A 118,757-nucleotide genomic window follows, 5' to 3' on the forward strand; every position below is an offset into this window, starting at 1 on the left:
TGGACCCTTACACAGATGTGTGGAGTAGGTGATATCAATGTTATCGCCCTTGTTTACAGATGAGGGGACTGAGGCTCAGAGAGAGGCCAACTTGTTGGGAGTCACATGGCTAATATACAGCCTAGAACTGGGGCTCCTGGAGCCTGCCCTTTTCAGTACCCCATCCTCGCTGGGCCCTGGCCCAGCACAGAGTGAAGACGAAGCAGGGAGGAGGCTGTGTGATGGCCCATGGGTGCCGCCAGGGAGGAAGTGGCAGATTACCCTGAGAGTAAGGCCTGGATGCCAGGCCAGCTTGGTCTGGAGGTCTTCAGGGATGTGTGTGCCTCCAAGGAAGGGAGGGAGGCAGGTGGCGTCTTGGTAAGAGAGCTCTAGTTTGCAGGGGACAGAAATAGAGGAAAGAGGGTGAAATGTACACATCGCCAGAGAGAACAGCTCCAGCCACTTGGCACTGATGAGACATGCGCTTATGTAATGGTGCCTCCACCCAGCCTGGTGAAAACAGTCTTTTGGGGTTCATGGGGCCCGGGTGTGGTTGGTATCTGATTGGCAGGCAGAAGAAAAGCTGCCAACACTTAGCCTAAATGAGCTCTGAGAGGCCCATGATAATGACTCTTGAAAGACACATCCACAGGCAGCTGGTGTTATCTTTGTGACTTGCAGACTGTGTTCTGGGCCCTGCCCTTGAGGTACTGTTGAGGGTGGCATGTGTCTGTCACAGGAATGGGTGAGCTTCTTGGGGCAGGGGTTTCCCAGGGCAAGATGCAAACTGTCTCTTTGGTGGAGTAGTGAACACTCCAATGGCCCATAGTTGTCCTGTGCTCCCAGTGCAGTGCCCTGGGCAGGCAGAGCTAGCTCCATTTTACAGATGAGGAAACTGAATCTCCTCTGATGAGATGAGGTCATAAAGTTAGCTGTGGGCAAAACTGGAACTAGAACCCCAGGTTCCCAACTCCTGGTGCTTGCTGTAATTTGTCACACCACTCCCACCCATGTTTGTGAGAGTTTACAAATCAGTTCAGACTCGCCCTAAGGTGGTGAAGCCCTGAGGGAGATGAGGTCATAAAAATCCCTTACCTTTCGACTGCATTTTATAATTTACAAAGTAATTTCATGATTTGCTGTTGATTTTTACGGTATCAGCCCCTTTTACAGATGGGGAAGCCAACCAAGTCTTCTGCAGTTTAAATGACTTATCTAAACAAAACTGGGACTTGAACCTGGGCCTTCTAACTCAAAAATGAATGCTTTCTTCTGCCTCATGGCTGCCTCTTTCCTCAGTAGACCCACCTTTCCTGAGAGCAAATTGCTCACGTTGGCATGACTCTGTTTCTCTGAATTTGTTCAGAGCAGATCTGAATAAGTGAGCAGGCTCTTTTTCTGTCTCCTAACAAAGTGAGTGACTCTAAATCAAATCAGAAGCATGGTGTCGGTCACAGGTGAGGAAAGGCTTGATGAATGAGGGCTGTAGATTACCATTAAATTATTAGTGCGCTTGCAGCTGATTACTTTTGGGCTCAGACTCTTAGGCTTGTGCCAATTACACATCTGTCCTAATCTCAGTTTCAGGGCTGTATGCTCCAGGCCTCAATGAGGAGCCCAAACATGGAGACCTTCAAGCAGCAGAAGGTGGAGGACTTTTACGACATCGGAGAGGAGCTGGGGAGGTAAGAGGCCACAAGAGGTGGAGGGGATGCCAGGTGGAGCCAAGGATACACTTCTCTTGGTGCATTTGTTAGTTGATCTTGTCCCAGGACTCGTGAGAAGCTTTAAAAACAATCCTGAGGTTTATTTATTTATTTATATTGAATTTATTGGGGTGACGTTGGTTAATAACATCATTTAGGTTTCAGGCGTACAATTCTGTAATACATCATCTGCATATTGTATTGTGTGTTCACCACCCCAAGGCAAGTCTCCTTCTATCACCATTTATCCCCCCTATGCCCTCTTCTACCTCCCCCACTCCCCTTTTCCTCTGGTAATCACCACACTATTGTCTGTGTCTATGAGTTTTATGGTGTTTTTTTGTTTTTTGTTTTGCTTAATCCCTTCACCTTTTTTACCCAGTCCTCAACCCCCTCCCTTCTGACAGCTGTCAGTAATCCTGAGGTTTATTCATCTTTGTGGGCAGCTCTGCAAATAGTCCTCTCTCTGAAAAAGACACTGGCAGAAGGGGCTCGAATTGTCGAGTTCTGTGTTTTCAGTATATTCTGGCTAAGAGTTATGGTGAACCTAAATGATTCTTGGTTTATCTGTTACTATTCTCCCAAAGCCCTCCCCAGGCTTTGGAGTGAGATCTGACCCGTTGGGTTTCTTCTCCGAGTCCCACTTGGCATTCTCCATGGCTCCCAGGATTTTGTTTCATAAGCTCAGAGCCTGAACGGGAGGTGAAGTAATCCTTCTGAAAGTGGATTTGCATTGAGTAACAAGCCACGCGAACATAGCCACGAGGGGGTCCTAGGACTTGAGTTACTAGGTGCATTTTCAGGTTTGCTAAACACAGAACACAACCAGGGCTAATTTCTGAGATCTGAAAGTAGTTACTAGTTGGAAAGAAATGAAGATTTTTCCAAAGCTGTCTTCTTGCCTTCCATTTCTAACAGCTACTACTATTTAGATAGTGTTTTAGTGATTATAGAACACTAAGTCCTGAAGTTTCATTCTCACAACGGTGCATGAAATGGGAATTGCTTTTACTCTTCATTTTTCAGATGAGGAAACTGTGGTTCCAAGCGTTTAAGCAAGTTGCCCAAAAGTGCTCAGCCAGCAAATGACATAACCAAGGTCTGACCAGTCCAGTCTGTACTGCACACCTGTTGTGCAGTCTCCTGTGAGCACAGCACTTGCACACTAACATGTGCTCACCAGTACACCCAGCCTCAACCCTTCTCACGCCCAGCAAAGTAAAAACCTGGGGGTTTAAGGCCTCCACTGTATCTAAGAGGCAAAACAGGAGGCCCTTCCTCTTTATAGAGCTCTTGGGTCAGGACTAATTCTTTACTTTCTTTAATTTTGAAAAACAAAACTGGAAGAGCTTCCAAGCCAGAGCCAGACTCTGAGAAGAATGGGAGGTGCAGGTGCTTCGAGTTCAGGCAGTGCTTGTCCTGGGTGACTGGATGGCTGGGTGCGCGGGGAGCAAGTGATGCAGGGACCCCAGAGGTGGATGACCCCTCTGCCTTATTTCAGAGACCTGCTGACGTAGGCAGTCCAGGGCCCGGGGAAAGTGTGGGAGGAGGGCAGAGGGCCGGAAGCTGGGGGTGGTCAGTGGAATCTGCCTATGAAAGGGAGGCCAGGCTCTCTTTCCCTCGGGTGCTTCTCCTGACCTTGGTGACACCAAGAGTGAAGTGACATCCTCAGCAGCAGACCAGTGGCATTTGATTTGGTGGCCTCACGTTGGCCACATCCTGGGTGGGGGGGGTCTGTGCTAAGTGCTGTGGGTACAAAGATGAGGACACAGAGTCTCTGCCTTCTTGGCGCTCCCGCTGGCGGTGGGGGCAGCCACGCACAGGACAAGGGTGGAGTTGGACGGGACTGGTGCCAGGGCTGAGGGCTGAGCAGTTGCGGTGGAGACCCCAGAGAAGGAAGGAGAAGCAGTTTCCTGGGGAAGTCATCTATTATTCCTTCCCAGTCCTGTCTGTTCCCCACGGCACTGTATCGGAGCCGTTAGAGCTAGAAGCGATCTCACAGTTTCCAATCCTCCCCTGTAAAAGGGCCTGAAGGCCCCATGTATCTCACAGCCTGGGGAGCCTTACAAGGACCCCGCCTAGTTTTCTGAAGTGCTAACCAGACTTGGAGTGGGTAAGAGGTGGGAGAGGCCTTTGGGATGGCTTGACATGCTAGGATTTGTGGTCTAGAGGTCAGATGAAATGGAAAGCCACTAGAGGTCCTTTCTAACAGGCCCTTCGTCTGACAGTTGAGGAAACTGAGGCTCAGAGAGGGGAAGGTCTTGCCTGCGGCCATAAACAGGCTGAAAATAGAGCTGCCTCCAGATGACTGACTGCTCAGCTTCTGAAGGGTCAGCCCTACCTTTCTCTCTTCCCCTTCTTTTCTTCACTTAGCATACCATTAAGGACCTACTGTGTACCAGGCACTGCCCAAGGTAGTGGTAAGCAAACAGGACTATTCCTGTCCTCTTGCAGCTTGTGCTCGATTGGTAGAGAAAGGCACTAAGCAAGTGAGCAAGGGAAAGAGGAGGAGAAATCATTTTAGCATGTGTTCAGGGCTGTGAATAGAGAGAGCAGGGTGCTCTGAGAGAATAGGGGATGAGGTTAGACTGGGTGGTCAGGGAAGGCTGCTCTGAGGAAGAGACTGGTAATTTGATAACTGAGGGGTTGATATGCAGGTAGAGGCAACGGCATGGACATAGGCCCAGAGATGGGAAAGGGCCTGGGCCTGAACTACTGGCAGGAGGCCGGTGTGGCCTCAGAACGTGAGCTGTGAGCAAGGGGTGCTAGGTGAGGTTGGAGACAGAGGTGGGGGCCAGATGTGGCCGGCAAGCTCCCTGTCAACATGGAATGGTGGAGAGGCTTGGCCTTAGGGGTCACACAGATTGGGGTTGGGGTCTCCTTCCTAGCTGTGCAATCTTAGGACAACTTACTCAACAGCTCTGGGCCTCAGTTTTCCTACCTGTATAATGGGAATAATAATAGTACCTACCTCACAGTTATGGGGATTAAACGAGATGCTGAGTCTATGGTGTTCCTCACAGAGCCAGGCACAGGGTAATTGTTCAGTGAACAAGAGCTTCTGGCCTTTGAAGTAAATTTGGGGCATCAAGGTCCTGTCTCCCACCTATGGAGCCCCTAGGAGAAAGGTATGGGACTGCAGGAAGAGCAGCGGGTGGAAGGGGGCCATCATTCTTATTTTGGAGAGAGCTGTACGTGCACCTGCTTCCTAGGCTATCTGAGTACCCTGGCCTACACTCAGGGCTGTCTTGTTGATTTTAGCTCCTCATTAAATCCTTACTTTGCAAAAAATGAAAATGAATGACAGTCATTTTTCCTCTTTACTTGTACTGATGGATGAAGCTCACAAACGTAATGCTGAGGGAAGTGAACCAGACTCAAAGAGTCCACACTGTATAAATCCATTTGTGTGAAGTTTGAAACAGGCCAAATGAATCGGATACGTTAGAAGTCAGAATGGTGGTTATTTGGGGCACTAGTGACTAGAAGGGGGCACAAGGGGGATTTCTGGGGTGTAGCTATTGTTCTGTTTCTTGATCTTGGTGCCTGTTTCACTGTTGTGTTCATGTCATGAAAATATGTCAGGCTGTTCATGTACATGCACATTTCCCTGTCGGTATGTTATATCTTAGCTAAAACCGTGTATTAACAAGCAAAGAATCTTTAACTCCACTTCCTGCCCTGGTCTGGTCCCTGAAGCACATGCTTTTCATTCCTTTGGAGGCCTTGTCTGTCCTTGTCCTACAAGTGAGAACATCTGTGAGAAAAGCTGCAGAATCCAGCTTTGGATGGGGACAGTGTGCCCTGGCTGGAAAGTCCTGAGCTCGGCTGGGACCGCGCCTGGCCCTGCACATCTCACCTGATTTCTGGCTCCCTGTGTTGAGTGCAGTCACTTGGCTGTGCTCATCCCCAGCAGCCTGCTGGGGATGCTAGAGCAGTTGGAGAAATGCTGGCCTGCAGATTCTGGCTTCTCTCAACCTTGGTAGCCACCCTGGGGCAGAGCAGGGGCATATTAGAGTAGGGCTCATAAAGAAAAACCCATTCAACCCCTTGTTTTATAGGCAAGGCTAGGACCTTGATTTGTCCAAGGTCACAGCGTGAACCAGTGATAGACCAGGGTGGGGATTGAAGGTCTGACTCCTAGTCTAGGGCTCTAGTCACACCACAAGGACCCACAGAGCACAAACTCATTTTTCCCTTTATTTTGAATGCTTCTGGTGAGTGGGAGAGAGTATATGGTAGGGTGGTCTTTTCTGTTTGACCTTGAGGATAGAGTAGCAGGGTCAGAGTCAGGATGTAAGCATTGGGGAAGGAGGGATGTTCCCCAGAGGAAGGGCGCTGGTAGTTATGTCCAGTGTTGAATACTGTATGCCCAAGGACACAAGGTCATTTAATATAAGCAGTGTGTAATAATCTGTGGTTTCTTCTTCCTATATTTATATTGCTTTCCTTTACCTAGATTATCAGATTTTTATATTAACATGAAATAATTAAGTGCTACTATTGAACTGGATCTCAATAAGAATTTATCTCCCTTTTATAGACAAGGAAAGTGAAGCCCAGAGAGGGAAGGTGATTTATCCAAGGTCACAGAGCAAGCAATATAGGAATTTAAAGAAGTTTTTCAACTACATTGTGCTGGTTTAAACAAACAGAAAAAATTATCCATATGTACATTCAGCTTTTACCCACAGTCCCCACCTCTCGGAGCCTACCTCCCCATTACCTCCGCATCCTATCATCCTCTCCTCCCTCCCTGTTGAAGAGAGCAGCCATAAGCCCTGCTACTTCCAGGAGGCTCACATGTGCAAAGCACCCTGCTAGGTACTTAAAGCTGCAGAATCTACTTGTGTAGGGATGGGAGCCTTGGGCCAGGGAGGGACCCACTACTCTCAAGCCTCATTTTCCTGGGAGCTAAGGAATTCCCAGGGATGGCCATATTGACAGGGCTGCCTGCCAGACCCAAGTCTCTGGATGGGGTCCTCTGTCATTAAGATCACTCACCACACACTCAGCTTAGTCCAGGCAACCTCTTTTGCTAGAGAAACAAAAACCTTCAGGAAATGTGTAGAGCTCAGATTTACCCTGGCTGGGTGCTATAGCCCAGTCTAGCCAAAAAGCACTATAGAACACAACAACAGTAATAGTTGTTTACCTGTCTCAGTTCTTGGGAAAAAGGTTTCCAAGGGAAAAAGATTTCTGAAGCAGAGGGGCTTTTACTATTTCTTTTTAAATGAAAACATCATTTTATTATAGAAGTGATACATGATGAATGTGATAAAGTTATGATGAGTTAAAGTAAAAAGTAGAACTCCCTCTGCCCTCCCTTCACGTCTCATGCCTACAGGTTAACTTCGATGATAATTTTCTCCTGTTGCCTGTTAGAACTTTTCTAAGTAAAGCAAGTGTGTACACAGACCCAGATGGGATCACATGACCATAACAATCTACAACTTGCTTTTTTCACTTAATGAAATGCATTGACTATCTTTTTACAACTCTGTATATAGATCTGTGAGGCTTACTTTGGATGCTATATTTTTTTTAATAAAAGTTTTAAGAAGACAGTTTAAGCTTATGAAAGATTAGCACCTTTTCCACAGCAGCTATTTTTATTTCTGCTTTACCTTCTAATCTTTCCATGGCTATTTCTCACGTTCGCACATCCCCTCCTCTTTTGTGTCTACTTGAGGTACACATACGCTCAGAGCTAACATTCCCCCAAGTGCTAAGCTACCAAGGCAGGTCAGGAAGGCCAAGGGGAGCAGAGCAGCACTCCTGGCCTTGGGATTGCCCAGGGATGAGATTAGGCCTATCCTGTCTCACACTAGCTTGTACTGGGCTGTCAACTCTTTGAAGCCAGCTCCACATCAGTCCTCCTATTTTGAGAATCACTACAGCACTGAGACAGAGGCCAGAGGTCCCCTAAACTCTGTCACTTCCCTCTGTTCTTGCTGTTCCTTCACTCTTGGAAAAATTAAACTTTTCCTCCAAGGTCCAGATCAAAGGCTGTCTCCCCGGCAGTCTGTCATGACCCACCCCATCCCACCCTGGCCCCTTCTGTGGATTTAATTACCTCTTATTCTGGACCCACATCTCTGTTAAATGCTAATGTTATGATATCTCATGTTACATGAAGGGCTCACCTGGTCACCTTCCCTGTGGACTGAAGGCTCCTCCAGGCTGGGTTCCTGCATATTTCATTTTTTATCCATCTGTTCCCTGTCCCTGCCGCCATAGTGTCCAGCCCAGGCCTTTTATACTAATAAGTGCTCAGCTTCCACAGATATCCATCAGCTAAGTGCAGAGCTGTCTGGAACCTGCCTTGAGTTAAATCTGAGGCAGAAAACATCAGCCAAACCCCTAGCTCCCATAGGCCTTGGAGTCATGAATGTAAGGATCCTCCAAACACCTAATGGGAATCAAAACACAAAAATTACCTTTATTTCTGGACACCCATTCTTGTATTAAATCCTTGTAACACCCTGGGAAGCAGCTATTTTTCCCATTATAGGGATAAAGAAACTCAGTCTCTAAAAGTTGGGGAACAGGGGTACTCTCCTCAAAAGCTAATGAAATGAAAAGATGGAACAGGCCATTAGCTAATCGGGGGATCCCCCTGAAACATGTGCTATTTGTTCAGAGAAGGAAGCTCTCACCCTGGGTGGGGCAGCTCCTCACAGGCTAATCTGGGAAATAATAGGTAAGCACCTCGAGGTAAGGACTGTGCCAAGGACTGAGGAGCAGCAGGCCTGGGCTTGGGCAAGAGGGCATGTGGAGAGGGTTGAAGGGATGGGGCTACCAAGAGGACAGGTGACTGCAGAGGGCCCTGGATGATAGAAACCCTGATGAGGGAGAGAGGCGCTTTTATCAGCCTTTGTTAGAAAAACAAAGCACAAAGCCACTCAGACAAAGTGGCTGCATTGCACATGCTTCAGTCCCAAGCTGGCACATGGAGCAAATCCCTTGCCCAAGGGGCAGGTAGGTCTCACTGAGCTCTGTTTGTATTATGAAAACTCTAATAGCTGAGAAGAGGTACTTACCTGGGGTAATTGAAACCACTGTACACCTATATCTACTATATACACTGTCTTTTCTACTTATTTGTCACTAGCATGTATATTTGTGTGTTGTATTGTTTTTACACTCAACAATATTTATTTATACCTTTCATGTATCCAGTCTATGTAAATTAAAACAATTGTTTTGAAATAATTTTAAATTTAATAAAAAGGTTTCAGAATAATAGAACTCCCATAAACCCTTTATCCAGATACTTAAAAAAAAAAAAAAATATATATATATATATATATATATATATATATATATATATATTCATTGATTTCAGAGAGAGGGAGAGAGAGGGAGAGAGAGAGAAACATCAATGAGAGAGTCATTGATCTGCTGCCTCTTGCACGGCCCCCACTGGGGATCGAGCCCGCAACCCGGGCATGTGCCCTGACCCGGAATCAAACCTCGATCTCCTGAATCCTAGGTGGATGCTCAACCACTGAGCCACTCGCCCAGGGCAGAGACCCCAATTTTTAACATTTTGTCACTTCCTCCCTCTCTCCTTCCCCTTCCTCATCTCCTCCTCTTTATCCTGCCCCTCTCCCCACTTCCTCCTTCCCTCCCTGCCTCCTTCCCTCTTTCCTTCTTTTCTTTCTTTCTAACTATTATTGTTTCTGAACCATTTGAGACTTGATTGCAGACATTATTCATCTCCTAAGGATGTGGATATTCTCTTTCATAGCAAAGTACAGTTTTTAAACTCAGGCGATTTGACGCTGATATAATGTTTTTACCTAAGCTCTCATTCTTGTTCTAGTTTTGTCAATATTCCCATTTGTGTGCTTTATAGCAGTTTTTCCCCCTGCAGAACCAAATCCAGGGCAGATCATATATTGCATTTCGTGGTCATATCTGTTCAGGCTCCTTCAGACTGGATGGTTCCTTGGCCTTGCCTTGACTTTCATGACACTGATATTTTTGAAGGATACCAGCTTAGAAAAATGTTATGGTATATATTTTGTTAACTTCATAATATTCTGTTATACAGACATTCCCAGTTTACTTAACTTTCCCCTATTGTTTCTCACTACTAAAAATAAGTGTTTCTGTGGACATTTTGTTTAGTTTCCTCCCTGCATTATTTCTGCTGAGTGTATTCCCAGGGGTGGAATTCCAGGTCAAAGGTTATGGTCGATTTGTGTTGTGGTTAAAACTAAAAATATTGAACCAGTTAACCAGGTCACCAACACGTGCTGATTTGCTTGTGGCTTTGCCAACACTCATTCTCATTGTTTTTGTGTATTTCTGGTAGTTCAAGAGTTTTGTAAAGATATATTCCTGTGTTTGCTGTAGGGAAATTAAAAGTAGCTGAAGTTTTCTGTGCCTTTCTCTTAATTCCAAAACTTATCCTCTCTGCTACTTTACTTTTTTCATGGTGTTTACATTTCATTTTCATTCCATTCCATTTTCATGGATAATTTCAAGTTCTGATAGCAACACAAGGCAGGGAAGGCAAATGTAATAATTCCCATTTTATAAATGATGAAAATAAGGCACAGAAAACTTACCTGACCCATCGGGACCAGAGACAGAGCTCTTTCCTGTAAATGGATGATCTTGCTTCCTGCCCCCACAGGTAGAGGGGATCAGGTCTTTGGGGGACCCCAGAACTCAAGCAAAAGTTTCCACTCTTTGTCTTTACTTTTAAAAGCTTATGCGAAGGGCTCTATAAGAGCTACCTGAGGCCCTGGCTGGGTAGCTCAGTTGGTTAGTGTCATCCGATACACCAAGGTTGAGGGTTTGATTCCCTCAGAGCACATACGAGAATCAACAGTGAATGCATAAATAAGTGGAACAACAAATTGATGTCTGTTTCCCTCTCTCTTGCCCCCTTCCTCTATCTCTCTCAAATCAATCAGTAAATTTAATTAAAAAAGCTTCTGAAAGAGTGCTGTTGGGAGAGAGGGGGCCCTTAGGGAGGGGTGTGCTTTGAGGGTAAAGGAGAGCCCTATTCCCCTGTTCTCCCCCTTGCTGGGGAGACCAAAATAAGGGGTAAGAGTGGAGGCCAGTGGTAGGAGTTAGGCCCTGAGGTATGTCTCCCCTCAGCTGTAGGACAGCCCCCCAGGGCTGTGGCAGTGTGGGAAGGCGGTCATGGGAGGTGCAGTTTCCAGGGCCCCTCACAGAGGTGATGGCTGCAGCCCTCAGATCTCTCTTCTGGAGGTTGCCCTGAACCCCAGAGCAGCCTTCAACAGGCTTAGAGCCCAAAGACTTTAACCTGCAAGGGCTCCTGCAATGTCTAGTCCAGGGGACAAAAAACTACAGCCCTGTGGCTAAATCTGCTTGCCACCTGTTTGTGAATGGCCTTGGGGCAAAGAATGGGTTTTCCAGAGAAACAGTTCCAATAGATTTGATGATAGGGAGCACCACCTTTGGAGCCCAATTAAGCAAAATGCTATCCTCCCCACCCCTACCCTAGCAAAAATTCCATTCTTCTCATTGGAAGGCCTGTATACAAAAAACAGACAAAACAAAATAAAACACAACTCAATTCTTGTTATATTTTTAATTCCATCTGTGAAATATTTATTGAAATTTGGTTTTCTCCTTTGTTGCATAAGGACCTGCATAATACCCTTGATTTTGCTCCTTGGCCCAGAGCACCTAAAATATTTACCATCTGGCCCTTTGTGTAAAAAGCGTTCCTACTCCTGATCTACTTCATTAGAATTTACTATTTAAGCAGCAAAACTTTTTTTTTTTTAAATATATCTTTATTGACTTCAGAGAGAGGAAGGGAGAGGGGGAGAGAGATATAGAAACATTAGTGATGAGAGAGAGTCACTGATCAGCTGCCTCCTGCACGCCCCCAACTGGGGATCGAGCCCGCAACCCAGGCATGTGCCCCGAATGGGAATTGAACCGCCATCTCCTGGATCCTAGGTCAACGCTCAATTGCTGAGCCACTCCCAGCCGGGCAGCAGCAACACTTTAAACAAGTAGATTATTGTGGGGTGGGGGACGGGACACAAACACATCAAAGTGAAGGTGCAGACGTGGAAAAGGAGGAAGAGGGGGTGAACAGAAGTCCCCGTGTCCCCCTTCCCCACCTGCCCTCTCACAGCCCATGAGGAGCCTCTGAGAAGCCCAGTTTCAGAACCTAGGCCCATTGTCCTCTCCAGAGAAGGCTGGAGTGGGAAGAAGGGGAAGGGGCTCCCTGGGTATTGGGCATTATCTTGTACTAGGCACAGGGTGGGGCTGGGGGCATCATCTGGCTTAATCCTCTTGAAGCCCTATGGAGTGGTAGGTATTTTTCTCATTTTGCAGATGAGGAAGCTGAAGCTCAGAGAACTTCACTAACTTGCCAACTTTAGTGTCAGAGCTGGGATTTAAATGGATGACTTCTGATTGATTCCTGGTCCAGTGTTCTCTTTGAGGCGCTGAGCTGCTGAGCTGCCTAGGATTTTCTTTCTGCCTGTTACCCTTGGGTCCCCTCCAGAGAATGGAGAAAGAGGTCGATACTCCTGCTTGGTGCTCTTGGTGGTTTACTAGACAATCTCCTGAGAGCCCTGTTGTCCTGTATCTAATCCACTTCCATGGCTGGCACTGCCTCCCTGTCCACCTCACCCAGTTGCCGCCAGCATCTAACCCTGGGGCCTCACTCAGGACCCTAAATCTTGGATCCTGAGCTGCTGGCCCCTGGTAACTTGGCCACAAGGCCTGGAGGGTAACAAAACATCCTTCCCGCATTGGGATGAAGTTTATTTGGCACCATGGGGGCAGGGCCCACCAGCTAGAGAGGAGAGCTTAGCTGCTGAGGGGCTGCAGTGTGGCTCTAGGAGGCAGTGTGCCTCCTAGTCTTGGAGGAGCCCCTGCCAACTGAGAGAAGAGACAGGGCTGAGGGGAGGACAGCTGACAGAGGAGCCAGGGAAGGGCACTGAGCCATTCTTGGCAGGAGGAGAGGCTCGGGGCTGGAAGCTGAGGAGCCCTAGCCTGGTGGTGACCCTTTGGGGCATTTGGATCCACCAGGTCCTGGGGTGACCCTGGCTCTGCTACTGTGAGCTGTTGGACCTCGGGAGGCAGCTTTGCTCTCTGAGGCTCTGTCTCTTCGTTTAATGGTCCCTGTCCCATGGAGCCGTGGAAATACCACATGCAGAATCTGAGTCTCTTCATGTTTTCCAGCCTTCTGGGGTCCCATCATTAATGTCCAAATAGGAAAAATGAACATTCCATCCCAGGGCAACAGGAAGTCCTGCTCCTGACGCAGCCTTTCTGATTCTCCCCAAGGAGTGCTCACATCCTCCCCTGCGCCTTGGGCCCTTGAACTCCAGGACCCCTTCCTCCTACCAGGCAGGGCTGCGCTCCCTCTGTGGCCCTGTCTCAGGCAGGAGCTCAGGCCGCTTTCTGAGTGCCTCCCTCACCACCGAGACTGGTTGAAGAGTGAACTGAGTGCCGTGTAAGGCTTGCGGGGAGTGAAAGGAATTCTGGCACAGAGAAGGAAATGGCTTAAAGCAGGAGATAGACACTTCTGCTTCTTGACCCCTGACCCCTGTCTCAGGCCCCAAACCAGCTATTGTCCTTTCTACTGACCACCCAAGGGAGATCCCCACTTCTTTTGCATATAGACAGTTTATTGTTGTTGCAACCTCTGCCTCAGTGGACTCTAGGTTTCTATTTTCCAGAATCAAAGACTCTTTAAAGTTTCTCCCAAACAAAAAGCCATCTCTGACTTCTCTTCTTTCCCTCTCATTCCTGTCACAGACATGGAAGTACCTAGCAAATGGTCACAGGTACGGACATCATTGTGCCAAAAGTCCAGCGGTCAGTTGCTTTGAAGAGCTCACAGGGAGGAGCTGGGTTAGGCAGCTTCTCCCCTGTTACCTCATTTAATCAGTGAGATTCCCCATGTAGGATAGGCAGGCAGGGAAGTCATTGTCCCCATTCTACAGACAAGAAGCACATGGACCCAGTCCCAACCTTCAGAGCAGGGAGGCCAGATGGAGTGGAGATAAGGCTATGTGTCCACAGGTATTTATTAACACAGGTCCAAGTAGCAATCCTGAAGATATTTCTTAGAAAAAGATTTTATAAAGCATTTTAGAGCCAGCTAACTGCAGCTTTTACAGAGTTTGGGTCATGAAATTCTTTCTGATGTCTCCTCTGAACTCTGACATAGCATCCTTCGTGGGGTCCACACATGTCTCTGAGAAAATGGTCAGGAAGCACTGCTAGACCTCAGCTAAGCTGTCCTGGCTCTGCTGCACCCTACCTCTCCTGCAGGCCCTCTGGTTCCTCATGCTGCTACTCTTTAGGAAGGTCTGTGGCTGGGCCATCTCTTTGGACAGTTGAACTACTCCTCTCCAATAGACAGCCAAGAACCTGTCCCTCAGGCTCAGGGTCTAACCTGGGTATGAATCAAGGTTGCACGTGACCTTAAGCAAGTTACTTCACCTCTCTGAGCCTTGGTTTTTCTTACCTGTGAAATGGGGAAATACTACCTATTTTATCAGACCAGGATTTAAATTTAGATCTCTCCTAGGTCTAGAGGATTGGATGAGATTTTGATTGAAACATGTGTTTGTCATCCTGGGCAGTACATCTGAATCACAGAAGTGGTTTAAAACAAATGCACACCCATGCATACAAGCCAGGGATTCAGATTTAGAAGGCTTGGGGTATGAAATGTACAACTGGATCCAAGATCATTTCTTCAAAATGGTACTTGAGGCAAACAGTAGGCTCTTAGAGATGTTGGTTTATTCCTTTCTTTTCTAATAACAAGTCTCTTTATTATCCTCTGTTCAGTTATGTTATTTTTTCATAATGCAAAACAGATTTATTCATATGTACAACAATGAGCAGTCTTCTGTCAAAGGGACAAGATCAAGATTCTTAAGTAGTTGACTTTGGGACTTACAATGGGAAGACATGCTGTGTTGCTGTCAGATATTAAGTTTCTTTACCTGACACTTCAGTGGGGTCTTCCGGCTGGGCCTGCTGTCCTCCCTCCCTCCCTCCCTCCCTCCCTCCCTCCCTCCCTCCCTCCCTCCCTCCCTCCCTCCCTCCCTCCCTCCCTCCCTCCCTCCCTCCCTCCCTCCCTCCCTCCTCAACCAAGGATATTTTTCCATTGCTTTTCAGAGAAAGTGGAAGGTGGTGTGGGAGAGAGAGAAACATCAATGTGAGAGAGACATATCAATTGATTGCCTCCTGCTGCACACGCCCTGACCGGGGCCAGGGATGGAGCCTAGAACCGGGTGTGTGCCTTTGACTGGAATCGAACCTGGGACTCTTCAGTCTGTGGGCTCATGCTCTCACTACTGAGCCAAACCAGCTAGGGCTTGGCCTGCTTTTCTGATCTCTTATGATATACAAGCTGGTGAACCAGACAGCCTGTGTTCCTCTTCTGTTTATCCCATGAAGTGTAAGAGATCAGTTTCACTGTTCACAGAGCTGCGGGCTTCTGGTTGCTGGTTACCTTGTTCTTCAACTGCAGAGCAGCCCTTAGAGCTTGCCTGCCAGCTCCCCAGTTACCGGAAGGCAGATTTTACCCCCACGTTTTCTTAGATGTCTTAGGAATTTCTCTGCATGTTCCCTCTTCACCTCAGCTTGGTCTTCAAAGAATGGGACAAGCAGAGGTGCTACCGTGTCTTCCTTGTAATAACTGGCTGTAGATAAATAAGCTCCACTGATGTGCCTCTCATAAGATGCCACTTGAGTAATAGCAGCCCTACCCTCCAGAGAGGAGGCTCTGGACCTGGGCTGCTAGCTCAGCGTTAGAGAAATCCAGGCAAAAAGTGCTCCTCAGCCCTGGCCAGCGTGGCTCAGTTGGTTGGCGCACCGTCCAGTGCACTGAAGTGTCATGGGTTTGATTCTGGTTGGGGCACATGCCTAGGTTTCAGGTTCCATCCTTTGTCGGCCCGTAGATCGGGGAGCACACGGGAGACAACGGATGGATGCTTCTCTCTCTTTCTCTCTCCCTTCCTCTCTCTCTCTAGAATCAATGAAAAACATGTCCTCTGGTGAAGATTTAAAAAAAAAAGTGCTACCCAGCCTGATACGTTATTTTTACCTCTTTCCCTTTGCTCACACTAGACCCCTGCTGGGATTCCCTCACCCCCACCCCCGCTTTTTCATGGTGTCTACTGCTCTCAACATACCTTTCTTGATAAAATTACCCTTTTCTTCTTTCTCCCAGGCCCCTCACAGCCCCCTGTCCCATAGAGCTGAACTGAGCTGGTCCCTGTACAGGGATGGCCCCTGATTGGAACAGGGATGGTCACTTCACTCAAGAGAGGCCAGTTCGTTGGCCAGTTGGTACCCTATGAGCCGGCTGGGCTGAAAAAGCTCTGCCCACTAGGAGCAGCGGTGATTAGCTAAAGTAGCTTCTCCCTGAGACTTGATGCAGAATGTGAGGAGGGAATGGAGCTGCCACTGAAGATACAGTGATTCTACAAGCTAACTCCTTGACGGCCTCTAGGCTTACTTCCCATTCCTATGTGTATCCTTCCAGTGACCACCCTCCCTTTGAAGAGCCTGGGTAGCACACTTTCCTTGTCTTACCTCTGTCTCACCCATGCCCAGAGCCTCCAGTTCCACATGTGCTCGAGTTTTGCTTCCTCCCAGAAGCCTGCCTTGACTACTGCAGGTATGTTGACTGCAGGCAGGGTTGGGCACCTACGTTCCACAGTATGTTGTGGATTTCCTAGTTGTCATTATTTGCCTTTGAGTCTGCTCCCACCCTCTTCCACACCACCCCTGAAAAAAAGCTACCCTAGAGCAGCTCGAAGTCTAGTGAGCTTTCTGATCACAGGATCTGGAGCTCACTTTGTTTCATTTCCCAGTGCCTTACACAGTGATAGGCACATAGTAGGTGCACAGTATATGTTCGAATGAGTTCTGGTTTCAGTTGGCCTCTATTCTGGGTTCTCTATTCTGGCTTTGCACTTTGACCTTAGTCAAGTTTCCTCCTCTCTGGCCCTCAATCCCCTTTTCCCCCTCAGCTCTAAAATTTCATGAGTCTATGAAGTATCTGTCAAACATGCACTAGGTAGGAGGTGCTTTGATGGGCACTAGGGTGGGAAGAGAATGGGATACAAAGATATAGTTTATATTTCTAGGAACTTACAGAGAGATTGCAGAGGTAAATAAGCAAACAAATAAATAAACCCATGAGAGTAACAGGCTCAGCAGCAATTCAAGAGCTGTTAGGAACATAGTGCAGCTGAAAAAACATCCAGATAATACAGGTGACACCGGTTCAGAACCTGGCTACCTGCATGGCCTGGCATAGCTGGGGAAGGTTTTGGGAGGTGGGAGCTTAGCGGGGCACTGAAGGATGTGTGGAATTTGGATAGCCTGAGCAGGGAGGGTGGGCTTCCAGGTACAGATGGAATTGAGGCACCTAAATGGACAGGATAATGCAAGGTATATTTTGGGGGGGCAGTTCCAGGAAGCTGGATGACAGATCTGACAGAGAAGCAGAGGGCAAGCCCAGAGTAGCAAGCAGAAGATGGACAAAAACCTAAGCCAGCCATTAAAATTTTAATAATTTTGGTCATGGGGTAGAGGGGCAGGGTAACGAATGATTTAATTTTATTTTTTAAAAAAATATATCTTTATTGATTTCAGAGAGAGGGAGGGAGAGGGAGAGAGAGAGATAGAAACATCAATGATGAGAGAGTCAGTGATCAGCTGCCTCCTGCACGCCCCCGACTGGGGATCGAGCCCCGCAACCCGGGCATGTGCCCTGACTGGGAATCGAACCCCGATCGCCTGGATCCTAGGTCGACGCTCAACCGCTGAGCCACGCCCGGCCGGGCTAATTGTTTTTTTCTTATACTTTTCTGTATCTTCTAAACTAAAAAAGTTTAACATGAATTTATTTTTTTTAAAAAAGTACGTTTTATTAATTTCAGAGAGAGGAAGGGAGAGGGAGAGATAGAAACATCAGTGATGAGAGAGTCATTGATCGGCTGCCTCCTGCATGCCCCCCACTGGGGATCGAGCCGGAAAACCTGGGCATGTGCCCTGACCTGGAATTGAACCTCAGTCTCCTGGATCATAGGTGGTTGCTCAACCACTGAGCAACACCGGCCAAGCTAACATGAATTTCTTTTTTTAAAAAGACCAAACTTCTTTTTTCTTTCTTTTTTCTTTTTTTAAATATATCTTTGTTAATTTCAGAGAGAAGAAGGGAGAGAGATAGAAACGTCAATGGTGAGAGAGTCATTGATCAGCTGCCTCCTTCATGCCTCCCACTGGGGATTGAGCCTACAACCTGGGCATGTGCCCTGACCAGGAATCGAACCTTGATCTCCTGGATCATAGGTCGATGCTCAACCACTAAGCCACACTGGCCGAGCTAACATGAATTTCTTATGTCATATAGAACAAATTGCTTTTTAAATATTTTATGCTCAGGAGTTTGGACTTCATACCTTTTCTGAGCTGCAAGGAAGGTTAATGGGATTGGATGGAGAAAAGGGCATGGGAGGTGGGCCCAGGAGGAGTGAATCACTATAGAGAATGTGAGGTGGTGAGGACCTGCAAGTGTCACAAAGGAGGGAGGAAGACGTCACTGTCTGTATCCTTTATGCAGAGAGAAAAGACTCAGTAAAACTTTGCTGAAGGATTAGCTCTTCCTAAATAACTTCCAAAAATAAGTCTGGGGAAACTTTGCCTAATGCTTGGAAGAAAATGACCATTAACTGAGAACAGAACTTAAACTGTTTAAATGTTAATAGCTGCAGGTGCTTGTTTAGTAACAACAGTGTCGTACATATTCTTTTCTTTCCGTGAGATTACCCAATAGCCAGCACCTTGAGCATTGCCAAGGTTAGCTGACTCTTGCTGATATTAACTTGCATTTGGATGGTTACTCTTGTAAAACTGTACTCTGTGCCCGGAGTGTCTCTAATGCATTTACCTTCCTTTTTTGTTGTCACCTTAGTTTGCTCTTTGCAGGGTAAGTCCTTCCAGGCCAATGCCTGAGCCATGTCTTCCTCATATTCTGTCTGACACAGAGGCAGGGAGAAGTGGCTGGCAGATTAAACTGAAGAGTATCACTAACAGTCCCATTATTTTGACCACTCTACCTGTCCAAACTTATCTCAATACTTTCTAACCTTTCTCCCCTCTAGCTGCTGTCCACGTCTTTTAATGAGATGTTCTTTTCCTTCTTCTGAGCACCGTCTCTCTCGTCTCCCTTCCTCTCTTCCACTAGTCCTACCCAGCTCTCAAGTCCAGTGAAAATACCCCCTTTCCCTTTGAAGCCTTCCCAGGAGTACTCGCCCCAGCCATCTCTCCAGCGTCAAGCACCCATAGCTCTTAGAGTCTATGCCTCATACATAATTCTTCTGAAGTAGAAGGTTTTCTAGAGGCTCATTCTGTATTCTCAGCCAGGCTGCAAGACCCTTAAGGACAGGGGCCAAGATTTATCCTTCTTAGTGTTTTCAGCACCTCTAGCACAGGGCAGGATGCACAGGAGCCAGCTGGGCCTCCAGGGCTTGAGTTTGCATCTATAAGCCCAGGAGCCAGTAGAAGTGCAGCAGCATCATTTTCATCACAGCTCTGCTCACACGACCTTCTTTGTTTTCTTGCCTGGAAGGGGCGGAGCAGGGGAACGGGCCAAGTGTGCAGAGCTGTTTGACATCTCAGCAGCTGTACAGAATGCTCACTTGTTCTCCCTCTCATGTTCCAGAATCGTCCCACATCACAGCTTCTTCCTGCTCTGGGTCAGCCTAGTGACTTCTGTCTTGCTCCTGCTTCTCCAGGAAGTGGCTGAGCCTGGCTCTGCAAACCTAAGTGGAATACCTAGCCCCAGGGAGAGAAGGGGCCAGGGCTTCCCTTTGTGGACAGGGCCTGACCTTAGCTGAGGAAGTGAACGGAAGTCCTATTGCCATGGAAGTTCCGGATCAGGGTTGTGGCTTTCTTGGGGCTATCTGAGGAGTAGAAAGACTCATCTGAGCCATCAATCATGGACTTGGAGTAAAGAGCTGGATTCAGGTCTCACTTTGGCCACCAATATGTTGTGTGGCCTTAGGCAAGACCCTTTCCCTCTCTGGGCCAAGCAACATTTTGGTGGTGCAAGTGAGACCTCACTCCAGGTCCTTTGTTCTTTCTGCTACTTCACAGAAACACTGTAGGCATTGGTATCACACCAAGTCACCTATCTTTTCCCTTCTGGCTCATTCTTTTTAGTACCTGAAATGCTCTTAGGAATAGGGACTTTATTCCAGAGGCCTGCTGTCAGAGATCTATCCCCAAACCATAATTCTCCTATATTTCCTTCCTATAGATATTTTCCTCTAGGTCTCAGATTTCCTTGGGAATACCCGGTGGGTCTGTTTCTTTTGACAACTGCAAAGAGATTCTTTTCAGAAGAGGTGGGCAAAGTGGCACTGCTTTGGGAAAGCAAGTAATACCTTCCTGTAGCTGGGCTCAGTAAAAATTTGTCACATGAATAGATGAATGAATGAATGAATGAATTCCAGCAAGAAACAAGAGAATTGATAATGCCTTGGTATCACCTTAATCATCACTGTAAGAGACCAGGCCACTCTTAGGGAGATCCTTCTGTGACACTAATCATCTCAGAGCAGCACTTGCCCAATTCAAATCCAGGCCTGATGAAGTGGGTTCTGTCCCCACTGCAGTCTCTGCTGTTTCTCCATTCATTCGACTAGCCAGTGCAATGAGACAGTGCTGGTGTGGGAGTACAGGGATCCAGGCTTTGGTTCTATAGCCACATGTGCTTAGGCAGGTCCTTCCCCCCACAGGGCCTCAGTTTCCCCATCTCTTAATATTCAAATGCTTTACAGCACTAGCCTCCTGGACTTGATGATCATGTGAAGCATCCTTGCTCAGCCGGAGCCCACCTGTTCAGTCAGGGCAGGAGTCACTCACCTGGTGGTGTGGCCCGTGGCAGAGTAAAGCCTCTGGTGCCACTGAGACTACTGCTGCTGACATCAAGAAGGGACTCTTAGCACCGAGTGGTGTTCAGGGCCTGTTTTAGCAACACTGCTAGTAAATATTGACTCTGGGGCAGGAAAATGGAAAACAGATGACTGCGTTAACTCACTCCAAGGGTAGAACTTCACCAAGCCCTGATAAGACAAAATGTAGTTATGCAGCGTGTAGGTATGTTACCAACAAATAAGTTGTTTATGGGTGGGGAGAATGGAAGACAGGACAAGGGAGCTGTCCTGGGCAATCCATCGCTGCTCTCCTGTTGGCACCGGCTGGCCCACTTAATCACCTGTTTGTTTTTAAACACCCTTGAGGCACATAGAAAAATGACTGGAAGGAAATACACCAAAACAATTACTGCGACATTCTCTAACGATGGTGAAATTGCTACAAATTTGATTTTTTTCATCTGCTTTTTCTATTTTCCACACTGTCTACAATGATCACATATGACTTTTGTAATCAGAAAAGGGCAATGTATTAGAAATCAAATATTTTTCTTTGAAGGGTCTGAACTTTCAGAATCTTTCAGGCCCCTCAAATCATTGTGTCTTGTTTCCTGGACATTGCATAGTAACCTAGGTGTCAAGAGAAGAGTAAGGTCCACATGAGAGAAGCTCTTCTTGTAAATAAACCCTGATCCAAGTGTGTTTACTTAATGATTTGTACTCATGAAAACAGAATGTGGTGGGAAAAATTCCAATGACTTGAGATTTCAGGATTTTTTTTCTGAGTAAACAAACACTTACTGCTTGGAGTGCTTTCTGTTTGCCAACCCTGTACTCCACAGAGTTCAGGCCTGGCTTGGCCCAGCGCTGGGCAGGCCTGAGAACAGGGCACTCAGATAAGTGGTTACATGTGAGCCGCAGGTAGGAGGAGCCAGGCATGGAGGAAGGACTGGGCCTTAGAATTTGTAGCATGGAGGTGGGGGTGCTATTATAATAATTACCACTGATTAAGCACCACCCATCCACCAGGAGCCTTCCGTACATTATTACGAATCTTTAGAAAATTAGTTACCTCTTAGGGATGAGGAAACCAGTGCCAGAGAGTCACCTTCCCCCCAGAGCCAGTCAGAGTCCGTCAGCAGCAGACCCTGGGTTCAAACCCATGTCTGCCTGACGGCAAAGCAGTTACTGTTTTTAAAATATATATGTTTTTATTGATGTTTAGGGAGGAAGAGGGAGAGAAAAACATCGATGTGAGAGAGAAACATCGATTGGCTCATTGGCTGCCTCCTGTTGCATATTGGGGGCGAACCCGCAACCTGGGTATGCGCCATGACCGGAATGGAACCGGTGACCTTTTGGTGCATGGGGTGATGTTCAGCCAACTGAGCCACCCTGGCCAAGGCCAGCTTTTACTCTTTCCACCACACCAGACTGCCTCTCAAGTGACTTAGGGTTTTGCGCTAGAGAACAGAAACCTCGAAAGGGAGCCTGCAGCCTCCAGCCAGGGCTGAGGGTCTTTGGAGGAAGACGCAGCCCCAATTGTGAAACATGGATGAGTCGCTTCAGGTAGGATCGTAATGTCTCAACGCTGAAGCCAGGACTGGGCGTTTTTGCTCATCTGGGGCCACTCAGCAGGCTCAGGGGGACCACAAGAGGTGTGGACAGGAGGGCCTCCTACTGGCCAATCCAGAGATCACTTGATCTTCAGACTGCTTGTGCTATAGGGGAGGCCTTTTGTTGGGGAGCAGGAAATTGGAGCTTAGGGTTGCTGCATCAGGCCTGTGGGTGATTGGTCTATAGGCCTTCTTGGTACCTGGTTAATTAAAACAACCTGTAGGGGAGTCTCATGATTGTTTAGCTTTTTAGCTGGATTAGTAGAACTCATTTCTGAGTCTGCAGCAATAATTGCCTCTTTGGGCTCATAGGTCCAGTCCTCACAGCCCTTGGACTAGGCCAGGAGCCTGCCCTCCTCGCCCACCTCACTGCAACTCTCTCTACCTGCAAACCGTAACTGGAGAATGCCGTGTCTGCCCCCTCACTGGGCAAGGCCTGCCTTCCGAGAATGAGTGCCTCGAAGCTCAATTTCAGTTAAAGTTGGCTTCCACTTATTTTATTTTCTTAGGAGGAAAGATGTGTGTTTTGCGGGAGGGACTAAATTGTGGTGTGTGGTGTTTTTAAGAAACTATGTTTTTTGGCTCAAGCAGCTGAGCTGATGGAAGCCCAGCAGTACCCATTATGGAAATGCCTTCTCTTGTGGTTCTCCCGAATTGTGGCTAGAATATTTTTGGTTTCCTGGCAAAGCCAGGTAGGATTTTGAAATCTGATGGCGAAGGTTTCCACGTCACTAAAATTGAAAGGAGCAGTGGCATTTGTACGTTCCTCCTCTGGTCCAGGAGTTTGTGTTCCTCTGAGGCTCACACCACTGTGAGCATCTTTTGTTTCTTATGTAAAAATGATCATCAGAATAATTACCTACATTGGTATGGAACTTTTCAATTTATAAAGCCCATTCATGTACATTATCTCACTCAATTCTCATGGCTGCATTTCTAGACAGGCAGGGGCTATTAACCCTCCTACCCGAGGCTCAGAGAGGTTAAGCCACCTGGTCACACAGCCAGGAAGAGGCAGTGTCAGAAGTTAAGGCAAAGTTTTCTGACTCCAGCCCAGGAAAGGCAGGGAGGTTTGCACCCATTAAGATGTGGACCTGCCCGTGTCCTGGAATGCAGGCTTTCCGCATGAGGAGATGTGAGCACCACCAGACCTCACTGTGACTGTCCTGGGCCCCGCAGGGTCAACACCTGTAGAAAATGGGACACCTTTTGAGGTGCAGTTCAGGGTTTGCGTGGGGCTTTGCCTCTAAGGCCTTCTATGGTTGCTGATTGGTCTTTATTATAATTGCCCTGTGAGACAGCAGGGTAGGTAGATGCTATTAGCCCCATTTTACAATGAGAAAACTGATGTTTCAAGAGGTTGGGTGACTCACTCAGTGTCATTTATTCATTATTCACATAACAAATATTTGTTGGGTGCCTATCAGAGGTACATAGAGGACTGAGGCACAGCTAGTGACCGAGGAAGGAGGGACTTGAGGCAAGTAAGAAGGGGAACATAGTAGGTACTCACCAACTCTGCCGAGTCAAAGCCCTTGAGGACAGCCCAGGTTGTGGATCTCTGTATCTTCCACAGCAATGAAAACATTTTGTTATTCATGTAAATAATGATGATGATAATTGCTACCGTTTCTTGCCCTCTTGCTGTATAGCAGACCATAGGCTGGGCATTTTACATGTGCTGTTTCTAATTGTCATAGTAACCTATGTGGCAGTGATTATCTCACTTTACAGGTGAGAAAACTGAGGCTTAGAGAGGTCAAATTACTCATATCCCAAGTCACCCTGGGATAAAAATCCAGTCTGTTTGATTCCAAGTGTTTTAAAACAACAGACATTTATTTCCTCACCGATGTGGAGACCAGAAGTCTGAAATCAAGGCGTTGGTGGGGTTGGTTTCTGGAGGCTCTGAGGGAGAATCAGTTCCATGCTGCCCACCTAGCTTCTGGTGGCCATGGTAATGCTTGGCATCCCTTGGCTGGTAGAAGCATCCCTCTGTCCTCTGCTTCTATCTTCACGTTGCCTTCTCCCCTGTGTGCCTCTGAGAGTCCTCCTCTTCTGTCCAATCTCCCGCTGCCTCCCTCTCACACCTGTCATTGGATTTAGGGCCCACCTAGGTAATCCAGGATAATCTCATCTCAAGATGCTTAAATTAGGTACATCCCCAAAGACCCTTTTTGTGAAGATCATATTCACAGGTTCTGGGGGTTAGGACATAGACATCTTTGGGGGGCCACTATTCACCCCGCTATACATGCCACCCAGTTTTCCTCCTGGAGTTGTCTGCGACCTTTGGGGCCAGTGCCCTCGCTGCAGGCGAGGCCCTGTGCTGACACACCTGCCTCTTCCACCCAAGCAGCCACCTGAGCCTTATGGTCAAGTGGGTCTTGGCCCCCCATAGACTGGCAATGGGAGGCTCTCATGAGAGCTTGTAGAGCCCTGGGGTTAGCTGCCTGTGAACTTCATAGTGTTAATTCCCACCTGGAACGCGTTGTCCTTGTCCCACAGGGTGTAGGCAGGAGAGAGGGTGTCCTTGTTAGGCAAGGCCCCGTGGGTCAGCCAGGCTGTTTGTCTCCTGCCTGCCTGCAGCTGGCACAGGTCCCTGACCATGTAATACCCTCTCCTGCCGCCTCCCCTGGCTCACCACCCTTCAAAGATCTGCTCTGCTCCTCTGGCCAGGTTTCTTCATCCTTCCCTGCCTGCCTCCCCTTGCTCAATGCCTCTTGATTCTCTGGTAGTTTCCCCCCCCCTCCCTCAACTGTGGCATGTCTTATTTTTATTTAATTGTATTAACTTTTCTGCAGGATTAGGTGTGGTGGGTTTTTTTTTTTTTTCCAATTAGATGTAAACTCCCCTGAGCTACTTGCATATGGTCTTTGATAAATACCTGTTGGTGTCCCCTTGGCTGCTCACATGACAGAGGAAAGTGTGTGTGGACTCCTGGTCTCATCCAGGACCTGGTGGGACAACCACACAAGGTTTCACCTGAGACTTTGAGAGCATCTAATAGTTTAACACTCTGGTTTTCCAGAGGAAAAAATGAAAACCCAGGAAGTGGGTGACTTGTCCCTAAATTATCAGTTGGTTTTGAACAAGCCACCAACTTCCTGGGTTCTCATTTCTTCCTTTGGAAAACTATAACATTGGACTGTCAGACACTGTCAAACAAACTCAGAAATAAATGATAAAGATTTATTCAAGGGTCTTAGAGTTTGCAAACTGGGAACACAGCTGGGCAGAAGCCCAGAAGTGTTCTGAAGAAGAAAGAAAAATTGAGTTCTTGCAGTGAAAGTGCATTCTGGTCTAGGATGGTTATCAGTGAGATGTCCGGCAATCTGGATAATGGATGTCAGGTGGATATTAGGTGGACTGGATGTGTGAGTCCTCAGAGGGTTACCTGGAGGTCTAATGTATATCGAGGCATTCACTCAGGACTGGAAAGTTCAAAAAGTTTAAGTTCCCAGGTGAGTTAGAACAAGAATAGAATCTTCTTCATGCCTTATCCTTCATAATGTTAATACTTTTAGCAGCTTGGCTGAAGTTACCCCATTTTATTTATACCCTGTCTTCACTCTTTCCTCATCTCAAAGCTCCCTTTCAAGTGGAACACTGTGTTTGTCCCTATAGCCCTCAGGTCTCTGAAGGGTCGAGTCTGACAATGGCAGGGCCTGGACCAGCAGGAAGGTTTTCCCTGTGCCTGAGGTAGGCCAGAGTTGCCCACCCCTTCACCTTTGTTCCCCCCCCCCCCACTGCCTCCCCAGTTGGACCACACTTTTCTCTGTTAGCCATCTAAGGGGTAGCCCTACTTTCTGAGCGTCAAGTTCTCTGGGAAGGGGAAGGCCTTCATGGAGGCCAGTGAGAAGAGAATGAAGTGAAGAAACACTTGATCCCAGTTGCTGCAATCTCAGGAAGGACCCAGGCAGCGGGGCCTCCCAGCCCAGAACCCTAGCTGGAAGGTGTCTGTCTGGCAAAGCCGCGAGCCACACCCAAAGAAGGCTGATTTGCTAAGTGAAATGACTAATTAGTCCTGAAGCACAGATTCCTATCTGCTCACAATGGCATCATGATTTATTCATGTGAGGCTGGAACACTTACAGGGACTGGGCCCTTGTTTCCTGTGGCTTCAATGTAATGGGCAGCCAACTGTATTTTTCCAGAATGGATAATTTCTCCAATCTAACTTACTTTCCCGGTGTCAGCCAGGAAACCTATGACTCTGGTCACTTAATAGCACCCTCCTACCCCGGGTCTGCAGTTACTTCAGAAGGAATGCATTCTTATCTGGGCCTCAGCTCCTTCTGTGGCAATGTGGGCTCAATGGTATCTCAGCGCCTTCTAGCCCTCAGGTTCTTTACTTTTAAATTCCTGCCCCATTCCCCAGCCAACCCTTCTGTTTTCTTAAGGTATTTGCTTCCATAGGGCTGCTACAGGGTAACCAGAGACAGCTCAGCTGCTTGGAAGCCTCACGCCTGGTTTCACTTTTCTGCCCAATTACCAAGTCTTAAAGGCACCTATTGTCGTTTAAGCTGTTAGTTCCTGGCCTTTTAAGACTGCACAGATTCACTAATGTCTCTTGACCCCTGGCTCCCAGCCTAAGATCTCCGTAATGAACGAGGTGCCAGCCTTTGGGAAGTTAGGTAGGCTTACTCCACCTCCAGTTTCCCTCGGGATGAGGGAATGGGGCCTGTCTCACTTTACAGGGCGTTTGCAGTGTCACTTTGACTGCCTCCTGCACTCTGGCTGTGGAATGAGTTGAGGCCTTAAGGATGTGGTTGCCACCTTGTGGATTGTCTGGAGTTGGGGGTGACCGGGAGGGGGGTTGCTGTCCACAGGCCTCCTTAGAGAGACCAGACTGTTAGGGGGCTGTGTCATGGTTTTGCTTTTGTGCTGTTTTTTGTTTATTTGTTTTTTGTCTGTTTGATATTATGATCACACCAAAGATACCATTAATGTTCCATTTCCCCCAGTTATGTTATAGTGTAAACATTTTTCTCTGTCATTCCTTTGGTAAATGTATTTATTGGCCATGTGATGTTCCAGATTGAATTTTTAACACAATCGTGTTTAACTTTTATAGTTGAAAACGAAAACTAGTTAATACAAAAAACAAATAGTGCATTTAAAAGTTTCCTTCCCTGTTCTGAACCTCTCTAGGCCCAATCCTCAGAAGTGACCATTGTTAAGTTTCTGTGTATTTTTTCAGAAATTGTTTACGCGTATACAACCATATATGCATATTCTGTTTTTAAAAATGTAGATGGGATTGTACTATATATGTAAGATGGGTTCAAATGTTGTTCTGCAATTTGATTTTTCTTTTTTCTTTCTAAAAAATATATCTTTATTGATTTCAGAGAGAGGGAAGGAGAGGAAGAGAGAGAGATAGAAACATCAATGATGACAAAGTAATTGATCGAGCCCACAACCCGGGCAAGTGCCCTGACCGGGAATTGAACCCCGATCGCCTGGATCCCAGGTCGACGCTCAATCGCTGAGCCACACCCAGCCGGGCTGATTTTTCTTTTTTAAAAATATATCTTTATTGATTTCAGAGAGAGGAAGGGAGAGGGAGAAAGAGCGTTGAAACATCAACGATGAGAGAGTCATTGATTGGCTGCAAGCCCGCAACCCGGGCATGTGCCCTGACCAGGACTCGAACCGCAATCTCCTGGATCCTAGGTCGACGCTCAACCGCTGAGCCATGCCCAGCCAGGCTGCAATTTGATTTTTCAATCTTGTACATTTTCCCAGATCGTTGTGGGGTATGTGTGTGTGTGTGACATTCTTTTGCTACATAGACCACCTATTACAGATGGACCACAATGAATTTAGTGCCCTTGTTGACAGACATTTAGGTTGCTTCCATAATGAGCATGCTTTGTGCATACTTTTGCATAGGTCATTTACTCACCTTCTATCTGCCAGGTATGTTCTAGGCACTGAGGATTCTGCAGTAAATAAGACAAACTTTTATGCACCACTCGTACCAATATAATTGTCAGATCAATCCTGGTGAGTGGAATTTTTGGCAGATTGATGTATCACTTTTATTGAATACATTTAGGCCATGTGGAACTTTTAAAAAAATATATCTTTATTGATTTCAGAGAGAGGAAGGAAAAGAAAGAGAGAGAGATAGAAACATCAATGATGAGAGAGTCATCATTGATCGGCTGCATCCTGCACACCCCCGACTGGGGGTTGAGCCCACAACCTGGGCATGTGCCCTGTCCGGGAATCAAACCTCCATCTCCTGGATCCTAGGCCAATGCTCAACTGCTGAGCCACGCCCAGCTGGGCCATGTATAATATTTTATTGAGTGTTTGATAAACCAGTGACTGCCTGAAACTTTCTCCCTTCCTCTTGCCCCTGGCCGCATTATGATCACCCTCTTCCCAGGCTCCCAGTGTTAAGGGGCCATTTACTGGGGCTTCAGGAAGGTCACTACAGCAGTGATGGGTGGGGAGGGTAATGTGTTTGCTGACACTTTTAACATTCATAGGGTGGAGCTTTGCTGTATGTCTTCACAACTGTGTGGGGAAGGTGGCTGGTTTGCACTTTACAGAAAGAACTGGGGCCCAGGGAGGTAAGATTAGTTAATTAAGGTTGGCAAAGGGACTCCTAGCTCCCCACAAAGCTGGCTGGTGGCAAGGCTGGGATGAGAACCCAGGAAGAGAGGCTCTGCTTCCTGGGACTTCTTCAAGGGGTGCTCAGAGTTCCTGCCATTTCAATTGAAGCACTTAAAACCAGAAGATAAGTTAGTTTTTTTCTTTTCACTTACTGTGTGGAGATAGGGTTCTAAAGGACTTGGATTTCACGACCTCATTTTAGAGCTGCTCTGTGCAACGCAGCAGCCACCAGCCACGTGTGTGACTATTTACATGTCAATGTAATTAAAACGAAATAAAATAACAAGTAAGTTCCTCAGCCACAGTAGCCACGTGGCTGTGGCCAGTGCGGTGGGCAGCGCACTTATGGGACATTGCCGTCGCCCACGGCGCTGACTTACAGTGTCCACCGGGCTGTGGCACTGCTTTCCTCTGAAACATCTGAACTTTTGTAGGAGGAATTTTTGAGATCACATCCACTTTCTAACTTTACAAGGAGGAAGAAGGAGGCTCACAGACGGGAGGTGGCTTGCTGCCTACTGTGATGCAGCCGGGGGTTGAAAGTGACAATCAGAGCCAGGTCCCCTCCTGTGCATCCTGCACTCCAGCCGCCTCCTTCATCCTGAGGACGGCCAGGCCCCATCGCGCGTGGCTTCACCTGTTCCCTCGCCCTGACCACTTGCTGATCCTGAGGGCCCGGATCAGCCTCCCTTTGCCAACAAGCCCAGGGTCTGCCATCTCCCTGTGCCCCCTTGGGCCCAGGGACCACAGCATGAGCCGCCTCTGCATAGGGATGCTGTGCCCTGCCGGTTCTTCCCCGGGCACTACAGGCCAACCCGCAAACCCTCTTCTGATGGCGTCAGGGCAAGATTATAAACAAAGTTACTGGAAGCTGGGCTGCCACCCTGCACCCAAACCCACCCCATCCAGCAATCCACAGATGGGCAGGTACTGAAGAAAGAGGGGATGTGAAGCTGGGACCAGATAAAATTGGAGATGCCAGCAGCTGGAGCCAGTGTTTCCAAAGGTGGGCCCAGGAATGCAAATGAGAGAGCAAAACCTCCTGCAGAGGCTCAGAACAATTAAAGTGCAAACTGAAAATGAAGGTGATGGAGAAGACAGAGGAAGCCTTTGCCTGCAGTTGTCCTCTGGGGTTAGGGAGTGATGAGAAATCGCTGGTTCAAGACCAGGAGGCAAATGTTGAAAGGGTCAAGAATGCCTGTACTTCTTGCCGCACAGATTTCATTTTCCACTCACCCTCTTTCTCCAGAACGCTGTAGTTAGGAAAGTTGGCAGAGGGTACTAAGCAGTTGATAACTTGTTATTACTGTTACTGTTACTAGTACTACTACTCAGTTCCTCCTCTGGTACTAGTAGTAGTACTAGGAGTAATAAAAATACTACTACTACTTGTAACATTGATAGTTATCAACTGTGTGGTATTCTCTGCCAGTTTTCCTAACTACAGCTTCAGTAGTAACAGTAATAACAGTAGTAGTAATAGTAACCAGGAAAAGCCGAGTTAAAAATTATACCCATAGGCAGTCTTTAGAGGTGGAAGGAAATGTTCTTTCTGGTACCTGAGGATGTTCCTCTTGTGTTTACACTGGTGGTTGGCAGACTTCAGTGGACATTGGAATCACCTGAAGGACTTGTTAACTCATGGAGGCTGGACCCCACCCCCAGGGTTTCTGATTTAGCATCTCTACCGAGCTCCTGGGTGCTGCTGATGTTACTGGTCTGGGGAGCACACTGTGAGAAGCACAGGGTTATACCTTCAGGTGCTAGCGAGAACTCAGCTGAAGTTCCAGTGGCACAGATTTAAATTTCTAAGCCCCTTTCACAAACCCTCCTACCGATGCCCAACTGTGCCGGCTGCCTAGAACAAGCCTCTTACCACCTGGAAAACACTTTCATCATTACTAACCATGGCTGTGTTTCAGATTTTCAGAACTACCTGCCAGTAAATCCTGAGCTGCTCCAGTGTGCCTGGCTTACAGTGGGTGTGGCGGGCCACACTGATGAAGTGTAAGACATTGCCCTGCCCTTCAGGGGATTAATCTAGTTTTGGGGTGGGGAAAAGAAAATCACAGGGGGAAAAAGTGTGCAAAAAGATACGTACGTGTATTCATCTTTGGAAGCGGACACATTCAGAGGTGAGGATCCTTGGGGGATGGCATGGTGAGGAGGAGTTGGAACTTGAACTTAGGCAGAGGTAGGATTTGAGTAGGCGGGAGGTATCTCAGGACAGGCAAACAGAGCTAGTAGAAGCCCGGAGGTGGGAGTGAATGTGCTGGGCTGTGCCTGCCGGGAAGCCAGAGTACAACTGAGCAAGTAGCATGGGGCCAGGTGATGAAAGGGCCCTGGGGCCTGGCCAAGGCGCTCGGCTTGATGGGAAAGGGAAAAACAGGTCTTGAGCAGAGGAGAATGTGATGACATCAGTGTTTCAGGAAGACGGACTTGGGGATGTGGGGGGTAAACCGGAGTGGGTAGAGGACCGCGGGCAGGAATGCTGATCAGGAGGTGGTGCTAAGTGTATTATTTATCCATAAAAGTCTAGCTCAAGAGTGTGGTAGGTATGAAGAGAGTCTAGCCAATCCCATTTAGAGAACATGTACTGCAGACCTACTGTGTGTCTAGCACTGTCTTAGATGCCTGAGGCTATAAGGATGGGTGATTATGGGCTGCTGGGGACCTCACAGTTTAGTGAGGAAGAGGAATGTACGAAGAGAGAATTTCAGTAAAATGTGCAGAATGCCATGATGCAGGTGTGCGCCAGAGGTGGAAACAGAGGAGGGCCTTGTGTCCAGGACACAAAAAACTTTTCAAAGGGAAGATCAGAAGTGACTAAATAAATTCTGGCTGACTTTCCTGTGCTCCTTTTGACGAAAAGAAGGTCTTATGCTTGCCGACTGAAAAAGGGGGCCTACCTTTTCCTCCCGTTCACTGTAAGGCCCTTGGTGACCCTGCAGCCCAGTGCTCTCCTTGAGTTCACCCGGATTGGATACTTACAGAGCTCTGCTGTGTTGGTTTGGGGTGTCCACTCATGTGTTTCTTTTCTTTCTCTCTCCCTCTCCCTTCCTCCTGTTAAAACAACACAGGAAATTTAAAAAGGAAAGAGTTCATTCAGCTATTCATCATCCTAGTACATTTCTGCATCTCTCTTATTTTTTGGCCATACACGTATATTTAAAACAAAACAAAAAATGTAATCAAACTGTACATACCATTTGCACATGTTCACTTAACCTTGTCTTATAACACATGAAGCTCCTGTTCATCGTTTTAACGTCTGTGTAATCTTCCGTTGCATCCGGAACTAATTGCCACCACAGTTCCTTAGTGGAGGATGTTTGTTTCCAGCTTTTCTGTGTCCGTGGAGCTGTGTTCTTTTCTTTTCTCTCCATAGGCCATGTTTCCAAAGAACCCTGACCTCGGACTCAGGCCATCTGATTTTAAGTCCCAGATCTGTGTGGCTAGTTAGCTATGTTACCTTAACTGTCTGGGCCTTGACTTCCTGGTCTGTAAAATGGTGGTAATATTGACGGCTCAGGTTGTTGAAAGACGACCCAGGGCCAATATATGTAGAAGTGGCTCATAAAGGACCTATGTGTTCAGACACAGTTGACATCCAGGAAAAGAAGGAGTAGACATTTTATGGTTCTTTTTGTTTCGTTTTGTTGATTCTCACCTGAGGATATTTTTTCCGTTGGTTTTTAGAGAGAGTGAAAGGGGGAGAGAGAGAGAGAGAAGCATTGATGTGAGAGAGACACATCCATTGGTTGCCTCCTGCATGCTCCCCGACCAAACTGGGGATAGAACCTGCAACCCAGGTACCTGCCCTTGATGGGGAATTGAACCCACAACCCTTTGGTACATGGGCCGACGCTCTAAGCACTGAGCCACATCGGCCAGGGCAAGGTTCTTCCTCTTCTTCTTTTTTTATCTCTTTGAAATATAATTCACATAACCATACAATTCACCCATTTATAGTGTACAATTCAGTGGCTTTTAGTAAATTCAGAGTATGTGTCATCACCGCAATCAATTTCAGGACATTTCATCACCCCCAAAAAGAAACTCCATACCCATTAACAGTCATTCCCCATTCTCCCCAGTCTCTTTAGCTCTAGGTAACCACTCATCTACTTTTGCCTCCATGGATTTGCCTGTACTGGTCATTTTATATAAATGGAATCATATAATATATGGTGTTGTATGACTGACTTCTTTCACTCAACATAATGTTTTCAAGGTTCATCCACATTGTAGCATGTATCAGTACTTCATTCCTTGTAATTGCCAAATAGTATTCCATTGTATGGATATAGCATATTTCATGTATCCATGCATCAGTTGATGGGCATTTGGGTTGTATGGCTCTTGATATGTAATGCTAAATGGCATCTATCAAACACTGTTGTGTGCCCCAAGCTGTTTGATGTGCCAAGAAGTAGGGCTCTTGGTCCCTTTTTTATTAACAAATGCAGAAGTTAGGTAACTGCAGGAGACCTTCAGAGTCTGAGTAAGCACATGCCCTCCGGGAGGGGACCTGTGCCTTCCTTCCAGTGCTAACTTGCCTCTGGGGTTGGAAGATCAGAGAAACCTTCCTAGAGGAGAGGGCTTCCAACTGGCCCTTCGAGGATGGACAGCTCTCGCTAAGTGAGGAGAGGTGGACGTCTTGGGCAGTGTGAGCAGGGGACAGGTGTTGTGATAGAAGGGAAGATTCGGGGGTGCTGAAACTAAGGGTCCAGATTACAGGCAGAGGGGATTTCATATTTTCCTGTCATTTGGGGGTATGTGAGAAAGGGTTGTGGTGATGAGCATGATGAAGTGAGGATGGGCCCATCGCTGATTTTAGCTTTTCCGTCTCTGTTGCTGGTGGAGGTTTTACTGAGTGAGGTTAGCCTCCCTGCATTTTCAGTGGCTTTCTGGAGCCGGGCTACCTGTGGGCGACAGGGAAGAATAGTCTCCACTTTTTTCTTGGCTGCCTGTGAGATTGCTGTAATCTGGATTTGGCTCTCTCCACTCCCAGCTGCTAGTCCTTCCCCTTGTAGGCGCCAAGGCTGAGCCGTCTGAAACATGAGGCGGGGTGGAGAGGAAAGAGGACTGGGCTGTCTGTCAGGAGACCTGTCTGGTCCTGAATCTGTCACTGCCTGGGAGAATAGGGGACTTGGACAAGCCCATTCCCATCGCTGGGCCTCAGTTTCTCCATCTGTAAAGTGAGGGTGTTGGTGAGAATTTGCATGGTTCCATGAGATTTTCCAGGTTGTATTTTGTGCTGGGGGATCTTGGACAATTGGCCTTGGTTGGCTGTGCCCTGCTAGGGGGAGTTTGTGGTTTCTCTTGAGAGTCCTGGTATAGGTGCTAGGACTACACATCCTTAGCTGGGGGTGGCAGGGGCTGACATATATCGTATAGACCACGACATAATGTGAGGAGAGATGTTTTGGTGTCCTCTGATCCCTGACCAGTCAGCCTGGAAGCCTGTGGCTGATTGTAAATGCAGATTTTCTGATACTGGCCTGTTTTTTTGGTCAACTGGCAAAAGCTACATGTGTCATAGTTCAGATGGGTATAGCCTTAGTGGCAGGTGCTGCCGTGGCAGCAGGGGGTCAGGCTGGCCTGGGGAAGTTGGGTGGACTAGTGTGGTGGGCTAGGATCCCTCAGTGGGGCTTGGCCCTGAAGCCCTCTTGGGAATAGTGGGGTGCCAGAGTGATGCTGGGCAGGCTGGTTTTGCCTATGTGGCCAAGACTTATGTGGGCTGGATCTGGTTCTACTCCTGGATCCAGTCCTTGTCTTCACTTCCCCTCCTTTGTGGCCAACATAGTTGCTTGTTTTTTTCCCTTCCCGCCTCCACCTTGGCCATCTGTCTCCTAGTGTTTGCTGTTGGCCTCAAGCTTGAGGGACTCTGGACAGATTGGTACAAGCCCATTCCCCTTTTGGGAGGGCACATGTCTAGCCTCCCACCTTCTGGGTTGTTTCGGGCCTCCCTTCCCACATCTTCAGCACCTGAATGTCTTTTCTGAACTGTATGTTGTACTCCTGGACTAGAGGCTGGGATTTAGGTCAAAGGAGGATACTGTTTCTGCTCTCATTTTCAATTTCTGTGGGGACTGTATATACTAAACCCCTGATTGAAACACACAGTCTCACACAGAGAGAGCCTGAGAGCGGAACACAGTGTTTGAAATTGCTGCTGTTTGGGAAAATCTAGGCAGGATGATACCCTTCCTGCTGAGAGCCTCTTGGTTTCCCTAATACCACAGGCAGGAAGATCCTGCAGGGGTGGGTATTGGACTTACAGAGAACATGACTTTGTCTTGTTAAAGGTAAGATCTCGCACCTTAGGTCAGAGCAGGACTGCAGGTAGACCAGCCAAGCTCTTTGGGCTCAGTTTCCCTGCCTGGGGAGTGGGGCTCCCTGCTAGTCACCTTCCTTACTCATTTAGTACTAGGAAGATTAGGTAAGAGTGTTTTGAAAGCTCATGAACATCTTCATAAAAAAGGGGCTACAAGAGTAAAAGGAATGAATGTTTCAAGGGGAAGAAAGAGAAGTTGTCACTGATATTGGCCCGTAAGTCAAGAATGTGAGGTCAAAGAACAGCCTGCGGTTGCTGAAAGGGAGGGTGCGGCTCTCAGAGTTATAGGATCCTTGGATTGTGTCCCTGGCTGACTCAGAAGGTAGTTTTGCATGTGCTCAGTGCTTTAGTGTGTGTGTCCCAGAACCTGTGAGAAAGCCCACTGCCAGACTCCAGAGCCCACCATGCGCTTGTGGTGATGAAAGCTGAGGGGCAGACCCACCAAATCAGCCAGCAGATTCTGTGGTGGCCTAGCCGAGACCCACTCCCTCCACCCCATGCTGTGAGGCACTAACAGCTTCCAAAATCTGTGTTCCACTAAGGAGTGCAAAATCCTCAACACTCTACTGGTCTAAACAAAGCCATGCCATCCAGGCTAAGGTATCTACATGAGGCAAGTCAGGGATGATGATGATGACTTTTTAAAAACTGAGCCCCCTACTGAATGAATGGATCTAGGCATTGGTCATCAAAGCTGCTATTATCACAAAGAGAGAGACAGCCAGACTGCATGTACCTCCTGATGGAGGCACACAGCACCACCTATGGGGTTTTGTCACAAGCAAACCTGAAGCTAATCAGCCTCTATATCCAACTATTAATTTACAGGAAATACAGGGGACAAAGAAGCATATTAAACAACACTATGGGGGCGTAATCCACAAAATCCAGACTGTGGGAAACTCTGCGGTCAAAAGACCTAGTATTTTCAGCAAATGAAATGTGTGTGTGGGTGTGTGTGTGTGAGTGTGTGAGAGAGAAGGAATGAATGAGAGTGGCAGGCAGAGAGGGGGAGGGGGAGAAGGGAGCAAAATCTATATATTAAAAGAGACCTATGCAATTTATGCAATCTATTTGGATTTTGATTTGGTGAAATAAAAAACCTCTGTGACACAATAGGGAAAATATTAGCGCCAATTGGATATTGATGATATTAAAGAATTATTGTTATTTTTGAAAGCCCAGTAGGTACTGTGGTTATAGTTTCGAAAAAGGAGTCCTTCCTTATCTTTTAGACACACATATTGAAATATCTACAGATGATTTGCTTCAAGAGAACCCAGTGGAGCGGGGAGTAGATAGGAGTGCAGATAAATAAGATGGCTATGAGTTGATCGTTGGTGAAGTTAAAACAATTGTTTTTAATGAGATTTGACAAAAACTTTTTATGGGACTGCTTGTTCCCAGGTTGATTCAAAAACCTTATTGTATGGACATGTCTCTCTGTCTCGGTGTTACAGTCATTATTGAAATATTTGTAAACAAAATGAACTTCAATACATTAAAACATACAATAGGACTGTTTTCTGGATTGGTACAAAGTAGTAGTAATAATAATAGTAATTATTATGTATGGAGACTCTACTGTGACTAGATGCCTTTTTTAGCTCCTTTTTTTTATTAGTTCATTTAATCCTCATAGCAAGTCTGTAAAGTAGATACTATTATCAACCTCAGTTTTTATAATGCACATTTATTTGGAGACAACTTCAGATTTACAGAAAAGTTGCAGAGATAGTACAGAGAGTTCCTGTGTACACTCAGTTTCCCCAAATGTTAATAACATCTAGCATATCCAAGGTACATTTTTCAACACTGAGGGACCAACGTCACTATTAACTAAGTTCCGGGCTTTGTGTAGATTTCACCAGTTTTCTGCTAATGTCCTTTTTTCTGTCCTAGGACCCCATCCAGGGCACCACATTGCAGTCAGTGGGCACCCTCCTTAGTCTCCTCTGGGCTGTGGCTGTTTCTCAGTCTTTGTTTTTCATGATTTTGTGGAGTCTGAGGAATGCTGGTTGGGTATTTTGTAGAGTTTCCCTCAAGTTGGGTTTCTCCGATGTTTTTCTCATGAGGTTATGGATTTGGGGAAGACTATCACAGAGGTGAAGTGCCCTTCTCATTGCCTCATATCAGGGGGCACCTGATATCAACATGACTTATCACCAGTGATGTTAACCTTGATTACTTGCTTCAGGTGGAGTCAGCCAGTTTTCTCTGCCATAAAGTTAATGTCTTTCCCTTTCCGTGCTCTGTTAGCAGTGAGTTGCCAAGTGTAGCCCACACTCAAGGGGAGGGGAATTAAGCTCCACCTTTTGGAGGGTGAGTATCTACGTACATTATTTGGGGTGCTTCTGTAAGGAAGCTTTAATAGCCCCATTTAAAGAATAAAAAACAGAGGCACAGTAGCAAACTAACTTACCCGAGGGATGGATTCCCCACAGGCAACTGTGAACTGCGTCTGCTGAACTTTGTGAATGTCTCACTCCAGACTCCTGTCCTATGTAGCTTGGTCCCCTAACTTGGATTAGGTATAAGAATCATGTTGGCCCCCAGTTCACCCTGACACTCCTCACCATCTCCCAGTATGAGCCATGGAATCCCATAGGCTAGAGACAGAAGGGAAGAGTGGAATGCATTTGACCCAGTGATGTACAAGTTGTGTTCCTTAGAACCCAGGGCCACTGCAAGGAGAAGGGGAAAGGGAGTTGAGCACGTGGTTCTCCCACCCCTAGCGTTTCTGTTTTCATCTGTTTTACATGTTGGGCCTTCCTACTTAAGAAGTTTGAAGAGCCCTAGCCAGTTTGCTCAGTGGTTAGAGTGTCAGCCCACGAACTGAAGGGTCTTGAGATGGATTCTGGTCAAGGGCATGTTCCTGGGTTGCAGGCTCAATCCCCCGCCCCAGTTGGGGCTCCTGCAGGAGGCAACCAGTCGATGCATTTCTCACATTAATGTTCCTCTCTCTCTTTCTCTTTCTCTCTCTCTCCCTCCCTCCCTTCCACTCTCTCTGAAAAGCAATGGAAAAATATTGTCAGGTGAGGATTTAAAAAAAAGAAGTTTGAAGACCATGGGTCTACTCCAGTTGTCCCATTTAAAATGAGGAAACTAAGGCCCGGAAAGGATGAATTTTTTTATTCAGGTTTCAATTTTTCAATCATAATTAGAAAAGTTTGGGAGGCGGTTACAAAAACTAAGTGAGCATTTCCTGTAGACTATCATGGGTCAAGTTTCAAGATTCTCAATTTCTCATCATGATAGGAAAATCTGCATTCCACCCACTCGCTCATCCCACCCCTCGGAGCTGGGACAAGGGGGCAGCTGCTCACTTGAGCCCCTCATCTGTCACCAGTGCTCGCATGGTCCACACCTCCAGGGGGTTGAGGCGGTGCACCAGTGGGAGCCCTCTATACAGGTGGGGGCCAGGGGCTGATGGGGTCACTCAGCATTAACTAGACAATTCTCTGTTTAAAAGACCCAGAACACTAAGAAATGATGCTTTAGAGATGAGATGATAGGTAGTAGGTTTATTGTGGGGCAAAGTCCCCTGGAACTCTTGCCAAATAGCTGCCGACTGTGGCATGTGAGGCTGATGGCACTCGTGCATATCATTTCATGAGTTTGCGTGCCTTTTGCAATTCACAGAGTACGTTCATTTCCATCATCATGTTTGGGCCTCATCACAGCCTCACATAGGCAGGGATTACCCTCATTTCACAGAAGAAGAAATGGAAGCTGAGAGAGTATATGACTTACCCTGGGCATACCAGCTATTTTTTGGGAGCTGGTACCAGATTTTGGGTCCTCTGGTTCCAAGGGTCACACATCTCAGCAGTAGATGAGTGATTTTAGGGTAAGGAATCTGCCCGTTCAGATCTGCCCTAAAAGTCTACAATCACCTGTGACTGAGGTAGAAAGGCACCTTCAGGGGCCAGATGGAGACCTTTCTTTGGATGGAACAAATAATAAGTAGAGACTCAGGTTGATTTCTCTCTCATGGCCAAGTTCTCAGCAATCTCTGTGATGTTCAGGATAGATCTTCTTGGCTTTCAAAGTGCACAAGATCCTGACCGTCCATCTCACCATCTCTTTCCAGACTTCTGACTCAGTTTCCCACAACTCTTGATGAAGTAATCAAGGTTAAGAGTAGGGCCAGTCCCCTTAGGTTCAAGTCACAGCTTTGCCCCTTCCTAGCTGTGTGACTGGACACTTACTTCCCCAATCTGTGCTTCGGTAGCCTCAGGCATAAACGGGGCAATAATGAGACTTCTCTTATAGGTTTTTTGTTTTGTTTTGTTTTTTTAAAATTTTATTTTTGTTTAAAATATTACAGATGTCCCTTTTTCTCCCCAATGACCCATTCCACCCCATCCCACCCCCCTCCCCAGTCCCTCTCCCCACCATTGTCCGAAGAGGACTCAGTAAGTTAATACATTTTATTTTATTCATTTATTTTTTTGACCACAATCTTAAAAAAATAAAATATAGTTAATATACAGTATTATATTAGTTTCAGGTATACAACATAGTTATTCAACGTTAATATTCCTAACAAAGTGGTCCATGCTAACTCTGGTACCCATCTGCCATCAACCATGCAGGTTATTACAATATTGTCAACTATATTTCCTATGCTGTGTATTACATCCCTGTGACTTATTTTATAATTGGATGTTCATACCTCTTATTCCCCTTCACTTTTTTGCCTTTCCCTCCACCCCCTTACCCTCTGGCAACTATCAGTTTGTTCGCTGTGTCTATGAGACTGTTTCTGTTTTGTATTGTGTGCTCATTTGTTTTGTGTTTTAGATTCCACATGTAAGAGAGATGGGTCATATGGTATTTGTTCTTCTGCCTGATTTATTTAACTTAGCTTAATACCCTCTAGGTCCATCCATGTTGTTGCAAATGGCAAGATTTCATTCTTTTTTTTAGGGCTGAGCAAATTCCATTACATATATGTCTTCTTTATCTGTTCATCTATTGATGGACTTTTAGGCTGCTTTCCTGTCTTGGCTATTGTAAATAACACTGCAGTGAACATAGGGGCGCAGGTATCTTTTTGAATTAGTGTTTTTGTTTTCTTCAGATGGATACTAGAGGTGAGATTGCTGGGTCATATGGTATTTCTATTTTTAATTTTTTGAGGAAACTCCGTACTGTTTTCCATAGTGGCCACACCAATTTGTAATCCTACCAACTGTGCATAGGGCTTCCCCTTTATCTTACTAACACTTGTTTTTTGTTCTTTTTGATAGTAGCCATTCTGACAGGTGTGAGGTGATATCTCATTGTGGTTTTGATTTGCGTTTCCCTGATAATTAGTTACGTTGAGCATCTTTTCCTGTGTTTTTGGCCATCTGTATGTCCTCTTTGGAAAAATGTCTTTTCATGTCCTCTGCCTGTTTTTTAATTGGATTGCTTTATTGTGTGTGAATTAATATATTTTATTTTTTAAAAATATGTTTTTATTGATTTTAGAGAGAGAGAAAGGGAGAGGAAGAGGAAGATAGAAACATCAATGATGAGAGAGAGTCATTGATCGGCTGCCTCCTGCACACCCCTGCTGGGAATTGAGCCCACAACCCTGGCATGTGCCCTGCCTGGAATCGAACCATGACCTCCTGGCTCATAGGTTCACGCTCAACCACTGAGCCATGCTGGTCGGGTATGAGTTAAAACATTTTAGAATGGTGTCTAGAATACAGAAAGAAACTAATATTAACTATTTTATACATAGTGAAAAGTCTTTGCAATTAGAGTAAGATATGACTGTAAAATAATGAGTGATTGTTGTTTAGGAGAGGCAGATTGAAAGAAAATAAGAGATATCAGGAATCCAGTTTATATTTTATGGGTAGGAGCCCACTTTCTCATACCTATATCTCAGTTTACAGGCCTCTCTAGTGAGAGAGGAAAAGACATGTTCTGATAAATCTGTCAGTTGGTCATCTATCAATTAATTCATTCAAAAATATTTATTGACAATTATGTGCAAATTACTGTGCTATGGAAGACACAATGGTAAACAGAAGAAACTTTAAGACCTTCAAAGATCTGTTATCTTTTAAAAATTTTTTTGATCAAAGCACATATATGATATTTTTCATTATCGGGGAAGATAAAGCTGATTCATTTTCCCATCGAGAAAGGCCAAATAAAAAAGAATTTCTGATAAATGTCTATTTAATTACAAACATTTAAAAAATCAAATCAAATCATCCTTTTCTCCAAACACTATGTTTAATCTGTGTGGAGCTGCAACATTTCCACCAGACGTGAATCCAGATGTGAAGGCTGATTGTGCCACTTTTTCTAAGGACCATGAGCTTGGCTCCTTCTCTGTAATAGGAGTCAGTGATACCTGTCCCCAGGGGCCTCCCAGGGATTTGGTGAGTATGAAATAAGATCTTACATGAAACCATTTTATAAATCATAAAGCTCCTCTTCAACAGTTACTTATTCATAGGAGTCATTCATTAGATATTTATTAATTTGCGTTATACTGCTTTTTCCAAGGTATAAAAACAATCTCATAGATCCAGGTTTTAAGTAACAGGAGTCATTCATTAGATATTTATTAATCTGTGTTATACTGCCTTTTCAAGGTATAAAAACAATCTCATAGATCCAGATTTTCAGCAACAAGCGCCAGAACCAAAGAGAATTTGGAGTGAATTTTTGGGTACCCAGGATTCTATTAAGTAATGGATTGGGGGCTTGCTGTGTGTAATATTTTCTAAACCAGGGCTTCTCAAATTTTAATATGTCAATGAATCACCTGGGCATTGTGTTAACATGCAGATTGTGACTCAGTCATGCTGGGGTGGGGTCTGAGATTGCTTTTCTAGCAAGCTCCCAGGCGAAGTCAATGCGTTGGTCCAGGGGCCACACTTTGAGGAACAGTGTTCTCAGGGGTGCCGTGTCCAGTGGTGAGGACAGGAAAGGAAGTGCTGTGCAGGCCCAGGGAGGGAGGGAGAATTCCAGGAAGGTTGTGTTGGGAGCTGTGACTGCAACTCAGTGCCCCCACTTCCTTCCCATCGCCATCTGGTGGGAAGAGGCTGCTGTCTTCCTGGGCTGTGTATTTGCTCTGGATTTTGGAGGGGGAACATGCACATTGTGAGGGCTCGGGGAAGGAGGAGGAAGGAAGGAGATTGCACCATCGGGTATGGTAACTGTCCTTTCTGGGTGGCAAGCTGTGTTTCCCCACGGCTGAACAATGATCTAGAGATAGCAGAGTGAGCTATGAAGTTCCTGCCTTCAGCATCCGATGGGGCCACACAGCAGGATCCAGTGCAGACCAGAACTTTAAAAAAAATTGTTTTCGCCAATTGTGGAGGTGGTTGAAGAGTATTGACTTAGTGTTTCAAATAAGGGAAGGACAGGAGTAAGCAGTCAGAGGTGCTCTCACCCCTTTTTCATTCCTCTGATACCTCTGTTCCCAGCTTGCCAACACTGGGAGCCCTCACGCTGCCTCCTAGCAGCCCAAAGACTTCCACGGCAGGGCCCCTCTTGTCCTGCCTTCTCCCTCTCAGCTCTCCCCATCCCCAACACGACTTCTTCTCTTACATTTCCTTTTTACATTTCTTCATCAACATTTCCTTTTTCTCTTCAGCAGAGCTGAATTTTGCCAGTTGGTAGGAAAGCAATGTAATTCAACTAATTCATATTAAGGTATATATATGACTGCCAATCCAACTAGCTATTAGTTATTTGTGTTTTATGAAACTATAACATACATGGATTCCTCTGTATTTCACTCCCTCTAGTCAGAAGCCTTGGGGAAGCCTGGGGCTCTGTAGAGGGCTCTTTTGCTGTAGATGGTGACAACTCTAGAGTTTGGGTGTGGGAGGAGCTGTGGGACAAAATACCTGGTGCGGGCCGGTCTGTTCAGGGAGAAAGCTTCCTTCTGCCTCCACAGTGGGCCCCAGTGGAAGCAGGAGGCTGAGATGTAGGCGGAGTTCGCTGTAGCTGTATGGTTTCACATTGACTCTGATGGTACAAACTTATGTAGGGGTTGGTTGTGTGTGTATATGTAGTGCTTTGTGTTGTTCCCCTTTCAACCAGAGCATCTTTGCTTTCATTATTTGTACATTGGAACCTCTATGTAAGACTTATTTGAAACAAGCATTCTTAAATACGATGAGGCTTAAAGGAGGTTGCCTCTGGCAAGCAGAACTGGGCCAGGGGGCTATTGATTCCGCTAAAAGGGCTTCTGTGCAATTTCATTTCTATTTAGCCATGTTTGTGTCTGTTACTGTGCTAAAAATGTAAAAAATAAATCATGACAAGAAAAAGAGCTATGCTACTAGAAAAAGTTTGGAAATCCTTGCCAAATCCAAGACACAGAATAGGTATTGAACGACCTGGGGTCTTGGGCTGCTCTGCTGTAAACTGCTCTGTGACCTTGGGCAAGCTACTCTGGGTGTTTCTTCAACTGTGGAAAGCGTCCTTCCTCTCCCCTGTGGTTTGACCCTGTAATTCCATGAGAAGCAACTGTTGGCAGCTGTGGGGACTGGACTGTCCCTCTCACTCCCTGCAGTGCCCGAAAGGCTTGGGTCTGACGCCGTGCCTGACCCCCAGCCCCAGCGTGCTCAGATCATTCCTGGCTAGAGAGGAAGGGGGATTTTGACCAAATAACTTTGTCTTACTCACCATTGGGACCCAGAGGAAAATTCCTCCTGGAACAGAGAGGGACTGGGCAGGTCTCCACTGGAGTGTATGTGCAGCGCTCCCGAGCTGAGTTTCATCTGTGTCGAAGTGCTCATTGCAAACCCTGTGTGAGCTCAGGTGTCCTGGGGGTACAGAGCAATTCCACAAAACAGCTCTGCCCTCAAAGCGCGTGAGAGAGAAGGCACAGAATGTCTAGTTTAGAAAAGAGATTTGCAGGTGTGCCCACTTGCCATGCTTGGTGGTTCTGATCTGAATGAGAAACTGCCTGTTGTTTATCTCTGTGTTCCCAGTGTCTACACTCAAGACTCATTTACTGAGCTCACACTCACTGGGCACTTAGAGATGCCAAAAGCTCAACAGTGAGTAAGACAGTGCTGACCTTGACTTTCTGGAGTTTTCAGTCCAGGCTGGGAGACTCAGGCAAGCAGACGGTCAGAATAGTCCAGGGCCGTCAGAGCTGTGATGGATGTTGAGTTGTGCACACAGAGGGCACCTGTTGTTATGGTGCCCTGGCTGGGCACCCCAGCCCACTCCTGGCTGGGCTTCCCGGCAATTCCCCTGTGTTAGCTCTGGGGGTGGTACCACCCAGCAGAGACCCAGCGACCTGGGCAGAGATCTCTGTTTACCTGGGGACCCTTCTCTGTGTGTGTATCTGAGCCTTGCCAGCCAGACCAGGCCTGTCTGAAGACCCTGCAGAGTCCCGAACTGGAGGAAATGGTTGGTGGCAGGAGGCCCGAGGAGACAGTCTGTCCCCTGGCTGTCCTGGGCCCTGATGTGTTGAGACACAGCCTGGTTTCTCACTCTGCTGTGGAAGGAAAGCTGGGACCTGCCAGCGCTCCAGATAAGGCAGGAATGTGTGGGGGCCAGTGACTGCTCTGTGGGCCTGTTTCTCTGAGGGTAGACGTGATTTTCTGGGTTGTTGCGGGGCAGGAAAGGGCGGCCCGAAACCATGGGTGAAAACATGTGCCCTGATCCATGATAGTCAGTGTCCAGTTCATTCACCCTTCATCATCTCCTGAGCACCGAGGATGTGTGTAGTACGTGTTCTCACATTTCTCTAACTAAAATTTCTTCACAGTCCTGTGAGTTCAATATATTATTTTCACTTCATAGGTGAGGAAACCGAAGCCCAGAGAGACCTAAAAGTAAAACCATATTTATTGGTGTTTATCATGTGCCAGAGGCTGCTCTGGGCACTTACATGCGTCAATGTATTTAATCATCACAGCCTTCGAGGTGGTTGTCATCCCCATCTTACCAATAAAGAAACAGAGGCACAGAAAAGTGAAACCCAAAGTCCTAGAACCAGCTAGTAACAGAACTGGGCTGGAGTTATCCTGGGATCCTGACCAGATCTGAGCTCCTTCTGCCCCAGAGCACCGTTGACTAACCTCTGCCCCTGTGATTCCCATGTGAGCCACACGCCTGAGGACAAGGCCACCCTGGGGCAGCGAGTGAGGGAGGCCTGGTGGGTGGGCTTCTAGGGGGAAGAGGCCATATTAGAAGCCGGGGTCCATTCTAGATTACAGTTTGGGTAGACCAAGGAAAAATAAGTCACGTTGGATGTGACACATACCTTTCCTGCGCCCCGACAATTAGGCTGGAAGGAGACATGGCAGGCAGTGCCAAATTCTGTAATGACTTACAACTGAGTTAGAGAAACCAGGAAGGAGTGGCAGCCCTGAGGGTGCCTGGTAGCTGCTAATTGGGGCTGGTGATGACAGAGAGGTGGCACAGCTGCAACTCTGAGCCGCTTGCCCAACAAGGCTCGGGCTTCTGCTGGGGAGATGGGGCTGGGTGGGAGGAGGGTTGGGAGGGAAATCTGCTTCTAAGAGGACTTGGACTTATTCCCTTCACCCCCACCCCAACCTCCAGGCTTGTGGGCACAGTGAGGCTGGGTGTGGATCTGAAGTCAAGTCCCTTTCAGGGTGGGGATGAGGGAATGGGCCACCTGTGAGCGTGAAGGCAGAAGGGGGAGGGGTGGCACCACTTTAGTCCTTTGGGAAATGCCTTCTGCTCTACAGTCAATCCACTTGGCCATTGGGATGGACTGTAAATGGGTGTTTGGGTGGTCCTGCCTTGGACAACATCTTTAACTGTTTGGAGCCCCCTTTAGCCATCTGTGAAATGGGTCGAGTTCTGGCTTTGCAGGCATGCTCTGTAGCCCACTCTCTTCCTTTGTGCTGCGGTGATAGCAACACAGAACCACTTATAGTTAGTTTCTCCTGTTCATTGAGGATTTGACACAACATACAATAAGAGGCACAGAGAATTTGAAAATAAAGGTAGAAGATGAAAAGCCACATACCCTCCAAAAGATTATGATTTCTCAAATCTCTGTTAAGGCCCCGATACCTGCATTTTAAACAAGCTCCCCAGATGATTCTGTTACACCCCCAAGTTTGAGAACCACTCATGCATAGGAAGGAGGAAGGAAATACACCTAAGGGCTAGACCATCGTTGTTGTCAAGAGGAAAAGGGAAACAAGATAGATTATGCACTTTCATTATCTGAAATGAGGGAGGATATTTGTTCAGGGTAGACAGATATCATCATCATAGTACTAATTTCTGAAAGAAAGTTATTGCCTATGTCCTGTTACAAAGGACACTTGACAATATAATGGATAACTGGACGGCAGGGGAGATGCTTTGCATCTCTAAAGGGGTCTGTTGTGCTGGTCACCCCAGCAGCTGTGGCCTACCCTGGGGGCTCCAGGCCCTCTCTGCAGCAGGACCTGTTCACCCTCAGATGCTGTCCCTTCCTGCAGTCAGCCAGTAGAACAGACATTGTCAGGAAGGAATCAGGTGTGGGAGAAGAGGGATGGTGGTAGTTCCCCTGGGGCCTGTGCAGTAAATTTGAAGGTATAACCTGGATTGAGTGCCTAGGTGACCACAGTGTTACCAAGCCACAAGTCATTCCCCTTCCCAGTGCTCTTAAGTAAGCACAGTACTCAAGTGATTACAATGACAGGCAGGAGGAGAGAGGGGTAAAGTGAAAAAGATGGTTGACACCATTTGATGCTGACAAGACCTAAAGCTCCTTTACAGTACAATCAGGGCAAATATTTGTAACATACACGACAAAGGTTAATATTACATGTGTGTAAAGAGCTTTTTTTTTTTTTTTATTGTTCAAAATTTTACAGATGTCCCTTTTTCTCCCCATTTACCCCTTCCACCTCCCTCCCCAGTCCCTCACCACACCATTGTCTGTCCTTGGGTTATGCATATATACATGTAAATTCTCAGAATCCCTCTGAGAATGGTCAGTCTGATCCATGCTTCCATGTCACTGAATCTATTCTGTTCATCAGTTTATTAAGTTCTTTACATTCCACATATAAGTGAGATCATGTGATGATTGTCTTTCTCTGCCTGGATTATTTCACTTAGCATAATTTTCTCCAGGTCCATTCATATTGTCCCAAAGGGTACGAGATTCTTCTTCTTTACAGCTACATAGTATTGCATGGTGTAAATGTCCCACAGCTTTTTTATCCACTCATCTACTGATGGGCACTTGGGCTGTTATAAAGAGCTTTTAAGAACAATAAGAAAAAAGGCAAACACCCCAATAGCAAAATTAACAACGTATATATTGGTCGGCACTTCAAATTACCAACAAACATAGGAAAAGGTGTTCATTCTAACTTGTAATTAACTACAAGTTAATTTAATTCAAGATAAAACGGCAATGAGGTATCATCTTTCAAATATCAGAATGATAAAGCTGAAAAAGTAATGAGCCAGTATTTGGTGAAATGTGTATGGGATGGGGAGTAGCGGTGCTGATTATATTTATGGCTGTTAGGAATATTAATGGGACAAGCTTTCTGGACGATCATTTATCAGGCATCAAAAACCTTAAAAGTGTACATAATTTTTGACCCAGGTATTCTATTTCCTGTTTATCTTAAGAAAAGATAATCAGGGATGTACACAAATATTTATACATAAGGGTATTATAATTGTGTTATTAATTATATTAAAAATAGAAGTAATATAAATGTCCAAAATTAAGAACTTGCTTTAAAAACCATGGTTTATCTATATGGTGGGATATTATTTAAAATTAGGTAGTAAAATAATTTTTAATTATGTGGGAAGTACATTAAGTAGAGAATAAAAAAGCAATTTCCAAAATGGTATATATAGTATCATTACATTAAAAAATGAACAAAGAGACTATAGAATGCACTGAAAAAAATCCAAGAGAGCGGACACCAAAATGATAACAATGGTTACCTCAGGGAGCTTCCTCTTTGTGCTTTTCTGTTTTCTTTCTTTTGTTCTTTTAAATCATGTACATGCTCCTTTTGTAATAAAAAAAAATATCAAGAATGTGTTCTTTTTACAGCAAGTGAGCCAGGGAAGTTCTCCTGCCGCACTGAGGGCCGGCTGTGGGTGGGAGTCCCTTCGACACACTCTCTGCCACCTCAGATGAGGTCTTTATTTCTGCAAACACTGGCTGCATACTGCTTACTGCTCGGTGCTGAGCAGGCCCTGTGAGAGTTATGACGATGACTGCAATGCCCGGGCCAGTGTGGCGCATTTGGTTGAGCTTTGTCCTGTGCACCAGAAGGTCGCTGGTTTGATTCCCTGTTGCGACACATGCCCAGGTTGCAGGTTCGGTCCCCGTCAGGGTGCGTTTGAGAGGCATTCTCTCTCTCATTGACTTTTTTTTTCTTCTCTCTCTCTCTCCCTCTCCCTTCCTCTCTAAAATCAATAAAAACATATTTAAAAAAAACAAAAAAACACGATGACGAGGACAGTATTTACTCTCCAGGCTTTTAGGGGCTGGTTGGTGGTTAAGGGCTAAGGGCTACTTCTTACAGAAATACCTTTGGCATTGGGTCTTTTTGGCCTTTTGCTGGATGTGAAGATGGTACAGGGCGTCTTGAGAGCATCTGAGATCTGCTTTTCTTGCCTGAAGCCCTGATCCTCCTCTCTGGAAATTTAGTTGGTCAACATGTGACTGATAAAGTTCAGTAGCCTGGACCCATGGCTGGGCCCTGGACAGTGAGAAACCCAGAACTCACTCTGTATGTCTTATGTTGAAAGACACATGTGACATACTGACCTGTATCAGGGATTCCTAAGAGGGTGAACAGGGATAGCGGTGGGGACCTGAAAGAGGCATTGTGGTCCCACCCTTTATTTTTCAGATGTGGATACTAAGGCCCCCAGAGTTGGAAGGTGGCGATGGAACCAGGACTCCTATCCCTGTGTTGTGCCCACAGTGTGTGGCCTTCCTCACTCATAGCCCTGAGTGTTTGAGAGAGGCGATCTGTGGTTTTGTCAAGTAATGGCAAGGAAACCAACTTGGGATAAAAAATTCACAGAAATTCTGAGAAACAGCATCCACCCTAGGATGGAGAGTTGAGTAAATCAATGAAGAAGTTGCTACAAAAATCTCTCGGACATGAACATCCAGGTGTGCAGAAGACAATTGACCAGAAGGAATGATAGTTTATGATTTGTGCACACATCCACATTCACAAACACAGACACACATAGTCAGTCCTGTTTATTTGGTGTAAATTTTAGGAAAGTGGAAAGACCTTTTTCTGTCCAAGCAGTTCGTCCACTTGCCCAATGTGTACCTAAACGTGCCACCATTAAAGCCCCTCTTGGTCAAGGATGCTGTTAAAATGTGATCGTGTTACTTTGGAATGAGATCAGGTTACCCTTGGGAATCCATGGTCACTTTATGTGAATTATGGAAAGGATCCCAGCGGGATGTGGGCCAAAGGGAGGTGCAAAGCTCATAGGAGACAGGCTGGCGCAGGAGAACTTTGAACTGGAGGGGAGGGGTCTGGCAAGTTGGGAGGAAGGTATGATAGGAAATAAAGTGTTCACTTCCCCATTTTATAAGGGGTGACCCTGTACCCCCACAGTAATAGCAGAACCTCAACCATCCTGGATTTTTCTGTCTGCTCTCTGCAGTCCCTTTCTTGCTCTGCAGTGTGAGCTCATGTTTCAGGTCTCATCTGCAGGTCCAGCCTCCTGGGCTTTGCCCAGGCTGCTAAAGCCAGTTGGTTTCACAATTAGGGGTGATGAGAAGGCTGTCTGACCCAACTGAGTGTTATTGACTACTTGACCCTTTGCTCTCTCCTTCCCTCCACCCCATAGAGAGGCTGCGAAAGGGCAAGTTCAGCTTCCTGATCTATTTCCTTGAGAAAGTGGCTACTCGACAGGGAGGAAGTGAGGTAGAGAGGCCTCCACAGAATAGAGCATTTGTGCACCACTCCCCCCTCTCCAGCTCTAGCGAGCAGTTTCCCCTTGCCTGTCTGAATCTAGCTTTTTCTTCCGGGGCTGGTTCAAATCCCATAAGGCTCCATAAGGCTTCCCCTGACTCCCCTCAGTCAATACTTGCCCTTCCCTCTCCTGAACTCCTGCAGCGCTTACTGTTTGTCCACTCACTTGACCCTGAGGCAGATATTTCTACACGTCCAGAACATACTTCTTTTTCCATTAATGTTTGTGCGATCTCCCCAGTTGACTGTATGCCCTTCAAGTTGTGGGGTGGGTCCTATTTATAGCACTTAGGACACTGATTGATAAATGAGGGATGGAGGGTAAGTTAGTGAATAAATAGACTGATGAATGGACAGTCAGGTGGATGGGGGCGTGGATGGTACTTTTTAAGCCCAGCACTTCTTCAGTAACCTTCACCGGGTCAGTGCCTAGAATCTAGACTCTACACTATGGGAAATACCAGAGAACTCTGAGCTGTGTTTTTGGTGAAAACTTTCCTCTGTATAGCCAAGCCCAACTTAAATCAAGCCTAATTTATTTCAGGCAGTGGACTTGTGAGCTCATGCTTATTTGACAACAGCATCAAAATGTGCTTATGCTTAAAAATAGATTCCAAAAAGTAATCATACCTCAGCCCGACTTGGCTCTGCTCAGTGATTCCTTCCGTTTTGTGCTTTAGGAGTTTTTTTCTGGCTTAAAAAAAAATAAAAATAATAAAATAAATAAAATAAAGGTCAGAGGAAGGAAGTTAGTTGCACGACCAGGGAATTAAACGAGCTAACCTGTGAAAGCAGCTGCTATGGCCTACACAGGCAGACACCTGTGACTTTGTGGCCAGGAGCCATTCATGGGTCAGGGTTCAGCTCCCTGGAGACTTCTGGTCCCTGATGCTTATTCTAAATGTATTCCTTTCTATTTACCCTGAGCTTGGCTTGGTCAGAGTGACTTCTTAAAAGACTAGATAATAATTTTGAGAAGCATTGGTGTTTTTTGTTACTCCCTTTTTTTCATTTACAGTTTGAAACTGCCTTGGGATCACTGGAGAGCATTCTTCCATGCTATAGAGCATACTTCTCAAATTGTGTTCCCTGGAGTTCTTGGGACTCATAAAGTTCCTTTACACATCATGGGGGTGGGCTCTGAGTAGGTGGGCTCTGAGTGCCTCTCCCCCAAAAGAAGCACTGCTTTTCATCGGGTTTACATATTGGGCTTCTGTGCAAGATTTATTGGAGAGAGCGTTCTACACCTCAAATACATTTAAAAACCATTGTCAAGAGACTAGGGAGGCTTTGACAACATGGTCAAAGGAGAAAGAGGCTCATTAGACAGTGGATTCTAGTCACTGGCTGGAAGAAACGGCCATCTGAATGGCTCTGTGTGCTCTGTGTTTGTAAGCCCTGTGCTGATGTTTCTGTCTGCTCCAGGGTCTCCACTCCCCAGTGCTGGTCTGGCTGTTGCTCCTGTGGGCCTCTCATTCTCTGCCTTGTTCCTGATGTGAAGCATAAATTTTTGCTCTTTACTCTTATGTCTCTAGCCTGGGATCCTGACTCACATCCTGCTCTGACTTTGGGTAACTTTATATTTCTTTACCCTATTTTGGCTTCTTCCTAGAGATCTAGTCCCTTGTTGGCTCTGACCTTGGGTAACTGTCCTGAAGTGTTTTTTGCTTTCCTGGATCCTGGAACCACCTGAGGACCCTGCTTTCCAGCTGCCACAATCCTCGTCAGCACTATTTTTAAGCTGGGATCCGAAATTGAATGAGGTTCAGGAATACACTGGGATTGGAAATGGAGACCAGGATCCAGATGTGGGGATCCAGTGGATGGAGAGAAAGAATACTTCACATTCATGGAGAAATTATAGTTTGCGTAATGCTTTCATATACCTGTCTCATGTCATTCTCATTACAACCTGGTGCAACTGGGATACTCTCATGTCTGTGTTACTACACAAAAGGGAACTGAGGCTCAGAGTTATGTGATTTGCTAAAAGTAGCAGAGCTGGAAATAGAACTTGGATCTTTTGACTCTAAATTCTGGACTTGGATATAGGAGATCAGAAACAGGTTGTTTACTAAGGCAGTGGAGGGAAGGATCTTGTTTATGGGAACTGGAAGTGGCCTGGTTAGAGGTTGAGGATGTTAGAAAGGGGAGGGAGATGAGGGGCAGGGACAGACACAGAGGCCCCATAGTCAAGCCTGGCCAGGCAGAGGAGTGAGGAGGGGGCTTGGGGACACCATCCCCAGACAGGCTGTTGCTATAGGGTTGGGATGTGGGTCCTCTGGGATCAGGCCAGTCTGGTTCCTGCTGATTATAGATTCAAGCTGCTCCTGCCCATGACTTTGAAACATGTTAGCTATAGGTCTCAACCCCCAGCTGATGAGCTGCACCTGGGATGACCTTGACTGGATGCTCCTAAGCATTATCCCTGCCTGTGGCCCTGAAAACTTGCAGGGTAATTCCAGAGGAATCTGCCCATTGTTCTCCAGGGTGTGAAGGGGAACTCCTGTGACCTCTGGGGGAAGCAGCAGGAGGAACCTGGTCTCCACATCCTCCTGCCTTGGGAGACTTCCCGTTTGATGACATCTCTCCCCTCACATGGCATCTCACCCCTGGGTTTGCATTCTGTGCAGCTCTGCTCATCTCCACCTTGATAAACGGTGACTTTGGAGCAAGTTACTAGTCATGGACACTTTAGAGTTGACCCAGAAAGGGAAGGAGTTAGGCCCACCCTATTCATAGACCTTACAAAACATCTGTAGCAGCCAGCCCCTAGACGTTGCCAGAACACATCTGTTTGTCTGTGGTTTTCTATGGCAGGTGGGGGCCAGTGGGCAGCAGGAGTGATCTGCTCGATGCAGGCCATGGGGGTGCATTTTCAAAACCAATGATAAAATTGTATAAAGGGCAATCTGCTTTTTATTATCACCATGTACTGGCAAATTTAAACAATGTCAGTGACAAAAATGCTCCTCCCTTCTGGGGTGGACCCCTTTCCTCATTGCTTGATACACCACCACTGGTTAGTTACTTCAAGATATCCCTGGAGCTGGAGTCAGTAGGCATGGTTTAGGTCCTAGCCCTGCTATCAGGGCCTGCTACCTGGCCCAACTAACAAGTCAGCTCACCTCCCTGAACCTCAGTTTTCTGATCTATAAAATGGAACTACCTGTAAATATTAATAGAATAAATATACAAATAGTGTGTAAAAAGAAAAGCTAGGTGTAAATGTTGTAATGTCCATATTGCTATCCAAAATCCAAATGGAGTGAGATTTGGGCTATGTCTGGGTTATTCTCCTTTGGCAGGGAAGAATTTTGGGGCACATGAACCAGGTTCTTCCATGAAACTTAGGAGCGGCTGCTGGAGACACCAACACCATTTTTGGTGCTGAGGAGCTGTTCTAAGTTTACTCCTCATCATCTGGTCTCACGGCAGACAATAGGAGACGCTTTGGGGTGCCACGCTGGGCCCTGCCGAATTCTGGAATGAGGCCCGTCTGTCTCATTCTCTATGCAGCCTGCTGTGTCCTCCCAGGGTGCTAAGTGAGTGAGGAGCTGAGCCCTTCGAGGGGCAAGAGAGGTGTGTTCCAGACATAATTGCAGGAGAGCCTGCTGGCAGAAGCAGGGAAGACAGTTTCTGTGACTTGCAGATTTACTGCCCTCCTACGTGACTTTTGCAAGACAGCCTCAGGCGCAGAGTTCCACCCACCCACGCCTCCTGCCTTTGTGCAGCGCTGGATGTCAAATCCTTTCTCAGGCATTATCTCATGATTTCCCCGCCAACCCTGGGAGGTCCTCAGACCAGGTTTTCTCACCCCCATCTGACAAGGGAGGAAACGAAGGCCATGGGAGTTGAAAAGTCTGCCCAAGGGTCATAGCCAGTTAGTGGTAGGGCTTTGATGCAGACACTAGCCCAGAGGTAGGAACTTGGAGAGTGAAGGGAAAGCCCTCATTTCTGTTCAGAGTTGTCTCAGGCTCTTTGGCACTTTCTAAAAGGAAGCTTTCTGAGGTGAGACCTCAGATGGCAGGTGGAGAAACACAACCCGAGAAGGCAGTTCCTTGTCCAAGCCCACAAAGCTTTAATGACAGGTCAGGGCCAGGAATCTGGCCTCCTGACTACCAGCCTTTGCAGCGTTAGACCGTGAGTTAGGTATTGACTGTTGCAATTGGAAGGGTGGGGGTGGGGGTGGATATGCATGTTTTGCAAATGTGTATCAATGTTTCAGCATTCCCATAATTCTTGAATTAGTGTTGGCAATAGTCTCCATTAACAATTGAATGGCTCCCCTCTGTTGCTTCTCTGGATGATGCCCTGGGTGGCTCTGTCCTAAACTTAGAGGAGCCCTCACTGCTTAGCTGGATGACCTCTGCACCATGGGGCCTGAACTCCTGGCTTGGAGCCTTTCTGATGGGCAGGCAAGGGCCTATCACTGTCACTGTTTTCACCTGCCTGTGAGTCTGCTGGTGCTGTCTGACAGGCATAATAGAGCAACTTCAGGTCTGGCCTTTGTGTGTCTGCTCTGGGTACAGTGACCAGGGCATGCCCGAATGCAAACTTCCACTCCTGTTGTCCCCCAAAGCCCAGGGTAATTCTCTGTCTTGATTTGCAAGTAAATATTGGGGCAGTTGTGTTGAAGACCCCTCAGGCAAATACTGTGCTGGTGGGAAAGACAACATTCCCCTCCAGCTTCCCTTTCTCCCTCCCTCCCTTGTCAGATCCAAGAACTCAGGGAGAGGGTAACGACAAAAACAAGGAATAAGAGGAACAGCTGTGCACTGTCTTCTTAGTGGAGATAAGCAGAGACCTGTTGTAAGTCAGTGTTTCTTGGCCCTGGCTGCACATCAGAGTCACAGGGCAGCTTTTAAGTACAGTAAATCCTCACTTAATGTCATCGACAGATTCTACAACTTTAAGCAAAACAACATATAAAGAAACTAATTTTACCATAGGCTGATTGACATAAACAAAAGTTAAATTTCAATAGCATCTCATCATTTGTTATAATGAAACATTATTTAGGGACCGGCTGCACCTCGATTCCCAGGCTGCAGCCCACACCTAGGAGGTCAGAATCTCTGGAGATGGGACCCAGGCACCAGTAGTTTTTAATTCGTCACATGGTTCCAAAGTGCTGCCAAAGTTGAGAACCATTGCTCTCAGGAGTAAAAGAATTGGCTAATTGCTTAGAACAGAGAGATATTCCCACAGCTGGCTGTGCACTGGAATCACCGGGGGGGGGGGGGGGGGGGGCTTTTAAAATCACACTGATTCCCTGGCCACACATTGCAGACCATTTAAATCAGTGACTTCTGTGTCTAATGCCTCTTGCTCAGCCTTCACGTGAGCCACAAACTAGTAGTTTTAATAGCTACCATTTATTAGTCCCGACTATAGGCCAGCATTACAGATATTTCCAGGCTTCACAATTCCCATTTTACAGATGAGAAAACTGATACTCAGAGCAGGTAGCCTCTTGCCCCAGGTGGCAGTATAAGTTCCTGAACCAGACCTGTTTGACTTTGAAGTCTGTTCTCACTGCCAAAAGTCTCATGGCCTGGGGGTTGGCCCTAGTGGGGCATATTCTCTATTCTTTCCAGTAACAGCCCAAGGAGAAAGGAAAACCCGCAAGCGGCCTCGACTCTTCTGAGGCTCCCCAGGGCAGGTTGAGTGGAGGACCCCACCCCCATGAAGAGAGGGGAGATGAGAGCTATTGCCTGGTATTCGACTCCACATTGGTCACCCACTCTCAAAATACCTCCTTTTGGTGAGAGGAAGATGCCTGCACATTAGGCCTGACTCCCAGTCACCTCTTATTGCCACAGCTGCTTTCACAAAGAGAAAACTCAACCGGGAAAAGCAAACACTCATTTGCTTTTTGAGAGTTGGAGGAATTTTTCAGGCATGCGATTTAGAAAAATGCCATTGTTTCCCTCATAAAAATAGAGGAAGCTATGTCAGGGTCACCTGAAATATTTATTTCTGCTTTATAAAAACCCTGTGCCTCCACCTCTGTGCTCTGTAAGCTTATACAAATTGCTTAAAATCCTTAAGCTTTGGTTTCTCATCAGTCAGCTGGGAAGAGGGAGCTCTGTCTGCTGTCAGGACTGCTGATGCCAGGCCCCTTGAGGTATCAGAGAGAGGAGAGGAGCGTGGCCATCCTGACACTGAGACTCACAGCCGCCTGGATTGGAAGCTTCGTCAAGTGTTTGCTGGCACCCACTAAAGGACCCGATGTCCCCAAGGCCCAAAGTGGTTCCAAGTCGCCAGCTGTGTTAGAGATCTTGCTGAATGTGTTCACTCCGGCTTTGGAAGGACTGGCTTCACTCCATCTGCGTCAGCGGGGTGTATGGACGGCCGAGAGGCAATATTGGGGCATAAATAGCTGAAACTTCAATGTTAGTGGACAGTGTAATATCAGTTTGGCTTCACTAAGTCTTCCCTGCCCACGCGGGCTCCCAGAGCCCTCTCCCTCCCCAGAACTCCTTCTGTACCTGTTGTCTGGGCCTTTGGTCCCTGCCCTTTACTGCCCGGCACTGAGCCTGGTACAGAGCAGATGCTCAGCCAGCATTGAGAAATGAGGATGTGTGTCTGGTGACATCTCTAAGGTGGTTGCCACAGCATGTTGGCTTATTTATTCCTTGCTTGTGCTACTTGACTCTCTCTTTTTTTTTTTTTTTTTTTTGTCACTTAGGCTTATTTTGAAGGTTGTTCACTGAGTATTATTCTAGTAATGGAATGGTTCAGATGCGATGCTATTTTCTGAGGTTGAGGCAGATCTCCAGAGCATTTCATTGTGTAGCTCTTACCCCAGAGCCACTAAGAGAGTACATCCTAAGTGTGGAGTCCGGTGGCTCCTTATTAAGCCATTAAACTTAACCTACGATTTGCTGAGTTCTGTCTCAAGCAGTGAGCATTGAGGGTGGAAAGAAAACATGGGGCAATTGTGGAAAATGGTGGAAGGGGAGTGGGAGGACCCAGAGGAGGGTGGCCACCGGGCAGTCTACAGGGACTTAGAGCTGCCCCCACTGGTTGCCTGGACTGAGATAGTGAAGCAGAGGCCACTGCCCTTCCCTGTGGGCTGGGAGCTCTCAGGGAAGCTGGCTCAGGGGTACCTGCCGCTCTGGCACGGACATCACTTTTTGGCTGCTGTCTTGGTCCACAGAGTGAAGGACTCCCAGGCCCAGCCCTGACTCCTGTATCGTAGAGGCTTTGTAGACAGTGGGCTAGGTGCCCATCCCTGGGGTCTGGCTTTGCCATTAACTCTGTGATGACCTCAGGAGAGCAACTTGACTTCTGTGCCTCAGTTTCCAAACATTCTACAATTCTGTGGTCCCGTCACCCCTCTCACTGTGACAAACTCCCACTATAGTTACTGACAGTGTTGGGCACCTCCACCCCACTGGGATCCCCACCAACCCAACCCAGAGCCTCTGGCTTGTCTTACATAAGTGCATCGTCCTCATATTTGTTCGGTTCCCCTATTGTCTAACTCCTTGGCTCATGTCAGGTAATTGAGATTTTATATGTTGGAAGGGGCTTGGGAGCAAAGGGGCCAAAATGAGAATATAGAGCTGTTTGTTACTCACCTCACAATTCCCAGTGGACAAATCTGTACTTGTGTCCAGATGTGGGAGACTCAGCTGGATGATTGTTACCATTAGTATTTTGACCATGCCAGTCTTTTTTTAATTCTCCCCTGAGGATATGTTTTTATTGATTTTAGAGAAGAGAAAGGGAGAGGGAGAGAGAAACATTGGTCAGTTGCCTCCCCTATGCATCCTGGCCAGGGATTGAATCTGAACCTAGGTATGTGCCCTGACTGGAAATCAAACCTAGAAGCTTTTTGGTGCGCCAGACCATGCTCAAACCGACTGAGCCACCTGGCCAGGGCATGCCAGTCTTTTTGTTTATCCTTTGAAATCTTTCTGTTACATAGTATAAGCCTCTGGACATTGTGATTTCATCTGGTGAATATCACACTTGGGTTCTAGATGAAGCTTTGGAATGACAAGGCTGTGTCATTTTGATCAAATCAATAACCTTTCAGGGCCTCAGTGTTCACATCTGTACCCTGGAAACGACAATACTAACATTCCTTCAGGATTCATAGGAACAGAAGGGAAACCCAGTACCTGCCCCATCTCAGCCACTGGTTGATGGCCAGGTGGGGATGCTGGCTGGTGCTAGGATTTGTCCTGTGCTGGCAGAGTGACTCTGATGGCCACCCTAATCGTGTGCGTCTGTGTCTCCACAGCGGCCAGTTTGCCATTGTGAAGAAGTGCCGGGAAAAGAGCAGCGGGCTGGAGTATGCAGCCAAGTTCATCAAGAAGCGGCAGAGCCGGGCCAGCCGGCGGGGCGTGTGCCGGGAGGACATCGAGCGGGAGGTGAGCATCCTGCGGCAGGTGCTGCACCCCAACATCATCACGCTGCACGACGTCTTTGAGAACCGCACCGACGTGGTGCTCATCCTGGAGCTGTGAGTGGGCTGCTGGGACCCATGGTGGGCAGCAGGGGCAGGCGGGGCAGCGGAAGCTCCAGCCCCAGGCCCCAGAGGAGGTGAAGTCAGTGGTGGGTGGCTTCCCTCAGTGACCCCCAGCCTCCTTCTAAACCGGGGCCAAGGCAGGGCCCAAGCTGCAGGGACAGAGGGCAAAGGTCTAGGTCTGGCTTTCATTGGGCCCTGGGGATCAAAGGGAAGAAATGGCTGATGCTGGGTCATTTCCTGGCTGGCAAGCAAGTGGGAGGATGGATGGGGGAGGGGAGAGGGGGGAACAGGGGAGATTGGCAGTCAGGGGTCTGTTCTATGACCAAGGGAAGAATAAACGTCCTTTGGGCTCTGAGAAGCCCTTCTCTAGCCCTTTCCTGGAAAAATCCACTGCAATTGTGCCGTGGCGCATTTATTGTTATAGTAACTGTTATTTAGAGAGCATTTGCCACATGTTTCATGCTTGTCATCTGCTCAGCCTTCACAGGGACTGTGATGAGAGAAGTGTCCTAACACAGAGAGGTTACTTTGCATTAACTGTGCCAAGCACATCTCTTACCTCATTTATTCCTCATACTAATCCTATCACACAGAGACTCTACTTATCCCATTTTTACCAACAAGAACACTGAGACTCCAGGTCACTTACCAGATCTGTTAGCCAGGAAGTGGGGAGGCCAGTGTTACCGGACCGAACCGGGTCCAAACTCTCAAGAGCTACCAGCCAAAAGACAACTCTGAGATGATTTTATGAGAAGGAACTTTATCACGTGAACTTGTAAGCAAGGAACATGCTGGGGATCCCAGAACAGTGTGTTCCTCAAGCAAAGCATCTGATCCGTCTTTACTGGGGGAAATCATGCATAAACATCAAGGTGAGCTCTGTCCTTGTGTGTATAGGTGGGGACATTCCAGGGCACAGGCAGTTAGGAAACATGGCTATGCATACATCGTATGTTCAAAAATGGTGGGAAATCTCTGCCTCTGGTTGGGGATTTTAGTATTATAATGAGACTATAATGAGGAAAGTTTGTGAGGAGGTCACTAGAGGGTCCTTCAAGCTGCTTCAGCTGGTCTTATGGTTTCAGCTGGTTCACCCCCTGGTCCTGTAAAACGTCCTGGGCTTGTTCCTGAAAAACAGTCCTGGCGATCATAATGTCGGGGATTACAGTTGTTATGGAAGGAATTTTAGCTGATTACGTCTTGGTCTTTCTGTGAAACGTAGCAGATGACAAGATATGCATCACACTAACCATATAAACTTTAGGGTGATCTAAGTGGGGTTACAGGGCAATCAAGGCAAAGTTATAAACTCTAAACAAAAAGTTAATTTATGCTAGGTTACCTGCTAGGCTACATAGATAGGTTAGGTTACACCAGGACCTGAGTCCACACTGCTTGTTTAGACAGCTGTGAGCATGAGGTAGGATGGTCTTACGCTGGCCCATCATGGTGGAATTTGGATAGGTGACAGCAAGTTCTCAGGGATTGTCCCTCCTGGAGGTGTCTCATGGAATGGGGATGTGGGGCTCTGGCAGACAAGAGAGCTGAGTTAGGCTGTGGCACCAGTCACAGTAGTTGTGCCCAGTCAAGCAGCAAGATACCGTGTTGAGAATGTTCTGAGCCTCGTAGGCATGTATGCATCTGCCAGTTAGCAGAGGAATGGTGACATTTGTCTCAGCAGTCCTTGACTTTGTGACCTTGGGCAAGTCACCTCTTTCTGCATGAGCTTCAGATCTCACCTGTAAACCAGGCAGCCATCCTTAACATGCCAGTGGGGTGGACCACCTGGCACTTGAGATCATTCTATTTTGAGAACTATGCTCTGGTGTAGCCAGGACATAGATTTATGTGGCAGATGGGCATTTGCATGCTCTTGCATTTGATTCTTAAATTATTATCTCAGTTTTTAAATGCATAGTGTTGCTGTGTTCTCCCCTTCTCTAATTTCCAGTGTCCTCTGTATTTCTCCCATGGACCTCTCAGACAGTTGGACTTGTTGGTGTATGTACCTGCCTGGCCCACATAAGCTTGGTGGGTTCCCACAGTGTGGCAAGTCATGTGGACAGCCCAAGGTGTGACATGCCCTAAGGCTAAGGGTCAGCAGTTGGCACATTGATTGCCAGCAGAGTGACAAGCACACCTTCACTGGGAAAGCCAGGCCACTACTTTAAAAAGTCTATTATCAAAAAACTTTACAGCAACTGAGAAGAAATTACATTCATAATCCTACCACCCAGACACAGCTATTTATGCTTTTTTTTGTGGTTCCTCTGAGTCTTTATCCGTTTGTATACAATCATTGTACTTGTAGAATTTCCTGCTCTACTTTCCCCCCATTTAACGTACTTCCATAAATAGCTTTTTTTTCTTTTAACTGACTGTATCATGTTTCATTAAATTACATGCCTCTCTTTCCCTCTTGTTGGCTGTTTAGTTTTTATCTTTCAACTTTTAATCATCACAAATTTTATTGCCATAAAACAACTTTCCACCCATAATTTTCCTCCTTTCTTTTGAATTAATTCTTTCAGATAAATCCTCAGGACCAGGATGACTAGGCTGACACTTTTAGGGCTCCCGATACCCTCCCTTGCATAGGATGGTGTTGGTTACCCAGTACCACCTGCAACACAGCAGCATTCCTATTTGCCTGCAGTCTTGCTAGCTCTGGGTCACTTGTTTTAAAACAGGGTTCATTATTTATGGACCTGTATAGTTATAAAATGATACTTTGTTGTCATTTTAATAGGTGCTTCTATAATTGCTGGAGAAATTGTCTGTTTCTTCCTGTTTGTAGAACCCCAGGTTTGGGATCTGGAACAATCTTGAGATGTTCCTGTTTCTCCCAATAGGACTCATGGTCAGCCAACAGTTACGTGCCCTCTTCTTGTGAGCTGTCACTGTTCAGAATGTCAGTTGTCACAATGGTGCTCCTGTGACTTGCTTGAGTTGCTATGTTCGTTGAATTCTGTCTGTTCCTAGTTTCTCTGTCTCCTCCTTTACATTCCAGCTGTTTCACTGCTCTCAGGGTGTCTGTGCATGGAGTGCTGGGATTGCTGACTGCCTAAACCATGCATGACCAGGGAATGAGAGGGAGGACCTCCTGGGAGAGAAGGGCTTTCCATGGGCTTTTGTGTTTGAACTTGGTGACTCCTGTTAGGCTGATCAGGAGCCTTTGGCCTCCTAGTTAGTCCTCACTGTGCCCTAATAGGTTAGTGGGTTTGCCCAATAATTAAATGTGGGTATTAGTGCCCACCTGCTCAGCTGCAATTTGCAGGGTTTGTGGATGGGACTATGCTGATACCACTGCCCCTCTCAGCTCCTGTCTTCTGCTGTGGGCTTCCTTCTGATTTCTGCTAAAGGACATGCCCAGTCCTGATTTAAGTCCCTTTCAGCTGTTAATACCTCACACATGACCACCTTAGAGGCAGCTGCCTCTGGTCAGGGCTGTTGAAGGCCAGACTGGGAAGGATTTAGTTGTCCATATAAATTGATTTCTGTATGATGTAAAGAATATTTTCAAAAGCTCAAGAAATTAACTCATGTCACATGTGAAGCTTGCTCTGAAAAACATGTCTGCCCTGGGAGGACTGGGCGGGTCTCCCATCCCAGGGCCCTGGCCGCCCTGGGGCCTCCTTGACTCTAAGCGAGTGGAAAGCGGGACCCTGGCAGCTGCATACTGGAGAACGGCCTGGCAGAGGGCTCCAAGGCGAGGCAGTGCTTCCCGGTTCCCCAAATCGAGTCCAGCTTCTTCGGCCCCGACGGATGGGTCAGCATTCTTCAAATCACTGACTACAGGTCGTTTGAAAACACATTCCCAAGAGTTCTGAAAAGTGTTTCTAGCAGGGAGACCAACCTGCAGGGAGGAAGGAGGCAAAGGTCAGATTAGCAGGAATGGGACTGGTCCTGGGGACTCTGGAGGGAGAGCAGAGGAGGCCCAGGCTGTTAGGTTTTGCTTTTCATCTTTAAACTAAACAGACTTGGGATATAAGAGGAGAGAAGCTTGGAAGGGAGGTGGGGAATGGCTCCAGGGAGGAGGTCTTGGGGCTGAGAAGCCGTGGGGAGAAACTATGTTAGGGGAAAAATGAACAGAACCTTGAGAAGAGTTACCCAAGCATTGACATGAATGTTCCCAGCCTGGGCGTCCAGGATGCTGCAGGCTCATCAACCTCCCACCTTTCTGAGTCTATGAGGGAGAGTCTAAGGGACACTGTGGCTATTCCCTTCGTTAGTCAAAAGAGATATGTTCTCACCCGGTCTCCTGTCCCCCAGAGTCATCACATCACCTTCACATCAGGGGCTTTGGGTGACAGGACCGTCCACATCACCATGATATTCTTTTACATTTATGCAGTATTCCATCTAAGGTAGAAATGGTAAGCTGTGGCCAAGCTCACAGCCTCACAGGACCCAGCAGGGCCTGGGAGTATTAAAAAGCAAGGGCTGCTGGGTCCTCTGTGTTTGAGAGGGGGCATTATGGATTTGAAAATTTGCCAAGGGCTCTATACAGGTCTCTTGCAAACGCCAAGGCTTCACTTCTCTATGATCTAGACTATTCTGTGTCATGTTTATATTTAAAATTTTTTTCTTTGTTCTTTTATTCATCTACCTTGAATGTCTCTCTTGCACAGGGTGCTGTGGAAGGAAAGAAAATCTAGCTGGGGAGACAGAGATAATGATACCCAGGGTGATGAGGGCATGGCTGCTGCTGAGCAGGGAGGTCAGAGGATGTGCCCAGTGCTTGGGGTGGCTTTGAGTTTTCCTTTTCACATCAGCAGCTCTAGCTTTATAACATGGTGGACTGGAGCTGAGAAGATCTGTCTAAATCGTGGTTGTGCCACTTATTAGCTGTGAGACCTTGGGCTAGTCACTTTCTCTTTGGAGGGATTCAGTTTTCTGACAAGTTCTATCTACCCCTCAGGGTGGATGTGAGTCTCAAATGAAAGAACGCTTGAGGAAGTACGTGGCAAACTCTAAATAAACTCTAAACCAAGCCATCCACCATGGTAACCCCTGGCAATGATGTAGTGCATGGTATTTACTCAAGGACTTCATTGAGGACCTCATAGCACTTGTCCAATTTTGCAAAATTCTCCCCACTACCCCCTTCCAAAGGGGGCCATTGGACTTTTTTTTCTTTTTTCTTCTTATTCCCATTTTACAAGAAGAAAAGCTAGGCTCTGGGACTCTCATATTCCCCTCGTCAGGGTGCAGGTCGAGCCTATATTGGGGAAGGATTGGAGCCACAGTCCTGGCCCTTTGAACCTGAGCCTGAAGAACATACTCAGGGTTACTCCTTCAGCAACTTTGAGGTTGCTTCAGTTCCAGCACCTGCCCCGGGTAGGGGTGGGGCAGAGGATGACCTCACCCTGGAGACACATGGGGAAATAGTGCACCAGTGTCATCCCACACTCTTCAGCAACTGTGAGGGTGCTCTGGTTCCAGCACCTGCCCCAGGTAGGGGTGGGGCAGAGGATGACCTCACCCGCAAGACACATGGGGAAATAGTGCACCAGCCTCTTTCCACACACCCAGAAAGCCACTTTGGGCCCCATCCAGCTCACTCTGAGTAGAGGTACTGCAGCTCTTGCAGACAATACGCTTGCACGTGCCATCTTATTGCACCTCTCTTCACCCTTTCACCTTCCCCCTTCTCTCTTTTTTGTCCCCTCCCTCTTTCTCTAAGTATTTACTCACCATCTATTATGTGGTAGACACTAGACATACCTAATTCGTGGCTCCTGCCCTGAGAAGCTCACAGCCCAGCAGGCACATTTACTTCTGACATTTGTCCATCTACTTAAGGGAGATAATTTTAGCTCCATTTGACAGATGAGAAAAGACTGAGGTGGAGAGTGACTTGCTAGTAAGTGGCAGAAGCAGCATTCCAGCAGGCCCACACCTCGCTTCCAAAGCTGGCCGGGGCACAGGGACTTAATGCCACATACATGCCCCATGCTTGTCCCCATCTCTGGGCCTTTGCTTGTCCTGTCTCCTTGCCTGTCACACCTGTTGTCATTCTCTGCTTCCTCTAGCCAAGTCTCACTGCATTCCACTAGCACCTTCTCCCTCCACTTGAGCTGGTGCTAACCACATGTAACACAAATAATAACATCATAACAGAAGTCCCCATGGATGGAGTGCTGTAGTGTGCCAGTTGCTGTGCCAAGATACCTGCTTGGTGCACTGGCTAATTTGCTGGTCAGAACAAGCCCAGCATGTAGACATTCTTGTTACCCCCAATTCCTGAAAGACATTGCTGAGAGTTAGGGCAACTAGTCCCAGTTGCACGCTAGTACATGGAGACAACATTAGAACATGGCCAGGGTTTGGACATGGTCCTGACGATCAATTCCCTTGCTGGGACACCTTGCATGGCCAGTTCCCCTCCTGTGGACCTCAGTTTCCTCATCTGTTATGGAAGAACTTCCATGTGGCGATAGTCATTATGTGGGAGGTGGGCCGAGAGAGAATGTGGAGACTCTTCCTCTGGAAGTTTGTTACTTGCTTCTGTTTTAGAGAATTTCAGACATATATACAAAAGTAGAGAGAGGAAGGAACCCTCAGATGCCCATCACCCAGCTATGAGTTGGCAAGATTTTGCCAATCTTGTTTTATATAAAACTCCTATTCCCCCTATTCCAACTGTTTATTTTAGTATTTTAATATTATTAAATTAAAAATATTAAATTTAAAACCTTTTAAAGCAAATCTCAGCCATTGTGTTATTTTACATGTAAATACTTTAGTATGTATCTCTAACTGATGACGGTTTTGAATTAATATTTTGTTAATCCTCACCTGAGGATATTTTTTCCATTGATTTTTAGAGAGAGTGGAAAGGAAAAAGGGAGAGAAGGAGAAAGACAGAGAGAGAGAGACACTAGTTGGTTGCCTACTGCATATGCTCTGACGGCCAGGAATTGAACCTGCAACCCAGGTACATGCCTTTGACCAGGAAGTGAGCCCACAACCCTTTGGTGTGCGGGCTGACACTCTAACCCCTGAGACACACTGGCCAGGGCTGATGACAGTTTTTTAAAATGTGTTTATTACACCCAACAGAATTATCCAGTTAGGCTCAGGACCACCAAGGCTGTCTATGCTCCAGTAAATCTATGCTCCAGTAAATAGTGATACTCCCCGAGAGACCCAAAGATATCATTTTACAGTTGTTTTACTTGAATTCACATCTGAATGAGGTCCCCATACTGCATTTGGTTCTTTTGCCTCTTATTTCTGTTTTATTTCATAGCATTTCTCCTTCCCTTTTTTTTGATTCCAGTGATTTGTTGGAAAAACTAGGTCATTTGTCCCGTTGATTGTCTCACAGTCTGGGTCTGGCTTGGTCCTTCCTCGTGGCATGAACTTGTCCCTCTATCTCTAGTATTTCCTATAAACTAGAAGTTAGATCTAAACTAGATACCCTTCCTATTGACATTGTTCACTAGAAATATAATACAAACCGCACGTGCACTTTTAGGTTTTCTGGTAGCCACATGAAGGAGAAGTAAAAAGAAGTAGGTGAATTAATTTTAATAATATTTTAGCCCTACCGGCGTGGCTCAGCGGTTGAGCATTGACCTAAGATCCAGGAGATCACGGTTCAGTTCTCTGTCAGGGCACATGCCCGGGTTGCGGACTTGATCCCCAGTCGGGCACATGCAGGAGGCAGCCGATCAATGAATCTCTCTCATTGATGTTTTTCTCTCTCCCTCTCCCTTCTTCTCTCTGAAATCAATAAAAAATAAAATAAAATATTTTATTTAACCCAATATATACAAAATATTATCTTAACATGTAATCAATGTAAACATCATTAATGAGATATTGTACGTTCTTTTTTTTCCCTACTGCATCTTCAAACCCAATGGATAAGTACTTTATGCTTATAGCATGTCTCAATTCATTACAGTGCATTAGAGTGAAATGCGATCCTACCAAAGCAATCAAGTTGTGTTTAGAGAAAAATATTTTACATCATTTCGGTTTGTTAATTAAAATGAACTCAAATAAAATGTAAAATTCAGTTCCTCAGTTGCACTAGCCACATTTCAAATGCTCAGTAGCCACATGTGACTAGTGGCTGCTGCATTGGACAGCATATGTAGAGAGGGTATTTCCATCACTGCAGGAAGTTCTGGTGGGCAGCACCGAACAAGAGGCGTAAGCAGATTTAGGTTCAATTTTTTTAAGCTGCAATACTTCATAGGTGTTGCTGTATACTTCCTATTGTACCACATCAAGTTTTGTTATTCTATTTTCATGGTGCTAAGAATGATTAGTAAGTCCAGGTGTGCTTTCAGACATTTTTAAAGAAAGGAGAAACGAAGATTTTGATGTTCTTTACTTAGAACAGATTCACTGGCAGGGAGTGATTCCGGACACTGGGATAAAAACCATTTTGGCTGTACAAGAATCATCCGAGGACACTCAGTATGACATAGTGGCGGAGAGTTCTTCTGCCTGGGTTTGAACCACTTACTAGCTGTGTGATCTGAGGCAAATCACTTAACCTCTTGGAACCTCTGTTTCTTCAACTGTGAAATAAAAAATAATAGTACTTAACTCCTAGGATATTGTGATGATTAAATGAGATGATATACATACAGTATACATTATGCACAGGGTAAATATTCAATGAATGTTAATTACTATTATGTTGTTGTTATTGTCAAAATACAGGTTCTAAAGCCCTGCTGCTGGAGAGTATAATTTGGTAGGGTCTGTGGTGGAACCTGGGAATCTGCATTTTAAATAAGACCTCTAGGTTATCCTGAGTTCCTGGACTGCCTGTCCCAGGTCCCTTCCTGAAATCTTTTCCTGGGTAACCCCTGGCTCTGTCCCAGCCCCAGAGAAGCACATGCTGGCTGGATACCTTAGCCTCTGTCGGAGGACAACCAAGCCCAGAAGGGGTATCAGATTCAGCAAATAAAAACCTCCTGTTTTACCTGGCCATCCTGAATCCCTAATTCAGATAAAACTGTAAACTGGTATTTACAGGGGAGATTCTTTTTGCCCTGTGGGTCTCCATTCCCATCACAGCAACTGTAAGGTGCAGGAGTGTGAAGTGTGAGGACAAAAGTAGTATTTTGTAGTTTTTAGAGATGAATATAATTAATGAGTCTTTATGTTTAAATTAGGGACCTTTGAAAAGGCCATGTTTTATAAAATCAAAGAAAGGGGCTTAAGAGCCATCTTGTTCAATCTGTTCATTATGCTGGTGAGGAAACTGAGGCCTGCCTGGAGTGGGGAGGTGAGTTGTCCAAGGTCAGTGGCAGGGCTGGTTTGGAACCTAGGTCTCCAGTTTCTGGCCCATTTGTTACTGTTTTTCATCCCACAGCACTTGTTTCTGTCCTCTGCCACCTCAGTCACATGTGAGGGAGAGGTGACACCCAGGGTAACCAGGGACCTGGGTCTAGAGCCTTAGCAGAGGCATTTCTGGTGACACCCTCAGGATGGTTCCCGCCCTTGTGATCCAAAGGGAAGAACACAACACAAAGAAGGAAAGTCAGCCCCTGGCTGGTGGGCAAAGCCCCAGAGGTGGGAAAGGGGATTCTGCCACACAGGGAGTTCAGGGGTCAGGTTCAGAAACTGAGCCATCGGCCTGGCCTCATAGCACAGGGCTGACTGGGCCCTCCCACTGGTTTTTTGCAGAGTGTCCGGAGGAGAGCTCTTTGACTTTCTGGCCCAGAAGGAGTCACTGAGTGAGGAGGAGGCCACCAGCTTCATTAAGCAGATCCTGGACGGAGTGAACTACCTTCATGCAAAGAAAATTGCTCACTTTGATCTCAAGGTCAGTGAGGGGATGGTGAGGGAAAAGAATTGATTTAGGAAGAATGGGTCCGATCTCTTTGATGGCATTGCCAAGAGAGGTCAGTGCCCACGTGGCCCTCCTCCCTCATCATAGAGTTGAAAACTGAGTTCCTGAGAAAGAAAGTGTCTACCTCCCCAGTTTCACTTAACATATTAAAATTTCTTCACATAGCTAGACTGCAAGATTAGCTTCTTAATCAGACCACAAACACCTTATCTCTCTCAGGAGTGAGTGGGGTGTCATTTTTAAATAAGTAGACCAATGACCGGAAACTTGAAACCAAACACATGTAGCAAGATTGAACTTACTAAGCAAGAGCTAACTCCTGAGGAGGCAGAACTAGAAGCCTTCAGAGGGGACTGCTGAGGTTGGCTGGCGCTGCAGACCCAGCACAGCACAGCCTCCAGCATCCCTTGACCAGAGGTTGTAAATCTTGGAGCCCAGGACCACTGGCCTCCTTCCCCCACCCCGCCCCATACTGTGGCCATCCAACTGCTTCTAGGGGCCACTGATCATTTGTGGTAACTTCTTCAAGGTCAAGAAAGTTCACTGTGACCACATAGGACTTCATAAAGCAAGAGTGTGGTCAGAGTAGAATGATCAGTTCCCATAGTAACTGAGCTCCTGGGGTCACTGAGGAGGGTGTGGCCTGGGCAGACCTTTGGATCTCAGTGTGGTTATACACCAAGCAGGAAACACTACCTGGATTACAGAGAGCACAAAGCTCTCTAGACCACGATCAGAGGGATCCGTTTACTGAGGAGGAGACCCACTCATTTTTCTATCCAGAAATTCTTGTCACATTTTAAGCACTGTCTGGGTACCTGGGGTATTGTACAGATACAGAATCAACTGAGGCCCCAACTAGGTTTAGTTCCTCTTTCAAGGAACTTAGTACAGGAGACAGAAAAGAAAGACCAACAACTCTAAGTGCTGTGATAGAGGGAAGTGCAGGGGGGCTGGGGAGCCTCAAGGAGGGGACATCTAAGTCAGACTAGGGTATTTGGGAGGGCTTCCTGGAGAAGGTGGTCTTTGAGTTGAGTTTTGAAGGACGGGCAGGCATTATCATAGGGGAAGGGCCTCCTTAGGAAGAGAGGCCAGCAGTGTACATGGTCCCCAAATAGCACAATGCATTCAGGGAAGTACAAGCAAAGGGTGAATGTGTTGAATGGCCAGAGAAGAAGTCAGGAGAGCAGGAGGCAGACATGAGGGCGTGGGAACTAAGCCAAGGAGGTGGAACCTTACCTTGAGGAGTACAGGGGGCCAGGTGAGCACGGAGGTGAGGTAAGCAGGTGTGTGTTTCAGAAGGATCCCTCTGACCAGGAGAATGGAGGGAATGGTGGCAGCCTGGAGGCTGGGGTCCCAGCAAGGAGGCTAGTGCATTAATCAGGTGAGATGTAGCCAGTATCAAACTAATTCGAGGAGGGGAGAGATTTAAGACCTATTTTAGAGGTTGATCTGAGGATTGATTGGTGCCTAGTTAAATGTGGGAGATGAAGGAGAGAGCAGGGTCCAGGATGACACCCAAGTTCTGGTTTAGGGGACTGGCAGAGGGTATGGCATGCCCATGCTCTCACAGCGACTGCCCCAGAGCGCGGGCTCAGTTCTGGCACATGGATCTTACCCCCGCGCTGGTTCTGCATTGTGAGGTGACCTGTTGGGAGTCCCCTCAACATGGTTCCCCCTCCTTATGCCGATTGTCATCGTCTCTCAATACATTGAATTCCTCCAACAGAAGACGTTTTACAGAGAGCATCACTTAAGTGTCAAGGGGTAAAAGTTGGGGGTCACCAAGGAGGGTGTGGCCCGGGCAGACCTTTGGATTTCAGTGTGGTCGTACACCAAGCAGGAAATGCTCTACCTGGATTATACCTGGGCCTCCTTCCTGGTGATACTATGGACAATTAGCTTGTTTTCATGTCCTTGCTGGCTCCAGGAGACCGACTTCAAAATGGGCTCCTTTGTCTGTTCTCTAGTGGGTCTGGTGGAGGTAGGAAGGAGTTGTGGAGGCCTGCAGGCCCCATGACTACAGTGGGCGCCTGCTGTTTAGTTTGCTTCTGTGGCAGCCCTCAGTGGTGGTAGGGGAGTGCTGGCTGGGAGTTAGCCAGGTTGGGGTTTGAGTCTCTCTGTACTGAATACCAGGATACAACTGAACCTCAGTTTTTCAGCTTCGATGCAAATAATAATACCTGCCTGGCAGAGCTGTTGTAAGGGTTAGAGAGAAGTAGCGTGAAGTGCTGAATACCAAATACCATCTCTGTAATAGTAGCTGGTGGTGGTATTTTCCTGCCCAGAACAGAGGAAAAGAGAACACAACTCTTGTTACAGTGTTTTGGGCCCCAATAGTCTAGGAAAACAAAGCCTGCTAGTGCTGTTCAGAATCGTCCAGTAGAGAGCTGAGATTGGCTGCTAGGTGGGGCTGCTGGTGGAGGATCTTGTCTGGCTCCTGGGCTCAGTCTGGGCATTTTCCATAATATGGAGAGTCTGGGTTTCTCCTGGATGCATGTAAGGTGCGGATGCTGCTAAGGCCCACCCCAGCCTTGTATCCTTAGAGTTGTGTGGACTCTGGGCCTTCTGACTCCCCGACCAGTGGGTCCCTTGGCCTGGACCCAGCTAGGCAATTTCAGGAAGTGATAAGTAGCTGGAATTCAGCAAGATGACCTCATGATTTCGTAGACACTTCCTGGAGCCACAATATGCGTATGGGTGCCCCTCGCTGAGACTTCCCGCCAGCTGGAGGGAGGAGATTATGGAGAAGATCCAGCGTAGAGGGGGTTTCTTGGTTCCCAGTTGTTTCCTACCATATAAAATTCATTTTATATGGGTACATTTTTAAAAAATATGTCTTTATTGATTTCAGAGAGAGGAAGGGAGAGGGAGAGAGAGAGATGGAAACATCAATGATGAGTCATTGATTGGCTGCCTCCTACACCCCCCAACTGGGGATCAAGCCCACAACCCGGGCATGTGCCCTGACTGGGAATCGAACCACGATCTCCTGGATCACAGGTCGATGCTCAACTACTGGGCCATGTCCGCCGGGCATATATGAGTACATTTTTATTCCTGGTCTTCACTTTCAATGAGGGGCTCTGTTTTCCTCTCCTCTTTTATTCTGTTACTCTTTTACTCTGCCTCATCAAGGAAGCCAGGCTAGCTAGGCTGCCCCATGGGCATGGCCACCACATTGTGTCTGTGTTCCTACCCAGGACCTGTTCTCCACTCCCACTTCCCAGCTTGAGGGACCAGGTGCTGTAGGGAGGCCGGCTCTCTGGGCCGCCTTTGGAATATGAATGACCTCTACTCCTTTGTGTAGCCATTGTGCTGGGAATGCTGAGGCTCTGTCCTTGCTTATGACATGCTCTCAGCTTTGTGGCAGAAAGCAGATGATTGGACAAGTTAATGTTGACCAGCAGTCTTGGTAAACAGATCCTGGCATGCTATTGCCCAGAAACCTGGGATGGATCCTTATCACCCATAGGATAAATGTCCCCATTCTCAGCATGGCTTTCAGGCCTTTCTTAGGCCGCCTTAGCCTTGACCCTGGCCGCATCCACCTTTCCCACTCGAAAACCCGAGCCCCAGGCAACAAGACCACGGACACCGTTCTGGCCTCTCTCCTCCTCTGTCCATGCTGTTCCCACCCAGGAGGCTGCTGCTCTCCCTTTTCTCTGCCTGTGGACTTCCTGCTCATCCTTTGAGGCCCAGCAGAGACACCATTTCCTCTGGGAAGACTTTCCCATCACCGCCACCTCCCAAAGCCTAACTGAGAACTAACCTGCCTCGCTGCTTCCGTTGCCCTTTGTACAGACTATTGCTGAGCACATTTATTGCCGTGAATCACTTTCTGCTGTGTGTGTCTAGTACAGTGACTGACACATGACAAGTTACTCAGTGTTGAGCAAATAAGTAAACGAATGAATGAATGCCTTAGTAAGACCAAGTGCATGCATGGCTGGCAAAGGCCCTTTTGTGTCACCTGGAAAAAGCAAAAGAGGTTGCAGGTAGATTTCAATTCAGTGATGTGAATATTTATTGAGGGATTATTTTATGCCTGAGCGTAGAGTGACAAACATCAATGTGATATAGTACCTGTTTTCCAAGGGCCCACCATCTACTGGGAGATGGCCATAGTGGGCTCAGTGGGGAGGCCACCTGAACTAAAAGCTAACCCAAGAGACGTTCACTTCCGAGAGGTAAGCTCTCTGCCTCAGCACAGTGAATACCATCCTGGTGTGTGGTGTAAGTTCTCCACGAAAGGCCTGCTGGCGTGGTGGGTAGGGGAAGGCAGACGCCGTTGCCCTGCGTTTACAGGGACGGAAGGGACGCCGGGGCTGACTGCCCCTCAGCACCAGGAAGCGCCTGATGTGCTTCAGACTTGCCTTCCACAGGATGGGTTACCAGGAAACGGGGCTCAGTGCCACCCAGGAGCCTCACCCTGCTGTGTAATCCCAGCACAAATAAAGCGCTCGTAAAGGGCATTTTTGTGCGGTTTTGTGTTTATTTTGGAGTTGGGAGTTTCCTTTTTGCGTAAGGGTGTGTCCCCACCCTCCCCCACAGCCTTAACCTGATTCAACTTGAGAATTCAGAAATGGAAGACAGTTCTCACGTCTGACTAGTATTTTAAGTGAAAAGAATAAGGCATGAGAGTTGAATGAAATTGTATGCAAGCTGGGAACCCAAAACTTGGAAGGGACTTTTTGATTTATATAGATAGTGTTAGAAGGACTGAATTCCTGAGCAAGATACTCCAAAAATCCAAATTCTTCTATGCGTTGATCATCCTTTGAGCTGTTTTGTGTTCGTGATGTGATGGATTCTGCTCTTCAAGCTTCCATTAGAATGATACTAATAATATTTTAAATGTATATGGCACGTTCTAGAATATAGCATGCTTACATCTGTCCTCTCATTTGATTTTCACGGCCACCCACTGAGATACAAGGATTGGCCACTTTTTGCACGTAAGGCAATTGAGATTCAGAGGTTAAGTAACTTGTTCAAGATCACACAGGTATTAAATGTCAGGGCTTGGGCTCGAACTTAGTGAGGAAACATTAAGTGAAGCTGAGTGTCACCAGCTTTTATTTTACCAGATTCTAACTGCAGATTTCTTCTTTGGGTCATACCTTTTACACACAATTAATCCAAAGGTCTATACTGTGCTAGAAATGTAGAAATGTATCCTTTACACAGTTAATTTCTTGGTTACATTGCCTTTTCTTTCTAATAAGCTATTCCTCCTATTTAAATAAATTAATTTATATTTTATTAATTGCTATAAAATGTGCATGCATTTGAAAGTAGAATTTACAAGAATGAGACTGTTTCCACACTAACGCCTGGGGGCATGGAGTGGAGGTGAGACTTGGCAGAGATTTAACTGTCAGGTAGGTTAGGGTGAGAGTGTAAAGGTTCAGGGCAGACCAAGGAGTTTATATACGCAGCACAGTCATGGAAGGCTTTTTCCCTCAAAACTTTTTATTACGAAAACATTTCAAAACATTTGAAGATATTAGAGAAGAATACAGGGGACACCATCCCCCTAAACTCAACGTTTGGTGACACTTGCTTTACTGCTTTCTGTCTTTAAAGAATACAAGAGAGATGTATTATATATATATGCACATATAGCTGAGTTTTTAGACTTTTGGTATCATTTGAAAGAAAACTGTAGCCATCCTGACACTTCGCTCTAAACACTTCTATATGTATCTCCCAAGATTAAGGTCTGTCTCCTAACAACCCACAGCACCATTATCACACTTAATGGACAGTAATTGATAGAAGACCTTTAATTAGTGGAGAAACAGGATTCTATTTCCGATTTAGGAAAAAAGTTCTCCCAGGAGGGGAGAGGAGGGATGGATGGGAGACATGGATGATAATAACAATGTGGGAAAGAGATAAACCAAAGGTACCCCAAAAACAGTTTTAAGTTGATGGTCTTTTATGCTATTATGAAAAATAATAACTCACAGAAAATACAGAAATGTACAAAGGAGTTACCCACAGACTTTCTACTCCAAAACGACATTATTAACATGTGGTGTATTTTCTCCAACTTTTTATGAGCAGGTAGGGATGTGTCTGTGTGTGTTTGTGTGTGTGTGTTTTCAGGTGCTTAGAACTATACTATTTTCATGATTTTCTCTTCGGCTTTTTTCCCTTTACATTCTTACCCAAGCAACCCACGCGTGCTCTGAAGTATTTTGCTTTGCTATAGAAGCTTTTATACAAGTCTTTCCTGATTTCCTTACCCTCTCAGTGTGTTCTGAGGGTTGGACCTGGTTCCAGTTCCTCCTACCCAAAGCTCAGCCTGTGCCCCAGCCTCAGAGTGTACCCCATGGACCCCTTTGTCTCATGCCTGCATCAGACTGTGAGCCTGGAGCCTAGAAATGCATGCTGGCTGCTTCATCAAGTCTTGCAAGGCCACCCTAGGAAAACCTGAGGACAAGTGATCTGAGGACACTGAGCTGAATGGTTGAAGGAAAGAACAAAATGTGCAAAAATTAACCAATGGAGAACCATTATTAAAAGAATTGAAATGGGAAGCATTAAATCAACCAGCTGATCCCTGAAGGATACAGCAGGAGGCCACATGGCGAAGGGGAAAGGGGAGAGGATTGGGGGCTGAGCCTGCACTTGAGTCTCACCTCTGCTGTGAATGTTGGTGAGGTGACATCTCTGACCTTTCCTGACCTTGAGAGTGGAGATAAACCTACCCTCCCTTCCTATCCCACAGGAGTGGAGTGAGGGGCCAGGGAGATAACTGTTTATGAAGGGGCCCTGCAAACCCTAAAACTCCTTGCAAGTGCTGGCTGTGAATTTTAACTAGCTTCCCTGTAAGGCCACATTTCTCCCTATTTCTCTCTTGCTTCCAAAAAGAATTCAAAAAGGGAGGTGGACATGGAAGCATCAAAAGGGAAAATGAATAAGGTGGCATTTTCCAGCTAGCAGGCCGTGCAGATTCCCAGGGAGTCAGGACACTGTGTAAGGCTGATATGGTTGGAGGAGGTTGATCATGATCCCATTTTACAGATGAGGAACCTAAGACAAAAATCCACTGCCCTTCTCCTCTTTGTCCTTATTGCTTTGCCATCAGTGTTAGGTGCTCAGAGGCCTCTTGCTGCTCCCAGATGCCTGCGGGCTCCACTTTGGGCCCCTGGCTAGGCCTGACCCCCATTGAAGTATCACATGTTCAAATAGTACTTTTAAAAAGATAGATATGTCTTTACTGATTTCAGAGAGAGGAAGGGAGAGGGAGAGAGAGAGATAGAAACATCAATGATGAGAGAGTCATTGATCAGCTGCTTCCTGCATACCCCCTACTGGGGATGGAGCCCACAACTGGACATGTGCCCTGACTGGGAATCGAAACACGATCTCCTGGATCACAGGTCTATGCTCAACCACTGAGCAACGCCAGCCAGGCTCAAATAGTACTTTTTAAGTTCTATTCACAGCTCCACCATCAGTCCTCCCACTGCAGCTGATCTCAGTGGGAGTGAAGGAATCTTGACTCTGGAAGCTAGGGTTGCAGAACTAAGACCTGGGCTTCACCCTAGCTCCACCACTTATTAGGTGTATGGCCTTGAGTAAGTTATTTAAGTTCTTAATTCCTCAGTTTCTCATCTGGAAAACATAGACAGTAACCTACTTACTGAGGTTCTATGTGATGGTATTCTGGTAATACCCAGATCTCTGGAAAACAAATATATGTACACACACACACATACACACACACACATTATTGTAAATTTTATGATATAAAGATTTGTAACACAATTTACAAATAATAAAATATATAATACTTTTTATTGTAAATTCCAGAGACCCAATTGATTCTCATTGAATGCTCTCCTTGGTTTTTGCCAAAGTCTTGCATCAGTAGCCAACCTGTGGATGCAGTTGATAAATAAGTATAGTTCTAACAAGAATGTTGGTTGATATTTTTGTTTACATTAACAAGTAAGGTAAAAATGAAACAGTGAAGGCATGTGTTGGAAGTTTGCAAATGACATGAGTGACTTCTTTGATGAACTGGATAATCCTTTCTGCATATTGAAAAAAAATACTTCCCCCCTCTCTAAAAATCAATAAACTATTCTTTAAAAAAATACTTCCTCAATTTGCTCTGCTATTCACAAAACAATGGCTATAGACACAGCACCCTTTTAAGTTTAATCTGCATTATTAAGTGATCCTCTCTAGCACTTCTTACATCTACAGTTAAGAAGACAATAAGCCCAGCTGGGCATGGCTCAGCTGTTGAGCATCCTAGGATCCAGGAGATCGAGGTTCGATTCCCGGTCAGGGCACATGCCCGGGTTGTGGGCTCGATCCCCAGTCAGGGGTGTGCAGGAGGCAGCCGATCAATGACTCTCTCATCATTGATGTTTCTATCTCTCTCTCTCCCTCTCTCTCTTCCTCTCCCTAAAATCAATAAAGATATATTAAAAATAAGAATAATAAAATAAACTTAAAAAAAAAAAAGAGGACAATAAACCAAGTCCTGATTTGTAGTTCTGTCAATTTCCGCAGTGTAAATACACCCACCATGGCCAGTTTTGATGTAGCAATGAGATGTCACTGACTAGCACTGGGAAGAGGAGCAGGAGCACACCATTACGTAGTATTTCCCCAGTACAGAGATAAAAGGTAGAACTAACCTCAAGAGCACAGAAGATATTAAAATGTAATTAAAATTAGGAAGCAATAAGTTTTAAATAGAATTTATTTAAATATAAGTTCATATAATTTAATTTTTAATATTAAAATAATATGTAGTTCTTTAACAACCAACTGACAAAATTCCTGCAAATTGAACAATTGGCTGTCATAAGCCCTTAGGCACCAGCTCTAGCACATCCCCCTACCATCTCCCCCCCCCCCTTGTTCTCTGAGACCCTGTAGGTGAAAGCATTTTGTCAGGAAGCCATTCGAGCAGAGTGAACTGCAGGTTGGGGTGCGGGTGGTGAGCAGGTCAGCCCCGATATAGTGGAAGGTGAGCTGGCCAGAGCTGGCCATTGGGCCTGGGTCACGCTGGAGGCTGGCAGGGAGGGACTGTCTGTGGTCTCATCTGTACTGTGCCAGAGGAGAATGAGCTAGAGCACCATGGAAGCCTGTCCACGGAGCAGCAGCAAGCAGCTTGCTTTCTCAGGCTGCCCAGCATTTCCTGAGCAATCTGGGGCAGTGCTTGACATTTGCAATGAAGGTTCCTAGGCAGCTTCCTTGTTCCATGCCGGGCCCCTGCTCAGCTGAGCTGAGCAGCCTTACCCCGTGACGAGCAGACCACATGGACACCTGGAGAGGACACAAGGCCAGGAATCCGCAGACTTGAACTCTGCTCCTTGCTCAGTAGCCTTGGCAGTCTCTTGACCTCTCTGGCTTGCTCTGCAACATGAGGGGACTAAATGATCAGGGGTCCCTTGCAGCCCTAGCACTGTGAGTCTGGGGGTGAAGTGGGGTGGGAAGAGGGAAACAGAAGATGAGGGAGGGAGGAGTGGATCTGTGAAGGCGTGTTCTTCAGGCATGTGCAGGAGATTCAGCAGGGATTCAGAAAAGTTCCCAGGGATGACTATTGTCAACACTGCATCCCAGAAAGGAGTGAACAGACATAGCTACCACTCTCTGCAATCTCAGCGGGCACCGCTCCTTTTGTGGACCATCTCTGAATCCTCAGACTAACTCTATGCCATGGTAGTTGGTGTCCCATTTTACAGATGGGAAACCAAGGCTCCAAGAGATCCAGTGACTTTGCGTAGGTTTCACCGTGAGTAGCAGAGCTGGGATTTGAACCCAGACCTGCCTGACTCTAAGCTGTGGTCATTTATACCTTACTACATAGTCCCTGAGGCTGCCTTCATCCTGCAGGGGCTCCTGGACATGCTGTGCTGGGTTCACCCATTGACATGGGTCCCACCTGGAGGACCAGCTGCCGGGTTGGCACCATAGCAGGTACCTCTGGCCAGATGGATCCCCTGGGATGCGAAGGGGCATGTTGGCCTCTCCCACAGCTGCCTACCTGGTGGGCTGAGCTGGGTGGGTTTGTTTTGACAGGTGAGGGCCGTTTTACCTCCTTGTGGCAGGCTCATGGGTGCCTATGGGAATGTGATCCCTCCCTCCAGGTGTGCTTTGGAGGTGATGTCAGGAATGTGGGTGAATTATTTGGTTGAAGTAAGTGAAGCTGGAGGAGAATGGCAGGAGCAAGAAAGTGTGGATATGATTGTACTACCCTAGAGCCCAGTCTAGCCTGGGCCCAGAGGCCTGTGGGTTCTTCCTTTGCATGTGGGGCCCAGAGCAGTGGGAAATTGGGAAGTGGGCCCACAGCCAGCTCAAGAGGTTATACCACCTTGCAACTGCAGAGCCTAGAGCTCGAAAAGGCTTTGAATATCAACCACTGTCTGTCTGAGAGTTGGGGGCTGAGGCCCAGAGACAGGAAGTGGCCTGCTTAAGCTCACAGCCTTGGGTGGTGGATCTGAAAGTAGAGTTTCTCACCCCCCAGGCCTGGGCTTTTTCTATCACCCCACCCTGTTTGGGGCCTGGGGGCAGGAGGGGGGTTGGGAAGCAAAGAAGCTTAGACCAAAGCCTGGGGGAACTACTGCTTTCCTGGCCCTCAGGCTACCCTTGGGGCCCCCTCCCGAGTCTCTTTCTCCTCCTGACCCAACCCTATAGCAGCCCCGTAGGAGGAGTGCACTCAGGTGTCCCTAGTGGTGGTGGTTGGCCTCTAGAGGAAGGACCACTGGCCCCCAATTCTTTCAACTCACATCAGCAAATTTAAATGAAACAGGCAGATGCAAGACACCATAGGGGATGCCAGGATCCTTAGAACTGATTTGAATTTTCTCGGGGAGGCCACCACACAGGAGAGCAGCATCACAATATGAGAAAGAGCCTGCAACTAGAAGCACACGCTCCTCAGCGCTGAGGAGGTTAGAGCACAAGGTCACAGGACGTTTCATTGAAAAGTAAGGGAGCAGAAGGAGGCAGGGGTGGGGGGATAGGCTCTAAAAGTGTGAAGAGTAGGCGAGGCGTTCTAGGCAAAGGGAAGGACCGGAGCAAAGGATGGAATTGAAGCATCGTCTTGGGCATGGTAATAGCACTCGGGGCATATGGGGCAGGTACAAGCAAGTGATGGGCAGTGAGGCTGGAGAGGCAGCATGGAGCAGCCAGTGCAGAGCCTCAGATGCCTTAAATATCAGGCAGGACATTGAGGCTTTCTCTCCTGGTCAGTGGTGCCACCGAAGATGTCTAACCAAACATGTGGTTAGAGTGATGTGGTGGAGAGCCAGGCCTGGGCTGCCCGGGAAGTCCACCCTGACTCTGCTATTATGAACTGTTAGACCTTAGGCAAGTGCTTTAGCTCTCTGAGCCTCTGTTTTCTCATCTGTGAAATGGGGTTGCTAACAGTACCTACCACTCAGGGTGGCCACAAGGATGATGTAGAACACTAGTGTGTTGCTCGCTGTAGTAAACGTTGAGTAGATGTCAGTCCCTGCATTACCTCCAGGGCATCATCAGGCTGTTAGTGGAGGTTGGGACAGCAAGAAGGAAGTCTTTTTGAAAGCAGAAGGAGCTTCAGATATGGGGTCCAAATGCCCTGGCCAGCCTTGAATCACCTTGGTGGCCTGGGAAAGAAGCAGGAAACGTTGGTGGCAAGGAGCCCATGGCCTCTGTGTTCTTCCAGTCAGGGCAGGACAGAGCCCGAAGGTGCATATGGTCCAAATGGCCCAATGCATGAGTGCTGAAGTGGGAACAAGAACTCAGGTCCTGACCACCCAGCAGAGCGTTCCTGCTGTCCCGTGGCCACCTCTCAGTCTGAAATCCCCAGGCCACATCACTTTATCCAGACCCACCTTGGGACTTTCTTTGCCAGCACCTCTGTTTTCTCACTGAGATGAGGAGGTCCTTTCTGAGCCTCTGCACACAGCATGAGGGGCCAGGCCAGGCCAGGGGTGGGGGTTGGGGCCCCTTGCCTGAGTGAAACCATCACCGGAAGAAAAGGCATCCTAGATGGGAAGCAGATGCCAGAGCAGGGAAATTGCTGTACCTGAGCCAGGGTGGGCGATTGCTCCAGGTTGCCAGGCCCGAGCAACATTCTTGCTTCTCCCTGGGGTAGATGTCCAGGACCCTGAGAGCAGGGGAGGGGATTATTTATTCTAGTGGTTAGGAGCACAAGCTTTGGAGTCCAACAGCTAGAGGTTAAAATCCCTGTGTCCTTGAGCCCATATTTCAGTCTTAGATTTTTTTCTGGAAAAAAAACAATGAGGAATGGTAACACCCACTGCATAAGATAGCTGAGAGACTTTGGTGAGGCATAAAGTATGTGTCACGTGCTGGCAAGCACATTGCAGGGACTCACTAAGAGGCCTATGTCTTCACTCAAGGGACAATTATTGAGCACCTGATGGACTCCAGGCTCTATACAAACCTTTAGGTAGATGATAGGGACAAAACCCTCAGGAAGCTCAGAGGGGAGACAGGTAAGTGAGCCACCCCCCTGGGACAGTGGAGGAGGCACTGCGATAGAGGAAGCGCAGGTGGCGTGGGAACCGGGGAGGTGGCATGGGAAGGCCTTCTGGGGGAGGTACTGTTTTCACTGAAATGTGAATAGGAATCAGCCAGCTTGGGGTAGGAACTGAACAGGAAGAGTGTTCCAAGCAGAGAAGTCACTTGCTTGCTGTTAGGTTCTTGGGGTGGGGCAGGAGTGCGGCTTGGGGTGGGGCCACCTGGGCGAACTCAGCATACAATTGTTTTTCCTCCCTGTCATTCCCCACCCCTGTCCCTACTGCCCCAGAGTCCTGGGAATCACCAGGTCTGGAGTGTCTGCCTCTGTCCACTGTGGCTCCCATCCCCATTCAGTGTGTGCTGCGTGGTAATGCCTGGGCCTCGAGCACACTGTGGTGATCAGGGGGAACTGGGGCCCTGGCCCCTTGGCTCCAGAGACAGGCCTCAGGGCTATTCCCTGGAAGAGAAGAGAGGTTTCCAATAAGGTGGCTGAGGAATGTGGTAGGAGAAAGGCCAGAGAAGCCACCTGCCCAGGAACTGGTGTGCAGCGGGAGGGTGGGGCTGCAGCTCACGGCATGGGGTGCCTGGACGCTTGGGGCCCATGGGTGGCTACCTGGGAGGTGGGTCAGGGGCACCCGAGTGGGACCGCCTGCCTGAGTCCTAACTCCTGACCTTCCCTTGTCCTCACTCTCCGTTCCGTAGAGCCTAACACTCTGCTTTGCCTTGGGAAAGGACTTTGACACATTTCAAAATAAAGTTGAGAGACGTCTCCGGAAGGGAAAAAGAATAAACTAGCTTAAAAAATGCAAAAGGAAATGTTTTTGTTTTTTTTAAAGGCAGGGAGGGCTCAGCCAGCTCATTCAAGTGATAGTTTCCAGCTACTGTGACATTAGGTCACAGAGATGTCAGGGTGCTGAGAGGCTTGGGGTGGGGGCATCTGGGGTGACTTCAGTCCAGTTTCAGAATCAGTTTAGCTACAGAGAGGGCCATTACCAGCCTACCAGCCTCTGTGCTCTGCACAGCAGGGGTAGAGATGCAAAGACCCAAGTCCCCCCTCCAGCCAAGGGTCCAGTAGGGGAGCTAGGACAAAGACAGCAAGGACTGTTGGACAGGGAGAGCGTGCCAAATGTCATAACAAAAAGTCTCAAATAAGCACAAGGGACCTGGGGGAAGGAAGAGTTTACTTCTGAGGGTGGTGTTGGGGGGGGCTCAGTGCTAGGGAAAAACAGTTTCAGAGATGAGGTGGATTGAGTTAGACTTTGAAGCCTGGCTAGGATTTCAGTGGGCAGAGATTGAACAGGATTTCCCAGTAGAGCAAATGGTGTGAATAAAGGTGGGAGGTGGGAAATTCTTCAGTAACTTGAGAAAGAGGAACATTGAATTTTCTTAAATATATGTATGCACATTTATTTGTTTATCTACTTAAAACTGCTTTATTGAGATATGTCACATTCCATACAATTCACCCATTTAAAGTGTACAACTTAAAAAGTTATGTAACTAACGCTACAATCAATTTTAGAAAATTTTTATCACTCCAAAACAACAACCCTGTACCCGTTAGCAGTCACTCTCCATTCCCCCTGTCCTAGGCAACTACTAGTCTACTTTCTGTTTCTATGGATTTGCCTATTCAGGATATTTCGTACAAATGGAATCATGTAATACGTGATCTTGTGTGACTGGTTCTTTCGCTTATCATGTTTTCCAGGTTCGTCTGTGCTCTAGAATGTATCGGTACTTCCTTCTTTTTCTTTTTTACCTTTCAAACCCACTTTTATTTTATTTTTTCTTCTTCACACACAGAACTTCTCCACACACTACATTTTTTGCAGCTATAAAATCATTCATGTTGTTCAGGTAACATTTTATCCTAAAACTTTGCTGGCATCAAAATGTAACAGTTAACTAGTGTTAAATCTATAAAATATTTACATAGCACAACACATTAAGCTTTAGACACTTGGCAATTAAACCACATAAAAATAGGACAAGACCCCCATGTTCAGAATCAGGTGTTCACGGTCCCCATCTAGAGGCTGTGCCATGGTTCCAAAAGGCAGCAGAGGCAACAGGCAGTCACTCCAGAGGACATCGAATACTATGGTCGGGAAGCGCATTACAGTGTTACCCAGTGTCATGCACCACCCCACCTCTCTCTCGGGTGGTCTCATAATTCTAGAATGTCAGGTCCAGCTGATACAAAATGAAGGCAGACAACACATTTACCCTGTGGAGATATTCTAACTTACTAGGCACGCATTGTGTTTTGAACGCAATTTGTCCTAAAAACTTGTCACGATCATCATGGTTTTTCAGGTTGGGTGATCCGACAGTCTTGCACTTGACTATTACTTTTTTGGGGGGTACTTCTAGCACCGAAGCTGAGCTGAAGAGCAACTAATGGCTGTAGATACCTCACATGTAGTTTTCCCCCATAATATGGAAAATATTTTAAGTTTCTATTTCCCTTGGGAGGATAAGCTGATGGAGTTGTTGTGATTTCACTCTTAGGAACACTAGAGCAGTCTCTCCTTGGTTCTCCCTGAGGCTTTAATCCAATTATTCTGTTCACTTTCACAAGACTGCGAGGGTGTCCATTGGAGTAGCTGGAAGTCAGGGTCACCACACCACTGCGTGCTTGGAGTAAGGTGGCAGGAAACTGACATGCAACATAAACGGGCCCCTTCTGTTCACAGATACTCCATCAGGACAGGCTGTGAGGTGCTTCTGTCCTTCTAAAGCACATTGCTTTAGCAACTTCTTAAGGTCTTCAGCGTACCCTTTATGGGGCTCTGGATCAGACACAGTGAATGAATATTCCAGTGCTGATCCTGGTTTTGGAAAAACTGTAAGTCCTGGACTAGAAATCTGGTCACAGTATTTTGGAACCTCCTTGTTGAGAGTCTGAAGCACAGCCCACGTTGTGAACGTGAAGAGTGCAACCAGGAACCCATAAAAGAGTAGGTGGAAGGGCAAGATCAAACCCCAGCTCTAGGTGGTGCGCCTCAGGAACTCTCTGGTGGTCGGGTGTTGATGAAGATCTTCCACCCCACCAGGCTCTGGTTGAAGGACTTCTTGTCTTTTTTCGTCATGGTGTGCGCGCCCTGGCCAAGGGGAGCTGCAGCCCTGGGGGTAGAGGCTGCAAGGAGTGTGGAGGTGCATCCTGGCCGCAGAAGGTGGGATGCTGAGGACAGCTCCTCACTGCTGGTCGCACCCAGGCCGATTGCCTTGCCCAGGTGGGTCTGCTGCTGAGGCTGCGGGGGCCTGCTGTCTTCACTGCCAAGCCAGTCCCCATGCGTCACTGCCGTTGCCACGGCCTCCCTTTTAATTAATTAATTAATTAACTTTGCCTTCTTTCCTTTTTGTGGCTGAATAGCATTCCACCATGTGAATACACCACATTTTGTTTATCAGTTTATGGGCATCTGTGCTGTGTCCACTTTGAGACTCTTCTGAACATGCTGCTGTGACTTTTGTGTACAAGTTTTTGTGTGGATGTATGTTTTCAGAACATTCCACTGTCCATGGAGTCTAGGAGAGTTGTGGTGGGAGTTGCAAGAAAGAGGGTGAGGCAGAGGGTGCTCCGAGCAGATGGGTGGGAGTGAGAAGGTAGGCTCAGGATCCTTTTCTAGCCTCACTGGGAGCCTGGGGTGTGAGGCCAGGGTAGGGCTGTCCCCCGACCACCGCACACCGCATTGTTACGTCAGATCTGGCAGCTCTTTGCTGGAAATAGCCTGGACAGCTGGTATTCTCCCTGGAAATCAGGTCCATTTTTTCCTGTCCCTGTTGAGGGCCAAAATTAGTTGAGCACATAGAGATGTGTAAGCCACCTATAGGCTAGAGAAGAGTATTGTCAACAGGAAGCTGGCCCATCAGGGGAAAGAGGTGGTCGGGGAGGCAAAGGTCAGTTAACCAAGTGTAAACCGAGGCTTGGCTGTGACACCCCTACGCCCAACACATTCACACAGAGGAGGAGGTTTTGTATATAGGAAATGCTGCAGCTATCTCCCTGGCCCCATTTCACAGATGGGGAAACAGAGGCACTGCATTGAAGGAATCTGCCATTCACAGACAGACAGGTGATTAAAGCAAAAGTCTCCAGCTCTGCTGTGAGCAGCAGGTACAGCAGATTTGGTAAAACCCAGGCCTTGCCCTCAGTGCTGTGCCTGTTTTTGAGTTGACAGGAAAAGACTGAGGACACAAAAACAAGAAAGAGTTTGTTGTTTTAGTCTCCAAAAAAAGAACACCAAACCCCACCCCAGCCCCAAAGCAAAAACACAAAACAGGGCTTTAATTACCATCTTTTCTTTTCTTCCTTTTCTTTTTTTTTTGTTCTCCAGCCAGAAAACATTATGTTGTTAGACAAGAATATTCCCATTCCACACATCAAGCTAATTGACTTTGGCCTGGCTCACGAAATAGAAGATGGAGTTGAATTTAAGAACATTTTTGGCACACCAGAATTTGTTGGTGAGTTTTAGGCCTGTTTCTCTCCCAACTGAAAATCTGATATCAAAAGGTAAAGAAATCCCTGTAACAAACCCTGTGTCTGGGGCTATGGCCTCTGGGCTACTAGAAACCTAATGGGTGGGGAAGGAAATGTCTTGCTGAGCCTTTGGATGAGGGTCCAGGGTTGGCTTTGAGCACCCACCCAGTGGGGCCTGGGAAGGCCAGGTGGGGCTAGAGGCCTTTGCAGAGTTAAACCTTTCCAGAGCTGGTCCCACCTCCTGCTCTTAGATGAGTTTGTTGTTGTTGAAGATTTAAAATTACCTCACCCTCTTGCATTCCTGTAAATTCAACTTTCTCTGAAAAGAAAAAGGGAAATCATCTGCCGGATGCCAGAACCTCCCACTCGCGTCTCCTGTATGCCTGTCCTTTATTTAAGCACTGGAGGCCCACCTGCAGCAGGGCCCTGCCAGCTCTCTCTTCCCTCTATTTCTCTCACCCTTGGGCCAGGTCCCAGAAACCCCCTCATGGGGTTTGGGCTGCAAGTTGGGTTCTTCATAAAGAAACAACCTTGCAAAGGGGAAAGGAATGAGAGTTGAGAACCACTGTCTCTGCTTTGGGAGTTGGCGTGGTCTCCAAAATGGAGGGAGGGCATGATCTCCTTAAAACGCAGGGGCTGAAACTTCTGACCACAGTCTAAACAAAAAGGAAGACAGACTGCATCAGATCATTCACTCTGATGGATTTTCAGGCCACACATACCAGCCCTGCAGCCACTATGGAATGGTGCTGCAGAGGCCCCACAGACCCACCAGCAGGGGTGCCCTTGCTGTGTGCCAAGTGCTATGCCTGATGCTCTATAGACATTATCTCATTTAATACTCAAACCACCTCATGAAGCAGATTTAATTATCTTATCTATCAAGAGCTTTGATCAGGGCAAAACAACCAGTAGGTCGTGGAGCTGAGATTGAAATACAGACACATCCAACATCAAAACTATGCTCTTTCCATTACACCAGGTTGTCTCTTTGAGGAGACCCTGCCCCAAGGAGCTTATAATTTGTGGAAAGAAGCCATCAACCAGCAAATAAGAGTGCTGGAAGGCTCTTTGCAGATCATCTGGTTATTTTATAAATGTGGAACTAGAGGGCCAGAGGATTCTAGTTAAGGTCAACCAATGCTTATTCTTCACCTTCTGTATGACAGGTATTGGTGAGGTACTAGAGACAGGCACATCGACGGTAAGGAGCCACATTCAGAATGACACACCCAAGGTCACAAGATGAGTTGGTGGCAGAGCCAGCTTGAACTGGGGCATAAGACATCTGTTACTGAACTTTTTCTGACACAGTAGTTGCTGCCCACCTTTCACATATGTAGTAAAAATGTATATGTTTATTTAGTTAAGTCATACCAAGTATTAGATAACAATAAATTGTTCAATTAGAAAGTCAGGGCAATCATTGGCAACAAGACAGGATGTGATTAATTGGAAAGAGAGTGATATAAACAGCTCTCAAAAGACTGTTCAACCAAGATATCTAGTTGGTTGAACAGTCTAGTAAACCAATGGGAAAATATCCTCAGGTGAGGATTAAAAAATAAAAATAAAATAAAATAAGTACTTATGAATTAAGGGAAATGACCTCTGAAGTGGCATCTCAATGTAAGAAGTAATAGGAACAAAGAAATCAGTTAACATTAGGCAAATATAAACATTTTCTATTTAAATAATGATGAAGTTTTCATTGTGAGGATAAAAAAAGGACAGAACTAAAAACTGAAAAAAATAATGTTAGGACAGAATGCTTGAAATTAGGGTCCTGTATTGTTAGAGGAGGGTCAAAATGTTGACTGTGTTAGAATTTGTTAGGTAGACATAGTAAAGTCACAGGGTAGCCATTACAAAAATATAAAATATAAGTTAGGGGGAAAGACAATAAGAAAACAACGCAACACAAAATCAAGAGAGAAGAAAAGCATAGAAAAAAATGGACAAACAAAAGCTCATAAAGGATAGAATAAGCATATAAGTATATCGAGCAGAGATAAGCACTGGAAAATTAGTTGTGCTTCTCACACTGTCTATTATGAAAAACTTAAACAAAAATTCTTCAATCTGCCCTGGACTGCTTCTTCAGTAAGATACAAGAAAAATAAATTTCTAGAAAAATTATCACAGTTTGAATGTCACAGCAATGTCATGTTGCTGTATGCGTCTCTAAATGCTTACTCCCAATTTCTGTGCCTATCTTGTCTGGGCCAGTGACAGTTTGCAGACTATTTGTCTGTGGACCACACTTTGAATATTACTGTCCTAGACAAAGTCTTTCATGTGTGTGTCAGAAGACATGTACAAAAAAAGTTCATAGAAATGGTGTTCCAATAATAAAAGAAATGGAAACCATTCAAATGACTATTGAGAAGAGAATAAGTTAAAAATGATACCTGTATATTCACACAATGGACTATTAGCAGCGAAAATGAAAGATCACGAATGAACATTCAATGAACACTAGAAGCATAATGTTGATTGGGGGGGGAGTCAAGTGATGGCAGATCACATGTAGTATGGCATCATTTTTATGAAGCTAAAAAATAAGCAAAGCCAGAATAATGGTTCCCTGTATCTGGAAGTAGGGAGAGGTGGGAGCGGGGGATGGTGGGCATACCCTGTAGATGCAGTGGCTTTGACATTGTTTTAGATCAACAAACTTAGCCTTTCCCACTCCCCACCTTATTCCTTTAGTGGTGAAACAGGCTCGGCCTTTCTCCCTTCTCTCGCCTCTGCCTTCTCATTCTCCATTTCTTAGCCAACCTTTTTAAAAGAGTTGTCTACACACTTATCTCCACTTCCCACACTTAGGGCATCCTCTGGCCACTGCAGTGAGTATGAAGTTCAACACTTAGTTTCCAGTGCTTGTCTGCTGACCTCTGGGGTGCATTTGGTCTCCTTTTCTTCACAGTTGAGTCTTCTTTCCTAGACCCTGCACCCTCTCCTGTGGTCGCCACATCATTTGCACAACTACTGTTTCCACCTATACTATGACTCCCAATTTGATGGCTCTGGCCCAATCCCCAATGTCCAGCTTTTCCTGAACACCTTCCCCAGGATACCCCTCAGGCACCTCATCTGCACCCCAGAATGTCCTCCTGCCCCTCAGGTGGGAGGTACCTTCTTTCAGACAAGACTCAGAGCAATGTGCATTCCCTCTCTGCCGTCTTCTCCATCACCTTCCAGTGCTGACCTGACTGGTTTCCACCAGAGAATTCTAACGTAGGCCTTGTCACTAGGCCTCATTTTCCCTTCTTGTGTCTTCCTCTCCCCACCCTCCTCTTCCTTTTCCAGACATTTCTATGTGTGTTCTCTCATCCTCACTATCAAGGCCTCTTTGTAAAAGAGGATAACAGGCAACTAACTTCCTCAACACTCTTAGAGCTTGACTATCTCTTTCCTTTGCTCTGATTTTCCTTAGTGGGGATTCAAGATGGAGACATTTGGCACCAAACTCCCTAAAATTCCCTACAGCCATCTCTTCCATTTTCATACACCTGCTGACTCTTCAATATGGCTTTTTTTCAGCTCCAGAAATTGTGAACTATGAGCCTCTGGGCCTGGAGGCTGACATGTGGTAAGTTGTGTAGGCCACCTGGGTGGTCTAGGGATCCTTCCAAGGGCAGAAGGCCTCAGACCCTGCCTCTGGCTGATAGCCCTCTTGACCGTAAAAACCCCTTTCTCCACACTCACCTTTCAGAGACTGGCTGCTCCGGCTGTGCTGGGTCTGAGGCCTGAGCAGCTGGAGGCAGCTAGGCCTGGACCTGCGGCCAGTTAGAACATGGCAGAGGCAGAGAACAAGGGGAGAGCCGAGGCTGGAGGTCCAGGATCACCCCTGAAGCCCGCCACAGCTTCAGTCTGTCAAGCGATCCTGGAGAGCCTCGTGTTCTCGGCTCTGTGGTGGGCCTGGGGATACCGCAGTGATTGATTCTCTGCGCAGACAGGACTTGTTTCCTTTGAACAGTGCTTTAAAGTTGGCTGTGCACTTTGATTAGTTGGTTTTCTGAAATCCTCCCAGCAAGGCTGTGAGGTAGTTATTATTGTCCTTACTGTATGAGGAGAAAGAGGCTCAGAAGTGATAAGGGACTTGCCCCAGTCACAGCCATCAAGTGCAGGAGTCTGATCTTGAACTTGTGTCCTCGGACTCAATGTCCAGAGCTTGATGACTCCAAATGCTTCCCTGGGTGCTGCTGAAGAGTGGAGTGGAGAGGACTGTGGGGCTGGAGATGGCATTCAGAGGCCACCATGGAGGGGCAGTGGCCCCTTCCCTTGAGAACTGTGCGGGGAGTCCCTTGCTGGTCCAGGATTAGAGCCAGGTGGCCCTAACTTGACTGTTCTTTGTTTTGCAGGAGCATAGGCGTCATCACCTACATCCTGTGAGTATCCCTGATCCTGGGTCTCCCACCCAGCTTAGACCTGGGGGAAGTGGGAGGAATGAGAGGGGGGCAAGCAGACAGACAGACAAACTGACATTTCCTGAGCACCCACCATGAACCAGATGTGTTCGATCCACATGGCAAACCTGAGGCTAAGACCACTTCACACATTTGACCCTGGCTTGGGGTTGGGCAGGAACCCAGGAGAGCAGCCTGTGGCCCTCCGTGCTGTACAGCCTGTGTCCGCATCCCCACTGAGGCCAGCAATCTACCGCTCAGCTTCACCCAAACCCAAGTTTGCTGTGAGAATGTCAGCTTCACTTAGAAGCCTTGTGACAACTCTCAAGCTGCCGTGCCCTCCCTGATCCTGCCTCGTTCTTTCCCTTTCTCCCCTCCTTTCCCAGCTCTCACATTCTCCCTCCTCCTTTCTCCCCAGTCTTTCCTGTTCCTGAAGTATCGAGCTGCTTACACAGAGATTTCCTGCACAGCTCTGTGTAGTTGATCTGACACTTTCCATCTCTGTGGCCTTGGGCAGATTCTTAACCTCTCTCTGGGTCTGTTTTCCTCATCAGAAAAATAGGAATCACAAACATCCCACCAGGGGTGTGTTGTGAGGGTTAAATAAGCTGACATGTGCAAATTTCCTAGCACTGCTCTGGCACCCAGTACATGCCCGATTAGTAGGTGTTTATTCCATCAGTGCTTCCAACTGGTTTCCACTCACAGCACACCTGGAAAAATGCTATTTCTATGGCACACTGGGTAAGAGTCAGCCCGTAGCCAGACTCAGCAGCTGAGGGGATCATTTTCCCGGTACTCCCATAAACCAGTTCTCTGACTTTTCCAGCAGTACTTGGACTGGGAGCTCTGTATGATATGTGGGACTCCCTTGAGCTGCAGCAGAGGGACTAAACTCTGGTTGCACATAAGGCCTTTTAATACCAACCGCAGTCCAGGCCCCACCTCAGGTCTATTAAATTAGAATCACTAGGGGTGGGATCTGGGCACCAATATATTTTAAAAGTCCCAGAGGAATTTGATGTAAAGAGAGAGAATTTGATGCATTGCTCTATAGTTCCAAATCAGAGCCAGAATATTCAGATGTTGGCTGTTGAAACATTGATTTCTTTAGAACTCTGGCTCCCATATTGAAATTCTAAAGAGTTCCAGTGCGTATAGGGCACAGAGCCTCCTTGTAGCTCATTTGAGTTCCATACAGTTTCTTGCGTGCCTGCTCCATGGTGGGCATTGTGTGAGGCACTTGGGACATCATGGAGAGTCTGCCCTGCTTGTCTGGAGCTCCCTGGGGTGGGGTGGGTTGGGGTGGGTGGGGTGGGTGGGTTGGGGTGGGTGGGGTGGGTGGGTTGGGAAATGACACCGGACAGCCAAAGCTAACCCTCACCCCGTGGGACCAAGGTTATAGTAGAGGTAGGAACACACCTCTGGGAGAAGCAGCGGTCTGCTGGGGCTTCAGAAGGTTTAATGGAGTGGGAGGGAGAAAGAGATTGATTGATTTGATTTGAACTGGACTGTGCAGAATGAGGTTAGTTCTCCAGGTATAAAGGGATGGAAGGGCTGCCCTGCTAATGAAGGGAACGATTAGCGTGTTAAGTGTGGTGAAATGTACTGAGAATGTGGTAGGGACCAGCTTCTGATGCCTTGCTGAGTTTAGGTGTGATTCTGTAGAGCAGCGATTTTCTTTTTTTTTTCTTTTTATAGTTTAACGGTTTTTGTTTTTTTTTCTCTAGTATGACAGTTTAATATGATAGTTTTTCAACAAATATTTTTTAATGCTTTTTGTAACAAAGCTATTTTGGAAAATAGATTGGTCTATATATCCAAGGAATTAAAAGGACATAAGAGAAGTAGAAGATATATCTTTTTCCTTCTAGAAACCACCTACTCCCTATTAATAAGGCCTCCATCAGACTGGGGAGGTTCTACTCTGGGAACTCTTGTTGGTGTGCTCCTTTTTTTTGGTTTGTTTAAAATATTACAAATGTCCCTTTTTATCCCCAATGACCCATTCCACCCAGTCCCATCCCCCTCCTCAGCCCCTCTCCCCACCATTGTCCGAGTCCTAGGGTTGTGCAAATATGCATATAAATTCTTTGGTTACTCTCTCCCCCTCCACCCACCCGCCCTCCTCCATCCCTCTGACATTCGTCAGTCTCATCTATGCTTCCATGTCATTGAATCTATTCTGTTCATCAGTTTATTAAGTTCTTTACATTCCACATATAAGTGAAATCATGTAATGTTTGTCTTTCTCTGCCTGGATTATTTCACTTAGCATAATTTTCTCCAGGTCCATCCATACTGTCCCAAAGGATACGAGATTCTTCTTCTTTACAGTTGCGTAATATTCCACGGTGTGAATGTCCCACAGCTTTTTATCCACTCATCTACTGATGGGCACTTGGGCTGTTTCCAGATCTTAGCTATAGTAAATTGTGTAGATCAGCAATTTTCAACCATTGTGCCACAAGAATTTCTAAAACATACAATACCTGACTCTTTAGTCAGGGGCACTGACCTCTTTTCCCTTAGATTGTCAAATTTAAAAAAATGACAACAGCCAACACAACAATAGCCGTCTGGTGTGAATGAATCAAACCTATTATACCTATTTTTAGGTGTACCTAAAGTTATACCTATTTTTTGTCAGATCAGCAAAAAAATGTATTTTTTTGGTGTGCTGCAGAATTTTAGTAACTGGTTTACATGTGCCACGAGGTGAAAAAGTTTGAAAATCACTGCTATAGAGAATGGGGAGTCATAGAAGTTTCTTTGTGTTCTAATAATAATGGTCATCAATTCCAGAGCTTTAGTACGAGCCCGGATTGAGTGGAACATTTTCTATATATTTACTCTTCACAACAATCATTTGAAGTGGAGACTTATTTTCTTCATTTTATAGATGAGGAAACTGCAGCTCAGAGAGGTTGAGTAACTTGCCTAGGTTCACCCAGGCAATGAGTGACAGAACTGGCATTCAAACCCAAGATTGAAATATCAAATATTTTCCAATGTACTATGCTAAGAAAATGGCAGTGTAGATGGGGATGACCTTCAAGAGATATTTGACCTACAAAACTCTCTGGCCAGCTAGATGAGGTAAGGAAATGGAAGGAAGAACCAGAGGTGACCCCTGGGTTTCCAGCTTGGATGACATCATTAATCAAGGCAGGGAGGGAGGTTTGGGCTCAGTGACTTCTAGGAAAAAGACACATCCAGGTAGAGGTTTCCCATAAGCAATAGGAATATGTGTCAGGAGACAGTAGATTCGAGAGTCACTATTTGAATGACACCTCCTTGATAAACCCAGCAGGCAAACCTCACACCCCTTCCAGTCCCTAATGGCCCAGCTATTTCCATACCTATCAGGCTTTGCTCAAATTGCTCCCTTAGCCTAGAAAACCTTCCACCTCCTTCTCTGACTGCTGACAACCTTGTCATTCTTCAAGACACGACCAGTGAAAACGTCAGCTCTCCCATAGAGCCTGCACTGGGCCTCCCCTTCACCCTGTGCTCCCACAGTCCTTTGTCTGGCCTTCTATTATGTTCCGCTTTGTTCTGCTGTGCTTCCCTCCCCTCCTCTTTCCTGTCTCTTGAAGATGCATTTTCTGTCAAGTGCTTAGTCTGAGCTCTATAAAGTGTATTGAGTTAGACTCAGTTGAAAAGGCTACTGACTGGCTGCCCAGAGGGGTGAGGCAGTGTTGCTGGGTGCCTCCCAACCCCATGCCACAGCATGAGTCAGGGTTCCCGGAGTCCATCACCCCCACATCCATCTACTTTCCTATAGTCATGTGTTCTCTCTGTGTGCTCAGCCTAAGTGGAGCATCCCCTTTCCTGGGAGACACGAAGCAGGAAACGCTGGCAAATATCACAGCGGTGAGTTACGACTTTGATGAGGAATTCTTCAGCCAGACCAGCGAGCTGGCCAAGGATTTCATTCGGAAGCTTCTGGTTAAAGAGACCCGGTAAGAGGACAGAGAAAGTCACGGGCTTCTCAGGTACTGACCTACACCTGTTGTCTTTCTCCAAGACATGTCAGTCTGTCCCCACTGTGTCACAGGCTGTCATCTGCGCCATTGTGGTCTAATCTGGGCAGGTGCTGAGAAGTGTGGACTGGCATTCATCTTGTTTGCTCAAGTCTTTCTGCTTTTTTTCCTTCTGAAATGCAAATAACTGTGTAGGTGTGTGTTGTGTGTGCGGTGCGTGTGTTTGTGTGTGGAGTACGTGTGTGTTTGGAAGTCAGCCTGGGTTTCCCTAGGGCTCGTTATCATGTGCAGTCTGTCCCAAAGACACCTGAAACTAGAATGTGAAAAGGAAAGCAGCAGGTTTCAAGCCAATTCAGGTGGGCGCTGGGGGAGCCCAGAGAGGCCAATAGTGGAAAATAGGAGACATGGTAATCCTGCCCCTTCTTCAGGACGGAGGGTGAGCTCTGGGGCTGTGGGATCACAGCAGGGCATGGACAGGGAATTCTAGGGTGTTGGGTGCCCAGAGCATGGCCTAGATAGGGCAGGAGTAAGTTCCTCAGACTCTAGAAGGTCCTATCTTCTTGGTCCTACAGATTTCAGAGAGAGCCAGAGCGGGGTCCTCTGCAGTACAGGAGCTTGATTTCTCCAGCTAAGGGCAGTGCTGCACCCGACCTGGGTACAGTGAAGGGCAGAGCAGAGAAGAGATCTGGGAGGCAAACAGAAGAACAGAGACCAAATGTTTAACAATGGAAAACTGGAAGCTCGAAAGAGCACTTATGACTCTTCTAGTGTAGCATTAGTCCCTTCTACTTTGGGACCAAAGATGAGGGTTTATGTAATGTCACTTTAGAGGGGTCTGCCTGGACCATTTTCTCTGGAGGGCAGAGAATTCAGCCAGTTCCCCATCGATTTCTGTGTCCACCATTATTCTGGTTTGACAGCAGTGATTAAAGAATGCCAAATGCAGGTCTAAGAAGAGTAAGAATGAAAACCTTTGCTCTCAGCTTCTGTCCTCATGGATCATCTCTGTTTCTGGTCCTCATTGCAGGAAACGGCTCACAATCCAAGAGGCTCTCAGACACCCCTGGATCACGGTAAGGGCACAGTGATGAGTTCCAGCGAGCAGGAAGGTCTGTGCTCTGTCGCCAAGGCTGCCTGGGGTGGCCGTATGCAGAGGGCCCACAGAAAAGCCTTTGCTTGAAATACTGACTCGTGGGCACAGATGCAAGCTAGTTGGGGGCTCTGAAGTTTTGGGGGCTTTTTCAAATAGGTTTATAGGTTTAAGGTTTTTTTCATGGGTTCAGGTGACTTATGAAATGCAACCCTCACAAACCTCAGTTATAATAACCCTTTTTCTTTGGGGCCAACTTACAGAGTGTTCTTTGTCGGATGATATGTCACTGTTGTTCTCAAAGTAGAAATCGGGACTCCCTAGTTGTAGAGAGATTGATAACAATGAAAAAATCTCAACTTTGTAACCAGGGTTCCTTCTGACTTTTGGGGCTCTGGGTAAAGGATGACACTTCAACCAGTCACCTGGCTTCCTCAGGCACCGTGAGACCTAGGGAATGGGGTCTGAGATGGAGGCCTGGTGGGAAAGAGGCAGCCACCCTCTCTTTGGGCCATTTCGTTCCCTTTGGGCAGGGCAGGGGCACAAAGGTGACTCCCTGCCTAACCTGCTTATTAATTGTGCTTCCAGCTGCTGGTTTTCCATAGGGTCTTGTGATCTAGTCACAGTAAAGTGCTGTGAAAAGCCTTTTGGGAGGATGGGAATCAGGAGACTGGGACTCTGGCCCTACAAGTTCGGCTAGCAGAGCAGATGTGCACTCCAGGGACATACCCGGACTTCCCATTCACTTGAATTGCTAAGTGAGAGAGCTGGCGAGGATGAAGTGAGGGTGCAGGTGAGAAGAGCAGAGGCCTATGGAGGGGGAAGCGGGGGAGGGCTGGGGTGCTCCAGAAAGGCCAGGCTCCTCTGCTCACTGAAGGATGGGGAAGGTCGCGGGCCCTCCGGGTCTGGAGTGTGCTCAGGGCACAAAGCTAGGGAGACTCTCTTGGGCTGCCTCCCTGTTCATCCCGCCAAGTGTCGCCAAGGCCCAGGGAACCAACTGGCCCTGAAGGCAAGAGGCCGCTCAGCCTCCCCCTGTCAGACCTGGCCTGTGTGCTCCTGCCCTTGAGTAGATGCCTGCGGAGCCTTGATGCAGCCTGCTTGCCTGTGTGAACCCCTAAATGCTATGCGTGTGAAGACCCTCTAATGGCCGTGGGCCACCCTGCCCTGAAGTGACCATGCAGGCAGCACCCCTGTGCTCCTCGACCTTGCTTATGGTTTGTAGGGGTGCTCATGCCACCCTGGCCCTCCACGTGGCCTGATGCATGCAGTGAATGCCAAAGAGGCTGCTCGCGTGCCTTCTGCCTCAAGCTCAGATTGCCCTTTGGAGCAGTTGTCAAATTAACTCTGGCTCTTCTGTCTAAACACCCACCAGTCCAAAGGAGAAGTCAGAGCCCCAGAACAACGGAAGACAGAGCCCACCCAGCTGAAGACCAAGCGCCTGAGAGAGTACACCCTCAAGTGCCACTCAAGCATGCCTCCCAACAACACCTACATCAACTTTGAGCGTTTTGCTCACGTGATGGAGGACGTGGCTTTGGTAGACCGGGGATGCCATGCCCTGGCAGGGACCCATGACACCATCCAGGATGATGTGGAGGCCCTGGTCTCCATCTTCAATGAGAAGGAAGCTTGGTACCGAGAGGAGAGCGAGAGCGCCCGGCACGACCTCTCCCAGCTCAGGTACGAGTTCCGCAAAGTGACATCCTTGAAGAAGCTCCTGCGAAAAGACATCCAGGCCACAGGGTCCAGCCTCGGAAGCATGGCCAGGAAGTTGGACCATCTGCAGGGGCAGTTTGAAGCTCTGAGGCAGGAGCTCTCAGCAGACCTACAGTGGATCCAGGAACTGGTGGGCAGCTGCCAGCTGGAGAGTGGGAGCCCAGATGGCCTGGGCTCTGTGTTCTGCCGGGACACCAGGGAGCCCCTAGCGGAGCTGTGCAGCAGATCAGGCAGCGAAGAAGTCTTGGCCAGCTTGAAGCTCTGAGCACCAGAATCGAGTCAGTAATGCCTCCTGGATGGCTTGCAGAAGGATATTACAACTGCCCTGCTGGGCATCAGCTAGAATTATCCTGCAAGGATGTATGTCTGTAGCATAGACTTCCACCCCCTTCCCAGAATGCAGAATCATGGAGGAGCTAGCGAGTTATTCATTCTGCACCTCCTCTCACCAACCTGACTTTCTGGGATGGGGGGGCTGGCAGAGCAACCAAGCTGTTAAAACAATTGAGGCTAAATACCTCTCAATGTATCTTTCTCCAGAGGGAAGACAGCTGGTCCTGGGGAGATGCTTGATAACTGATCTGTGATCATGAATTTGTGCATATTTCACTTCCTACCCATATGCCTTAGAGATTGCAGGTCTTGGGTAATATTGAGTTAACTAGGGGGAACAGTAAGTCGGCTTGGTGCTTTCTTGCCTCAGAGGGAGGAATTTAAAATACATGGGGAAAATATCACTTTTCATTTGCGTTGACATCACTTACCAAGCACTTACACCTTTAATCCTTATGTCTTTGATCCCTAAAAGAATTTCGTGAGACAGGAAGGTAGGTGGCATTATTATTATTGTTACTATTATTTTCATGTAACTAGAGAGGAAATTGACTCAGAGAGGGAAAATGATTTACTCAGGGTCATTCATAGCTAGTTGATACAGATGAACAGAAACTCAGGATGCCTGACTCTAAGATGTATATGGGAAGAAATTGTGAGGTTTTGCTATAAATATCCACTTTAATATTAAAGTTGAGGTAAAATAAGCCACTTCATGTACTCTGCCAGGTATAGATAGAATGCCTCATATCTTCAGATGGTTGTCTGGAGAAGTATGTCCTAGAGGGTGCAGTCATGGCTCCTGTCCAGCCTGAGCCTGTCTGACCATCTGCCCACAGAGCAGAAGGAAAGGGGCAACATCTCACCCTCCTCCAGCTGTGCCCCCTCTGGCTGAGGGCCTCAGCCTTGTGTTGGGGATGAATACCACAGGGAGTCAGCAAGAAAGTTCCTCTTCTTAGGTACTCAGGGCATTGGGCCTTGAAAAGTCTGAGAAACTCCATGAGAGTTTTCGAAGGGGGTGGACATTAAGACTGGGAAGCACAAGGTTCGGTGATCCCCTCTTGACCCCAAGCTTTGGGCATACCTCCCCGAGGACTGTGTGATCTTATCTCCCTTTTCCCAGAGGAGGACCCCGTCATCTGCCTCATAGAGACGGAGCATGCGTGTGGGCCCAGCACTGTGTCACAAGTTTGGGGGTGGGGGAACAGATGCATCATTTCAAAGTGTCTTAAGAAACTCATAATACACCCTTGCCAGAGAGGCAGGGTAAATGTTATTCCCAGTTTGGAGATGAGGAAACAGAGAGGATGTGATTTGCCCGAGGCCATAATAGTGGCAAAACTGGAGGTCTCCTGATGAGCCTGTTGCTCTCTCTGCTCCCCCTAGCTTCCCTAGGTTCCAGGAGTTTGCTCCCTGCTTCTGAGGCAGGTTACACTCAGATTCGCCCATCCATCCATTCACAAATAATTTCTGAGCACCTACCAAGTGCGAAGCACTTGGCTTGGCACCGGGAACACAGAGTTAAGAGAAAACTGACATGTTTCCTGCCTCAACAAAGTTTGCAGTCCAGTGAAGGATTCCCACATGAACCGAGAACATTCTAGAAATATAGAACTGCAGCTGGGCCATATGCTGGGAGAGAGAAGTATGTAGCACTGCAAGAGCCTGCAGTGGGGGTTGGATCTAGTCAGGGAAGGCACCCATGAGGTGCCAAGCACACTAGGGAGGAACAGTTGTTCCCTGCAGATCTGTCATGCCAGGGCCCTGTTGGGGGAGGGGGCACGGGAGGCTGAAATCACACAGACAGAAAGAAAGCTGGAGGGGAGAGGATAGGCGGACTGGGTAGATGTGGCAGGAAAGGGCGCAGGACCAGCAAGGCCTTGCCATATTAAAGAGTGCTGTCTTCTTCCAAGAGTAATGGGAGCCATAGTGGGTGCCAGGCTAGGCAATGGCCTGATCAATGTGCTGGGGCTGGGGGTGGGGGGAATGCCCAGTGAGCAGCACACATGGAAAATGGTTTAGGATGAGACATGAGATTTTGATCCCATGAAACCATTTCTTCAAAATCCTACCTCCTTTTCTATTAGCATGCTGGATCATTTCAAACATTTATAACAGAAACTGTTTCCATCAAATACAAGAAACTATATTTTTATCAAATATAAGATACATCATTATTTTATGTACCAAAAATAATAAAGAAAAAAAGCTCAAGATGGAAAATCCAATAGGAGACACCACCCCCACCCCCCCAATCTGGAATACCCTCACTGAAAGGGTAAGTGACAAGGCCACCATGAGAAAGGAAAAGCAAGGGAACATGTGAGTCCCAGCCTTGACACTAGGTGGCAGGATGAAAAATCCTCCCCTGAGAATATAGGAGCTCCAGGTGGAGGTCCTCCTGCTTTCTAAATTTGCAGTCAGTGTGATCCAAAAGAACCTCAAGCAGAGACTCTAATGTCAGACAGCCTGAGGATGGGTGGCCCCCGATGGCTGGCAGGAACAGCATGAACACCTGCCTTCACTTCAGACAAACAGTTATGATATGATGCCATTGATTGAGAGAAAAGTCCTGATTTCAGAGATCAAAAATGTGCATTTTGGAATCAGTGGAAGATGGCAAATCTGTTCCTATGTCCTGCCTGGGAGAATTGGGACAAATGACCCATCTACGATCTCTCCAAGAACGTACCTGCCCTGACACAGGATGTGATATGTACTCATTTGGCATAAGACACTATAAATATTAAAGGTCCTTTGGCCATGTCAACAGACCTTGACCTCACACAGCCAGGTTTCCTAAGGAAAGGAAGCCCTTGATTGAGCAACTCAGGGGAAACTTTCTTGTGAATGTTGAAATAAAATGCAATAAAGGAGTAAGATGTTGATAATTGGAATTAGGGAAACTGGGAAGAGGGTGGGAGAAGTGGCTACTTTAGAATCATGGCAGCAGCCACACACTGGGAGGTCCTCAGAGGTGAACCTCCAGATACCCTTATTTTACAGCATTTTTTAGGACAGGACTTGTCTAAAGTCACCCAGCTAGTCAGAACCATAAGAGGTTTTCCTCACAGGAGTGGAATTGTCCTCTTTATGTTCAAGTCCATTCATTAGTAATGATTTGTCATTTAGATGTTTTATGAACAGATCCTTTTCTGTACTAAGAACTTCCAAAGACAAATCAAAGTGAACTGAGAAATGCCCCCAAGTCTTTCAGGGAAATCAGAGAAGACTGTGACTTTCCTCTGTTACCTGGTCAGTCCAACGTACATCACACTCTGGCATCAGAACCTGGCAGTGAGAGGAACCCAAGGAGGCCCAGCCAAGGGTCTGCTGAACTTCTCCCTACACTGCCACATCTGGAACTTTTTTCTTCTTTTATTTCTAAAATATGTTTTTATTGATTTTTAGAGAAAGAGAGAAAGGGAGAGGGGGAGAGAGAGAGAGAGAGAAACATACATCAATGTGAGAGAGAAATATCTATTGGCTGCCTCCCATACACAACCCAACCAGAGATCAAACCCACAACTTGGGCTTGTGCCCTGACTGGGAATCAAACTGGTGATCTTTCGGTACATGGGCCGATGCTCAACCAACAGAGCCACACCGACCAGGGCCTCACAGCCGGAATTTTAACAGCAGGGTCAAGGGCAGGGAGGGCTGATGGCCCTAGTATCTGAGTATCCCTGGCACTGGTACTTAGAGGGAGGGAGGCCTGGGGCACTGCTCTGTGGGCGGGCCCATCTGCCGTGAGATTTTCATTCACCAGGCTGTTAATGAAAGGCCCACTTCTGTGCTCTGTGCAAATGCCGTCCTGGACTGCTGGGGCGGGGAGGGTGAGTGTGTGACATCTTCCTGAATGCTGGTTCCTGGGGAGGCTGGATCACCTCCTGGGAAGGCGGCAGCCTGTCCCTGCTCTAAAGCAGACGCACATGGCACGTGCTTACTCTGCTCTCACTGGGAAGGGTGGTTACCAGTGATTCCTCAATGTGGGCGGCCGGCAGTGAAGGGATGGGCAGAATAGTAATTACAGGAGGAGCCAGAGTCTCCTCCGTGCACCCCCTCCCCTCCCCTCCCCTCCCCGACCGCCCGCCCTCCCTACAGGTGATTATGAACGTGGTGGCTCCCCGCCCCGCGCCATCGCATGGTGCAGTCCTCCCCTGTGGGAGGTGGCTTTGTGCCCAGACACCATCTCCGCCGTCGGCCTCTGCAGATGTCTGTGGAACTGAATGGCCTTTTCTCCTTTGTCTGTGAAACTCTTGGCCTGTGGAGAAGACTCTGCCCTAGAGGAGAGGCCCAGCAGAGGACATAGTTGAGGAGCAGAGGGGGCCAGTTCAGTTGAACAAACACTGCTTGTGCTCTGGCTCTGGAGGGGGGTGACAGATGAGGAAAAGACAACTCCTGAATAAAAGACGCAGTTACTGGGACAAATGGGGACCTAACCAACTGAGAGATGGGAAAGGCCATGGTGAGTGATAAAGTAGAGGGACCGAATATTCCAGAAAACAGGAGAGAGATGAATTCTGATTGAGAGAAGTTAAGAGGGGAGGCCAAGGGCAGAAACACTCTCAACACCCTCGCCTCCCCTGCTCCAAACTATAGCCTTGAGGAGGAGCAGCCAAGTAGAATTTGGAGGGATGGAGATAAACCCAGATTGGGGCCAGGAACCTGGACTGGGAAAGGGAGATTAAAGAGATCACAGAGATTAAAAAGAGAGAGTTCCTGTTTTTAACTTTCTGTTATGGGAAATTTTCGAAACCTGCACAAAAGTATCAAGAATGGTATAGTGAATTTCCATGTACCTATTACCCAGCTTCAACGGTGAGAGGGTTATGGCCAGTCCTCTCTCATTCATCTCCATCACTACTTTTTCTGGAGTATTTTAAAGCAAATCCACTTATTTAACTCATCAGTTCTTCAGCTTGAATCTCTGATAAGTGCTTTTCCTTCTAATATTACCACTGTGTCGTTATCACACCTGACAAAATCAGGAATAATTCCTTAATATCATCTGGATACACGTTCCGTACTCACGTCCCCACTTTTCTCAAGGATGTTCTGTTAGAGATGGTCTGTTCAAATCAAGATCCAAACAGAGTCCACACATGGCATTTGGTTGTTACGTCTCTCAAGTCTCCTGTCTTCTGTAACAGTACCGGAGGGAGAGCTGTGGAAGCTTTTCCTGGGGACGAAAATTGCTCAGAAGACTGAAAGCCCTGGAGAGTGGATTAAAAGTGAAAGCGTATCAATGCTGAGACCTAACTCAGAAAAGTGAGACCAGGTCAGGCAAGGGAAAGGGATTCCTGCCTCTTTCTGTTGACTTGTTTGATGTAGGGACAACCTGCAGGGACGTATCCTTTCTGCAGTTCTCCCTGCACATTTATAAGGAGGCAGAGACTCAGGCACCTGTAAGCTTCACAGGCTCCTTTTAGGAGGTGAGGTGAAACTAGCAGGGTCCAGGCTTCAGCCAGCAAAGGGGAGAGGTGGAGGGGCTACCTATAGGAAGACTGGGGAGGAGGGGGCTAGAGTGACAGACCTGGGCAGAGAATGATGTGGGCACTAGGTGTCCCTGGCTTTCAGTGGAGGATGGGACTGGAGAAATGGCACAGATGGAGGTTTGAAAAGTTGCAATCTGTTTGCAGTTTCTAGAGGAGGCCTGGTATTTAGAGAAAATCTTCTGTAGTGCCCCTTCTGAAAAGCTGGGGTTTCTTTGTTATGCCTGGGAGGGTGGCTGCTGCTTCATCTCCCAGCTCTAAGGATGTGGGTACTGACCTAGCACACCCTGCTAGGCTTTTTCAAAGGCATTTGCATCTGCAAAACAAAACCTGACTTCAGCCACAGCATTCTGTCTTCTTGCCTCCCTGACATTTTTCTGAGATACCAAACATGCTCCTAGGAGCCCAATCAGAATTGCCCAGACTCTCTGGTATCCCAAAGGACTATAGGCCAGAGGAAGGTGGGCACTGTCTGTTTTCAGAGAGATGGGTGTGGGGGTCAGGAGAAGGCAGAACATAGCTCCATCCCCCCTCATACTCTCAATTTAATAAAAAGTGTCAGAGCCATATTCCTTCTGGGAACAGATTTCACTGCAGAAATTACATGTGTCTGACTTTCAAGGCTTAGATGAGAGTGTCAGCATTTGGTGAGACCGCTTAGCAACCAAAGAAGCCCATTGATTAGGAAAGGCCAGGCTGATAGATTTATAGCCCTAGTGGCCTCCTCCTCGTAGTTCCTGCTGTTTTGTGTAGCATATAGACAGGGCCCTAGAATTAATTGCATCACCTCCCATGAATGGCCTCTGGGAATGGTCCCACCTGATACTTTAGTTGGGCCTCTCTGCTTAGTCGCTGGCACTGCTGGACCAGTTGGTGGATGGGATTCTCATTAACAGGACTTCCCTAGCCTGCTTGTTGACCTTCCAGCCATGGGGTTTAGGCATCTCTCTCCTGGCAATGGTGCCAATCAGTAAGTGGATAAAAAGACTCCCAGAGTCTACTGATCCTGCCTCATCAAACTCTCCAAGTGGAGTGCAAGTGTCCCCTATGAGGGTTAGGCACAAAGGTGAATTATAGACAGTGAAACTAGAGGTAGAAGTGTTCTGTGGGTTGGGGAGGCAGGAAATCACCTTGGAAAGGAGACACTAGTTGCTGGGAGGTTCAGGGGAGGGGAAATAACAATAAAACAAATAAATGCAGAATAAAATGTCAGTGACACATGCTGGGAAGAAGTAGGGCACAGACACAGTGAGTTGTCTAGAACAGCTGGGCTGCTATTTTATATAGGATGGTCAAGGAAGGCCTTTCTGAGGAGGTGACATTTAAGCAAGGACCTGAGCAAAGGGACAAAATGAATATATGAAGGAACAAGGGCAAAATCCTGAGACCTTGGGCTCCTGGACCAGCAAGCAGACCAGTGTGACAGGAGCCATAGCAATAGGAAGGAAGATCAGGTTGGAGAAGGACCTAGATGGTTCAGGCCTTGGGGGTCTTGGTGAGCATTTGAGTTCCATTAAGACTGCCAGGAAGCTGCTAGAAGGCTTCGATACCAGGAATGGGCAGGCTCTGCCCTCTTGTGTGTCTCCCTTCCAGGTGAGACCTCGACACAGGGCTGGGCTTGCAGATGTGGTAGAGGAGGTGAGAGGCAATTAAGGAAAGAGCTGGGAGAGCTTGGCCCGGTGCTCCCCTCAGTGCCCCTTTCTCTTCTCTTCCCTCTCTGCCTTCCTCCCCCCCCCCCCCCTTCTTTCTTGCTGCCCTCTTTGGTCCAAATCACTGTGTCCCAGTTGGGAAGGTGACTCGCCCCTGGCTTTCTGTCTTCTTTCAGGTGTCAAGGTTGTGCTCAGTCTCCTCTGACCCCCACAGAACTCTGCTGACTCCCAGGCAGAGCTGTGGGGAGCCATAGTGTTATGACACCTTGTCATGATGTCATGGCTGCTGGCCCAGGTGCCTGGCCTCTCATTGGCAGGAGCGAGCAGGTCTTAGGTCCTAGGTTTTATTCCAGTTTGTCTCTTTAGCAGCTCAGGGAAACCATTTCACCATACACTATGAAGCACCCATTGTTATATGCTCTGTGGGGAGAGGGTAGGACTGGGGACATTGACAAAAACATGACAGAAACTCTGTGCCCTCAAGTTGTGTTCCACTAGTGGGACTAAGATGGGTGATGTATGTAATAAGGAGGCTCACATGTGTTTTGGTCATGTTGGGGAGAGAGACATTGTTTCTTGGATGTTGTCTTAAAGGAGGTCACATATGAATTGGGCTTTGAAACACACAGAGGCCTTGCAGGACGATGGGAGTTGTATGGACTTGGAAAGGGCCTCCTGCCAGGAGATTGTAAGTCCAGGGCAGTGTGGGCCAGCAGTGTGCACTGGCTTCCCCTGGTGCCTAACGCCACGGTAAAAAATAAATGTGGTTAAGAGTTAAAACCAGCGCTCAGGAACCAGTGAGCTGCCTCACTCCACTTTCACTGAGGTGCCAAATGAAGCGCTGCTATGAGGAGGCTGTCGGAGCAGAGAGGAAAGTGGAGCTGGACTGCATGGATCATCCTGGGCAGTTCATTTTCTTGAGGTCCCAGCGTCCTTTGGGAATCCATGACAGCTATCGACTCTCCTCAGAAGAAATGTATATCTGTCCATAAACACTATCTTTTTTTTATTGAGATATAGTTCACATTTCATAAATTTACCACTTAAAAGTATACAATTTAGTGTTTTTAGTATATTCGCAAGGTTGTGCAGCAATCATCACTATATAATTCCAGGACATTTCATCACCCCCAAAAGAAACTTAACACCCTTTAGTAGTCATTCCACATCCTCCCCTCTCTCCAACCCCTGGAAACTAATCTACTGTCCCTATGGATTTGCCTGTTCTGGACATATTATGTAAATAGAACCCTGCAATATGTGGCCTTTTGTGTCTGCCTTCTTTCATTTAATGTCTTCAAGGTTCATTCATGGGTAGCATGGATCAGTACTTTATTCCTTTTCATGAATAATATTCCGTTGTGTGGATAGACCATATTTTGTCTATCCATCATCAGTTAATGCACATTTCAATTGTTTCCAATTTTCTACTATTATGAATGATGTTGCTGTGAACATTCATGTAGATGTTTACACACTCAAATTTGCAAACAATTTCAGGAGCTTCATAGAAGCCCCGAAACCCATCTCTTGATCTCGTTAAGCCTTGTTTTATTTACAAAAGGGGAGGAATTCAAAAGGGAATGGACTCATAAAATTGTATACATTAAATATGTTTGGTTTTTTGGTAAAAGTAAAGCTATTTTTTAAATAAAAGAAATTTTTAAAAGAGGGAATGGAGAAGGCAGGAAGGCTATCAATAATTTATCACTATTTATTGGGCATCTCTAGGTTAAACACTTTAAATACCCACATTCATTTAATCCTAAACAACCCTGAGACACAATGTATTGTCCCCATATTACAGATGAGAAAACTGAGGCTCAGAGAAGTGATACAGGCTTCTTGGAGAAGTCAGGATTTAAGCCGAGCCTTGACTGTCAGGCTGTGAAAGGCAGCTACACATTCTGTTTCCTCCTGACCTTCATCAAAGCCCCTATTTCCTTCCATTTATTTTTGAATGGAGTGCTAATATCCTGGATGCCAACAAGGCATCCGTTTTGCTAAAGCCCATCAGGCCCAGCGCACAGTGAGCATCCTTGACTATTGTACATGACCCTTCCCCAAAGTGATCTGTAATCAGAAGCCCTGCCACCCTCTCTTCCCCTTCGGGGGCTCAGCCTCTACCCCGGCCAGCAGGTGCCTCTGGCTGTGGTAATAATAGCTCAGGGGCACCAAGGGCATCTCCGGAACAGCTGAGACATCTGTAAACGTTGCCCTCAGTGTGGTGTCCCTCTGCATGCCCCAAGAAGGTACCAGGGTCAGGCTAAGGAGGGCCTGTGGTCTGGGGTTCTGCGGAGAGGGGGTAGCTGCTGTCCGAAGCTCAGTGTCAGCTGCTGCCCAAAGCTCAGTGTCAGCTGCATGCTCTGCTTTGTCTCCCAGCCGGTGGACAACCAGCAAGCCCTAGTGCGCAGAGAGTCCGTGGTCAACCTGGAGAACTTCAAGAAGCAGTATGTCCGCAGGCGGTGGAAGGTGTGTAGGGGCTGAGGGGTGGGGGGCTGCGGGTCGGAGGGCCCAGGGGGGGTCCTGGTTCCCTCCAGAGTCTCTGTGCATATTCTCACCTGGCAGTTCCTCTTCTCTCCCTGCCTCAGCTCTCCTTCAGCATCGTCTCCTTGTGTAACCACCTCACTCGCTCCCTGATGAAAAAAGTGCACCTGAGGCTGGATGACAGCCTGGTGAGTAAATGCAGTGCCCTCTTCTGGGGTGGAATTCGGGGGTGGCCTGGAGCTCGGGGTTGAAGGGGAGCAGACGGGTCTTAACTGTTTCCGGCCAGTTCTGCTGGTCTGCCCCCCTCTGCACCGTGTGAGTGGTGGAGGCCTCGTGTTTAGGGGGACCACTGAGGATCTCAATCCTCCCGATGGGCCTTCAAAGGACTGCTGCTGCCACCCCACTGCCCCCGCCTTTCCCTGAGGACATGTAGCCTGCTGGGGACCTGAGGACTCTGGATAATGGGACTGCCACCAGCAATCCCAGATGTATTCCTGACAATCCAAAGATCTGCTGTAGAATGGGAGCTTTATATTCATGTTCCAATTGTTCCATTTCTGTTTAGTTTTAGATTAACATTAATAATAATAATTAGATATCTTATATTTGTTTAGCTTGTTACCATATTGAGTACACTTAAATTGAGGGGCTTATACTATAATAACACTGATCATGAGTGTAGCCTTGGAGCCAGACTACCAGGATTCATATCTGCCACTTAATAGCTGTGTGACTTTGAGGAAATTACTTAACCTCTCTGTGCAAAAATGTTATAATTTGTAAAATGGGGTTAACAATAGTTCCTACCTCATAGGGTAGTCATAAAGATTAAATGACATGTCCTTAGAACCTGACATTCTAAGCGCTCAATACATATTAGCAGTTATTGTTGTCTGAAATACTTCTGTAGACGTTAAAATGCAGTGCCAGTGCTTCTGAATGCAGTGTTAGTATTTCAGCTGTTTGAGGTTCCCTGGACAGATGCTCCCCACTGCTCAATGAGTGTGGTGAGGGCCCCAGGAGTGTCTGGGATGGCACAGGTCAGCATAGAAGGTGACTCCTGCTCAGGAGGGGGCTGGAAGGCACCTGGCTGAGACAGATGGGCAGTCAGCCCTGAGCAGCCTTAGGACACACAGCACTCGGGCTGAATCCCAGGACCCGGCAGAGCCCATGTTCCTCCCCCACCCCCTCACCCCACCCCCCTCCTGGGGTCCTCTTCCTTCAGCCTGAGCTCTTGTTGATTCATGCTCTTGCCCAGGACTCGAGTATTTATGGCCCCAGAGGACTGAAACAACTGTGTGGCTTTGCCCAAGCCATGTCCCTTCCTCATCTGCTATAAAAGGGATTGGACTCTCTCCCTCTTAAAACCCCTGTTAATGACTGGCAGACTTTCCCCCAGCTTACTTTTTTATTGTTTGGCTCTGACACACACTGAAAAGTTGCTGTTCAGCATAGCTTGAGTTATTTTTACTGTTATAGCCAGGCTTGGTCCAGGATGTATTTGGCTAAAGTTGATCTTGACCTTGGATTTCCAGGTGGCTTAGGCCCGGGGAAGGGGAGAAGGCCCTGGGAAGGCACATGGCAGGCAGCAGGCATGCCTTTCAGCTGAGGTGCCCTGATATAATGCAGGCTGTGGGGCAAGAGGACCAGAGTAATGAAAGGACTGTAAAGCTCTATCCTAACTTTTTTCCTCATGCAAACATTTAAAAATAGTCCTCTTTTTACTTGAATGCTCAGAGCCATGAACTCAGTGGCTCACCCTACAAGCAGAAAAGTATTGGGCCCTAAACATCTATTGCAAAGTTTTCCCAAAGGGACTTTCCATTAAAAAAAAAAAAAAAAAAAAAAGGTCCTTTTGTTTAGGAAGCATTAAAATTGAATATCTTACAGCAGATTTTTTTTATAACTTGCTTAAGTCTTTCTGAATTAGTACTTTTAATATAATTTTGATAATTTGATAGATCAGTGTGGCCTGAATGCAAAAGGCATTATGACCTCCAGAGTCTCAGCTTTGGTTTAGCCATGGGATCTACTTGACTCTTTTCTCTTTCATAAAAATGGAGCACAAACGCCATTTCCCTGGAAAAACTGCATGGCAAGGCTCGCTCAAGGTATAGCCTAAGCCAGTCAAGGAAGAAGGGGTGTGGATGGTGGCTGTCAGGAGTTGGGGAGGTCCCGGTAGCTCCTTTCTCCCTGTTTTTCTCTAGTCTGAGTTCAGGAGCCCTATCAGCTCACAGACCATGTATCCAAGTGGGCTTGATCATGTGGCAGCCACCAGGTGTAATTTTCATTAGTTATAATTTGGCTTCTCTTAGAGGCTGGTTTCCCCTAGATGCTCTGCCTGTTTTCCTTCCTCCTGGGATGGAGGCCCCAAGACGGTTGGTCTGGCCCCATTTCACGTCCTTCCCCACTCCTACCTGACCCATGCCCAGTCTCTGGACAGAACAACAGCCTTCCCCTCAATATCCACTTGTCTGGCTTGCAGGCCCCTGGCCCAGGTGTACCAGGCCAGGTTGCCCAACACAACCCCATTCCTGACATCTCATGACCCTCTTTCCCTGGGCCTCTTTTTTTTTTTTCCAGAGGAATTGTGAGAGTGACACAGAGGAGGACATCGCCAAGAGGAAAGCCCTCCACCCCCGAAGGAGGAGCAGTACCTCTTAACTGGCCCGGCTCTCAGTGGCTACCAGGGAGGCCCAGGTCCAGCGGGGCTCCCTTCTGTGAAGACTCTTGGTCCTGTTTGTCACCAGCACCCAGGCATTCTGCATTCCTGAACATCTCGCAAGAGAGATGGGCCTTCAGTTTTCAGGAGAGTTCTCGGGGGAGCCAGGAGACCCTGGGAGCTGGGGCTGTTTCCCAGGGAGGAGGACCTTCTAAGGTTTCCCAAAGCTCTTATTCTCTGTGAAACGGGCTCTTACCTGTCTGCCAACCTCAGAACCTGGGGTGTGAGTGTGGACTTAAGAGAACAATGTAAATGAACATTGTCATTAAGGGTGAAGGTTAGACTCAGGCAGTTTTCCTCACAGGATGAGGGAGTTTAGAACCAGCCTGGTCAAAATTTATACCAGGAGGACAGAGGCTTCCCCCATGGGGACAAGCCAGGTGAGTGAAGTGAATCTTTGGGTGTGAGGGACCAATCCTGTGGCTTCCTAGAACCCACATGGAGTCAGCATGTCAGGCCAACCAACATATCAGACCTTCTAAAGCAGCCCACTGCATTGTCATTTGTTTTCATTTTTATTAAACTTCTGGTTTATCTGATGCTTGGCTTCTTTTAGGGCTATCTCTCTCTGATTTTCTTTAGCTCAGGTGCCTATGACTCTGGGGAAGCACCCAGGGTTGGGGTACTAAGTGGAGAGACCTCAGAAGTCATACTGAACCACGCCCTCTGGACTACGAGGCGTTTACCTCCTCTATGCTTCCCTGAATCAGCCCAGATACAACATTGTGATGCCTGTGCTTCTCTACTGCTATCACCACCCCCCCCGATGGTGTGGACTCAGTTGTGTCTCCCAATCCTCAGTACCACAGAATATGACTGTATTTGGCCATAGTGCCTTTGAAGAAGTAATCAAATTAAAATGAGGTTTGTGGGCCCTAATTCCAGTATGACTGGTGTCTTTATAAGAGGAGGAGATTAGGAAACAGAAGAGAGACCATGTAAAGACACAGGGAAAAGATAGCCGTCTACAGGGAGAGAGGCCTCAGAAGAAACCACCTGTGCCCGCACCTCCATCTGAGACCTCTGATGAGGACTGCGAGGAAACACATTTCTGATAAGTCACCGGTCTGTGGTATTTGTTAAAGCAGCCCTAGAAAACGAATACACCTGTCAACTATGGCCGAGATGGGGCAGGGGACTTTTTAAAGATATGGATGGCAAAGGACAAAGAAGAACCCATGGGGAGAAGAGAGAGGAAAGCGAGGTGGACTCCCTGGACCCTAGAGTGACTATGGTAAGGGAACCTTAATGGACACAGATACCTGGGCCATGCTTCCCAGGCTAAAAGAATAGTGTTGCTGCCTAGAAACCCAAGAGAAGACCCTTGGAAGCCAGAAATCAAAAGGGTCAGGGTGAGGCCCTGAAACTGAGAAAGGACCTGAGAAGAGGTGGAAAGAAATGGAAAATTTTGGAAGGTGAGTGGGAAGGAGAGAGTGTAAAAAGTAAAAAGGGCAGAAAGAAAAGGGCCTGGAGGAAAAGGGAGGCAGCCTTTCCCTTTGTCCGCAGCAAGTTTTAAGCACGTTGTGTGAGAGAGTGGACCAAGCTGCCTTCATCTAAGTAGATGGACACAGAGCAAAGAGCCCCACAGGAGCAGAAAGGCTGTCCAGTTTTGGAAGAGCCTGCAGGCAGAAATGGAATGGGCCTGCAGGCTCGTTGCAGAAAGCTGTGGAGCTCACTGCAGCTCTCAGGCAGAGCCAGCTCTGGGCCTCGCTGCAGCCTCTGCGGGACAGCTAAGGCTGAGAACTGCGTTCAGGGCCCTGGGCCAGTGAGGGGCTCTTGGCTGTGTCTCGTCACATGAATCAGCAAGGAATGTTCTGGAATGGGAGCTATTGGGTGTTCCTAGGAAGTAAAGTGTGGTAGTGGATAGGGGACTGGCTTCCTGCTAGGAAGGAGAACAGTGAATGACTTTGACAAACCCAGTCTGAGTTTCCAACCATTACCATAGGGTTAGCCTTTTAGAATTTGACCTAACATTTTACCGAAGAGGAAACTGGAGCCTAGAGAGAGGAAGCGACTAGTTCTACATCACACTGCAAATTTGTGAAAATATCTGATGAAAGCCCAGACTTCCTGACTCCTAGTACAGCGCTCGTTTCTTCAGCTTGATAAATTGTGGTCGACCTTTCAGGAAATGGATGGACCATTCCCTTTGTCTCATTTTAAACAAGCTCTCATCTATCCCTTACTGTTCCCTGCTTCATCCTTCATTCCTGGTAATGGGAGAAATGGTCACACTTGCTGCTCTCCATCTTCTCACAGTAAAGGACACTGCCACCGGGTGGGGCATCTCAGCAGCCAACCTCCATGGGCCAAGAGTCCGTCTGTGAGCCAACATGTGCCTGGCAGTGGGATTAGGACAGCAAACAGGACAGACATGGGCCTTGCCCTAAACGGGTCCACATTCTGTAAGTCCTGGGCATCCAGGACTCCATCCTGCCCACAGACTGCTCTTCTTTACCTTCCTCTCATCCAGGCTATTTAAAGCCCTCAGCTCAGCTCAGTTCCATGGCATTTGTTCAGTTTCCCAGAATCCCTTGGGAAGCACAGAGCCAAGCAGTGGGCAGAGGGGGGCCTTTGAGGGATGCACATCCCTAAGGATGCCTTTGAAGCCCAGCAGCCAGAGCCAGCTGCCCATGCCACTCCCATGCAGGGGCTCAGTCCTCGTGGCCTCTCTGCTGGCAGATGGCTGGTACCCTCCAGGTGTGAAGATGGGTGGAGCAGCTGGCCTAGGGGAAGGAGGTGTGTTCGGTTGGCTCTGAAGGGGGTATATTGACCAGCTGACGCTTCCAGGCTGAACAAGGCCACAGTGTGCTCGGAGGCACATGGGACATTTCCAGTGATGAAAACTGTGCTTGGTTAAAAGGCAAGTCTCTAAAGAGGTCTGAGGGTGTCCTGCCCCGGGGTGTTTGCCTGTGTGTTTCCCAGATGCTGCATTAATATTTCACAAATGCACATATAAATATTTCAGTGAACTGCATTTTAATGTCAATTTCACTGGCTTTCCTGACTCCAGATCATAGATTGCATTTGCCTTTTCCACTCACATATTTATTTGCTGAAAGCCTTATTTTGGAAGGGCATAAAAGCCATACCATAAGATGTGAACCACAAAATCTCTAAAAAAAAAAAAAAAATTAAGCCCTGTGCTCTACAAAGTAGGTACGTGTGAAAAGAGCTTGAATTGAGGGCTGGTATATCACAAGGAATTTTATCTGCATAGGTTATAGAACTTTCTCTCCATCTGGTTCCCAGACATTGTTCCGTTCACCACTACTGGCCCTCAAAGAAGAATGCCTTCCTTGGTGGTCTGATGAGAGGATCCCCATTCTAAGCAAACCTTAATGGGCTTAGGGATTGGAGTAGTTGAGGATCTGTAAACAATGGTTAATTGACATTTCAAAAAGCAGAAACACAGTTGGTGTCCTCCCATTAATAGTTGCTCTCTTCCTGTTTTTTCTTCTCTCCCTCTAGTTCTCTATTTCATGCCTCTTCCGCCCATTAGCAAATCACAATATACAGCTGAAGTACATATTTTAGTAATGATTTAATTATTGAATAAAATTTGAATTCCCAGTTCTTAATCGGAAAATAGTCGATTATATTATCTAGGGAGAAATAATTTTGTATTTTTTCCCGTGCAGATCAGTGATTCCCCCACCTGAGTAGGAAAAAAATGAAAAAAAAAAAAAGCTCCCAATAATTTTTTAAAAACTTGTTCTGCAATAGGAACATTTCCTATACAACATTTCATTTAGACCCCTTCATAACCTTGTAAGGGAAACAAGAGCCCCCTTTATGTAAATGAGGAAGCTGAGACTCAGCGGAGGTATGGAGTCTATTTAATCACACAGCTAGAATGCTTGGAATCTAGATTCCAGCCCTATTTTCCCTATCCCCAAGTCCACATTTCTTCTCTACTTTTCTTGGAGAAACATTGCTGAGTGAAAAAAACATCCCGGAGAACCACCACATACAATATAATACTATTTTTGTAAAGCTCAAAAACTATACCATATGTTGTTTAGGGATACATGCAATATGATAAAACTATATCTGAAAAGCAAGGCAATGACTACACTCAGAATTCAAGGTGAAGCTTATCTCTGGGTGGCTGAGATGAGGAGAACAAGGGTGGGTGCTGACTGCTGGCAGTGTTCTAGCCAGCACTAAATTCACAGTGGGCTCTCAGGAGTTCATTTTATTACTGTGCTTTCTTATGTGCTGGTTGCCTGCTCTGTTGCATGTATCAAGCATCATGTTAACATCATAAAGGGAGGAAGTGAGGTGAAAGAAATCAACCCTAGTTGTCAGCAGATGCAAGAGTGGACAGACATGGAGTCTGTGTGGTGACTATCCCTGAGTGTGCTTTCCCCTCAAGGCTTAATGGCCGAGATTTTATCTGTGTTCTTTTATGGGCATCTTGATCAGAGGTCATCCTGCCACCCTGTGAGAATCCTTGGGCTGGGTTATTATTTCCATTTTAAAGAGAAAGAGTGGAAAATACCCCCTGCCCCTCACAGCTTCACCTCTCCAATCATCACTTCCCCTTGGAGTCTGCCTAAGGGCTCTGAGATGAATGGGCACATCAGAGCCCAACTAGGCCGTTTGCCAGCTCACACTCGAGGTGCCTCATGTCTCTTTGAGTTTAAACCCAGAGGCTAGATGGGGTTTGAAAAGCCATTCGGGCCACACCCCTACTCCTGGATGGGACTGCACTTGGGTTTCTTCCTCTCATTTTGAATTGAGAGAAGGGGATCCTTTGTCTTCCTTCATTCCTTTTTCTAGTCCTCAACAGTCCTTATTGTATTTCACCACTCAGAGCCCAAAGGCCTGGGCTAAGTCCTGCCACTTTTCAGCTGTTGTCATTCATCTGTGAAATGGTGATAATAATATCAGTGTTACTTGTCATGAGTGCCTCTTTGAGACCAATTTTGTAAAGGAGATTTGTCAACTTCTAGAACTCGGACAACTTAAGGAATTTTTTATTTCCATAATTTAATTGCACTCCAAGGCCATGAGCAACTCTGAGAAATGTAAAAGGAGAACAACCATGGCTTGGTGGCCCTGGCTCCTGGGCCAGGTGTACCTTTTACTCACTCGCCTCTCCCTCTTCAGCACACCTGTGTGATGCCTGATTCCGTGCACACACTGGCAACGGCCTAGTAAACACAGGAGAAGGCACTGGGGAGGGGCTTTCTTCCCACACTGGTGCTGGAGGGGGCCTGCTGGCGAAGGAGAGGCGGAAACAGAGCCCTGCTGGAGTCAAGGCACTGAGAGGATTGCTTATTGCTACTTTGTCTTTCCATTCAGGGCTTGTGTAGCTCACCTCAAAGGGTGTAACAGCTCTTTAAAGAAGTAGATGCAGGACTCAGACTATTTGCACCACACCTCATTTCCCTGTTTTATTGTTTTTGATGTTCTATTAGTTTGCTGGGGCTGCCATAACAAAATACCACACAGGCTGCGTGGCTTAAACAACAGAAATTTATTTTCTCACAGCTCTGGAGGCCGAAAGTCCAAGATCAAGGTGCCAGTAGGGTTGGCTTCCTCTAAGGCCTCTCTCCTTGGCGTGCAGGTGGCTACCCTCTTACTGCCTCTTCACATGGTTTTTCCTCTAGGCACACGTGTCCCTGGTGTCTCTTTATGTATCCAAATTTCCTCTTCTTATAAGGACACCAGTAATACTGGATTAGGGCCCACCCTAATGGCCTCATTAACTTAATCATCTCTTTAATGGCTCCTGTCTCCAAATGCAGTCACATTCTGAGGCATGTGGAGTTAGAACTTCAACATATGATTTGGGGGGATGGTGGGGAGACCCAATTAGCTCATAACTAATACTTATTTTAAGAATTACTTGAGTTTTTTATGTTTGTCTCCTCTGATGGGCCAAAAGCTCTATGAGAGCAGGACTAGGGGTCTCTATGTGCTGTTTTCTTAGTGTCTGTGGGTGCTCAGTAACTACTTATGAAATGAATCAATGAATGAGTTATCTTTCCTTGATTGATCCAAAATGGCAAGGATAGCTGCAGGACCTCAGACTGGCAAGAGCCAAAACAGAGCCCTCAGAACCAGGCACTGGGTGGTCACCCTCTCCCAGCATGCCCATCCCTCATGGATGTTAGTTCAATATGCAATGGTCTTGAAGGCCTACTGTGCATCAGACATGTCTGGCTTTAAAGGATGGGTAAGCTTCTGATAAGAGAAGGGGTAAGAGGGTATGAGCTACTTTCTGGTTGCTTGTCCTTATGCCTTCCCGTGGCTGGGCTTTGGAAAGTTACCAAATAAATGAAAGTGTGAAACTTTTTGAGGCGTGTCGAATTAGTAGTGTGATGAATTAGTAGTTCTACCGTTTTCCCCTCCTCTAGCCATTTTGATCCTGATTCCAGGTCAGAGACCCAGAGGGCCCTGCTAGAGAGCCAGCATCCACCTGTTGGGGCTGGAAGAGGTGTTCAAGGTGAGACATAGAGGACAGATCTGACTCTGGCTGAGTCCTTTGGAGGAACGTGTGTATTTGTGTTTCTGGGTGTTCCTAGGTATCTACGTGTATGCATGTCTTTTTGTGGGTATATTTAGATGTGTGTGTAGCTTTCATTTATGTGTATCACTGGGTGTGTCTGAGTTGTCTGTCTTTGTTTCTGTGTGTACGCATCTGACTGTGTCTGGGTGTGTGCATCTATCTCTGTGTGGATGGATCTGGGTGCCTGGGTATTGTCCAAAGGGACTCATGGGGAAAGTGCCTCTGGGCCCGGGCATTACATTATCTGTTCTAATGCTGTCAGACCTCTGAGGCTGGTCTAGTTGACATTCCAGGGGATGGGCATTTGCTGAGTCATAAGGACGTGGACTCCGTGTTCACAGTTGGACATATCTCCTTTCACACACACAGAGGAAATTTCAGACGAGCTGGCTGACCCTGCATTCTTTCAGAAGGTCATGACCTCAGGCAGCCCCAGGAAGGAGCAGAAATGAGAACGTTCATGAGACCTAGAGGTTGGCAGAAGGCGAGCTGAGACCGGGGTGTTCCCCAGCTGGGTCTCCCAGGTCGTGGCTTTCTCAGGCAGTTTCAGTAACCAAGCTGTCAGCTTTGAAACTGATGGATGGACACTTCCTGATGGGGGAGGAAGCCAGGGCGGGTTGTCTTGAATGGTACAAAGTACAGACTTTACCAAACTCTTACAATCAGTGCTGACCCTGGAAGGCCAGTTCAGACTCTGGAAATTCCTCCTCTTCCCCCTCCTAACCAGCAAACCAACCAACAAATAAACAAAAAGTACTGCAGCCCTGGCCGGTATGGCTCGGTGGAGCATCATCTCATGCACCAGAAGGTCACCAGTTTGATTGGGAAACATGCCTGGGTTGTGGGCTCTGTCCCCACTGGGGGGCTTGCGGGAGGCAGCTGATCAATGTTTCTTACATCAGTGTTTCTCTCCCCCTCCCTTCCTTTCTCTCTAAAATCAATAAAAACATATTTTTAAAAGTCCTGCAATAGTATGTGTAGCCATAATGCAATCAAGTGACTCTTTCAAGCTTGCCTGATTTAAACAGTAAAATTTCCCTCAGGGATGGCAGGGCCGGAGGCCTCAGTCACGGGCTTTATAGGTTCTTTTCCAGGAGCAGATGGGGAAAGGCCAGAGGGCATTTGCTCACTGGTGTGTACCTGGTAGGGCACCAGGGATGAGGAAGGAGGTTAAACAGGGCATGGGGAGAAACACACACCTTCTGAGCATTGACATGTGTCTGGTGTGGTGCTAGACACTGTTCCCAAGGAGCTCAGGCTGGGGGCAAGCCTGTAGATATTCAGCTGACCCACAGAGAAGCTGCTTCCTCCAGCCCGTGAGGCTGGAAGCACAGGTGTGGAAGGGGGTGTGGATGCATCACAGAGGGCCGGGTCCTTCTGAGAAGGCGGTAACCAGGGAGGAGGCAGACTGGCCCGGAGCAAGGGGCCTCACCTGCTCAGTGAAGGCCGCTGACAAACGCTCGTGCCTGCCTGCCATCACTTGCCTCTGGTAAGGTTCAGCCAGCCCATAGGGCCTTGTGGATCTGGAATGTGGGTTTGGTGGGGGTCAGGGTCTCCTGGGGAGAGCTGGTCCTGGGGAGGCGGTTGGGGTGGTCAGAGTCTGCCTAACCAGGAACTTCAGTGACTTTGTAGATGTTCATCCAACCCCACTAAAGATGCCCGGAGATGACAGGGAGCTTATGATCTCCTGGCAGGACCCTCAAGAGCTGTCATCAACTGTTCACATTGTTACAAGTTATTTCTCAGGTTGAGTTCAAATCTGCCTCTCCAAAGATTCATCTGTTGTCCTGGTTCTATCTTCTGGGGTCATATTCATTTAACGAATATGTAGACAAAGATGAAAGAGACAATCCTGGTCCTCAAGGAGTCTGCAGACCAGTAGAATCTACAGCCCAGTGACAAGGACAGGGCAGGATGAAATAGGGGCTAAGCTGTGAGCTGAGGGAAGAGTCCTTTGCCCTGATCAATGGGAACCTCAGGGGTTGGGGGGACATCCAGAAGAGGTGGTGTTTGAGACGGGCTTAAAAAATAAGGGCATTTGTGTATGTGGAGGGGGCTGTGGAATCCAGGCTTGAGCAAAAACAGAAGTAGGAGAGAGCAGAGCATCTCCTGAGGACGTGGAGTAGCCTGGCAGGGTGGGGGCCTGGTGTGGAGAGGAGCTGTGAGGGTGTTGGGGGCTGGATCATAGTGGATCTTGAAGTAAGTCCTGGGCCTTTAATGTGAACCATGGGAGGTCCAGAGGTTTCAGGAGACTTTATCAGAGCTGTGGTTCATATCAGTGATTCTCAAAGCATGGTCCCCGGCCAGCAACATCAGTACTACCTGGGACCTTGTTAGAAATGCAGATTCTCAGGCCTGGCCCTAGACCTCCCAAATCAGAAACTCTGGGGGTGAGACCTAAAGATCTGTTTTAACAAGCCCTCCTGATGATTCTGATGCACTGCTTTAGAAATATCACTGAGAGCTGAGGGAGAGAGAGATGAGGTGGGGTAGTTTGGAGGAAGGAGCACAGTTAGGGGCCATTAGAATCACCTGAATGAGGCAGGCAGCAGGCCTGACCTGGGGAGGAGAGCAGAAGGTTAGATAGACTTGAGCCAGCCCCCCACCTTCTCACTTCACGAACCTGGGCCAGGGTCTTGCCTTTCCTGGGCCTCAGTTTCTGCATCTTCAAAAAGGAATCACAGCCGGAGAACAGTAGGAGATATGGCCAACAGTGGCCCAGCTTGCCCAGGAACAAGGGGGTTCGTGGGACATGGGACTTTGCTAAAACCAGGAATGTCTAGGGCAAACTGGGATAGTTGATTGCCCTATCCCCTATGTGGCCTCAGAGAGAAGCACTGCTAAGGATGTTTATGGAGGGAATGGGCAGAGAGTGGGGTTGCTGAGGGGCCCAAGGCCCATTCTTGAGCACTTTGGTGG

At 47.2% G+C, this 118,757-nt stretch overlaps 1 protein-coding gene and 1 pseudogene across 3 annotated transcripts; one reads left to right on the top strand and one right to left on the bottom strand.

The window, feature by feature from the left end:
• Nucleotides 1–1,566: 1,566 nt before the first annotated feature.
• DAPK2 (death associated protein kinase 2) lies at nucleotides 1,567–110,230 on the top strand. 3 transcript variants are annotated; one of them, XM_087814469.1, is made up of 12 exons: nucleotides 1,567–1,664; nucleotides 58,382–58,603; nucleotides 68,270–68,408; nucleotides 85,283–85,412; nucleotides 88,975–89,023; nucleotides 89,796–89,822; nucleotides 93,653–93,805; nucleotides 94,854–94,899; nucleotides 96,289–96,826; nucleotides 106,489–106,581; nucleotides 106,701–106,784; nucleotides 109,180–109,264. In XM_087814469.1, exons 1-11 carry the CDS (start codon nucleotides 1,573–1,575, stop codon nucleotides 106,727–106,729), a joined length of 1,518 nt encoding a protein of 505 aa, XP_087670595.1. In that variant the 5' UTR covers nucleotides 1,567–1,572; the 3' UTR covers nucleotides 106,730–106,784; nucleotides 109,180–109,264. The 3 variants fall into 3 exon arrangements, with proteins under 3 accessions (XP_087670595.1, XP_016064072.1, XP_087670602.1); XM_016208586.2 differs by lacking the exons at nucleotides 106,489–106,581; nucleotides 106,701–106,784; nucleotides 109,180–109,264 and having other exon boundaries at nucleotides 96,289–97,055; XM_087814476.1 differs by lacking the exons at nucleotides 1,567–1,664; nucleotides 58,382–58,603; nucleotides 96,289–96,826 and having other exon boundaries at nucleotides 68,330–68,408; nucleotides 106,492–106,581; nucleotides 109,180–110,230.
• Nucleotides 83,118–84,034, bottom strand: LOC107533708 (sodium/potassium-transporting ATPase subunit beta-3 pseudogene; annotated as a pseudogene).
• Nucleotides 110,231–118,757: the final 8,527 nt, after the last annotated feature.

The sequence above is a fragment of the Miniopterus natalensis genome, chromosome 1, assembly GCF_054644295.1.
Source record: "Miniopterus natalensis isolate mMinNat1 chromosome 1, mMinNat1.hap1, whole genome shotgun sequence".
Lineage (NCBI taxonomy): Eukaryota > Metazoa > Chordata > Mammalia > Chiroptera > Miniopteridae > Miniopterus > Miniopterus natalensis.

What these genes read in the sequence shown, in the direction of transcription:
- DAPK2 (XM_087814469.1), top strand. Translation starts at nt 1,573, where the DNA reads ATGCTCCAGGCCTCAATGAGGAGCCCAAACATGGAGACCTTCAAGCAG. An exon ending in GGCCTGGAGGCTGACATGTG is followed by an intron (nt 89,024 to 89,795) that starts GTAAGTTGTGTA and finishes TTTGTTTTGCAG; the next exon opens with GAGCATAGGCGTCATCACCT. An exon ending in GGCGTCATCACCTACATCCT is followed by an intron (nt 89,823 to 93,652) that starts GTGAGTATCCCT and finishes CTGTGTGCTCAG; the next exon opens with CCTAAGTGGAGCATCCCCTT.